Raw genomic sequence first — 144,179 nt, forward strand, 5'->3', positions numbered from 1 at the left:
TTTTACCTGCACTTCTTGTGATCACTCTGAAGCAAGGAAGAAATACTCCTATCTCTACAGTAAGCACTGGGAATACTGTGAGTGCTGCTAAAGTACACATTAATAATGACAAGAGTAATAACTCTATCTGAGCTATTTCCCTTAGTTGCTCTTCAGAATCAGTTCACCCATTGAACATTAGTGCTTTACTAACATCCACCAATAATTTGCCAAAATATTTAACTTTAAAATTGACAAATATGTCTTGGCTGCACACGCTTAAATACTAAAATAAATCTGGAAAACAAGCTGTATGCTGCGTGTGTGCATTTTATATATACACAGACATGAAGCCTCATTATGTGCATTATCATCAGTCTATAAGCATTTCTCACATTCCATAATGTTTTATCCAGGAAAATCAGTATCACATAGAAGTGGACCCCTTTATTCAGTGATGTAGTATTTTAAATAAGAGGCAGCAGCAGAAGAGCCTGAAACTTTCAAAATAACCAATAACAAGAAACAAGAGAGAGAAAAAGTCTCTATGACCCTCCCTCTCATAGCGGGAATACTTACGTGGTTAGATTGGATCCTTTGTCACAGTATGTCTTATTTCATGGTCATGCTATTCAATTATGTAAATAGCAGCTTTCACCAGGGCCTATCTAGAGCTCACAATCCTTAACAAAACAAATCTTTGAGTTAAGACTTGAATGAACTAAGAGCTAACACATGGACAGATGGATGTACAAGGTCTGTCGAGAACCAGCATGGCTTCTGTAAAGAGAAAACCTACCCACAAGCCTGTAGGGAGTCTCAGCAGGTAACAGTAAGTGGGTGTTTAAGGGGATCAAGTGGAGAAAAAATTATACTTTTAAGAACTATTTGACAAATTTCCACATCAGAGATTATCAAAGAATCTGAGTTAACTAATGTCAAATTTTCAATGCCCATGGAGATGAGTAAGAAGAACAGCCCACCATGGATCACTGTTGGAACCAGTCCTATCCAACATCCTTAACAATGATTTACAGGAGGTGGTTCACAGGGTAAGTGCACAGTAGACATGATACTGAACTCTTTGATAGTAAGGAACTCTAAATAGTCCTCACAGAGTGTGGAAAAGGTAGCAAATGCTTAATTACATAAATGTAAAGAAACAACAATCTAAACCATCTACCACAAATCCAGATCTGAGAATGACTACACAGGAAACAGTTATTGAGTCATCATTGATGTTTTTCTGACGCCATCAGCTCAACACACAGCAGGACTCCAAGTGAAACAACAAGGTGTTGGGCAGTCCTCAGAAAAGGTATTAAGAGTAAGGCAAGGAACATGTTTGTAAAGAACCCCTCTAAAAACCTTGGCAAGTCCACATCTTGAGCAGCACATGCAACTCCACATCTCAGGAAGGACATATTTGACTTAGATACCAGAGAAATACAGTGGAAACCATAGAAGAACAGACAAGGGCAACAGAAATAATTAAAGTGTTGCAGCAGCTGTCATATAACAAAAGGTGAAGAAGGCTAGGACTCTCTAATTCAGAGAGAACAATACAAAGGGAATGTGATTAAGCTTTAGCAACTCCTGAAAGCAGTGAATAAGTAAACACATAACTATTACTCACTAAAATACATAATACTAGAACTAAGAGCTACTTGATAAAACTAGCAAAAGAACATAAAAGCAAATAAAAAAAGAGTACCTTACACAGGCAATAGCACTTTCTATTATTTGTTACTACATCTCAAGGTTGTGGAGGCAAATAGTATCTGTAAATTCAGAAGACTACAAAAACTCAGTCAGTAGGTACATAAATGGAAATTAAAAGACATAAGATCTTACCCTCTAACACCCCTAAAACAGTGGTTCTGAGATACTGAAGACTAGACCACACAAAATAGCAAGGCTCAGGTGCACCCTAATTAGCACTTCCCGTTGCCTCCTCTTAGACCTGGAAAATAACAAACTGGGTGGCCCATTGATCTGACTCAACTAATGTTCTTAATCCACTTCACCTTTTACCCTGATAAATTCACTTTTGTTGGAACCATGAAAATGCAGTTACTAATACAAGCAATCACATGCTTACCAGGCAGCATGTTAATTAAAGTAATATACATCACTTCAAAATGAAATGGAAGAGTTTACTTAATACAAGGAACAGAAATAGTGTATTTAAAATAAGTAATCACGTTAACTTTCAATATAAAAGATGTTTGCATTCCTTTAGAAATACACACTTTTTTCACAAAGACATTTATTTTTATCAACTTAGAATTATTATTATGCATTTTAAAATCAATATATTAAATGTGTCTTCATGATTCTGCACTGACTTTGATAAGTGTAAGATTGTTAAATTCTAGCTTGTGTGTCACTTTGTGTCACTTTTTGGGGTTGTTGGTTTTTGTACCTGTGAAAAAAGAAATTTGACAGAAAACGCACCATCTCCCAAACTACTTTTCCCTGAATAAACTGGAAGAAACATAGCAATAAGTGTGACCTGTTTATGAAATGACCATACCTTAAAAAATCATTCATAGTTATTTCTGACCTTTAGAGACATGTTATTAAAGATTATGATGTAACTAAATTGGTGAGGTTTTTCTCTTAAAAGAATCAAGTTAATTCTGTGTACTTTTGATATTGGATGGCAATGTTTTCTTTCTCAGAGAGAGAAGTATTTTCAAAAGGATAACAACTCTGGCTAGTGAAGAGCAAAACACAAAAATTATATTCAGATAAAAACTCTGGTATCTTACCTGGGTTAAAAATCAGAAACAAATGGATTTGGTCCAGATTAACGTTTCCCAGTTTTTCAGGTCATAAATATATCTTCTCTTGTTTTTGGCATTGTGTATTGCAGAAAAGCCTTTATATATTGCTTTATATCTCTACACCACACACAAATGTTGTATGTACTGAACAGAGTTAGCTATAACAAAACAGAAACTCTGCAGTTCTAAACACAGAAAAGTAGACTGTTGCCCAGGATTATGGAAATGCTCCCAACACAGACCTCTTACTAAGCAATATTATTTCTTGTTTCTTCTCTGCTGAAAAAGGCACTACTGAAGAGTTAGATGTTTGATGGTCACATTTTGTCTTTTCTCATATGCGATGCAAATTTCTAAAAATGTATTGCAGCTTATAGACAGTAAATCCAGCACTGATTTATCACTACTGACACTAAAGAGTATAGAACCACTTTTCAAACCTATTTCTCACATTCGTCTGTACCTGAAATTAATAAAAGTGGAAAATATTAAGCTCCTTTTCAGGAACAGAATACTAGCAGTGTGCTCTGCTGTAAACAGACTTCACTTTCATGCTAAAAAACGTAATTAACTATACATAATTAAACTCATTAAACTACGTTTGTTTGTTTGTTTTTGTGCTAAGTACTAGATTTAGAGGAAGTTTCAGGTCCAGATCTCTGGTAGAATTACTCAAGTTCAAGTGCCTCTCCAGAGCTGGTAAAACTATTTAATCCTCTTGCAGTCAGACCGTAGTCAAGTTAGAAGACACTAAATAGGGAGCTTTGAAGTCAGAAAAGCCACCTGATGTTTGGTCTTTCAAGAAAAAAGCCTAGGGAGTCTAATAGGACAAAGCCCAAATCTTGTGGTCTCATTTGAAATTAAAGATAACAAAGATCCATTAAATATGCATAAATTCATAGATGAAGGTGGAACCTTGAATCAACAAATTCTTGTGTTTACACAGTAGGATTAATTTGAACATTCAGATATACTGAGAGCTTCTGTAGATCATGACCTCTAACAGGTAGCAGCAGCAGTATGCCAAAGACAGTAGAACAGATGTTAAGTACTACTTGGTTGGGTCAGAAACTGTCTAGGAAAACAGAATCTGTCACTGATCTGGACACTGAAAATGGCAGTCTTTCACACCAGCATACCACACTAAGGAAAAAGTTCTTCAACTTCTTCATTTTGATTTAAATAAAATCCACATAGCATGAGATGTAAAGAAATGTAGGTATTATACTATTTAATTCTGACACTTCTAAATTTTCAAACCGAAAAAGCTAAAAAAACAGGCCATTTGAGAATACTTGCTTTAATGAACAAAGTGGTTTATTATAGTCCTATGCCACCAGGTTAGCAATTAACAGTTATAAAGCATGAGAAATCATTGACCCAACATATGATTATGATGGAGAGAACACAAATATCTTTAATGACCATAATTAGACCTATGAAAATTGAAATAAGCAAAATCATTAAAGCAGCCAATGTGTGAGTCAGACGACCACTGAAACTACTCACTACTTTGTTTGCACTATGTAACTCAGTTACATAGGCAAATTGCAGTTCATAATATGCTGTACAGGCATTTTGCAGGAAACCATGTTTAATTCGCTCCTATAGTGGCTTAAGGATACCACCTACTGTGTTTCGTGTACTGCAGCAATACACTGCAAAAAGATAGGATAGAACAGCAAACAGGCCAGGAGCCTTTTGAATAAAATACATAGTCCCAATTTACAAAAAATGCAACCAAGTAATGCAAATTGCCTATCATTTACTTATATTTCTTACGTCCTGAGCTGTTTATTGTAATTAATTTTCTTTGTATCTCCTTTGCAATTGCTAGTTTTGTTTCCATGTTACTGTTCTTTTTGTGTGTTTCGCTTCTTCTTTAATAATTTTCAGCAACCAACATAGCTCACCTATGCAACTACTGTTTCAGAATACACATGCAACAATTCTGCCAATGTAATTGGAGAATCTCTTCAAAGAAGATCTGTTTCTTTGTCTGTAGCTTTTCTACATGTAACACATGCGACAAATTCCTTGACAGTATCAATATGTGTCTGAATTATCCAAAAACACTTCCAAATCTCAGCAAAGTTTAAATGAAGTAAAAATGCCTTACAAAAGACTAAGGGGTTTTACATCTATTTGTGTAGAGGGAAATATGACTCTGGCAGAATTTTGTCATTTGAACACAGAAAGATCTGCAGATTTGTCCTATGTACTGAGGTCCCAGGACTCTGAAATCTGACTCCAACTATATACTTAATTATTTTTCCTCAGATAAGCAACATTTCTCTAACCTGAATAAAATAATACAGCATTAAGTATGTCGACTGAGAAACACATATAAAGAAACAAAAAAACAAGCCCCAAACCTCATCCAACTGATAATAAATAAACCTTTTCCTCTGTAACCACGGTCCAACAGTGGAACAGTAGAGAGAGGTTTTGCAAAACCCAACTGGTTTTGCAAAGCAGTTGCAAAACCCTGAACAACCTTTAGAAGAAGCTGGCAGACCTCCCAATGTCCTTTCCAACCCAAGTTAACCTATGATTCTGTGATTCAGTTAAAACAAAAAACAAACAAACAAACAACAAAAAACACTTTTATACCTGTTCTATTTTCACCAACACTTCAACATAAAGTTTGTATACATATTTGTTTGTTTGTTTGTTTTCAGCACACATAAGATTGAATGGAAACACTGCTTAAAGCTCAGCCACAGATATTAGCAGTAGTTCAACATATTGTATGGTTTCTGTATTTTACTGACAAAGTTGGAGCAATTTATTTGGAAGAAATCTGTTTATCTGCTTTATGCCAAAAATTAACAGGCAGACTGTAATACTGAAAGTAAACTAGCAGGAACATATTCTCCTGATAGTGGTAAAACCGGTAAAATGCACAGGAATTATGTTTGTGTCCATCAATCTGGTACCAAATCCTAAATAATCTAAGCTGATCATTCTGTCATAGTTTGTGTAACTCCATTTTTATACCTGCCTAAATAAAAACTTAATCCAGCAGCCACTGGACACAGACAGTACTTCATGAATTTCAATGTGTTTAATGTGTTTTAATTTGTTAGGAACTACTCGTTAGGAACTAGGAAAGAGACATTCAGTAAATGTCATACATATCTTCTTGGCTCATAATGAGCTACACAGTACTGCAGGGAGCATACTGTACAGTTCTTAAATGCTGTTATAAGGTATCACATTATTGCTGAAATCTGCACAAAGCAAGAAAACAAGGAACCTTAATAATTTGAACTTGAAAATTATGCAGTATCTCAGTATCTAAACGTATACTTCAAAAATCCGACACGTCTCCATAGCTAGAACCTACACATAATCACAGCCCAAGTTTAAAATATTACATTAAATATGACAAGATAGTTGATAAATGTGGTGTTACGGTTCAAGGATTTACAGCCAAGATGTGAACATTGTGAACGGTGACAAGTTTCATAATTTATACATCATTTTAGGAATGCTATGAAAAATGTAGAGGCACTTTAAAAATCAGATCATTGATATATGCATCAATGACTAACTGATATTTAGTGTGTTTTCATGTGTTCTCATGTATTATTTTCTGCTGAGGGACAGATTCCATGGTAGTAGCACTCCTTTTTCCCACCACTGAGGTTCATGCTTGTTGTAGTTTTATTGAAGAACTCATAAAAGTTTGGATTCCCTAAAAACTTTTGTGGCACCTGCCACACTGTATACTATGGGTATGCAGTGAGTACCACTGCTACCCAGTAAGTACTGGAGCAATCCACAAAGAGATTGTTCATTGAAATTATGCATTAAGAAGATGACTGCAAAAATAAATGTGGAATAATAATAATAAACTTTAATAACTATTGAAGAAGTAAAGTAATTGTTTCTTTCTACTTTCCTTGCTGTCGAGATTTAGGACTGGACTAGAGGGTGCTGTGTTAGAAGGTCTGCATAGCCAAGGAAATAAATGCAACACATAGGGAAATGGCATACACTATACCACACAGCTATTGTTTGTCACCTAAAGAGTTGTGATACTGGGCACCACAAAAGAGACAGAGCCCCTGTTGACTGTGTGAATTTAAATAATACTGAGTGGACATATATTTCTGGAAAAAAAGGATACACTTTAAATACAGAGTAAACAGAGAAAAGAGTGGACTATTGCTCTGGAAAGCATTGGCTGACAGCAGACAGATTAATGATCATGAACTCAAGTCATCCATGAAACACCATGAGTAATATAATCTTTGCATATGTGTATATATACAAAAATATCTGAGAATATTATTATGTGTAAATGTATATTCTGACAGAGACCCTGCAGTATATCTTGCTCTTCTGCTCATCAGAAAGATCTCTAAATAGTTCTGGAACTTCCTTCTCATAACAGACACTCAAGGATTGTGAACAATATTGAAAGAAAGCCACAAACAAAAAATGAATAGCTAAGGACCTCTTTTACAATTAAAGATTCAAAAAACTCAAGCTGTTTCTTTTAACAACAAGTAAGAGGAATAATTTGATTGCTTTATGGAAGTATCTCTATGGAGAGAGAAGCAAAAATAGGTAAGAAAATGCTCTTTAATCTAGCTGAGAAAATGAAACAAGAAGTAAAGGTTAGAAGGTAAAGTGACACATATTAAAATTCAAAATTAGGCACACGTTTCCACCCCAACCAATTAGCAAGTACATCAGTAAATTCTTTTCCTATTGATGCCTTTTGAAGAGCTCTCTTCTAATTTGAAAAGACACAATTATATATGAATTTCTGATCACTGCTGCTTCCTTATGAATAAAGATATAATAAATGATTTTATAAGATGAATGACTATCCTCTATAGAAGGAACAGGGAAGAGGAATACCATTTTCTTCAGTCCTGTTACAGAACTAGCAAGTTGTTGAAATGTAAACTTAACAGAAGTTTCAGTAGACTTATCATAGTTTAAATGAGTCAAATTATCAAATTATCAGTGGTGTTCCCATGGAAAGAACTTCACTGAGAACAAACAAAAGCCTGAAGTTTTGAGCTGCTTAGGGTTTGGGGCATTGCAGTTATAGAATTCTTGGCTCTACAGAACATGCATAAAGTTTCTAAGTACTTTTGACTTTGGTACTTTCAAAAACAGAAATGCAAATTCTTAACTTATTTTATAAAAAGACTTCTGCCATGTAATGTCAGTCATGTTTCATTCAGAATCTAACAAAATACAGCATAATGAAATGGCTCAACAGTGACTGAACAAACTGGAAAAAAAAAAAAAAAAAACAGTCAAGCTTTCAGTAACATTAGGCAGACAACATTAACAGATTATATTCTACATTGTCAGTTGTAACAAGAATAATAATTGAAGTCAATTGCCAAATCCAAAGTAATGTAATACTTGTAAGTATTCTAGCTAAAAGGTTTCTAGCCATTTTTCAAGTACATTCACAGGCTTAAAATAAGTTGATGATCTAAAAGTAGAATCTTTAAAGAACAGGAGAGTAGAAAAATTTTGATTAACTGATCATTTACTATATGCTAAACATGGAAAGACGGATACTGTGGAACTCAAGCTGTTCTGCAGTTTCCTAGTTTTATTGTATCATTGAGAATCTAAACTAGACCAAGTTGGTTAAATCATTTTATTTACTGCAATATTCATTTTTTCTTTGCTAATTTTTGTGCTAGTGTCTTTGACTAAATTTATCTTCCTGGTTAAGATAATCCTATTCTATCACTGACAGTCGGAAAAACAGCCTTTTTCACCTCTTGCCATGAGATACATATTATATAGATACACCAACCTATCTAGTTGCATCACTTTTCTTCCTTCTTTTTCCTATGAATTATGAATTTCCATTAGGTACATCAACATTTGACTACACAACTACACAAAATCTAAAAAGTTAGCTCTAAATTAGGCAAAAGAAATTTATTCAACTGTAATATGTAAAGCTATCTCTATAAATTACTTTAACTCTGGAATTTACCTTAATTCTACAATTTGCTTTCTTTTCATATTTATTCCCATAAATGTGAATTTTACACTTTCACAAAATTCTGACTCTGTGGTTATTCAGTCACCTATGCCACCGGCTTTTTTGAGTTATGCAGCCACTGAACTGTTTGACATAAAAGTCAAACTGTTCACTGTTGCTCAAGTGTGCCTGCCTTGCAGCTGCCTGGTTGTGAGGAGCTTCTGATGCTCCAGATATCCAGTAATCCAACGGTGGATGTCAATCAAGAGCTGCCTTAGCAAAAAATTGCACATATCCTTAAAGAGAGAAAAAGAGCTGCAAACTGTGGCTTTTCTACTCCTTCTCCCCTGTCATTCTCAATGACCAGCCTAGTGTCTAAAAACCCAGGAACAATGCAAAATAAAAAATAGCACAACCTTTTGTTGAATAATCTTTATCACTGTTATTTGTCTGGTGTTAGCAAATTACATGAAAACATTCAATGAGAAACATAAAAATACTTTGAGAATCTCTTCAAAAACTTTGACATGAAAAATGTGTGTGCTGCATGTGGGGAATTATGCTTGCTTTTAAAGCTCCACAGTTGAAGAACACACTTTAGCACTCTGGAGTTTGCTTTGTCTTCAGTTATTTTGTTCCAGAATCTTGCCAGAAAGAGCAAGATTATCTAATTCTCTGATTTGTATATTGCTTCTTTAAAAGTTATACCAAAATTATATCTTGGAAAATTCAACTGTTTTCTAATCTACAACTAAATTAACTAAATTAATAAGAGTGAACAGAGTGAAAGAAAGGCTCTTGCTCCTACTATCCCTTTAAGTGGAAAGTTCAATTGATTAATACTATGGAACCAGTAACAATACCTCTATTAAACTCAAGAAATACATAGTTTGGGGTCCAGAAATCTGGGTGATGTTTTTGAGTCAGGCAAGCCTGGATATAAAATTATAGACAGCCCAAACCATCTAAGGAGATTCAAAACTGAAGAGCCGTATGCTCTTCTCCAACAGAGGGGGAAAACGTTTCTCATGGGCTACAAATTACTTTTTAAACTTTGACACATGCCATTGAAATCTTGTTTAATATCTTGACTGTGGAAAGTAATACACCAATCTGTTCCCCAAAACAAAAACAAAAACAAACAGAGAAAAAGTATATACATGTATATATGTATATCAGTTTCTAGCAAGTAATCAAATTTTCAGCCTCCTGGCAAGTTATGATTAAGTAGCCAAAGGGGGCAGAGGGCAGATTGCTGGGGATAATGGGCCTTCTGGTCAGTTCCCATTTAAAGAAAGAACATCTTCTTGACGAAATCAAACATGATGCTCTAGCAGAGACTTTCTCCAGTCTCTCACAATTTATTTCTGAAAAGGAAGTCTACTAATTATCATCAGTTAAAACAGTCTCCAAAGTCAAAGAAAGGTAACTGTATGCTGACATCATCTTCTTCTGTGCTAGGGAAGAATATATATGGCAGGAGACTGACCCAATGTGATGCCTGTTACTGAAATTGAATGAATAACCTCATGGAAAGAGTAAGAGATACCAAGTTGCCATAAAGAAACTTGCTCCAGACTCATGACTCATAGTAATGGTACTTACAGCACCAGGTCTTCTGACTTCCTCACTTACAATTATCCATTTTTTCATCCATCTGTGGGGAACAGAGGCCAGGAATGAGAAATTCAGTCTTGTGGAGTGTTTTAATTCACGACTTCCATAAAAGGGGAACTGTGTTATAAAACAGTCCTCTCCCTTTCTTTCCTTGATACCATACTCCCACTACCTCAGGAAGCAAAACATATTTGGCTTTTTGCTAAAGACTTCTATGATACAACACAGAAGTCCTACTCTGCATCAGAAAATTGTGACACTTTTTTTTCCTTACTCTTCACATTATTATATTTTTTAAAGAAATGTACTTCTACAACTCACATTCTATATAGGCTTACTGTCACTGAATATTTTCTCTGCCTAGGCTTTTAGCACAATTGTGTGTAGGAAGTCATTCCTGGGACAAAATATGTGAAGAGACGAGAAGAGAAATCATGGGAGATTCTGACATGCATGGGAGCAAGTAACTTGTGCAGGGTTCTAGGACCTGCCTGAGTACATGGGGACAGAGAGGATTTAGCAAATAGGGAAAATGTGAGGTGGGTGTGTGATGAATTGCAGATAGTATTGAACTGCAGTTCTGGTTTCAGAGCTGTAGGAGTACAGAATAAGGGTAGAAGAGCTATAGTGAACTTGGGAGAACAGACATTTTAGATGTCACTGCTGGTGTCCAAGAGAATGAGAATGGAATTTCCCTTCATTTTTTCATTTCTCTAGAATTTTCACAACCGTAAATTATAAGCAACCTTACCTCTAAGCACCATCTGAGTACACTGCGATAGAGTATATGAAAATGTAATTTCCCAAGGTAATCTTGCCAAGGAAACAGACTTCCTTCTAAAGTGGCCAAATGGAATAATGCTGGAAACGTGTTCAAAGAGGAATAAAACGTTGAAATAATACAGTCCAAAGGAAACTGTAAGATTGGAGAGGTTTTCCTATGTTAAGTGTTTCAGTTTGTACTCCACTTTTTTTGAAGGCCATTTAGCTACATTTTCTGCTTTCAAAACATTTTGACTAGAAACATAAATCAGCTGACAGAAATAAACGCAAGTTAGCTGAGATTTAGATTTTACAGCAATATTGATACAAAGCAGTGGGCATTCCTGGGAACATTAGCATTTGGCCTGGGAGACAGTATTTTGAGAGAGTTCTCAGCTTCTTCATACATCTAAAGACATATTGTGCTGCAAGTAATAAATGAGGAAAGAGGAATGGGGGAAAAAATAAAAGAGGTTCTCTCCACGGAAACCACAAAAATAACAATTTCTCTTACAACATTCCAGGGGTGTCACTTGCTGAATACTGTGTAAACCTCAGAGCCGCAGTAAGTTCTAATGAGAGATGTAGGGGAAGATAAAGTAATGTCTTTATAGGTTCCTCCATCTTGGTACATCCTATCATGCACAAGGGGAGTGTATAGGAAAAACATGTTGACATTTGATATTGTTTTAACTGGTGACACAGATACTGAATTATGTAGCATGAAGGATATCTAAGGAGGGTCACGATTGAAAAAAAAATGCCTAAAGCAAAAGGCACTTAAGTATTAGATGTAGTATCTTTCATTCACTTCTTTTAAATTTATTCTCTTTCTTTTATGTAATTTCATACTGGAATACCTATATACTTACTAGCCATATAAAATAGAACTGGAAGTAACTCAGAATATCTTCATCTGCTTCTTCCTCTTAAATCAGTACCAACTGCACCAAAATCATTCTCACAAGCCCTTGTGTAACCTATTTGTAAAAAAAAAAAAAAAAAAATCCTGTGATTATTATTTCACAACAGCTCTCTCCAATCAATTCCATTTCCTAGCTAGAAAATATTTCCTAACATCTACAAATCCCTTGTTGCAACATTAGCTCATTACTTCTTGTCACTGGTTGAAGGAAACAGATTACTTCCCTCCTCATCAGGTCATACTTCCTAGACATCTGATTGTTCTCCATGCTTTTCCTTACAGTCTTTCCATCTCGTCAGTATTTTTTTTGAAGTGCAATAACCCAAACCATAATAGCAGATGTTTTAACTATTTATTTATTCTCTTTCATTATTTTCCACAACAATATGAATTTGGCGGCTTGTGTTCCCTTCGATAAAACATCCAAATCTTTTTATTTTTCAAGCAACTTTTGCCTAGCTAGCCAGTTTCTATCTTTCATTGCTCAGCTGATTATTCTTACTGAAGTGCAGCAATTTGCATTTGTCCTGCTTGAACTGCATCCTGCTTCTCAGACCAAATCACCAATTAATGAGATTTTTTTTGAGTCAAACCTCTCCTCCAAAGTGCTTGCATATATGCCCCCATCCATTTTCACTTTAAATAAAAGAACATATAATTTTACACAATTCTGAAATTATTTGCCTTGGCTTCCTTTGGTTTAAAGAGTATCATGCAAGAATTTTCACTTTTCCCCATGGAGGTATTAGTTTCCACTATAGTTCTGTAATTCTGGGGGCTTAATGCTGATACAATTGTAATTAACATATTTTGGCTTCTAGTTGAAAGGAATAATATTAAACTTTCAATCAATAACAGCTATTTTATTAGAAAAATCCAAAATAGAAATTCAGATCAGAATGTAATAAACATTTGTTTACAATTTCTATCCATAAGAAAACTTGTTTTCCCTATTATCATCTAGAACGTACATCTAGATTTTAAAACAGTGGAGTTACAGTGTAGAAAGAAAAATATGAAAGACTATATGTTACTGAATAATAAATCAGGTGTATATGGAGAGAGAAAGAGAACAAGAGCATGAAAAACCCTTGTTCTAATTGTCTAATATAAACATTTACATTTTACATAAGGATTAATGGATTAAACTACTTTACTAAGAAAGAAAAATTGTTGTTTGTGACCCAGTGTTAGACAACTCTAAGTGGCTTAATCTGGTTTTCTCTGAAAGCAAAGCTGTATTTAATAACGGATTAGAGATATGTACAGAAGTCTCTATGTAATTTTATTAGCATGCAAACTCTAACAAAAATTTACACATGTATATGTATAATCTTTTATAATTATCATTTGCTCTCCAGTATTGGATGAGATTCCTTTTTTTTTTTTTTTTTTTTTTAGGAAAGGAAAAGTACCCTGTGCCAACTGAAAATATAGTGAGATAATCTTCATAATATTGTGCTTGAATGCACTGACTGGATTCCTAATGACAAACTGATGATATGTGAATACCAATTAATATGTGAATTAGCAAACTCTCATGCTGAGAAAAACCAAAGCACTTATAGGCCATAACCATATCCTGAGCTTCAGGCTATCTTCTCAAGCTATTACTTCTTTGTGAGATAGCACTCAGCAAATAAAAAGGACAATGTAATTTCTGTCTTGTGTTTGATAGAAAATTTATAAATGCTGTGTAATACTCCAGATATATTTTGTGGTGCAAAAGAAAATTATCGAAGTGTAACAGTTCAGAATGTCAAGACAAATAAGCAAGTTTTGTCAGCAGAGTGGAACGCCAAGTTTACCTTTGAGCTTTGTCTACATAATCCTTACGTTTTATGCTGCATTTGCTGAACACAATGTCTTGCCATGAGTCAAACAATTAGTCTGGAAGAATTTGTTTGGAACTTGCACTGGCTTCAGCTAGACATAATCAAAATTAGAATTCAGCTGCATAAACATCATCATAAAATTGGTTATAGTATAAAAATAATGATAACATAGAAGTAGCACACTGTAGAAAATATCACTCATGGCACAACAGCAATAGGAAGAAAAATGAACCAATTAGAAATGTTAGAAAAATACAAATAATGGTATTTTCCAAAAGAAAGAGCTTTGAGAATGTATACACATTATTCAATTTTAATTCTAGTATATCATTAAATACTTCAATATCTGGAGATCTACACAGGAAAGGAGATCACTCAGGTGCCATTGCAGCATTGCTCAACTCTAGGAAAAAGCCCCCAGAATTAAAACAAGCAAATAAACAAAAATAACAACAACAAAAAACAACCTGGACAAAGAACTTTTTTTTTTTTTTTTTTTTTTAATAAACCCTTATCCTCTATAAATTAGTGTTAATGAAAAACAGGTAGTATTTAAATGTTCAGAAGCGTAAAAGTAGTTGTGTTTATAGCAACATATGTTTAAGAATGCCCTATTATCTTTCGTCAGACCACCTAATACAATTGAAAAAGTAGACCATTTTTTGGAAAGCGTATAGTTTATTTTATATACTATATACTCTACATTACATGTGACAATTACATACATGTGTCAATGTATGCTTTTGGGACATCCACGGGGAGATTAATTTGGGACCTGCAGAACACACCTGAGTCAGCTGCTACCGTCTGAGCTTCAGAGTCAGGTCTTGGCAGCTTGAGTCTGTAACAGCTTGACTCCAATCATTACTGACACGGACGAAAAAAAATATAATGCATGTGAAATAAAAGTTTACACTTGTAGGCTTAGTGCAATAGAAAATAAATATAGAGGAACTGTTTCTGATTTGTAAGTTTTATGTGCTCCAATTTCTTTCAGATGACTAAAAATTAGCTTTATTCTCATGGTTAAAAATCATGAGATTTCATTTATTTTGTTTCTCATTCTCCTGTTTATTTACCTTACTTTTATGAAGTATTACCCATTTACCCACACCCCTCCTCCCAAAAAAATCATGAAAGTAATCCTGTACTTTCCTTCGGACATGAAATACAACAAGTATTTAGCTAAAGACTAACAATAATAGTACAGCAAGGCATAGTAATTCCTTTTTTTTTTTTTTTTTAAACAAACAAACAAATATTATTGTCCTTTTTACTGGAAAACAAATGATATGTTTGTAAAAATAGAATGGGAACCTCTTCACTTGTGCCCCTGAGGTTGCTGCTTTTATTCAGATTAGTTCAATGGTCCAAATAAAAAAATGAATAATAAAATCATTGCTGTGCATGATATTTTTAATTGGGGAATATATTACAACTCCTAAATTGTATTTTCAGGCAGAAAATATAGTGCTCTGAATTTCTGCCTGGAATACAATCACCATTTGGAAATACTTTCTATTAGGTTCTATTAGGCCAGGGGGGTGATTTTTTAAATGAAAGATGCTATGTCTGTTTGACAAAGCAATCTCCTAGGAATCTATTTTTGAAATCTTTGTGCAACAAAATTATTTTGAAAAAGTCAGCAAGAAATTGGAATTCATAACGAATGCAATCAAGTTCAAACTGTGGTTGAAATTTGTACTCTACACACACCAGCTAAGGTACGATAGCACATTTATTCATCTGATTTTGGGACACTACACTATGTTCAGAAAGGCAATATATCTTTTCAATAAAACTTTGGCCAAAATAAAAAGTGAGAAAATTAGTTACTCTGCACATAGCTACTCAACTCTCTGCTGCCCATTTGAAAATGTGCTTATGGCACTTGCAAACATTGCTTCATTTTGTCAATGTTTCAGTCAGAGACTTTGAGACCACTCCATTATTCCAGATATTTAATGTCTTAAGGAACAATTGCATTATTCTTGGTGTCATGGGCTTATTTCACTTGTTTTCCTTATTTACTCATATTAAGCTGGTAACATAAATGAGACTAAAGCATAATTCATGATTGCCTTAGGCATGTCTTCTTGCAAGGCATTCAGTCTCAACCTGTAAACATCAAGGGACCAACAATTCATCTATTTCCTGGTTAAGTTTACTCTAGCAGCTAATCATGCTCCCTTTTATAAATTCTTGTGCCTGATAGGGATACATTTAGGTTCATGCCCTGAGCGCATATTACTATGCCCTTCTCCATTACGCTGAAGTCCTTTAATATGCTGAAGTTACTCTGCATTCTATCAAGTCTCTCTCTGTCTTTTCGTTGTTTGTTTGTTAAATTAAACAGGCCAAGCTTATTCAGACTTTCACTGGGGGGTATTTCTCAAGATGCTCCTGTTTCAAGCTACTTGAGGAGTTAGAAGAAATGTTTTCTGTTATTTAAAACCACAAAAACAGCCACAGAAGATCAGACCAATAATGAGTTATCAGAGGAGTGTGCTCAGAGACACCATATACAAGTATTTAGGGGTATTTTCTGCAATTTACATTTCTGGAGAAGTGGCACTAATTACATATATCTTCTCTTTTATTCAGTTACTTTTCTTGAAAATTTTTATGCTGCAATTGTTTTAAGAACATTTGGTGGAGGACCACATCAAAAGGAATTCAAATGGGCACATTTGAGATCACTGAGTTCTACCTCAGGTTGCCTTACCCAGCCCTGCACTTCACCAGACAAAGTGACCTTGAATGGCAAGCTTCCGTGTGTTCTGGCTCTTCTCTGAACCACCTTCTGCTTTCCAAAAGCCTTCTCCAGATGTAGGCCTTGGGATATCAAAGTTCCCTTCTACCCTACACCTAGATGAAATCGTTCAACTCTCTGCTGAGGAAGTGTGGCTTTATGAGTAGAGCTGATTGGGCCTGGGAAGCATTTCAAGTACTGTTAATTTCTCTTGAAATATATGGAAGATGAAAACTTCGTGATACATTAGCACGGAATAAAAGATGAATTTGCACATGGTTAGAAATACTTAGACAACTAATGATATTGCTGTCATCCAACAGTATAGCTATTACAGAGCTGTACAAAAACTTTCATACAATATGCCAGCACAATTATTTGGACAAGGGTGCATTACAATGCATAAATGATCTTTTTACATGTGAATAAAGATTTAGAGCTGTCTAGATTGTTTGGTTACAACGTGGCTAAAATAATTATATCACTTGCAGAAAGTTTCCTATTGTGTTTCCCATAACTATGTGAGACATTTTCAATGCTTCATGTGGCATCTGCATGCAGAGCACTCCTAAACATACCATACTATGTGTGGTATAATTCTCACATGTAGATAGTGTATGTATCACAGGCATGAATGCTTTCACTTGCTGAAACAGAGTGCTTGTTTTTCTTGCTGGAAACTGGGGGGGGGGGGGGGAAACAAAGACATAAAATCTCTGTTCTTTGTATTACAAACTGCAAATTACTCAGTGCAAACAAAGGAATACTATTTTTGATGACATGGCTGCAAAATCTGTAGCATTGCCCCTTATTCTTATGACTAGCCTCCACACGCTTCCATATCCTACAAGTACTGACTAGCTGTAAAATATAAGCCTATGCTTGATTTTCTGCTTTGAAGCTGAGATGAAGCTTGATCTTATGAGTTGAAGACAGTAGCAGAGGAGACTACTTCCTCCATATATACCAATTCCCAATGACCTTGTTAAGAAGATTCAGCCACCTCCAAGCAGAGAGGAAAGATGCTTCAAGGTGAGCTATACAGGTGCCAGAGAGAGGCAACAACAGGGACTGCCTTTCTTTATAGATATAGAGGGAAGACAATACTGCCCAAGACCTCACTGTATTTTCACCAGAGCAGCTTTTATAACATGAAAGGGAAGGGTCTCAGAGTCTGAGCTGGATGAAGAGACAGCGGTTGGGATTGCTGCAGCAGAGCCAGAGCTGCCCTCCAACATCTTCCCTTGAGTGTCGGACAGTCTGTCCCTGGCACTGCTGCTGATCAGGAGATGGGTGGGTGCCATGCCCTCTGCCTCTTCAGGAAAAAGCATTCAGTCAAAAGATCCTCACAGTGATTAGTGGCTACAGCAGTTACATAAACGTGAAGTGTCCTTGCCCGTTATTGTGGAGACTTTCAAATTTTGAAGCCTATTGACTTTGTTGTTACACTTGGCTACAGAATGTCCATCATCCTACACATGCACACAGCTGCAGTAATTACACCCACACACTGCCCTGCTTCTACATGTTGATTGAACTTCTGCTGTGGTTAATGAGGATGTGCAGTAAAGAAAGCAAGTAGACAGCAACAAGGTAAGCAAGCACAAATCTGTTGTCTATCTCACCACCCATGACAGGAGATTTTGTTCCACCTACTGTGTAAATATTTCTTCTATTGTAATCATGTCACAGTGTAGGGCTCATACTTTCAAGTCATGAAAAATAATTTTAATTTAAAAATCTCAGCAAAATTTTCCACATTTTACTGAAATGAATGAAATTACTCTGATGAGTGCTTATAAAATCAAATGCAAACCAACAGACTAACTTTACAATAAAATACTTTTTAAAGTACTGCTGTTAAAAAGAATTTTTAAAACTCTAAAAATAAGAAAAAAAATTATATACATGCCTATAAAATCTGTACACACATATGGCTCCATATGTACATAAATGCACTTTTTAATACATGTACTACTTCAGAAAAGGTTGAGGAACTGCACTGATGAAAAAGCAGGATTCAAAGAGAAAGATGGCTTTGGTTCAGCCAGTATAGTATAGGTTATGAGCAAACTGGCCAGCAAAAATCTTTTTCTTAGAGGGGGTGTTTTTCAGAAAACTAATGAAAGGCTGTCCTGGTTTCAGGTAGGACAGAGTTAATTTTCCTCCTAGTAGCTGGCAGGGTGCTATGTTTTGGATTAGAATGAGAAGAGCGCTGATAACATGCTGATGTTTTAATTGTTGTAGAGCAGTGCTTACACCAAGCCAAGGACTTTTCAGCTTCTCCCTCTGTCCTGCTAGCGAGCAGGCTAGGGATGCAGCAGGAGCTGGGAGGGGACAGACCCAGGACAGCTGACCCAAACTGGCCAAAGGGGTATTCCATACCATCTGACGTCATGCTGAACAATATATAGGGGTGGCTAGCCGGGGTGGAGGGGGGGGCCGGCTGCTCGGGGATAGGCTGGGCATTGGTCAACGGGTGGTGAGCAATTGCATTGTGCATCACTTATTTCATACACATTATTACTATTAATACTATTATTATTATTATTATTATTATTATTATTATTGTTATTCTTTTCCCTGTCTTAATAAACTGTCTTTATCTCAACTCACAGACTTCACTTTCCCGTTTCTCTCCCCCATCCCGGAGAAGGAGGGGGGAGGGTGAGCGAACGGCTGTGTGGTGTTTGGCTGCCAGCCGGGCTAAACCACAACAAAGGCCAAAAAAGCTAACTCAGAAGTAAGGTAAAAAGGTAAAATGGAAAATAAATAGAATCCAAGATCTTATACTGTGCTTACTATTTTCAGTTCTCTTTATCTATATCAGCTGTAAGCTGTTGAGTCATTTTCTGCTTATGTGTTTGTAAAACAGCACATGATCTTCCCTTCTGATTGTGCAGATAAAACAGATGTTTCATGCAGATCTTGCTGTCTATTGAGAGGATAGGAAGCAAAAGTCCTTCCCAGAAGCAAATGTTAAATGTCCTAAAAATGTGTTGCAATGTATTAACTTTTACGTCAATTTATGTGCAAAAAAGTCTCGATGATGCAGGGACCCAGGCAGAAAACAGGCAAGGCTGCTGCTGACTCTAAGTCACAGATGATAAGATGACCTCCAAGGTGCATCTCTTTACCACGGCCTTGTTCACAGTAGAGACGAGACCCATGTGATGGTCACTTCAGATATGTCTGCTTCTTCCATACTGCTTCTTCAGGGAGAGGTATAGATGGCATGTGTACATCCCACACATGGAAGAACTGGAAGAAGCCTTAGAACTGATACATTGTGGAGACAGTATTTTGCCACCAGCTATTTTTCTTCGCTGATATTTTGCTGCAGTATTAATAATCGGACCTTGCTTGTAGTAAGCTTTCAAAATGACTGTTCAGAAAAGTTTTGAGAGCGTGCCCTCAATAAAACTACAACTTGCTTGAATTCATTATGTTCTAAATTGCACCTAAAATCAGATTTGCTGTACTGCTTTCAAGGAGTCTATGGGTAACTATATTATTGTCCATAAATCTTAGTCTTCCACATGACTCAAAAGGTACAGAGCTATTTTCTTCCTGAGGCTGACAGTCAAAGCAGATGACTAGATACTTTTCTTAATTTACCTCTATGACCATGAACAGAAATACCTTTTCTACCAGCCTATGTGGACATTTACTCACATAATAAATCTGATCATAGCACATTCAGACCAAATGTGCAAGCAAAAATGCCAAGTGAAAGCAGGTTCCTACTTACATTTACACTGTTTGGATTCCGAACAAACACACACACACACACACACAAAACATACTTGGGGCTTGTACTGGTTAATTTTTTAGAAAGATGTTAAAAGAATGCCTTCTTTAAAAGAAGTTAAATTCCATAGATTTATTTCTTCCCACAGTCTTGACAAAATTGTTGGCACTTGGTCAGAAATGTCCATTTACTCATGATCCAGTCAGTGTACTATTCCCAAGAGCGTTGAGCTGGTTTTACTGACATTATTGTATTTTCCTTTCTGCTTTGCCCTTAACCACTTTAAATGTTACAGACTATCAATTCTGATAATGCAAAATGTAAAAATGGGAAAATGGGCCCACCTTCTAACCTCTCTGGCCACAGTCAATGTTCATCATCTGAGCTGACATTTACATTTTCATCTCATCAACATACCTCCATCACCAGATATATCCTAGTGAGAGAGATGGGAATAGGAATATTTTGAGTGGAACATTATTCATATGTGCCCTGTCCTTCCCCAAGAAATTCTTTTTCTACCCAGTGACCAGCAACAAGCAGTCTCATACCTATGGAGAAATATTTGTGCAAACATTCTTTGATAAGGGAACAAAAGAATTCAAGATCTCACAGGTTAGAAAGAAAAAGCAAGGCTGTAATGTATGCAAACAGCATCCCTTGATGCATATTTTTAGGTGTATACTGATTGACTTGTCTCAGTGTTTAAAATTAAGTTGCCTTTAGGCAGTCAGGTCTCTTTCAAGAGCTACTGATGATGATATTATTAACCTTTGGTATTGAAATTCTGTTAGTAGTACCTGATTTACTCTGGTAAACAGCATTGCCATCTCTTTCTTAGCCCTGGCCTGTAAAAACGTACAGCTTTATGGTTTCTTTTTTTCTTTCTTTTCTTTTCTTTTTTTTTTTTTTTTTTTTTCCTCAGGAGAAGGTACCAATAAAAGCAAACTACTCATCAGACTGATCCTGATACAGACTGTGCATGAGGGATGCATTACAATTTCACCTCCTTTTAAAAGGTGTATTTTTTAAATGTATATTTTTTTGCTTAGGAAAAAAAAAAAGCTATATTATTTGGTTCTAGACAGAGTAAATTGAGCAGTCAGGTAATTCTCTCTCCACCTGCCTTCCCCGATATGTTCACAGAAGGCATTTTTTTAATTAAAAAAATAAAAATAAAAATACAGGAACTGTGTCTTTCATTAGGTTTAATTATGATACAACTTGTACCAATATAAGATAAGAATTAATTTTAATGAAGTGTAAAAACGATCACAAAGACATCCGTATTCAATCCAATTCAACTTTTGGATACAGGCATCTCTCAGTTCACTGGGAGATGACCTGCCAAATCCCATGTATTCTGGCTGAGGGCCCCAGCTCAGAAAGTCAATAAGCAGGATTTCTTTGCCACATAGGAGTACAGCATTTCCTTCTCTTCATTCAAATCACATTTCTGTAACTACTTCTGAGCAGGTGTTTAGGACACAAACCTTATCAATGCTACAATAGGGAGCTACAATCCCAGATCCAGAAAGATGTGTTCTTGTGTACTTGCAGCTGACAAAGCATCTTACAGGAACACATTTGACTTTTTACAAGTTTCCTACCATAGCAAACTTTATTCCTGCTGACAGCAGAAGTAATTGTTATGTGCAAAATAAAAATTCATCATTTAAAAACTTTAACTCTGTTTTATGGCTTCATTTTTGTGCTATATTACATTTAAATCTGTTCCAGATAAAGTGTTCCTCAAATGACGACTCTTTCTGTGTTACTGGTGTAAAAATATATATGGGTAAACAGGTAAGGGAAACCAGGCTTTTACCTGATGTAGAAATAGACATTTAACTTATTAGTGTAGAATAATATTCTTTTCATTGTGGAAGTTCCAAAAGAAAAAAAAAAAAGGAAAAAAAAAGGACAATTTTAGACCTCTTTATTTAAACCAGACATATAATAATAATAATAATAAATTAAAAAAGAAAAAAGAAAAAGCAAAAAACACCATCTTAACCTTCTACAGCAAGTGGACAATTTGTGTAAATGTACCAACCATTTACCTTTATGCCATGATTCTTGGGCCAAATTATGGAATAATATGGATAGTGACAATTCACAACTTATACACACTCTGAAAAAATATTGTATGCAGAAGAAGCAGTTGACACTGTGACTTCCACTTTGTGAGTGACGATCCAATTTTAGATGCTCCAGCTACTTACCGCCCACTGCCAGCTCTCGAACAGAACTTGCTACTGCTGATTCAGCTGCACTCAAGTTTGGGCCTTGATTTAAAAGTGACCCTAAAATTAAAATTTCTAGCACCTTATCACTGCTAGAAATGTTAAGCTTAATCTGTGTGACTTGCGGTGGATCAGATAAGAGTGAGGGAAAAGCACAGAACTGTATTGCACTGACTTGGGTAAGACATGGAAGGCATCTTCATTTAGCTCATGTTGTTCTCTTGGCTTCTTCTAGTGGACTTGCATTCCTGTCATCCTCTATTCTTCCTTTCCTTTTCATGACACTGACTTTATTTGGGGCAAGTCATGTGAAGATGTAGGAAATGTTTGCATATTAATGTTATAGAATATTTTGGCATTGTGATAAATTATTAAAATATCTGTAGTTTAAAATGTAAATGAGTTCCCATGCATATACACAATCAAAGATATGATGGTGTCATAAAAATTGCAATTAAATTGTGATTTTAAAGAAAAAGCACAGCATCATCATGAGACAAATGTAAGTCTATTTATTTTCTTGTTTTTAAGAGCGGACTTAGACTATCTTCTCCACAGATGGAAACAAGGTTAATACTTGTAATCACTAGTCTCTACTACCACTATAAGCTCTTTATTAAAGAGAGGGGTATCAAACAGGTTATCTGACAATATAAGAAGCAGAACTGTACACCTATACCACAGAAGAGGACAGGTTTTCCCTGAGATAATATCCAGTGAAAGCAAGGTGAAATGGATGCCAACCACAGATTTAGGGGAAATCCGCAGTGCCCAGGAGTGCAAGTTTCAGTCCTATACTTAGATCAGAAAGCAGTAAAGAACATTGCATACTAATTTGGGAGTAATATTCCACTGTGACAGTAAGATAGTATCTTTAACACCACCCAACTCAGACTTGCCAATAGCAACATCAGTTGCTTTCATAGGTTCTCTTATTTTTCTCATTTCATCACCTCCTATGCCAAAGCAAATGTCCACAGACATGTGTTTCCTACAAATTTTCTGAGTAGTCATTTGAGTTTTCTAGTTCTTAGAGAAATAAATTTCATCCAATATTTCCTCATGTGTATTTACGTATTGCACATAGCACACACACTATGTACTGAGTGGTAATATTAACATGAAACACTACGTTTATCCGACTTAAAAAAAATAAAATAAATTACAAAACAGAGCACTAAATCTGTGAATAATTAAGATATCCTAGTGATGCATCAGCATGAATAATAGTGCAGATAGCTGTATAACCATTTTGAATCAGTTTGCCACAAGCTCGGCATATGATCACTATGCTATCCTTTGTTATTGTACCACTCAGACTTCCCTTTCCACCTGAAATCTTTACATTCCACTTGGCTATTTTAAAACTGCGTTGGCAAGCTATGTATGTCTGTTACAAAATAATAGCTTTATAGTCTGATGCAGCAGCCTATGCCCAAAACTGAAATGAATTTTACTCAATATAATCTATAATTCTTGACATATCAGGTGCTAGGCTTCAGTACAGTGCTCTTCAGCACTCCCTCTTTGCTCCGTTCACTATGCTTCAGTTTGCTGCCTACTAGATACATTCATTCATTAATCAAGGCTTAGAAAATTCCAAGTTCAATAGGACAGACAGCACTTTGGCAAAGGGTGCCTTCTGCTTTATGACTGTCAGCAGTATGATGGAGATTTTAACATGGGTAACAGAGACACTACTCACATACCCATAATTTTATTAAGCAATAGTGCAAGTGGTCTCAGTAGACTGAATAGATCACATATTTACATGAACAGTGAATATTATCTACCTCATCTAAATTAATGCTGAACGAAATGGGGAGCTTAACTAGGTAGAGGTCTGCTCTGGGCAAATAGATCATTTTCCAATCACATAGTCACTTGCACCTCATAATGAGTTGGGGGAGGCGTATGAAGAAAGGTATGAGATCAATTCTAAAGATAGTATCTAGCTCTCCTGAAAGCCAGATATACTTAAAAAAAAAAAAAAAAAAAAAAGGAGAGAGAGACTGTCAGTGTTAGTACTGGGGAAACAGTACATGCTAACTAACTTGTTGTTAGCCTCTGAAGAATGATATTCTTTTGCCAAATTTTTCAGGAAAATCTAATAAAATATTGATGAAATGGGTAATAATTTTCCCTGAATGAAGATTAAGTGGAAACATGAGTCTACATGATAGAGAGCTTCTGCATTCATCTCATGTCTGCCTAACTGCAGAAGTCATTGGGAAAAGGCATGTAGCATATATTTCTAAACTGGAGTCTATCTGAAATAGTAATGTCAACTTGTGAGCCCTACAGGAAGTGACAGTCAGAACCAGCTTGTTGCTGCATATTTTTGCAACCACCTATGAAGTCTGACACAGCTAGGAAGTCTTGTGGTAGGACCGAAACCTATAGTTTCAGAAGAAGTAAAACAGAAGATAATTAATACAAATATTTACATAACAGGTACTGTATCTGAAGGCATAACAATGCACCAGCCTGCGTGCTGGTAGCTGTCCAAAACTCCAATGAAAACTGAGTTTTTGACATAGAGTATAATGTTAGTACTAAGGGTGGTGCCGTAGGTACTCTACAAACTGGAGTAATTCAGTTGAATGATTTCTACAGAGTACTTGCCATCTGTTGGTGATGACTCAAGCAAAACAAAGCACAGATGGATCTTAGTCCTATTTTTTTTTTTTTTTTGCTTGAACTCTTCTAAACTTCAGTGGTGATCAGGATGTTTTTCATCTTGGAGGAGTGTATTTTTATAGTGAGTGGCTCCTAGTTTGCAATTATTCACAGCTAATTTTCAAACTACTGAAAGCAATAAATAATGCCATGAGTTTCAGCTTGAGGACAAGTAGTCTTCTTGGAAAAACTTCCAGTCTCTGTAATACATTCTGAAATGCACTCTGCTGTTTATTGGGGCATAGATCATTCAACTTCTTTCCTCACACATATATTACCCAGTGAATAGAATTTACAACAGCCAGCCTGCTCAGCAGGGAGACTCCTGAATTAGCCAAGACAAATTACCACTAACAAAAAAAAGATGCGCACAGAAATTTTACATATTTCCTGAAACCGTACAGCCTTGACAGGAGTCTCTCTATTAGACTGTGATTCACATTCTTAAATGCTCTACTGATGCCCAAGCAATCACTTTGAGTACAGAAAATTGGCTTTTCTTCAAAATTGAAACAAACCTCTAAGTTGTGGTACAATCATCTTTTATTGTTAAAAATATAAGTAGCTTAAGCTAATAGTAAAAACTCTTTCCCTTTAAATGGAAGATGTGGGCAGTTTACCTTGCCTGGCTATTTATCAAGTGAATGCCAAGGTCTGCTATTGTGTGCTGAACTCATCCTGTAATGAATCCATAATTTGAACACTGGATCACAGTCCTCTGGAGAAATCAACATATCTGAAAGATGAATCTCAATGCCCCTAAGCAGGACAGGTCATAAGACGCTCCTCTTCTCTCAGTCCATCTGGGACAAATAAATGTTAGTCCTTAGAGATGTGGTTGATGTGCCTAAGAAGCATTACTATAAAAGACTGAGGAACCTGCAGAGTGTCATTGCCTGGTGGATGAAGTGGTTTTTTTTGAGGACTGTTCTCCAGAATGGTGCCTCTGTTGTAGTGTGGGTACCTTTCTTGTAGCACCTCCTAAATGAAACGATGACCTTTCCTGGACTTCAGACTCTAATAATGAGGCTGTTGATGGCTTGACTTCTTCCTAAGCTACTTACAGCCAAACGGCATTTATGTCAGATCCACAAGAAGTGCAAACAAGAAAGACGGAGTGGAGATGGGGTACCCAGCCAGGACCCCCGCCCAGGATACAGTATGCAAACTGGATGTGTGATGGTTAGGTACCATTCTGAGTTCAAATTTAATACCCTTTTCAACATAGGGCTTTGAATTGAATGCGACTTTAAGCTCAGATTCTGAGGCTCAGTTCAGCTGGCTCTCTTCTTCCTTTAACTCCTGAAATTTTAAATTACCTTTCAACTTCTGTCATCTCTGTTGATCTATGTGCAGAAACATATCAGGTTATAAAGTTGCAAAGGCCTTACTGATACTTTTTACTTTAACTTTTGACTGTTTTATGTATGTTGGTGATCTGTTAAATTAAATTCTAAGTTGAGCAAACACAAAACACTCCTCTAAGACAGTTAATTTACTTGTCTTCAACTATTTAATGTGCAGTGCTGTTCATTGAGTGCTTTGTGCACATGGAGTAACTTTAACTAGAGAGAATATAATTTAGTATTACTGAATAATCTCAGATGGACAAAATGCTACCTGTAATTTCAGTGGTTTATGGATTTTTTTTTCCTCAGCTACAAGTCCTGGCACACCAAAACGTATTTTTGTAGTAATTAGTCAGATAATTTTGCTACTTTGAGTTAAATTGATTTTCCATAAAGGTTTTCCTGAATTAAAACCTATAATGATTTTAAAAAGCTGTTGTCCTATGTACCTACTGAACTGGGGTAATCGCATCGCTTGTGTTAAATAAAAAGGGTGGGGCTTTTTCCCCTTTCTTGAATACAACTCAAAATTTCCTATGAAAAATTTTGAGTAGGAAAAGACCTACATAAATGAGAAGCAGAAGGATTATGAACACTGATATTACAGAGAGAAAATAACAAAAATACTTAAGTAGATCTGGTTCAACAACCTACACTTTCTACCCTGATACAGATGATAAAGCCTAAAAAGCCATATGCAGAATCCATGATGCTGTAAATATACATTTTTCTACTCAGGATTGTGACATAAGAAGCAATGCATTTAGAATGCACACATTCAAAATCATTTGTGTATGTTTATTAAACGTATACAATTACCTTCTCACAAGCTGAAAAGGAGGCAATTTTTCACTTTACCTCTGTTCACTAATGTTCTAATTTGTCTTTTTAAGAGTTGTAGGAACAGGAAGGTAGAACCTACAAATTCTGGACCATGCTGCCCAGATGAACTGAAGAGAGATGATAAAACAGAGAAATATGGCTAAAGGTCAGGTTTTCATGCCTGAGGCATTTTACTGCTTGTGGCACTGATTTTGAGATGTATCACTGCTGTGCTGCTGCTGATGTAACTACACTGATTTCACAAAGCACTGCTAATTTAAAATTGAAGAAAGATACTCCATCCTTATATAGCGCTTTTCAAGCAGAGCAAATATACAGAAGTTAAATCACACAACCCTCCTCAATGTATTATCTAGAGGTGTAAAAGGGAGATATGGTCATAACAGTATTTTTTATTAAAGGTGTTGAGCACCACAAGCTTTCTATGACTTTCTCAGTACGCCTGTAAATCTGGCCTTGTGTGATGTAGTAATACTGCTAATCTGGCCTTGTGTGGCTGCAGTAACACTGCTAACTGAGAATAAAGCCTCACATTTTAAACCTCTCACTGTTGTGGCTTAGCCAACAGGCACTGAAGAAACAAAACCCAGTGCTCGCAAACAGCAAGCTCATGACATCCTTTTTCACAAAGAAGGGTTTTGTTGTGGAATGAGTTAAAATGCTATGTCTTAGAATTATCAAAGGATCTGATGGCTTAGTAGATAGATGTTCATCTTCATTTTTGAACTGCTAAGTAATTCTCACTTTTCAGTGACATTTTATACTGCTTCAGCCTAATGTACAGCAGAACATTTGTCTTCCGTAAGCTCTTGAAATGCAGAGTGTTTCAAAATAAAGACAGTGGTGTAACTTGTAAGCCACATTCTATGTTTTTTTTTGTTTGGTTGGTTGGGTTTTTAAACAAAAACAGATGAAAATGACACTGATTTCTCTATGGAGAGGCCCCTGCAACTTCCATGTCAAAGCGAGGAAAGAGTCATGTTTGTTTGTTTGTTAATCGAATCCTTATTTTTGTCCTTTGTAATGATGGATCTTTAGAGGAAGTAGAAACTACTATGTTGGACATGGATTTACAAAGTTTACATAAAGTAATGCAAGGTGAAATGATTTCACAGGAAAAGTCACCTGTGATGTTTTTGCCATAAAATTTAAAATATAATCTTGCTCATGACCTATTCAGGAAATTGGGAAGGCAATATCCAAAAGATTAAAAGACATACCAAGAAAGCATGACTGGGACTCCCAAATACATTTTTACATTAGTGAATTAGATTATCTTTGAAAGGCTCTAGTGTAAGGCATACGTTCTTCTCAAAGTCTTAAATTCAGATCTATAGAATCAACCCACTTTGCAGCAGTATCACACACTAACCTCTTCCATTTCAGGAAGAAAAATAGTGTTGCTAAGGTTTATGTAAATCTCTCACACTATTCTTTAAAGTACAGAATACAGTGACAGAGAAAAACACAATATTTATCCCAAAAGCCATGGAGAACAGGAAGATAGAGTGCTTTTTTCCTTTTAACCAAGCCTTCAGATTTTGATGTATTTTCCGTTTAAAGAGTTTTGAGCATAGCACAGCTGTAATGTACAATGTCAAAAAGCTCAGCCACATGTTAGTACAGTTTCCTAGTAGTGATAGCTTGGGAATGATTTCTAAAAGTGTATACTGAGAACACTGCTGTTGTCTTGACCTTTTTTCTATGTCTGCTGAACAACTATATCTTATGCATAGAATATGCTTATGCTCCAGCCTCCTGGACTTCACATCTAGTTTTCATACATATTGGGAGACTGAGAGGAAATCCTGCAATAGGAACACAGAGAAAAAGAATTTGCAAGTATATTGTTTTAAAACCATTTCAGCTTGACCTTTCATGAAGAATGGTTTAAAGACTGAATTTTCTGATTGTGAATGCAAAGGTTAATTGTCTTTACTGAGTATTGTTGATAGGCCCCTAGTAAAAGATGATGATTTCTTGGAGGGACATAGGTAGAGAAAGGTGGGATAGAGTAGGTTTTGCATTAATAAGACAAATGCCTTAGTATTCACAGAGATGTCGGTGTCCCAAGCAGAGACATGAATAAATGAAGTAGACTATGCTAAGAATATAATGATTGTTATAGAGTACTATACTTTTCATTATGGAATGACTAACTTAAAACAGAAATATAACCACCTACCCAGGCTTATCAAAAGTCCTCCCACACCACACCAAGCACATGAGTTTCTCTGTCTCCCTCTTTAAAACAGATAAAATAAAAAAATTACAGAATTCTTCCAATTACTAATCTCGTTTGATTTAAACAGTGAAGCAATTTACAACCCTGTTATGTTTAAGACCACAAAACTATTGAATAATCTCTTGTTTAAATTCTCATGGTTTTCTTGTTTGAATTTCTTTATGAAATATTTCATAAATTACACAAACTATCTATCATTGCAAAACCTCATCTGTGGCCAGTTTCATGTAGAACTTAAGTAAGCAGTTTCATTTCACCAGGAAAAATAAAATCATAAACAGGCTATGAACGTTCTCTCAAAATGAATAAAGAAATTCAGCTAATTTGTTACACAATGATTCAGAAATTACGTACAGTATTTAATGTTATTTGCATATTGAAAGTGATAATTTTCAGACACTTAAACATACTATTAAAAATAACATCTTGGGAGTGTAAAGATGGTTTTCTCTATATGATAGTTTTCATTCCATCCTAAGAATCCCACTGTTATCATACATTCAACTACAAATGAACTTTCCTCCAAAAAAGTATCAGAGTGCTTTATAGATTACAGGAAATACTGTCTCCTACTAAGGCAGACTGTCTCCTACTATCTAATACCACACTGAAATTGTGGTTGCAAAACAAACATAAGATAAATAGTCAAGAAATATGCTAAAGGAGTTCTAAATTGAACAATGACTGGACAAACTCAAAGGACAAAATCTCTAATGACTTATTCAGCATCAAAGAAAATCACACATCAACAGTTGACCAGCAAACACAAAGGCCTCTCCACTTTCCTTGGCAAAACAAACTCAAAAAAATTTCAAGAAATTAAATACAAATGCATTAAGAAAAAAAATGAATACATTAAATGCAAGTTTGTAAGTTAATTTGTAAAAATTATACACATCTACAAACTACAAAGCTCTATAAAACACATAATATGCAGCCATACAGTTTCATGTATGTTCAAAATGTAGGCATAGGCAATCACATATACTTTAAGTGAGAGAAAGTACTTGACAACACTAGACCTAAGACAGTCCAGCTATGCAATAATTATTTAGTCTCTTTTCAATCCTCCTCCTTTAGAACAAAAGCCCTACAGGCTTGTGAATTAAAAAGTCAGAGGAAAGTTCATGTATGCATCTGAGAGAGCTGAGTCAGATCAAAAGAAAAGCAGAACAGTCCAAAAATCTCTATTACAGAAGTCTCTCTTTTCAGCACTGATCTGTTTCGTCAGGAATTTGTGCATGGACTAGTAAGGGGAAGCACACCTACCCTCATTAACAGGTGTTGCGCATGTGATACTTGTTCAGTTTTTCACAAAATGACCTTTCAAAATGGTCAGTCACTATACAGTATTATATATAAATTCAGAATTCATTACAATCAATGCAATAAATAACACACACATTTCAAATTGAAATTTAATACCTGATCCGAGACTTACAGAATCTTTATATATCAGATAATATATATTTCCAGTATCGATATGATATACTATCATTAGAGCCAGCACATTTGACTTGTAGTAGAAGTATCAGGGAAGTTATCATTATCCTTTTTGATGCTTATTTGCATACATGGAGGAAACCCAGTGTCACCAAAGACACTGTCCAGCCTGTTTCCAAGATTCTGGGTAAGTTTTGCTGTGTCTCCCTGTAACCGTAGTTGACACTGATCATACTGATCCTCTGCACAACATAATGTGGCAGAGACTGCGCTGGACACCTCAGGGACCCCAGGTACCCTCTAGCTGCATGCCACAAGTCCCTCTGGCCTGGCAAATGGACTGTGTTGGCCTAAGGGGTAAGGAGCGGAGCTGTGAAATGACTGAAGTCATTTCAGTCCTGAGCCTAGACAGAAATTGATGAAAGCTTTTCATAACTTAGAGCGGTGCTGGCACTGCTTTTTATTGTGCCCAAGTGCCGCAGGGTCACCTGATGGGAACCGCTGTAGCTCCCAGGAGCTTTGCCCCCCTCATTTTCCTGCGGGTGGGGAAGAGGCCGGCCGGTTCGCACTGCGGGAAAACCCAAAACCTCTAGCGTGAGATGCACAGGAGCTGTGCACCACTGCTCGGCACGGAGAGCCCCGTTCGGGTGGGCAATTTCTCCTGGGCGCGCTTGGTGGCGGGCAGGGAGGCGCTGGGGTGCTGGCCGGCCCTGTGCCACCCCCTGCTGGCCGCACGCCCCCCGGCAGCTCCGGTGCCACCGTGCGGCACCCTGCTCGTGGCGGACATCGCTCGCCAGCAGCCACGTCGCGATGCAAACGCTTGGGAGAGGCAGGAAAAGCCTTGTGCCACAGTGGCTCGCCCAAGAAAGTTGCCCAGATTCCAACAGCAGCTACAGCAATGCCTCCCTTTGGAGCTCTCCTCAAAAATGAAAAATAAAACTAAGAAGAAAAAGAAGTGCTGATGCTTAGGAGTAGTACCACTTCCCAGCTATGCTGCTTCTTCGCTCAAGGTCGCATAGGCTGTACTCATTAGTCTTAATTGCAGCGCAGATGACTGCAAGATTAATGGAAGCCCCTTCCCCTGCAGCAGCCCCGCTCCCAGTGGGATGTGCCTCTGGGTCCTTAAGGACAATTCCTACAACACGTCGTGTTCCCATGGCCATATTTTCTTTGACAAGCCTTTAAAAATAACCGGCTAAAACAAAACTTTCCCCCTTAATTGGAGGACCGGGGTCCCGCCGCTCCCCCCACCAGCCGCCCCCCATGAATCCTGGCCCGGCTGAGCAGGGAGAGAGTACGGCACTACTCAAAGCGCTCCTTTCCCTCATTTTAGCCTTCTCTGTCCTGCGCTTGGCACATCTAATGCCAACAGCTGTCCTCCTGGTGGGCATTTTCTTAGGAGATTTACAGCAAGACTTTGGGGATCGAGGGGCTCGGTCTGTTTGTTCATTTCTGTCCTACAGGCAGGTGGTACTCGGAGATGTGCCTCGCAGAAGAAGGACAGGAGCCCGTGGCAGCCCCTCGGTGCTTCCCGGAGTTTCCCTCCCCGGGCGGAGAGCCCTGCTCGGAGCCGCGGGGATGCCCGAGGGTGTCCCGAGGAGGGTCCCCGCGAGCGCTGCTCTCCTCCCTGCCCTCTTAACCCCTGTCCGGACGGACAGAGGATTTGTCCTTACTATCATGACTGTCCTCTGAGCCCCAGCTCGGGGCTGGGGGGCTGAGAGCAGGTGTGGGCAGGATCTCCATCACCGCAAAGGAGCATGCTCAGCGCTCTCAGGCATGCTCTTTCCGCGGGGAGGGAGACAGAGCTGGGCCGGGCCGGGGGTATCCTCGCTCTGGCACCGTCCTAACGCAAAGTTTTATTGCTCCGGCGGCCCCGGAGCCGGGGGTCGACCCGGCGTCCCCTGCCCCGCACCCCGCAGCCCCTTCCTGGGCACGGGGAGGCGACCGGGGCGCTGTGCTGGGGGCGGGCGGAGCTGGGGGGTTCTCCTCGCTCCCGGCGGAGGAGGAGGAGGAAGAGGAGATGCCCAGGCGAGGAAGGCTTCAGGGGCAACTTCTGCGGGGAAATCCGCAGGTCCTCCACCGCCTCCACCCAGGGCGAGCTTTCTGCTTCGCCCGGCGCTGATGCAACGCCGAGAGCACCCGGGAAGCACCACCACCACCATCACGACCATCAGCAGCATTAACACTATCACGACAATGCAAACAGCCGCGGAAAGGGGGGCGCCGTGCCGGGCTCCGGCAGCTGCCCTCCGGCTCTTCTCCCCCACTCTTCCCCGGCTCCGCGCCCCCCGCCCGGGACTGCGGGAGCTCCGCGCACCGGCAGCAGAAGCGCAGGGCGGGATCCAACCCAAATCCTCCCGGCCGCTCGCCTACCTTGAGCTCCTCCGCGTCCAGGTTTGCGGATCTGTCCATAGAGCGCAACTGAGCGGAGCGGTGCGGGAATCGGGGAAGTTGTGCCAAAAATAATAATGATTTTTTTTTTAAAAATAAATAAATACAAAATAAAGGGGGGGCAGAAAGGAGGGAGGGGGGGAGGGAATCTAGTCTCTCAGTTTCCAGCCTAAACTCAGCCTTGTCCTCCAAACCCCGGCAGCTCCCTTCAGTCTCATTCTCCGCGATCACGCCTCCACCGGTTAAAATAAATAAATAAATAAATAAATAAGTAAAACAATTCACTTAAAAAAAAAAACTCCCTTAAGGATTAAAGCGACAGGTGATCCTTCCCTGGTGAAAGAGCTTCGCGTCCTCTGGCAATGAAAGGAGGAGACAGCCAAAAAAAAAAAAAAATCCACTCAGTTTAAGATTATTTTTTTTCTCCTGCAATAAGCTCAGAAGCCAGCGAATCGCTGCATCCCGAGAAAAAATCCGGCTTCCCTGGACAGCATCATGCAGCAAATTTCAAGCAAATGTGTTCAAACTGAAGAGAAGAGTCTCTGATAAAAGCCGTTCTCTGTCATGCCTACTCGGGTAGCTAATTTAGCACCCTGCGAGTGCAAGACAGCGATGAACAATTTCGCTGGCGAGATAATAAAACCCCCCAAGTCCTGCATAGACTCCCAAATTGTTCTGCAGCTGAAGGTATTCTCTCAGTAATACTAACTAAAAATAATAATAATAATAAAGTCTGTAGGGGACGGTCTTCTCTGAAGGTTACGCTAAAAGAGTTGGGAGGAAAACAGGAGGTGGGTCTCTTGCAGAAGAGAAGGGAGAGAGACAGAGCTTTCCCCCTTCTTTCCTGTTTTACTGTCCTTCGCCGCCAGGTGACTGCCTTCCCTCCTCCCTCTCCCTCTCCCTCTCCCTCTCCCTCTCCCTCTCCCTCTCCCTCTCCCTCTCCCGTCTCTCTCCCCGCGGCCCGCACGGTGGTGATTTCTCCGGCTCCCCCAAAGCAGCGCCTCCTCCCCCGGCCCCGGTTCTTAACGCCGGCGGCCGCCAGCGCCGCCCCGCCACGGCCCCGGGGCGGGGGGCCACGGCTCCTGCCCGCATCCCCCGGCCCCGGGGTGCTCGAGCTGTCCCTGCAGCTCTCACCGCTGTAAGGAGCCTCCTGTCGAGCTCCCTGTGCATGTACACCTCTCCCCATATTACACATAGATCTCATTATTTATGGTATATATATGTTACGTATTCGGGGTCTCCACGCGTGTCTGACTTAACGAAGTGATGTGAAACTCCCTAGGCTGAGGTTTGGAGGTGTGTGGGTTTTGTTCAGCTGTTGGGTATCAGTAAAGCACTGCGCTTTTGGTGGAGCAGCATTTCTGATGGCACGCAGGTTAAGTCCACATCTCCCTTAGAGCATCACTTTGCTAATGTCCTTTTCCAAAGGATTCGCTGGCTTGCAGCTCTCATGGGATACCAAAAAAGGGACAAAATGAGATTTAAAAATTCAAATTGCTCCCCACAAAGATCTTGATTTTACCAAGCTTCTTTGTCATAAATCTGACTGTCACTTGCTGTTTTGGAGAACAAGGCTATGATTTTTTTTGTCTCCAGCTTTCGGTCTTTTGGGGGCTTTATTTGTTAACTCCATGAATGGAAAATTCAACACTAACACTTTCTAGTACTATCACCTCCTCCTCTTAGGCATTTTTCATGCTTCTTCAGATAGAGTTAGTATTCATGATAATTTAACATAAATAGACCTCATAGCTCAAGTTGCATACTGTGCTTCCAGTTTGATACAGATTTGTTTTCAGCTTCCAACACTGCAAGGTTAACAGAAGCTTAAGCCCTGGGTGATGGCCAGTGATAGCCATTTCTAAAGACTGAATATAGCCTTTGTCTTCTAGAAAACTCTACAGATGCAAGGCAGACACAGTCAAATGACATTTCTCCTCTTAGCACAAATTGTGCATGACTTACAGGTTCGTTGTGAATGCACTGTAAATATCATTATTATCATTAATCTGGAACAGCAATATGTAAAGATTAAAGGCTTGGCCTGGTGTTCCCATTTGAGCCAACAGACTCATGTCCAAATGAAAGACTGCCAAACTGGAGGCTAAATCAATGTACCATGGGACCTACAGGAAAAAATAAAAAAAAGTATTTTTCCCTGACAAACACCCCCACCAAAATTGGAGGGACTTCTGTAAGAGACCCTGCTGAAGGAAAACTTCTCTCAGAAGGCACTTTTAAGCCTCCCCAGCTCTGTCAATATGCAATCCTGTCGACAAGAGAGGAATGCCTCAGTGTGGGACACAAACCAGGTGACATAATATGAGAGCACCTTTGTGCCCTGGCCAATGCTGTAAGGCAAACCCTGAGCCTCTCCATAATCCACACCTGGTCGCATGCAAATCAAGGAGTAGCTTCACAAAATGCAGCTTTATAAAAACAAGCAGTCTGCAGAGCTGTTACCTTGCTGCTGTTGCCCCATCACAGAGTTCCTTGGATTGGGCACTCCATAGTTTGTATTCATACGGGCACAATATACATGGGGATGTGATACATTGACAATCCTCTGCTGAGGTCAGTTGAAATTGGTCAAGAGTTTAGGGAAGAGACAAGGAAAATTGTCAGGGCAATCATATAAGCCTCATTGCCTTTGAAAACAAGGCAAAAATCGATTTTGACAGTCTCTTGAGTAATGCGTTAGAACGTGTTTAACTCTTCATAGGTGATATGCCACATCAAGTGACTTTAAAAGTGGTTTTTTTGATGCCAAGTCAGGTGCTCCTAAGATAATTCTTACCAAACTTCTGGTTGCTTTCAATACCTATGGTTTTTTAACCTTGTGTGTAGTCAGTAAGACATTTATTTTCTCATTGCAGGACTCTCATTCAGAAGACAGGGATGACACATATTTATAATTATCATCCTCATTATTCATGTATGGCCCTGTGTCTTAGTGATTGCATGCAATGTGGAATTATTTTTCTTAGAGAGGGCCTTCTGTTTCATTCAGCACTGTTAACAATTGTATTCTGCATAAGTGTCAACACAAAATTTTACTGTAAGGGTAAATATTATCATTAGCATTAATACAAGGGAGAATTGAAACAAAGCCAAGAGGCTAGATCCAAAGAGAAACCAGAAAATCTTTAAGCAAATCAGAGTCTGAACTCTGAAAATGTGCCCTGAGCCTGGCGCTTGCAAATGAATGTCTGGGAATGAAGAACACGAAGCAAGCAGCAATCTGCAAAGTCACCAAGCAGTAGTTTTGACTTTAGGCCCCATGTCCAGCAGGTCACTATGTGCTGGACCAGTGAAAGAATTCTGTTCTTATGTACAAGTCAGCTTTATTCATGTATTCATTGTCTTCATTCATCTACAACTTCCAGCTTTTGTTTTCTAGCCAATAAACCACTACGCAAAAATCTTTTATTGCCAAGTCCTATGTCTTTCATGTGCCCTAGTCTTCCTATGTCAGGCATTCCCGGTAAGTATAATGTGTGAGGATATAATTAAGGATTGTATAAGATAAGAATCCTGGAAGAATAAACATCATAAAAACTGTGTATTCAACCCTGCGGTACTTGTGTTAGATTAATGTAAAGTTTGGTTATTTTTTGGTATTTAGTCTTCTGGTTTTCCTTTCCCTTTTATTACAGTTATAAATACTTGCTTTCTGCAGATTCTTGTTGTACATTTTTGTCATGCAGAGGACTTGGAAGTACAAGAGCATGACAGAAAACATAGGCAGGACTTTGCGATGGTAGCCCAGGCCAGAGCACAATTTTACCAAATCGGGAAAAGTTGCCTCCTGGGCTTCCGAAAATTAAATTCTGCAGTCATTCAAGACTGCATGCAAACAGCAGGGGAGCATATTTTCCTAAATAAAGTCTGCAAAAATGTTTTTATAATCACAAGGTATTAGCAAGCTAATGTAGGGATTGTGGCCAACTCCCCCTGTGATCCACAGAAACAGCAGGGAAGAGCATTTCAAATCTGTGCTGTGAGAAGGTACAGCTTTTCAGCAACAAATTGCACTTCTTAAACAGGCACACTACTTCCAGTACTAGATCACTATAATGATTTCTTTATCTTTCCAGAGTTGTAGAGACAGGTGTATGTCCCAAAAAACGGGCACAGAGAACTTTGTCCTCTCATCAACACGTCTCTCATCTTTGGAAGAAACTTTTTCTTGGATTGAGGAGATTCCAAGACAAGGTTGCCCAGAGAGCTTCTTGGGTGGGTTTGTCTTCTCTAGTCATAAATACTTTATTGGGTTGCTTTAGACTCTTGGTATAGTCCATGCAGGAAGATAAAAATTTCCAAAGGGTGACTTATTTCTTATAGGTGTGAATCATCTCTGGAAGTCTCTGGAAGTGACTGTACAGGGAGTACCTGAAGTTAGATGGTTGAATCTAGGATGACATGCTCAGTAACTTAATACAAATGTTACCTGAACTCAAGCCAGAGTTGCACATATGCATCTGAAAAAAGATGTCAATCATAATGAAATAATTGAAAACGATGGAATCTTTCATAATGAAACCACAGGTGTTACATTTGATACATTTTATAAGTATTTTCCATTCCTAAGCAAAAAAAAGCACCACAGATCCAATATTTAGAGATAGGGATACAGGCTTCAGCATCAAAGATGAGCATAATTGAGTACTAACGTAGTTAAACAGAATGACTACATTTTTCCCAAGGGAAACCCATATTCTTGAAAATATTTTTATACTGCTCCACAAGGTGCATTAAAAAAAATAATAGTGGATGTCAGGCTAACATAGGTAGATGTAAGTTATATTATAATTTTCTCTTACTAAGAATATTCTGAGAAACATAAAATTGGACATTTGGGCTGAAATCAATAAAATGCCAGTCCATCTTCCATGCTCCAGAACCCATTACAGGCCAGACAGAATAATTTTCATTGGCCTAGCAAAGGCTTCTAAGTTGCAAAGGGGCCCACAAACCTGTGTTTTGCCCCAGGGCTTATGAGAGCTGTAAGTAAGGAAGAGCCAAAAATTATAATAAGAAAAACAGAGCAGAGAGAAAATAAATGCAATATTTCCCATGAGCTGTTATGTTTAACTTTACCACAAGCAAATAAATGTATCGGCAAAGGAAATGGCTAAGACTTATCCCAATCATTTTTCTACTGACTTCATAAGTACTTTTATATTGAACAAAAACATGGCATATTTAAATATATGTTGTGATTGATGCTCTCAGTTTGCATTTACTTGGAATTATTATGATCATGAATAGAAATTAATGTAGTTGCAGCACTATATTCTCTGGCGGTCTGTTAACTTGTGGTCACTTTTTTTTTTTCTAGGCTACCCTTCCATGTTATCCTAGAAAACTTTGAAGTGAAATCTGAAGGCAAATAGAAAAGCTGAAGAAATAAGAACAATATTTATACTAATATATTAATAATAAAAGCTTAAGAGATGAAGCAGTTCTTGGAAAGCTCATGTGCTGACTTCCCAAAGCTTTTGGGCTTGCCTTTCTCATCAGTCCATTCACCTAGAATAACTCTTTCTCTTCTCTGTCTCTGCTCTTTCTTTCTCATTTTCCAAAGTTTCCATCACTAACTACTTGGCAAATGGTTGCATGTGAAGATGCCAGTATAAGGCCTATTTGAAAGCTAATAGAGGGGAAGTACTTTCTAATACAACAATTTTAAATTGTGTTCACTCTTAGGATTTGAGATTCAAATACAGCCCGTCAATCTTATAGTTCCCTGATGTGTTGGAAATAGTATAATAGCAGTACATTGTTGGGAAAATTCATGATAATGCCTGGTTTGCCAATTAAAGTAACACACAGTAAGCAATTTGTTATTCAAGCTGATGACAATAAGGGTGTTTTTTATTTTTTTATCTTATTTTTTTTTAATAAGAGCAAAAATAAAGCAGTATTTTTCATTAACATATACATTTTCTACCAAATTGCTCCAAGAGATCAAATTTATGTATAGAATAGTCTGCCTAAGAGAGGACATAGTTTGGAATACTGCTTTTGCTCTGCCAATGACCCGCTCTGTGACATTCTACAATTCAGTAACGCACTTCCCTTACTACTGCACAGCTCTAAAGTGGAGGAAATTATACTTAACTGTCTGAGTAAATTTATGAATAAAAGAGTCTGAGTTGCAAAGTATTGTTATATAGTAATCCCATTTACAGCCTACCAGCTTGGGTACTCAAAAAGAAACACTGTTCACAATTTCATCTCAACATACAGTAATTCTATAACTCAAAGAATTGAGGGTATTTTAATAAATATCTTTCCCCTCTTCAATGCATATGGGCTCCTGAACAACTACGCTTCCCGGCAATACTATTTACTGATCTCTAGCAAGTAAAGTGCATTTTAATGAGTAAATATGCAAATAGATAATTAGGTTGAAAAATCTTTAAACCCTTAGCTATAATTAAAATAAATGTTATGATTCAGGAACAAAATTCCCACTTCATGTAGGAAAGAACACTCATTTTCTAGTGCAATGCTTAGAGAAGTTGGTGATTTCCAAAGGAAAGAAATAGTTTCATAGTAAGTTCGATTTTATCAGGAGATAAATGCTTTTTGCAGCAATGGTATTTAGACTGTAAGCTCTTGAGGACAGAGACCTTTTCTTTTTAATATCTAGAAAGTGCCATGCAAAGATACATGTATATATTAATATTTAATACACAAATATTAATAATACCTCTGAGCAAGGAGCATGCTTGCTCACAAAATCAGGCTAGATTACAGCTCTGAATGTAAATATAACAGTCTTACAATTGTAACTAGAGCTATTCCAAAGTAATACCAAGAAATATCCGAGTGCTGTGAATGTGCAATCTGTACATATTTGTAAATCAGATTTCTGCAGGTATGGCATTTGGGTGGTTTTGGACTTGTGCGATTAACTGCGTGTTTTCATGGACATCTGTCAGAGCCCTATTAATAACCTTTGAACCTAATTACCAACTTCAACGCACATTAACAGACGCCTTAAATAGGTCTTCCCACCCATTTGTGAAGGTAAACAACTTTAAACATGAGAGAACAAAGATTGTGCTAATACCTTCATGAAGGGGGTGGCTGCAAGGTAAAGTCAATGAAACTTTACCAAAAATCAAAAAATCTAAAGGAGAGAAGTTTTAAAAGCTTTAATCATAAATACGTATTTATCAGACATCAGAGCAGTCCCTGCTCAGTCAAGCTTAGTGCTCCTTGCTGATCTTCAGCAAGGTCCAACAATGAATGGTCTTTGATAAAAACCTTTTTTTTTTTTGCACTTAGACTTATCTCCCAGGTGGATTCTCTGCTGTCTAATCAGGGGTGAGCTCGTGCTACAGTCTTAGTATAATTCAGTTAAAATGTCAGTCAACCATAAGACAAATCTAAGGGAAACCAGGCTTTGTTAGATGCAGTGCTCATACAAATTCTTGCTACACTTTTTATTTGATCTTGCTATATTTTTATATGATATTGCTGTATTTATTACATATATATATATATAATTACCATTATATGGCCTTTATATACACGTACATGGTATTATATTCATTTTAGTACTTTCAATAAGTCTGCTTTTATCAATACAAATTGGAAAAAGTAGCATCTCTATTACTGGATTAAATGCAGCAGGAAACATCGTGTAGTCCAGGCAAATGGTGTACTGAGCCTGGGGTTCCCATACCTGCCTTTCTGGGCAATACAGAAAGCACATAGCTCATTTATATCAGCTTTATATATATATTTTATATATTAGGTTATGGATCTAAGTCACTGCTGGATATGTATTCCAGCGTCCTGCTGGAACTTAATATTTGAACTTTGGGTTTGCTGAAATGGTGTAATCACAGAACCTCATTCAGAAGCCTTGCGTATTTTCTATTCCTTTACGTACAGAAACATGTACAGAATAAAAATTGTCCCATACCTTTCAGACAGCATTTTAAAATGCTTAAATACAGGGACATAATATTGCTTCTGGTCAAACTTACCCTACATTTGGGGAAATATTTAAGAGCAGAAATACTGTGAGTATCTGGCACAATGCACCACTTTTTGGAAGATGGTGTCCCTAAGGAACAACAGTTCATCATGGAGGCTGCTGCTAGCCCTTCCAATGCATAAATTATTCCTCTTTTCAGTGCTGTGCATATCTGAGGGTATAATCAAGTCTTAGTGCTGGAGGGAGATACTTTTTGTTCTAAGAAATGAAGTCTGGAAGGAACCCATTTTGCTTAATCTCAGTGAAGCATTACTGTTAAGTTTCATAAAGAAATGTTCTGCAGTTTCACCATTCCTCTCAGGTTCACACACACACTGAGAATTTCTTGAATATCTTGAGACAGATGACAGTTCCCATAGTCATCTCAGTTTTTGACTTGTGCTCAGTAAACCAGCAACAAATGAAGGCACTGTTCTGAGGGTTTTAGTTCACTACAGGCTCTGTTTTCTCAGGCCAAATACAGTTCAAATACCACCTAGTCCTAATAAATGACTGCTGATGACTATTTAGAGAGGTATGTCACATGTACTAATAAGCACATAATGGCTAAGAAAGCTTGAACGTTGCCATCTATTACTACCAGATATATATAACTGCACAGAAGAGGATGTTCTCCTAGAGAATAGACTTATGCAGGCTAGGACCAAGTGGTTCATACTGTGGTTTCATAGTTTCTCCCTTTTGTTCTCCTATGATATAAAGCCTCAGTGACCAAAGAAAAACAAAAATCATATGTCAGATCTGTCCTAAAGATAAACTGAAGGCAAATAAGAAATCCAGGACAGTTCAGGAGCAATTAATATGTAACAATTGTAATAACAGTCTGAAATTTGTTCACAGTGTGTATCAGTTTTAGAGGGCCAGGGTTTCAATGTGTGGAACTAAGAGGCAGAAATAAAAGAATTTTAGGTGGCAGAAAGAGTGAAACTGTAATGTCTCTATGTTAAGAACTTTCTCTAGGGTTGTTAAGTCAGCACTTTCCACAAAGGCAAAAAGGCCTATTTTTTTACGCTATTTTTAATACTCATTGTGTTCCCATCCAGTGAAGGGAAAAACAGATAATCAATACTAGTAATTATAAACATAGGAGTTTTATGACTTAAGATGAAATGTGATGAGTTAATCTTTTCAAGAAGGTTATATTTAAATAAATTATTAACATCTGTTCTTTTATATGCTTTTTATGAACCATTCATTCAGCTCCTAATATATAGGGTGTGTGCATAGGGTTACCTCTGACAACAAAGGCTGATAGTAGTATTCACTTATTTTTTTAAAGAAAACTGTTCAAACTTGATAGTTAAATCTAGGAATGATGGAATATTAACTGTGCTTAATATTAACTCTCTACTGCTGCTAGTATTTTTCCATAATCCTAGCCTACATTTTCTTATTTCTTTTCCAAGGGATTAATTCTAATTCTTTGCGTGAGGAATGTTGGCAAGGGCTAGGATTTGCAAGAAACAAAATTGTGAGACATTTCCAAAGAAAGGCTTTGTTCTAGGGGACAAAACTTCAAATAACAAACAAACAAACAAAAAATGAGCCTTTTGCAATGCAAGATGTGTACTTGTCTAAACGATGTATCCATACAACCTGTTTACAGATTTTTTAAAATCCTTCTTGGCACACTTTTTTGCTACTCCTTATTTGTCATATTTAAATTCTATGCTCTAAAAAGCCAGGAATGTATTTTTCCATTTTATAGAAGAGTTAAATAGTAGTAATAGTTAAATAGTAGTAATACATTAGTGCTCTGAAATATTCTCTGATTATATGCAAGTTTATACACTGAAATATGTTACAAGCAAATGTGAAATGATCCTTGTTGATATTTATGCAACAAAAATACATAGCAGTTTTGGGAGTTTCTCCATCTATAACACTGAAGGTGCTCACTGGAACCCATTTAAATATTTTTGACAATGCCAGTGGTTCCAGCTGCTTTACTATGAAACACTGGCCTTCCCAGTGTCTATAAGAGCTGCATCTAGCCTGTCTTTTATCTACATCCCACGTGGCAGCCAGCACCACAAAAAGGGCCTAACATTTATTTATTTATTTATTTATTTTCCTGGTAAAACGTACAGTTCAGTAAGTCCAATCTGTGATAAATGTTAATCAGTTGAAGATATGTTTTTTCTCTTTTTTCTTTTTTTTTTTTTGTTTAATTACAGATAGAGCAAAAAAAGTATAAGGAACTTATTTTTATCTGTAGTATGCATATGTCTTCTGGAGCAATACCTATGAACATGAGGTCTCAAATACAGTGACAACTCCTAGGCACAGATTGATGATGACAATTTGATCCCTCAATTTAAATTGGTGAGGAATCAGTAAAGCACAGAGATGTCCACTGTTAACCAGAATGAATAATATTCTGTTAACTTTTCCAGTTTATGAAACAAAACCAGAAACGATCGCTGTCTGTTGATTGGCACTGAGACCATGAAGAGATCTTTATGCACAAATGGCACTTGTGATTTTTTTATGTCCACGTTCTACTGACCCTTAACTGTAAAACAAATGGCTAAAAATATTAAGATTCTGATTACTATGCAAATTCATTTTTAATCTTTGCAAAAGATACTATCTCTGTCAAAATACTGAAATTTTAATTAGGTGAGATGTAAGTGAAATCTGAGAAAATTCCTTTTTGGGATGTCTTTTTCCATTTCAAGGGGGAAATCAAAAGAAAATAAAGTTATTTTGTGTCATTACTATATTTCAATATTTGAGGAAATACTTATCTAAAAATTGTCAGATATAAGATGAGAATAAAAACACTCCTCTCAGAAAAAACACAAGAACATTTTATTTATGTTCTGTTACACTTCATTCCTCTTCCCAGATTTCAATATTTTTGTAAATGTATCTCTATGTTAGATGACTGAGCTATTAAGTTACTCATAACAATTCACAGTGAGTCAGCATATGTGATTTCCAACCTGTTCTATATTTCATAATTTGAAATCTAGATATAAGCTTGCAGAGGACAAAAGGAAAAAGAACAGGAGTTTGAACTGTAGAGTTCTTTTCTGGGATTTTAAATTAATTTAGCTGTTTTCATCATGGATAGGTAAGTTAATTCCTCTTGAATGGGGACACATGGGTAGTGCCATGAAGGTGTAGGTAGTGTAGGCAGCACATGCCACCAGAACCTTCTTTACACTGCTGCTACTCCACCTTTCAGCTATTTCTAGCTATTCTCACATCAGAAACCTGGCAGCAGACATTTAGGATACAAGTCCAGCTTTAAAATAAAATGGAAGAAAAAGAAATGCTTGGACCAGCATCTTGTTTTATTTTTGCTAAAAGTGGGAATATTTCCAATTTTCAGGGTCCTTTCACAAGACGAAGGAAAGAATGCAGCGTAGTGGTGCCAAATTACAAAGAACTGGCTGTACAGACAATCCCATCCTTCACTCTCTGCAGCTGAGAGGTTGTGCCATCTGCCCTTTCAGCCTACTGAGTGCTGCATTGCCTGTGAGGATGTGAATTCAAAGTCCTCTTTTGTCAGGGCAGATGCATACCAGCACTATAGGGGCAAATGTGCTAACCTCTGATATTTGTGGCATTCTAGGGTCACAACCTGCCCATCTCTTATGAAGCTTTTTTTTTTTTTTTTTTCCCTAATGTTACACTGGAAAAAAGAAATGTAAAAAAAAAAAAACACCACCACCAACAAAAAAACCACCTTTCTGCTGGATCACTGAAGGATTACGTGACTAGGAGGGTTGTTAGGCCTAATGTCCACCACCTAGGACCATGGATACCTTTCTTTATAGAAAATTTTAGCATTTTTATATGAAACAGGTAAAGAGAACTGTGCCTTGAATAGGATTGATGAAAAGGCACCAATACATTTATGGGAGTGTGCAGGGCATTGCCAGCATATAATGACTCTTTAAAACAGTTTAGAAAGCTTTGCACCTACTCCTCTCCAGCAAACTTGTTTCGTTTTGACTGGAGTAACAATGACTAAAAGCCTGCCAATGGAACAAGATGAATGCATTAAGAAAATACAGACAAAATATTTTCAAGATCTCTGCTTTAGTGTATGTTGAATATTAAAGAAGTTTCCAAAGGAACTCTCTCAAAAGAGGGAGAACAAATGGACATCTTTAAAATAACTACAAAATTGAATGATTGTCACAGGAATATATTAAGCTCTTGTTGAAGTAAATTGTGAAATTGTGTTTGCTGATGTCCAAGATGCTAACTGATTAAATTGCTGCCACTGGATGCCTTCTACTCTTCAGGAGACCCTTGCAAGAAGGGATGGTCAAAGAGGCTGCCCCTAGCTCCAGCTGGTGGTGGTGGTGGGCAGGTGAGGCCCCACTCCAGCTTCTCAGTAGCCTGGGAAATGTAGTATGGCTGCGAAGAGGCCATTTTGCATTTGGTCTGCTTGTTTGTAAGTTACTGAAGTAGGGGGTGTTCAGTGTAAGGGCGATGCCTGCATTGCACGTTAAATCCAAGAGATGTGTTTTCATTAACGAACAAAGAGCTTTTTAGATGAGGTGCCCTAAGAAAGCTCCTGTTATAAAATAGAGGGTGCTAGAAAGCATGCGTGGCTGCCACTGTCACCTAATAGAGGTTACGCACTGGTAGAGGCAACAATGGAGCTGGCAGAAGCCTGTCTCTAGCTGTCAGTTCCAGGCTGCAGGCTTTTATGTTCATTTGTAATGCAATCAATAAGGAATAGCTGAAATTGGGCTCTGGAAGCTTGATTTTATAGTTTGCTAAATTTCTCTTTTAAATCTGTTTAAAATAAAAGAGAAGTTTCTATGGAAACCTTCTCTTTTATTCAAGGAGAGATCTCCAAGTCTCCCAGGCGCTGTCTCTGCCTCACACAACTGGCGCTGCCTGGATCTGCTCCACATGCACCGCGCTGGACAGCGTGGCAGGCAGCCTGCTGGGATTAATTTAGCTTCGTCCGTCACCTCTGATGGACCCGACAACACATGCCCCCCTCTATCCATACTCTTCCAGCTCCTAAGACTGTTGGCAGTGACAAAAATGTCCTGCAGCCTGGGAAGCCCCGGCGCTGGCAGGCGCTGGATGGGCCTGTGCTACCCCACATTCAGATGTCAATGAATAAATGACTGGATCACTTTGTTTTTAAGATGCTCTTACCCATTATTACCACTAGCATTGGCTGACAGACATGATTTCTTTGTTTCCGTAAATGCAAAAAGCTTAGGTCAGCTTGCCTGCTTTTAGCTCCAGAGCCTCCTTCCCAAAGAATTCTCTTTCCCTAAACCACCCACCTAGTTTGGGATATTCTGAGATATTTTGGGCCTGTTGATGCAACTGTATGCACTGTTGCCACATCCAAAACCTTCCCCGAGGCTTCCCTTCCCGTTGCTCTACCTCTGACCAGCCTTACACAGTATTATCCAACCTAGGACTCAGGTCATGACTTGTGTTTCTTGCACAAGAGAAATTAGTTTCACAGAATCACAGAATAGGCTTTAACAGTTTGCTAAATCAGTTTTGAACTCACAGTGACTACTGCCCTCACCAGATTCACCCAGATCATTGTCTGAGCTGTAAAAACTACATATGAAGAAACAACAAAAAAAAAGAAATGCTACAAAATCTGTTCAGTGAGAATATTTGCTATCATAAAGCTACAGTGGATTTTTTGTAGAAAGACAATATAATAACCAGATGTAAACCGCAGCTTCTTATAACTCCGATAAAAATTCTGTCAAAGATAACAATCTGTATAAAGACACAAAATATTTTGCATATGTTGTTTTCAGTTCCATGTAATTTATTTTCAGCACAATAATTCATTATATGATCTATTGAATAAAGAAAATATAAAGAAAATAATTCAGTTTTGGACTCCTTTACTTTCAAAGGGAGCAATAAGATATGCAAATTTAGAGGCATGTATACAATTATGAAACTTTAAAAGTAAAAATAGAAACAATTTTTAAAAAGCAATGCAGAAGAGATCCTGATGATGAAACGATATGCATTAATATTTGAGTGTTTTTCTGAACTTCATTCCTCTAGGAAAAACAGGAATGGTGGTTCAGTATAACATACCTTTTACCTATCTTGGCTGGTCATTCCTCACCTCTGAGCTGAACATCTCCTGTTCATGTTCCTTACCTGTTCCTGTGCAAGTCAGACGCCCTAAATTAACAAAAAGGAGGTATATGTTTACATGCAGAAATTAAATATTTTTGTTTTCAATTTTAAAGATTTAGCTTTTTCTGTAATAATGCTTGAGTAAAAATCTCAGAAAAATCTTTTGATTACATTGGGTGAATAGGTGTGCTTTGCATTCATTCCAAAACCTACCTTAATCAGTATAAGGGTATTATAAAAAAAAAATCTGTTCAACTTTTTGACAACTATGGTCAGATTTTGCTTAAGTACAAACAAACTTTCTAATATGATGAGTCATTTGGGGATAGGTTCAACCCACATCAGGAACTGCACAGCAGCACCGTAGTATATTAAGTGCTCCATTCCATTGTAGAGATATCATGTGAATAAGACCTGAAAGTTTATGTATTTATTTATGAGTTAGCAAAAGATGCAGTTGTTCCTTCTCCGTAAACAGAAATAAAATTAAGCAAACAAGTGGCAAACATTAAATTATTATTAGTAATATATAGTCTGTTATTTTGACTGTATTATTTGTGAGTTGGTCCCATGACTTTGTGATAAAGCTGCCAGAAAAATAGTTGTTTAACCTCACTGTCATCAAGTGTCTTTTAAATTGTGGCATATTTAATGACATATATATTTTTTTTCCTAGTAAGAATTAAAAATCCCATTAGATAATGGTACAAAGAAAAAAGAAAGAAAGAAAATGTTATGCTTGTCAATCCCACATCACAGGTTTGTTTAATTAGTTCTTGTCCTTTGGAGTCCCCTGATGAAAGATCAAAGTAATCAATTTCACAGTTCAAAGCCAAGATACAGCACTGGGGCTTGCCAGGGTAAGTAAACTGCTCAAGAATACATGCATGCTGACACAGAGAGCTGGTTATCACCTGAACACAGGAAGTTTCAGAATCCCCTTTATCTCATCCAAATGCCCTCATGGCTTTATATTCGCTCCAAACAATGGAAACGCCTGAAGACGACTCTGTGGAGTCACAAGGCTGTGTATCACAGGGCTGGCAATAAGTCTTGCATCACACATGTATAATTAGCCTGAACAGCAGTTCTGCATTAGCTCCCCGTGCCACTGGGAGAGGAAAGATGGTGATGAGGGCAGACTTTCCAGACTTCTTTTGCTTCTGGACCATGTCAAACTCATATGGAAATGCCACTGCATCTTTATATATGAAAGCATACATGAGACTTGGATTGTGCTTCCATGGCCTTTACCTTTGCTTTCCTGCATGGGCTATTCTGACTGCTCATTCCTCTGTTGTTGTAGAAATGAAGGGAGAGTTCAACCTCTGCACGCAAAAAATGAATAAATTTTTACTGTAGGGCTTTCAGATATTGTAAAGACAGTGTTTGATGGACTTGGACTTGAAGAATGTCAACCACATAAAAAGAAAATGGATTTCCTTCATATCCAGTGAAAAAGGCTTTCATTTACTCTCGAGTCATCCTTTTCTTCTGCAGGAAAATTATGAGAACAACACAGGGGAATGAAAATATGCAGTTCTTGTTGAAGGCAAGGGCTGAAGCTGGACACTCCCCTACATTACAGCTACTCTTTTCTCAGATTCCTCTTTAGACTTTTGATTGTATTTCCTAATAAGGCTTTCATTCACCTTGGCCACCTCCTGCAGGTTTCCCTGCCCGGAGAGGGCCGCTCAGACCTTCCTACCATATGTTACAGGTGTCTCCCCAGCATCTTCTTTGCCTTTTACCTCTTCAAAATCCTTTCTGTGTTGCCGTCCTGGCCCTTGCAAATTGCTGCTTCTGTTTGACTAGACAACAATTCTTATAAGAAATATCACCTCTCAGCTGCAGACCCATTGCAAGGGCATTTTACAAAAGAGATGTCTTTTTATGTGCATACAGTTAATGGATAATGGGCCATTATCAAGAAGCTGTGACTTTGTTCATAGGTTTTCTTCCGGCAGTAAAAGTTTTTATTGTTGTTAGCACACGCATTTCTAGAGCATTTACATAGGGCAATTAAGGCCATATTCAGATTGGCTATTATTGTACCTAATGGGGACATAATAGGTATGTAATGGATGTTTAGGCACCTATTAAGCTTGCCGGTTCAAAAGAGCGAAATTATGGGGCTCTTTACCTAGGCCAAACAGAGGAATTGTCAAAATGACTGGGACTAATAGACATCCCAATGTCCTACATTATGGGCTCAAATTCATTGTCCTGGTCAAAGACACGCAGGATTTCTCCTGTGCATCATCTGAAGTGCTCCTTGGTTCTTCTCAGAGCAGAGCTCTAGGAACTTGTGTGGCCTCCTGGACTTGCTCCTTGTACATAGACCTGATGCAAGGATCAAGCGACTTTATCGCAAAACATCTCAAGCTTCTTTGAGTGGACTGAAAAGGTAAAGTTCTTGCCCCTTACATCGCAGCAGCCATTTACCTTATTTGTTTTAAAATAGCCTAAATTAGAAGACTTTCCTCCAGCGGCATCACCCTGGAGGAAAAGTTCTTTAAAGAAACAAAACCAGACAAAAATATACCCACCATTCGGATCTTAACCCAAAGCAATGGAAAGACCTAGCTTCTCTGAGTACAAAAGAACCCATGCTCTTATCACTGCTGCCATTTGTCTTCTCCCAATGGTGACATAGGGAGCCCTTTCCATGGTGTAGAACATCAAGCTTTCCTGAGAGAGGTTCAGTTTGCACAGGGCAATTTTGAACAAACTCTGTTTTAAAAAATACAACTATACATACAGTTAAAAATTGAATGGCTGTGCTACCTCTTGCACCTGTGGCATTTAGACTGACAGTTAAAAAGGAATGTCTTTCTTTTTCACTTTCTTAAGTGTTATAATAACACACTAAGTTTCTAATGTTCTCCGATATTGATATCTAAACACAAAGTACAAGCTCTGTAGTTCAAAGCAAATATGGTCTTTCCTTTAAAATCTGAAATGCAGTATGAGAACTATATGAAAAGTATTTAAGCTTTTTTTATTAGTAGTAGTATTATTTAAATTATGAAAAGGAAAAAACATAAGTGCTATTAAGACCAGAGTTGTTGTAAAAACTCTTAGTGTAACCTTTTTTCTTTAATATGCAAGCTAGACCACATGTAGCAACTGTTTTTGTAGCTTGCTGAAATTAAGCACTTCTTGTTTTGTTGCAAAAATATACTACAAAATTAATTAGCCATATTTTCAATGAATTCATTCTTAAAACATTTTACAACTTAATAGATTTTACGTCTGTAACAGCACATGCTGCTCTTCACTCCATCTCATCCTCCCAGCCTTCTCAGACATCCGGATTTAAAGTAGCTGCCAGGAAACAGGCTGCAATCCAGAGAGGTAAACAGAAGCCACTATGCTGGAGAGCAAATAAACCACAGGCCCTTGGCAACGGTCAAATAGCTTAAAGGCAGCATTTTCACTGGGGAAAAAAAAATAATAATAAAAAGGGCAACAAAAAACAAAACACAAAAAACACAAAAGCCTCTCCCCTCTCCCCCACCCCAAAGTGCATAAGTGTCTTTTAAAGCTGCAAAGTCGGAACAAAAGAAAATAAACCCAGAAGCTTTGTAAAAAATAATAATTCTCCCCCTCTTCCTCCTCCCCCTCCACCCCTTTCCACCTCCACCCCTCCCACAGATCCCAAGATTAATTATAATCAAGCCCAGGCAAGGAGGTGGCCATGGGAGCAGCAGTGCCTGGGTTCTCATGCTGCCTTGCTGGAATTAGGAAACAGCTACGCTGGTTTTCTTGGAAAAAGTGCTGAATTAATCATGGCTGTAGAATCAAGCTCATTATGGACAGAACAGAGGTAACCTTTTGCTTAAGCTATGGTTCAAACAACCTCAGTGTGGTTTTCAAGCACATCATCCTTACAGAAACCGTATTTCTGGTGATAAAATATTTAAACCCAGCTCTCAGAGGGCCTCTAATTCTGCCTGTGGATCCCCACAAAAGCTTTTCAGACATTTCAGATATTCTGTTAAACCTCCACAAGACTGGTTTTTACTGTCTTTTGGTGGTGAAACTCTACACCATCCTTTTACAATACAAGCTGAATCCTGGCAGCAGAATACATGATTTTAAACTTAAAGGTGAAGAAGAAAGTCTGAGTTTGAATGCCCTGCTAACAACTCTTCCTTAGCAGCTTGCAAAACAAAGATTGGAAGCCTAGAGACAAACCAGATCAAAACAGCCCAGTGAACCAAACAGGCAGTACCAATAACATGCATTTGCAGAATTATTTGTTTTTCCTTTCTGGCCCCTTTCCATGCACAAAAATCTCACAGGACAGAAGAGTCCAGCACCTCAGTGAAGACCTGATAGAGCCAGGTGCTGTGATGTCCAGCTGCTTATGGTGACTATGGCCATCCTTTGTCTGTTTCCTGAGCTGCAAGGTGCAGATTCAGTAGGAAAGATCGATCATTTTCAAAGACGAAGACTTTGGGGTTCTTAACCCCTCCATTATTGCATTAAGAAAAGCAAAGCTCATGAAATTCTGGATTTGAAGTGCCCTCACACCATATTAAGGTATTTAGAGAGTAACCCTTCTGTCTTCCTCAATTACAGTTGCAAGACCGAATTAAACCAGTTCCTCCTTCAAGAATCCTTAACTTGATTTATTTTTTTTTTTGCTTCTGGTCATACCAGAATTGTTTCAAAAGTCAAAGGTATTGCAGAGAAATTAAAGGGCAGGATTCAGATTTTGTGGTTGGTAGACTTTGTATTGCTCACCTAGTATGTCCCAGAAGTACTGTGGCATGGCTTCATGCTACATAAGACAAAAAACCATAACCATGGAGAAAGATGCAAAGCACTCTCTCAAACTAATCCTTTAATATTTTTTCACCTACTTCATGCATTTATTTATAAGCATCTTGTGAACATTTAATGACAACTGTTTAACCATATTGCATACGTTTTGTTTTTGTGAAAATAGAGCAAACATGTTGCCTTATTACTGTAGTTAAATTTTTACTACATAAAAATTTGAAATTCTAGCAAGTGTCTCAGCCTAATTTATAAGAATATTTTGTATTTTATTTTATATCTGTGAAATAAAGTCACTTATCTCTATTTTATAGGGATTCTTATATATATTAACTTGCCTTTGAGGTACTCCCTTATATCAGTCAGAATTCATGGGCCTACATTTTTCCTTCTTCAGTTCCTAAAAATAAAATAGATAGTATAACCAAAAGATTGAATGTCTGTAGCCTCAAAGTCTGATGAGCTGACTTAGGCAGAAATGAAGAACATAAAAAGCAGTCCTCATTAGTGTAACCTTTCTATCACATTCCTAATGGCTCCATAATTGTAATAGACAAAATAATCACATATTGTGATGTTAATAAAAGGTGTGTTAATATATCTTAGTGGCAATCTGATTTAACTATTCTCATTTCTTATGGTCATTCACTTTCTGTTCATCATACTGAGTAAATTACAGTCTCGACTGAATGTGCTAAAATCCCTAGATCAAACATCTTTCATTTAATACTGATAATTTATCTAGGATTATGCAAACAAACACATACATAGAAATGAAATCCTACCAAATCATCCAGCTTTATTTCCTTAATAGAAACATCAGAAGGTTCCTCTTGCTGATATTTTGCAAAAATTGATATTCATAAAAAACAGAACTACAGCTAGCCTGCCTAGTATCTAAATCTGCAGTATTTGTTAATGAAAGGGGTTGGGAATAGAAGCTGCTATCTGTGGGACTGAAGCATAGACAAGGAAGCAGTACATGGGTTCAAAATCTGCTTGACATATACGTGGAAGGGCTGTGAAATACAGTATCTTTTGCTCAAGAAATAAAATATCCACAAATTGCTGGAGTCTGAGGAAGTATGCAACAATCTGGGAACTAAAGGCGTGAGAAGGAACTAGTAAAAGGGTAAAATGCTAATGGACAGAATAAAGACTGCTTACAACTATATGTTATCCTGCACAATGGTTATCAAAATTCTTCTTTAAAATTGAAGAAAGCAATCAAGAAAGGAACCTACTGTTTTAATACAGTAAAGTAAAAAAAAAATCTCTTAGAAATTAAAAGAATTTCAACAAAAATTAAAGCCATGTGCTAAAAGAAGAAAAATATGAAAAAAAATCTTTAATCCATTAATTCATATTTATTTTGCTAAATATAAATCCCTAATAATAAACGATAAAAGAGGTTTTAAGAAAAAAGGTTATTAAATGCATAAAAATTACTGAGGGAAAAAAAAATCAAATGCATCAGAAGAAGGAATCCAACAAGAAATAAAGTGTAATAGACAACTGAAATAAACCACCTGATCTTGAGAAAGACAAGGCCATAGTATAGAAGTTAAATTAATTCTATTCAGTGATACACACAAAGAATAAGGAGGAGGAGGGAGAAACTGTCTCATATTGAAGTGTCAGATGTCAGAATAATTCAATAGAGGATGTTGTAGCAAAACATCAATACAAGACATTTGTTAACTAGGATAGCTAAGGAAATTTAAATATTAAACTGCTGAAATACTGACTCTGGTAAGCAGTCTACCACTCAAATCAGCCTCACCAAAGGGCAGCGAGAGATATCCAGACATTTCTAGACAAAATAGGTGCATGACTTCGAAACTGAGACTATAAATATACGTGATGAGAAAATTAGACTTATTAGATAGCAAAGTTATTATACTACATTGGGAAATGTCAATGTGCTTTATGCAAAGGGAATGTGATTTCCAGCATAGCTTTTGCTTCACAGATCTGCTGGAGTTCTTTGATGGAGTCAGTGGTGTGGGTAAAAGATATGTTTAGAATAGTATGCTAAAAGCTACAGCTAGCTGTGAAGGCCTGCAGAAATATCTTGTGATATTAACACCGTAAATGAGAATGAAATGTCAGATTAAATTCAATGTCAATGAATGCGAAAAAATGTTTAGTGGGAAAGAAAACAAAAAAACGCACAACAACAACAACAAAACAAAACAAAATAACTTTGCTCTGAAAGACCTTGTAGTCATTATGAGTACCTCTCTGAAAGCATCAGCTCTAGGTTCAGAGGCAGTTGAAATGATAAATAGAGCTTAGAAAATACTAAGAAAGTAATAAAGAACAGAAATTGATGTAATGACACTATATAATGTCTGGTGAGTCTGGACTTCATCACAGTTAAAAAGATGCAACAGAACTAGAGCAGTTTCAGAGGCAGAAAATAAACCTAATCAGAAGCATGGAGATTAAAGATAACAATTGCCACAGAATGACATAACTCAAAAAAAAAAAAAAAAAAAAAGGAAATAAGAAATTAATGTACAAGTATATCAAGAAATAATAAAAGCAAAGGTCCAGGAACAATCCCTAGATCAAAAAATAGTCCTTAAACTGCTGGTTATCAACAACCGAGTAACTCTACCAGGAAAGGTGCAACTTTTTAATACTTACCTTGTTTTTCTCATTTCCCTTGAATCATCCACTATTGTCACTTGGTGGCCTGATTAGAAGTTTGCCGGGTTTGATAGAAAATAGAGGTTCTTAAAAACGTTCATATTCTTTTTTTTTTTTTTTCTGACCTGTATCCAAAAATCATACTTTAACTGTGAGTCTCCTCCTGCAAATAAATTTTATGCTTCGTATAAAAGATGTGTTGATAGATGGGAATTTTCAAATGAGTTGTAGTAATTAAAATTGTTCCTGCCTTAAAGTTTAAGAATTTTATTCTTTTCTATAACCGGTTCTATAAGGACTTCATTCTTTTCTATACCAGTCACAAGTTCTATTCCTGTATGAAGCATCCAGCTTGGACAGTAATTTAAAAAAAAAAAAAAAAAGTAGATATTTAAGATAGAAAGCTTTGTAATTAATTTTTAAAGGGCTTTTGTGGAGCATCTGAAAGAGAATCTATTTTGACAGCTAATTTACTAATCACATTATCTAAAGCCTATCCTATTCCTCACTGAGCTTTGTTTCAGAAATGGTGGGAACTGAGCCACTGAAAAAGCGCACTCTTCGTTTTTCCCATTGAACATATTGAATAAATAAGAATTTTCTGAAATAATAAATTTAACTAACCTAGAAAGATTCCATCCATTAACAACAACAATGAAAAAATATCAGTGGTTATGAAGCAACATTATATTATTATATATGAAGAAGAATATTTTTTTTTTGTACATGATTTGTTTTATCCAGGCCTTTTGTATTGCATTAGAATGAGTTACTAAACGGCTGTCACTCTCTGCCTTAGAGATAGCTACATTCAAGTGATGAGAAGGGAATTTTTAAGTTGTATCACTCCTTCCAAAGCACAGATGTGCGGCTGCATGTTGGAAGAATGGGAGGTTCTTATCAAGTCTGTTCTTGCATCTTCATGTTTAGTTTATCAGTAACTTTGAAAAAATATAAAAAATGGCTATTGCAGCTTAAAAGTCTCCCATGAAAACTGGGTAACAATATATATTATTTATCATTGCTGATGACAAAAAAAGTGCTAAAAGCTACTTGATCATTTGTTAATCTGTGTACAAGCAAGCAAAACATATTTAAATCCCACCAAGTACGTGGTTGCATATCAAGGACAGAAGAAAAAATAAGTCAATAACAGAACGGTTACTGCATCCCAATACGCAGACATAGAAAAGATTTGGGGACATAAGAAAGAAGGGGGAATCAGGTTACTTACAGAGGAACTAACTACTCATGTTCCCTGAAAGGATCAGTATTATACTTGAAAGTAGAATTAGGAAGGTTTAAAACCTAGAGAAAAATTTTGATATTTTGGTATACTCTAGAAACATCTTTAATGAGAAAAAAAAAAAAAGTCCTTATTTTTAATCTTTATGGTGAGAATGACTGAGACTGGCAGAATCACACTATTACATGTTGCAGAATTGTGCCGTCTCAGCCAGAAATAAATTTTGGGTAGGAATAATTTTATAACACCCATCTCTTCTGTTAAATTCATATTTACATATATATAAATTGTCCTTTAATAGAGATCATATGCATAGAAACTGTTTAAACACATTCTGATGACATGGATATTTATACACAATTAAAAAATTCATCATCACCTCCTATTTATGTAATAGGTATTTCTTGTATAGATTATTTCTTTCATGTTATGAAATGGTAAAATATTACCGAAATAAAAATAGATACTCATGGGAATGTGAATATCTAAAAGTAAATTTGTGCTATTAAGAGGAATTCTTTATGGACTGAAATAACATATGAAAACTATTTTCCCTAATTTTCATTGTTCTGCTATCACACTGCCTCACATTTCTACACATTTTGTCCTCTCAGAGACAGTAATTACTAAAACTAAGTGGTATTGGTGAAGTGACTACACTGCTACAAACTTCCCTCTGGTGGAGTCCCGTCAATGACAGCTATTGATTCACAAGTGCATGCTGTGAGTAGCACAGCAGTATCAGATAGATAGTGTTTTTTGTTTGTTTGTTTGTTTGTTTGTTTGTTTTTAAATTTTGCTTGGGTTCAACTGCTCTTCAAACCAGCTTTCTTACCATAACTGGAAGTATTTCAGTTTTATCTGGAAGAAAACTAGCAACTCAACCAATTGGAATTCAGTCTTCTCACGATCTCCTCATTGCCTTCTGATGATGAAAGTTTCCAGATATGAAATCTCAATTTGCTGTGAGGGAAAACAAAACAAAACAAAAAACACATCTTTAAGTTATTGGTATTGCTGTAGATTCTCAAGTTTATGAAATGACAATATAATATACAGTACCTGAATTTAACAACTGAACATCATAAATCATAGCTACTTAAAGCATATGATACATAGATACTTAACATCAGTATGTTTGAGATTTTATTTGCTCATGCTCTGAAGAGAGCTAATTCTGCATGGCTACGTATTATACACAATAGAGGGATTCATAAGATAATTGTAGTGCAGGAAAATATCTGTTCATTACAATGTATATGTTCACAGTCACAAGCTCAGATGCTATTATATGAAACATATTTTTGATTTGATTAAAATGAAAAGCAAAAAAAAAAAAAGTAAAAGCTGTTCAGCCCCATTTTTTACTCTCATATGTTATTTGCCAAAATAAAATCATGTTCATTTTTGCCTGCTGCTTCACACTACAGCAGCATCAGTAGTATCTTGCTTGTTTTTACCAGACCTTTTGTGTGTAGCCAAATAGGATACTGAGCCTTACTTGTGTTATTGTTATTTAGGTCTTTGTAAAAGGTGATCCACCAGCAGCTGAGCTCTATATGCTGACCTACATCTACTCAATAACTATTCCATTCTCATTTGTTCTTCTATGTTCATTTTATGGCTGAAATTTCTGAATAAATAACATGTCAGTAGACCAGTAGACTATGGGAATTTCTATGGTTACAAATACATTCAATCCCATGAGTAAAATGTGATGTATTTCCTTAAACTGTTCCTATGTTCTAAGAAAAAAACACTAAGATCTCATTCTGAGAAATTAAATATTAAAAAAAAAAAAGTATTTGCAATTTGAAGCTACAAGCATAAGAAAATAATTAAAAAGATACACTTTGTGTCATGAAGAGTTTCCTGGGCTGTTTTTGAGACTTTCTCTAAGAGAGAAAGTGAAGGCTTCTCTTCTGAAAGTGAAGAACTTTGAAGTTCTTTGTGAAGATCTTCACAACAGCGGCTTAAATTCAGCCAATATCAGAATAAATAAAGGCAGTAGGTTGTCTGAAGCTATAGTGGCTCAATACAGATATATTTAGAAAATATTTGCATTGTGTATGTTGATACCACATTGTATATTTCTCCAGTGCTAAGTATGAAAGATTAGATTTCTGGGTTGCCTGGATACACTACGATTTTGCTTTTAGTGGTGATGCAACTACTTCTGGATTAGTATGAAAAAAAAAATCAGTATATTTTCCCTTTTTGAAATATTGGTCACAGAAGCACACCCCTACTTGCCTTCATTAGTTCCAGGCTTAAAGCCAACACAAGATTTACTTCCCTTCCAGTGTTATTTTTATTTTTTTTTCCAGCTTGTCTCTTTTATTTATAGGTGATAAAGTTTAGCCTCAAATGCTCTAAAAGTTCCCTTTACACACCTACCTATCTATATGGAGGTTTTGATGAAGCTACACAACAGATTCAATGCACTTTTCTGATGCAGTTTAAGGAACCTAATTCCAACTTACATTACAACAGTTCAGGAAAATGATACTTTCAAGAAAAAAATGAACAAAAAAAATAAATTCACTTTCCTGTTCATTTTTGGGGGGTGTGGGAGCAATATATAGATGGCTGTGCATCTATAAATTAAGAGATGATGCAGTACATGCTGTCTGCCCTGCTTGGTAATTTGTTAAAGGCCACTGGAAGAGCCTGCCCACCAAGTGGAAAATTTACAAAGCCTATTTCAAGGGAAATTTGCAGGGCCTGATTCTCAGGATATGATTACAAAACATATGCCTAAATCCTTTGAAAAGCCAGATTTGACAGGTAGTCTCAAGCACAAGCATAACAGGCAACACGTAGCCCACAAAGTGGTTGTACAGTAGACTTCATTTTGGTACACAGTAGTTTAGCTTTCAGAAAATGACAACCAGACAGAGCACTGCTGTTACTACCAATGTTTTATCTAATTATATCACTCCCCCAAGCTGTGAAGGCCACAATTCATTCTCTTCACCTGTCAGGAGGGATTAAAATTCACACCAAATGCCTCCTCTGCAGGTGTTTCTTCATTAATGTTTTGTTTCAGATTGGTGGTGTGCTTTTGAAGAGACCTTCATCATTACATCTGTTTAGTGCACTTTGGTTAGCATTGTATTTCTGGTTGTCTCTACTGAAAGTTCTCAAGCGGGCTTGCTTGTGTCCTTTCCGGTGGTAATGGTTAGTGTACTTAAAACAAAGGTGTGGTCTGGGTACTCATTCCTTTCTTTGAGTTGTCTCTATTTTAATGTCAATTTAGTTGTAAAGCATACTGGGTTAGCTTCTGGGTAATTTCTGTTCCACTAGAAACTACCACGCTTATGGATTTTTATGTAGACTATTGTTTTGCATTGCTTGGACTCCCTTGATATCAGACAAACATTACCAACAGAATTAGTGTCTTCAACCATACCTCTTTAAGTCAGATGTAATTATTACATGAGATAAAAGTACAAACCAATAATAAGGCTATTATGGTGGTCTGAGAGATGATCATAAATATTCACAGAGTATTTCCAGGAATGTGGAGACCTAGTGCTCACTTCCGATGAAGCAGGGTAGTCTTGGTTTCCTTTTATTTGAAATCCAGATACTTCCCTTTCTAAATGTAAGAAGTAATTAAGAGAGCCAAAATAAAAAACATGAGTAAGACCATTCCTTATGTTGGTCTTTTAAGGAGGTAATAATTTCTCAGACCACTATCTACATCAAGAGACTTATCTGCCCTGACCTATTTCCATGAATGATACTCAAATAAAATACATGTAAAAAGTAATTTAATAAAGGTTGTAGATAATCATAAAGAGCAAAATTGAAAGAAAAAAAGTGTGCCAGATAAGAAGGACAGACATGCACATCGTCAACCTGCTAAACTTATTTGCTGTTGTGTAAGGTATCAGAACCCCCAAAATATGCTGATTCACTGCTGGAAAAAGTAAAACCATGAATTTTACCATCTTTCTGCATGAGGAAAATACTACTACTCAATATAGCTTTTTGATTTAACTACTGTCAGATGAGAGAAAAACAGACTGAAAAAAATCACAGACATAGGTATGAAAGTTCTTTGGCTATGTTTATTCTCTGCAGTACAGAGAGTTATTGCTTAGGATTAACTGATGATTAATTGATGAATCAATATTTCATCCAGACTGTCCTTGCATCTTTACAGCCATAGTAATAATGAAGTTTTGATACAGTAATAGGAACATCTAATCACTATGCATTTCATACAATCGGGTCAAATATTACCTATGCGGTCATATAAATACAGTAAGTAGGAGAGATTAATGAGTATTAATAACTAAAACATCATGTTTACCCATTCTACTGGTATTCCTGTGACAGGAAGAGGATCAGCTCAAAGCTTTACTTGAAAAAAGTAAAGCAGCTGAAATAGGAATAGTGGGAACTCTGGAAACACTGTTCCTGTAGCTACTTTGTATTTGATGCCTTGCTTTCTGGAAGTAAATCAAAATCAGCTGATGTGATCTAAATCCAGCTTGTAGGTAGTCTTCATGGCTGACCAATTCAGCATACTGTAAACTTCCTTGCTACAGTCTACTTGACAGAATAAAAGTCACTTCTGGGACTGCAGTATTGAGAATGATTCTGCACGCCAGGCTGCAGTCCCTAAGGAAAAAGCCTTTATCCTGTCAGAGACTTCAGTCCCAGTCTTAAAAATCTGTACTTATGTATCTACATCTGCTTATCAGTAAAGTAAGACCTCTTATCTCCAGAATGTGCAAATATTTAGACTAAATGCATAATTAAAACAAAGTATTAAATTAACTGAGTTTAATTTAGTGGTTGTTTATATTAAATTATTAAACATTTAATCTTATTCATAAGAGTCAGTGAGAGACACTGTCACTTTCTCTACTGAAGTAAACCATTGAAAATTTAAGACTTCTGACTGAATTTAGGATTTTTGAATAAAAGCCAGCTTTTAAATCATGGAAAAAAAGCAGAGATTAATCAAACTATTCCACACGAAATTGTGCATTTAAATGAAGATGCAGATATACTGTAGATTACAAGCACTAATATTAGTGTTTGTAGTGATTGAAGCTGAGCCCCCCATCCCACCCACCCCCAACACTCTCTAAGTTAAATGCCAGTTTCATAAATGGTACAAAAAAGCAGTTACATTTTCATTGATGATTCTATTATGTTATTTGGAGTGTGTAAAGGAGAAAAGTCAGAAGACACGATCATTTTATCTGTGTAATACCAGGGAGCTCCAAGCGATGGAGACTTTCAAGATCAAGTTAATTATTACATAATATCTTACATTCACAATAATCCTCCATTAACAGAGCGCTAATGGAGTCAAATGCAATATCCAATAATTGGAAAACAGAAGAAATAAGGTTGACTTGGAAATCTCAGTCATACTACTTTTCTCCATGTACACTATAGACATAGTTTGATAATTACTCCATACACTTAGCGGGAGGGAGGATTTGAAATACTCCAAATGCTTTTTAAAAATGTAAATTCTTTCTCCTTAATAAGCTGCAGTGCTGGTTCTCAGTCTGCAGAGCTATGGGTAGACCAAATAGAATGTAAGAGATGGTGGGCTACACATAACTGATGAAATCCTGACTCCCACTTTTGTCTCCCAGAAGGGATCCAAATTCAGACCTCATAATAAAATAAAAGTTGTTCTTGATTACCAACAATGGTCCAGTCCACAAATACTCAGAATCATACTCGATTGTACATACTTAGTTGCAGTATTGGATGCATTCCCTGTGGTCTTCTTAAAAGTCACACTGCTAATCACACCAAAACAACGGACCTGATGAAGGAACTGTCAGGTGATACAGGTGCGTTGTAGACTGAAGATAAACTAAACGGTTAGAATGGTCACCTCTTGTCTTGAAATCCATGATCATGTTGGACCTAAAAAGAAACATGCAGGAATTCGTTTAGATTTCCTAGTTTGCCTTAAATTATGTCCTATGAACACTTCCTAATATTCTAAAATATGCTTCAAACAGATCTGACAATGATTTCTGTTTAATGTTTCATGCTCTTTACCTCTCAGTGTGGATTGTCCTAAGGGTATTCTCTACCATCTTCCCATCTCTTCCCTCTGTTTGCATTCTTCTCTCAGTCTTCCATTCTCCTGTCTTTTTTTTTTTTTTTTTCCCTCCCTCTCTCTCTCTCTCTCTCTTCCTTTTTCTCACCTTCACTTGGAGACTTGAAAAGGGAGAGCTAAGCCAAGGAAATGAGTTTTTCACTTTGCTCCAAAGCCAAGGAGATTTGTGGTCATCCTAATCTCTACCAGTAATGAGTTCCCAAACACAGGCGCTGCTGCTGAGCAAGCCATCTTCTGCTCTTATGGGCTTTACTCTCATGATTGACAGCTTCATTGCTCCTAAGGAATGCAGCTGTAAGGGCACAGCACCATTGCAAAAAATACCAACAACCCCAATGCCAACTAGACAAATAAAAATATATTCTCCAGCATGTCTGGAGGTAATACCTTGGATAGCTCTCAGTTAACATGTATTCTTTTTTTTTTTTTTTTTTTTTTTTAATCAATGAAATACACAGTTGTGAGCTGGAAGAGTTACATACATACACTTGTACGGCCAAATCCTTGACTAAGAAGGTGCTATTTTTACATCCTCATTTCCTGACTGCAGCTGCACCTCCAAGCCAAAAGCAGGAAGCCTGGGAAAAAAAAAAAAAAGAAAAAAAAGAAAAAAAATTGTCTAGAATTCAATTCTTAAATTCATGTTTAAGAGCCTAATAAAGAGCTACTTGGGGATTTTTATTGTATTTATTTATGTATTTGTTTTAGTTGGTGGAGACATTATTTTACTTTTCTGACTCAGAAAATGACTTTGGGTACCAAAATTTGGCCCTAAAAACAAAGACTCAGTATACTTCTTCAAAATTTTTGCTTAACTGTGAATGTTTTAGATGTCTTTTGAGGGCTTAAAATTGCATTATAGAACTAGCTTCAATTTATCATTGAAAGAATAGGTAAGACCAAGTATTTTTAAGATGTCGCTTGTTCATCGACACATTAATAGCAAACAAATTTGTGATTCAACTGAGCAAACCCTCACCCCAACTTTTCCTGCTGTGTACAGCTAAAGAAAATACTTGATATGCTTCATTTTTCCTAACTCTTATTATTTCAAACAAATCACCACTTAGTGTTTTCAAGGCCATTTGTTTTTGATTAAACATTTCTGTTGTGTTTCAGAACAGAAATTTTTAATGTCTAATTCCCAGTGCCCTGTCCCTCACTATTTCAAACTATTATTTCCAGCCTTTGCATGGCAGTCACAGGCCCCAGCTGCTCAGCTGTGGAAAACATTTTCTCCAGCAGCAGCAGCAGCTGCTGGCCACTTGGCAGGCTCCGCAGCCAGCTGCGGGACACAGGCTGCCAGCACTACTGGGGCTGTGATGCGGCTGCAATGCCGATGCAGGTGCCTCGCTGCTGATGACTTGATACCCCTCTCGCTCTTCAGCTCAATACTTTGAGCGCTTGTCTCCATTTCAGTTCAAGCCATCAATGTCAAAAAGCCATTATGATTTTTAATTGGTCATTGACAGGTCATCATGATTTCCTTACAGAATCTGAGTCTGACTCCCAACTTTCTTTGCTTGGTGGGCAGGCAAGTAAGCTCTCTGCCAAGCCAAAAAAAAATGTTTTTGTGCACTCTCACACATGACCCATATATTTGTGACTGGATTTTCAATGATGCCCCGAGGAGCTGTGATTCCTGCGATTCACTGCCACCTGGAGGAGCCTAAGTTAAGCTGGAAGACCATCAGTACCTCCAAATATGGTTTAACTGCTCAGAATGGCTTTCAGGTTTCATTTGGCACCATGGCAGAGAAATTAGGCTGGGAGCTAGGTTTAAATATAAATAAAGGTCTCTGTGAGTGTGTATGTGTTTAAATCATGCTTTATTAAAGAAAAAGAAAATTGATATAAATAAAATATGACTCCTTTTCTCAGTGAATCGTGTCCACATTGCTATATTACCTTTAATCATGCAGAGCAAACACAGCTGGATTCTTTTTTTTTTAGTAATTTCACCCTTTCCTCATTTTCAAATGGACCTATTTATTTTATTATAAATAATATTCATGAGATACATAAAAGCTTTAACATTTTATAAACTATACTGTATTACTGTTTACTTAGTCATTTGCAAATTCAAATGATTTTAGCAAGTGTTAAAGCTCTGTCGTGTCTTTAGTTTCCTGACTATTCAGATTCTAGTATCAAACCTCTCGTTACCGAATAATTGTGATATAGTCCGTAGTGTTTTCTAGAATGATAATAAACATTGCAATAAAAATATTTCCTCAGCATTCTGGAGGTATTGAAATTAACAGGACAGATCTAATAAAAAAATTCTCCTCCTATTTTGTCTGATATTTTGCCAATTAAATGTAATTTCAGTTCTGATGCTATAGGGCTGTGTATGCACTCCCAAAGTGCTCTTTAAAGTATATATTTACCTAGTAAATATTACTAAGTTTTGAGAGCAGTTTATAATTCACATCATGGACTGGATACACATTGATTCTTAGCAAAGGTTTTCAAGTAAGATTTTAAGCATATATTGTTAATGATTTTGCTCTCTACCCAACAATTGCAGTACAAGTGAAAGTGCAAATCCCTCCAGCCAAGCATCCAAGGAGACATCTCTGATGGGCTGTGCAAATATTTGGCAAAAATCCATCTGAGGCCTCTTTAAATTAACCTTTTACATGGCACAGCATAAAAAGCCTCTTTGGACTCCCTTTGGATTCATAAGATGCTGATAGGAAGAGAGAAGGAAATTCTTCTCGCTGCACACTGATAGCCTATGATTTTGCCATAATGGCCACTATCCAGCAAGTTTGGTCTGTGTTTTCTTCCTAGGCCATACATCCACACATTAAGCATGGTTCCAAAGGTGCTAGCACAAGTTTGCTCACCTCATCAGTCCTTACACCCTTGCCACCATCATGCAGCCCAAAGTAGATAAGAGTTTTTGTGAAGGAAAGTATGGTGGATCTGCCCTACTTGCAAGATTAAATCATACCAGTCCCTAAGTTTGCAAAATTGATCTTTGATTCATACACGATGAAGTAGTCCCACCTACTAGACTTTTTTCCTCTGGGCTGCATTAGATAAATCTATTACAAGAACTAACTGTTCAATCTGGATGTTGCTTTTAGATATTTTGTCCATAAACACTCAGAAACTGTAGCACTGAAAAAAAGATCTTTCAAGGCTAAACAGAAGTTATTTGATCTTAGACAGTAATTTAAAACAATGTTGATTTTTGTCATTGGAGAAAAACATAAAATCCCTCCCTTGAAAACCGAAGTTTACATGAAAGTAAGATAAATAACTTTTGCTCTTACATATTTGTATAGAACAAATCGATATCTTCAAACCAAACATTAATATTTTATTTTAAATCCCTCAGGTCTAATCTCAATGAAATTCTTTATTATTTAGTTTTAGAGCTATACTATCTGACAAGTTTTCCTTTTGCCTATGAAGAATAGAATTCCCTAAGCATTACTATTTTTATTATGCTCTTCGTCATGTCAACCAACTTCAGACTTGACTGGAAAGTTGGCAGACTCATCTGAAAAAAAAAAATAAAGATCCAGTTAATTACAGTGTTTTAAGAGAGTTCTAGAAATTGGCTAATGAAAATTTAGCTTCAAAATTCTCCATTAAATATATATATATATATTATGTTATTATTATTTTATATTATTACTAAATTTTCAATTTGAATCCAAAAATTGCTGAGCACCCTGTCAGCTCAGAAGAACACTAATTTAAAAATATAGCCTGGCAAATTAAAGTAGCCCTCTGTCTGTATAGGACTTCATTTCCTGTTATATTTTCCATTAAAATGTTAACAGACATTATTGAAATCTTTATGACCAACAAGACATTTATAATCTCTCCCCCATAGAAATAGGCCCTTTTTCTTTTTTTTTTTCTTTTTTTTTTTTTCTTCCCTGCCAGATTTCTCTCAAGATCTTTCTTTCTTTATGGATCAAGCATTATTCTGTATATTTTTGTCATATTTTGTCAATATTTTTCTTTTAATTTCGCATATCATAGCCTTTCTCTTCCTCCTTTCTTGAAAGGTTCCTGGTCTTTCTGTCCTCTCCTCTAGGCTTTTTGTTTGTTTCATACATTTTTAATTTCTCATTGGATTTACTACCACTCCCCTTTTCCTTTCCAACATTTTTTTCCCTATGCTGTTTTCTCATATATGTCTTCCCCCACATTTCCTGAAGCTCTCCTTCCTTATTACCATGTAGCTTTATCTTGGAGAATTACCTACACTTGCAATTAGCCATTAACTGGTGTGAGTATGTTAGGAGAAGAGAGGTTACTATATTGAGTTTAGCTGTATGTAAGGCTAGTTGAATCACCTCCATACCTAATGATGGTGAATAAACTGTGGAAAGATGGTTTGTCCCCAGTGACCTAGAACTGGGTACTGACCTGGCCCCCTTGCTGTTCCCTGGGAACAGAGAGTTATTGTATGCTTTCAGTAGACCTCCTCCTCTTGAGTCATCCCTGAAGAAAGCCTTAACACAGAGTAGCTTCCCCCCAAATTTAATACATTGTGCTGGTTGGTTTCCTGGTGGGCAAGATTAGAGACTGGATTATCTGTGGCTAGAATAATTTTCTAGACAAGCTTGGCTTTGAGAGTAGAGGAACTCTGTCCATGAGAACTGAGGAACCACCACTCCCCAGTCATCCCAGACTGGTTGCAAGGGAGTCTCCAGTCACTTCCCTTTACTCATTTGCTAATAGAGAGATTGAACATCAGGCAGCTTAAAATACAAAGGGGATAGGTAATTTCTTGAAGTCTAGCAGTAAGTACGATAATGGCAGGAGCTGAGGGAAGAAGAGGTGTGGTGTTTTTTATTATTATTATTGTGTGTTGTGTTTTTTTTTCTTATTTTGAGGGAAAAGAAAGCATGTGTAAAATGCTATTACTGAAGTGGAAAGTTGTTGCCTAAAGCTAAATTTAACAGAATACTAGACTTAATTGCTCTTTGAAAAATTTCTAAGGGACCTAAGATAACCATAGGCAGTTCTTTGGCTTACTAATTTTTCATCTTCATGGGAGGACGCAACTAAAGCATGCAGGCAGGGGACACTGGCCTGAGGTTTACTGAACAGAAAATGAGAAACTATTGAGCAGAAATTGCTGGATGTAACAAAGAATAAAGTGAGTAGCTGACAAAAGTTACAGACACCATGAGAAATGTTACAGTACTGAGAGAAATGACCAACTTTCGCACACATAGATATCTTCATAGATAATTATAGGGGAGTACTGAGGGTCTTTTAGGGAGTATGGCCTCGCGTTGCCAGCAGTACCCAGGTAAGTGTATCAGCAATACCAATCAGCATAATCAAGATAACCATACAAGTACTACTGGTAATTAGTACAACGCAAGACTAATGTTACCTTGAGAAGATGACCAGAGATACCAAATTTTGATACAAATGTAGCAAACCTACCGGGGAAAAACAGTAATTACACTTTTTTTTTTTTTTTTTTTTTTTTTAATTGGGCCTTCCTGAAAGTATCTTGGGGAAAAAGAAGAATTGGAAAATGGAGAGAAGGAAGGACAAAAGCGTCTGGTCTAGTGTGTTCCTTCATAGGTATGCCTTTGTAATTAAGTGCATAATGCACTCTACAATTGTGCATGTACTTACACTATGTAAACATAAAGTTAACCTACCCCTTTACCTTGAAGACATGCAAGTTAGTATGGCAACAGAGGAAGATGATTTAAAGTCTCATGGAGGAAGCATGTTCTACGAAGTCTTGAGAAGGCAAAACTGGTTTGTATTTTATAGGTTTGATAGAATGTCACCTCATAACAAGGCCTGTGGGACAGACAGTGATTTATAAACAGGATAATTAGAAATGCAGGTTTACTGACATCTATGTGTTTAGCCTGCATAGGTAGCTGATATTAGTCACCATGTCCTTGAGATAAGTTTCATATCCTTTCAAGTTTTACTAATGTAATTTACATATTGTATAAAATATGTATGTCCTACTAGATAGACATGTGTATCCTACTAGATAGAAGATAGATTTAAGATAAGTAGATATAAGATAAGTACAGCCTACTGATGGAAGAAGTGTTGGTTTTGCATCCTTATGTTGAGATTTTTTTTTCCTCTCAAACACGAGTACCTTATAGGAAGTTTTAATTTCTATTTCTATGATACTAATTTCCTGATAGTCTTAAAACTATTGTCATGGGAAGTTGTAAATAGTTTCAAAGGGACTGGAAAATATCAAGGAGAGACGGCAAATTTATATATATATATATATATGTATATATTTTTTACTCTATGGCAATATTATTTAACTTACATAAGTTGATTCCTGTCATCTTTAAAACCTTAATGTTTGGAAGCAAGACTGTTCACTAAAATATCAGGAAATTTGAATCAGGTCTCAATATAGGTTAATCAAAATTCTCATTGTATATAATGAATCCATCAATTTTGTTTGTATTTAAGATTCTTGAATAATGAAATTACAGTTCCAGATTCTAATTCATTCCATCTGGAATACAGTGAAAAGGCTGAAGGATTGGTTACTATCTGATAATTGGGGAATCCCTGTCAGCTGCATTCACAGATTAAGCTTGATACAAAACAGATAGGCTTCTCTTTTATAATTTATTCAGTGTTGTAAATCAACTACTCTTTACTCACAAAGTTTGTTGCTGCTCTCTCAAACTGTGGTTAATTTGTTTGTTTTTTTGAATGATAATCATGTTTATTTTGAAGAAACTATTAAAAAGTCAACTGCATAGATTCCTGTAGTTCCCATGTACTGAAGTTTTCTTAAACTAGATTTTGTAATATCAAAGGAGATTCTCCGCTTATGTTCAAAGTAATGTTAGTAAAAAGGCAAGATTTCCCAGGAAGATAAGTCTACCTGAAGATTGAACCATGTATCAATTAACAGTTGATAAGCTTCAAGGCTTTTATATATATCATGAATCCAGTCAGTTATAGAATTATTACTGTCTTTTTATAATGAATTAGATATTGTCAAAGCTGCTGACTAACAGCAGCTGTCTCCTGAGCAGAGCTCAGCTCCATTCACAGGGCTGTTTCAAAGCCAATATATCACCCAGACTTCACATAAGGCCTACTTGGGATCACAATGAAATTAGCTGTAATGAAAGTTTCTCTAGGGCAAGTGTATGTTAATTCTGACCTCAATTCTCCATAAAACAGAATTATCCATTTTTCTAACTGTTTCACGTATTCAGTTGTTTGTACAAACCACTGAACTTCAATGAAGACCTCTGCACCACTCAGAGGACAAGGAATCATTGGTCCATTTAACATAAGATCACTTAGTTTACCATAAATTCTTTCCTGTTCATGACCATAGAAAAAGTGAAGCTTTTCTTTTTTTTTTTTTTTTTTTCAGTATGAATACAAAAGTCAGAATGTTATCTAAAGAGTGCTTACATTTCCAAAGCCATTAACTAGCCTGATGTTAAAGCAGTCTTTTTCCAGAAGAGCCCTTATCAAATAAAACAAATTTGCCAATGTCTTGATTATATCATGTAAGTATTTTAAATGTTTGCTATGTCTTCAATAAAATAAAACATACAGTTATTACATTCATTGAAATTATCTGTGTATATCTAAATCTGAATCAGAAGGAGATAGTGGGAAATATTTATAAACTAATTTGCTGAACATCTCTGTGTCCTTATTAAATCACTATTTCACCTTTATAAAATGTGTATACATACATGAACATGCACACATTCTTACACATGCTTGTAAATATGTCTGTAAGAATAAACATATTATTGTTTAGCACTAGTTATTACATCAATGTTAAATGATTCATGGGATGACCCATAATTAAAGCTTTTGAAACTTTTGATTGAATATAAGGAAAATCATAAACTTACAAAAACGGTCTTATGTTGTCATGGGAAACACAGAATATGATTCCAGTTTGTTAAGAATATGACATAAAGATAACACAAAGGGTTTCTTTGAAAGTTACAACTCTAGAGAAGAAGCTTCATATATAGGGCTTACCTAGATACTGCCTTTTGACCTTTTATCTGTGAAATGTACTAACAAAGGCTGTATTATTTAACTTTCCCATTATTCATCTTCTTAGAATGAGTTTAAAAGAAATAACATTATATATATTTGAAGAATCTGTATTTGTAATAGCTGTGTTAGTGCTTGAGAGCTATGTTTCTGTAAACCCTAAGTAGAAATACAGCTGATTCCATTTCCCTGTGATATTCTTTTCACAGTGAAGAACCATTGCAAAATGTAGCATGTTATTTACAACTGGCAGTCTCTGGTTAGAAAAGTCTCAGGGATCAGAACAAGTGACGAAGGTCAGGACCGAAATACATTCATTCTTAAGGATGCAATAGAAAGCTTGATCTTCATTTGCTAAGAGCATAGGTCACTGACTTTATCTGCTCTGGACACAGATATCTGGTATATGGCAATGAGATTGCCTTAAAAGGAATGCAAGTAGAATCTGCTTTTTACCCAAAATAGTGCTCTTTCTTTTTCAAGAATGTTGAATTAATTCAAACATTAAGAACAGCTAGAATAAACAACCACGCCATTTATTTATTATTTTTTTAAAATCTATTTCATTTTCTGTCAGAGCTATTCATATCAGCATCACCTAGGATACCCTGCAAAGATGCATCTGCTCATAGTTCTAGCTCAGAACAGGTGGGAATTGTTGCAGAAGTTTGGAGGATAGGATTATCTTCACTACCCCACTAACAACAGCTGTTCTCTCTCGTTTTCCCTCTTTCTTTCATTCTCTCTCTCTCTCTTTTTTTTTCTTTTTCTTCTTTAATGGTCATTTGCTTTTTTTCACTGATTATCTGACCAGAGCTTCAGATTTAATATGGGTGACCGCATGCACTAAACTAGTGCTCTATCAGTACAGTCACAAGCGACTCCTCCATAAGGCAAGCACTGCATTTCATGGGCTTTAACATTAACATATGCTCACAATTCACTGTCATTCAAACAATTTTTTTTTTCATGAAAGGAACCATTACAAGGGTAAGCGCTCGGGGAGGCCTCTGAAGCTTTTCATTTAGCATGGGAATAGCGTATACTACTTTAAGACCTTCTTCTTGTCGCTTGCTTCAATTACATGAATTTCTGAAGGCAAATGATTGTAAACAGCAAAATATTTCTTTTTGTCTTTACTTTCTCTAATTAGAATGAGAGGCAATGCAGTTTCACGGATATGAGTTTGGGCTGGAATTCCAGGTGTTGAAGCCTCTATTTGTTGCCATTGGAAGGTTCAAAGTTGTGGATTGCTACATAAATAATCAATATTTCTAAGAAATTACTACTTCCCTCATTTTATGTATGTAGAACAGGAAATATACCAATATTTTTCAGAATAAGAACTGAAATACTCTTTTTTTTTTTTTTTTCTTTTTATGAGCCACCTAGAGTCCATTAAGTTTAAAACTGGTTTGCTCCTAAGCTCTTGTTTTTTTAAATAACTTAAACAAAATGACCTGGTAATATGAAGGCTGTTCGAAAAACAGAAATCATAAAAGAAATATGACAAAAACATGGCTTTAAACAGTATTAAAATTTGCCAAATTAATAAATTAGTCCTGCAGTAGTTCATACAAACCTGTGCAGCCATCACAAAAAAAAAAATCTAAATACATGGCAAAAATATTTTTGTTGCAATTCTTTTCCAAATACCCTCCTTTATTTTAATAGTATCCTCTGTGCTAATAGTATGCTAATAAGTGCTATTAATAAGAATCTTTTATTTCTTATAACCCTTCTGTTGATATCAGAAATCTATTTGGTGCTTATTACTGAATCAGCCAAAGACTAACCTGTGATTTAAAATAATTTTCATATAATATAAACTTACATTTTTCAACTTGTTTTGATTTTATTAAAAGGTTGTGTTTACATACCAATTTAAAAATAGTATATCCTAGTGCTCATTGAGACCAGACAGTTCTTTAAATAAAATCTTCCTTTTATTCCAAATAAACTAAAACCTTGTTAAAGGCAAGCTTGCAGCCTAAGCACTCACCATTTCTAGGATAGAAATATATTATATACTATATTAACTCAAATGACAACTTCACTTCTTCTGAAGTGACTAAATAGAGATTAAGTGATGAAGATTTCTTAGAATCCTGTGCAAATAAATTTTGAGAGGACAGATTTTTTCTCTCTTGATAGTGAGATTTTTGGTGGAGGGGATGTTGTTTTTATTTTCTCTGTTTCTTCATTAGGTATTTTGTCAGTACACTCCTACACAAATGCAATTACTATATATATATATGCATATACAGAGAACACAGTGGGAAAATATATAAATTAAGACAATGCAATAAAAACAAACAATGATAAATTACAAGCTTCAAAACCACAATCAAAACATCCCCTATTCTTCTCATTTCTCAGTTACAAACGGACTTTTTATTTACATAACAACTAGAGTCCTGCAAATACACATACGTGCAACTTAACTGAGATAAGCAAACCAATCTACTATGATGGAGCTTACTAAAAGTACAAAATTATTTGTATATGTAAAATGGCACATTTGGGGATGTTCCATGTTCTAACCCTCGTGAGAGACTGATTTTTCAAATCAGATGTTAGAGGTCTTATGATCAACATGTAAAACAAGAGAGTTCTGGCCATAAGCATAACAAACTGCTAATCAATGAAGAGCCACAGAGATAGGGAAGAACAAGATGGAAAACTTTCACAAGGCATTACTTGTCACAAAGGTCTCTAAAAAGAAAAAGTAGAGCTGTGTGAAAAATAGGTCTCACGCTCCATAAAGAGTTTTTAGTCTTTGGAAGTACTTTCTTTATCCTGAAATATGGCAGTGCTGACATGCCAAAAAAATTATGTTAGCAGGTTTTTAATAAAAATAGCAAAATATTTTGTTTAATAAATTCATTCCAATGAAACATTTTCAAAATGTCATTTTATATTTCGTAGTATTTTGCTTTGAATTTTCACATAAAATATCCAAACATTTAGATGAAAAGTACATTCTTAACATTAAAAAACAATTTATGGATAGCAACATATTTTTGTCAGAAAAATGATGAGGTTAAAAAATTTTGAATAGCTATAGAGAAGTATCTGTACCCTGGAAAACTCCAAGAGCATTACTGTATTCAGCGGAAGATGTAATTTCTCTAAATGCTTTACTCTCATCTCTAAGAGCCAAGTAAATGATATGTTGTGTTGACACAGGCTGTGACAATCAAATTGTGTGAACAGCATGTGCTGGAGGTTTATGCATATTAATAACCATGGTCTACATGTGCTGCTATTCTACAATGCATAATAACACCAAGTTTTTTGAAAAAAGGACTTTTCACAAAGATGTATTTTGCATGCCAATACAGGTAGCCAGAACCCAGATGCTCTCTTGAGTGAATCTTTATTAATAGTGTGGTCAGTGGATGGCACCCAGTCTGAGTCTCCAACAGTTTTTATTACACTTAGGGTAAATATGTGAGCACCATTCACATGAAAGACAAAGAAAACTCATTTCTCAAAAACTGACACCTATGATTAGGCACAAAGAAATTACCATGATCGCTAGCACTATCTGACACATAGGAAGCATTTAACCTTGTCTACCTGTAATAACCTTGTCATATGAGAAGATCCTGATACATTCATTCAGAAATAGGCACACATCAGTCTGTGACCCTAAGAGGAAATGAAAGCAGGCTTCATGGGAGAAAATGATTATTTACAGTTTTTACTCTATTATCCTTTTTCTTCCTGTTAAAGTTGTTGGATTATTACTGGTGTGAAAGTATTCTTGGATAAAGTAATCAATCAGTTATTTAGCGTGTTATTTAATTAAAGTCATATTTGGCCTTTAGGTGGCTGCTGGTATGTTGGAATCCAGGTATGGATTTTATGCTGTTATTTATTTACATACAAAATAATCGGGTATTTTACTAAATGTACATGAAGCTCAGTATCTTACCTACTTAATTGCCATTCTAAGAAAAGAAGGCTAAAGAATAATAATAAGAAAAAAATATATACACTGCTGCTTACTAGGTGGAAAATGGAGATCACATTATTGTTCTCTCATTAATCTGTTTGGTGGTATTGTTGGTTGCTACTAAACATGTATATGATCTATCAACAATCACACTTCCCTGAAGATGATAGCATGCTAGATTGACCCTTATTCAGATTAAATGAAGGAATAATTAAATGTCTTCTTATTTGGAGATAGCTGAAATATCAGAAGTACAGAAGTTACTAATAGAAGCACTGGTCTTCATAAAAGTGCTGGAACAAGAACTCTGGTATAGTAAAGCTTTTTCTGGAACAGATAATAAATGCTATGGCAAAGGAATTGTTGAGCTGTATGGCAAGTCTCAAGGGTAAAAGACTGAAAAGCTAGAAACAGTGAATTTAACAAAAGGAGGAAACGATGAGGATTTATTTATTTATTTATTTATTTATTTATTTATTTATTTATTGTAGGTGCCTAGCTAGGAAGTCAGCATGGACTTCTAAAGAATGAAAACTATATTTTGTTGTTTATTCCGTCTTTTTCCAGGGTAATAGGAAATATTTTGTTTAAAAAAATGCAGTCACCCTATATTTTCCTGACTATACAAATAGCTTTATCCTCTGTTCTGAAACAGATCCTAAGAATTAGCTACAGGCAGCTATTTTACACTTGTCACGGAAAAGTATTCTTTTACCTTATACTGTATACCATACCATGTCAGATAGGTCACAGATGATTATCTCGTAGTTTCCAAGCAGTAATCTTAAGTGACTCTGGAAGAAGGACTGTTATTTCAAATAAACCTCACTTTTGGAGGTGCCAGTATCCACTATTTTATATACACTCTAAATTTCCACTCCTAGATGGGTTTCAGTGTCAGAAAGGTCATCACTTGTGACCAGTAAGCCATCAAAGATAGAAAACCTGAGACATATTTTATAATAGGAATGATGGGGATATTGATGGGATCCCTACAACTCTATTTCTTGGCCTTCAGTGGAACCTGAAAAAGTTCTTATCCATGGAAAATCCCTCAAGCAATGACATTGCCTCTTCCTTGTCGTTGTCAATATGGGAATAGAGAGCATTAGTAAGGCACTACCTCTGAGATACATTGTACACACAGTAGCTCAGTTTGTGTGGCAAGACTATTAGTACATTAAGGCTAAGAAAGAAAATTGGGAGTGTCATGGCATGATGTATATAGATCAATTACATCTGGCTATATTCATGTATCGTTGCTACATTACAGTCAGTGATCCCTGCAAAGTTGATTTCCCTCTGACATGATCTATAGATGGATAAAATAAGCACATCAGACTAAAACAAACAAACAAAAAACAACAAACCCCTGTAATCACAGAATCACAGAATGGTTGAGGTTGGAAGGCACCTCCAGAGAACATCTAGTCCAACCCCCCTGCTCAAGCAGGGTCACCTAGAGCACGTTACACAGGATCGCATCCAGGAGGGTTTTGAATACCTCCGAAGAAGGAGACTACACAAACTCTCTGTGCAGCCTGTTTTAGTGCTCTGTTACCCGAACCTTAAAGAAGTTCTTCCTCATATGGCAATGACACCTCCTGTGGTTCAATTTATACCCTTGTAGCTCAATTACCCCTTGTCCTATCACTGGCCACTGATAGAGAAGAGTTTGGCCCCATCCTCTTTACGTTGTCCTCTCAGGTATTTGTAGAGGTTGATAAGATCCCCTAAGGTTGATAAGATCCCCTGTAAGTATGAAGAAATTCCAAAGAAGTATGCTGTCATGGATATGCATGCTTCATGGCCATATATTTTCCCGTTAGCATGATTAGGTCTCTAATGTAACAAATATAAATATTTAAGGACCAATGACCAGCAGAAAGCACATGCTTATGCAAAACTGTCACAAACTATTTGTTCATAATGTTCATTTATGACAGATTCTTAGTATAGAACTGAATTTTCTGGTGTTATAAATTAAATACTGGTTCAGGAACCCCCCCATAGTACCTCCAGCTGGAGATGTTTGGCCCCATTGCCACATGCCTTCCTGAATGAACAGGAATGCACATCCTGTCTAGTAACCTTGGAGTGCAGATTTCATTTCCATCGCAGGAAATCAAGCTACTCATTATACCAACACAGACAATTCATACCTGCTATCCCAGTAAGGGGGAGAAAGTCTCTTCCTGTCCTCAGTGTCTTCTTCAACCATGGAATTACCATTATCATTTTCAACCAATTGGCCTTGTCAAGTCCTGCCTTTCTGCCTTGCCATTTTCCTTTTCTGCTTTTCTGTCTCTGACAGACCTTTTGCTTACTCTCAAAGAGAATGTGAAGAAAATAATATAAATTTTATTTTTTTTAAAATGTTCAGATTTTTCAAGCTTTTGTGGGATGGAAGAAACACTTTCTGCAGTGTGCCTACCTACTCTTCAGTTCAAGATTGGTTAAATGAACAAACACTAAGTATAAGTGTTTATGGAACTGAACTCAAGTATAATATATCAGGTGACTAATCACATGAAAAACAAACAAACAAACAAACAAACATAAAGAACTTTCACATAAATGTTGTTTGTGCTGACCCTCAGTTTAAAGGGGGATAACACACAGAAGTCCAGGTGACACTCCAAAATTAACTTTAGACTGATGCAATTCTTGTTTCAGGTAAGTGAATTGCATAGTTTTGTATTTTACATTTGAAGAAAGAACTGAGCCAAGCTATAGCTAAAAGCTTGTAGCAAGATGTCTTGAAAAAAGACAGGAATCTCTGAAAGTGATCCATAGGCTTATAACGTTTCTAAGGTTCAATGTGTTCTCTGAATGTGTTCTCACAAAGACCACAGAGTAGGACCAGACTGCTAAGACCAATTTCATGATCAACTATGTTTTTAGTATTTACTTTAATGTCAGTTTAGATTTCTGTAGCAAAGAAGGCAGTGTTTTCATGACGCATCATCTGATACAGACTATTTATTCTAGGAAGCTTTGTTTTCCTTTATCAGTGTGTAAATTAGATTATTTTTAAATCAATAAGATGGGTACAAGCTAGATTGTAATACCTTTACTGCATTTCTGAATATACATTTTCAGTATTTTCATTACAAAAATCTATATGATTCATAAGAACCCTTTTTCTCTTCATGAAGTGAAAGTATAATCCTACAGGTCCTTGTTCATGTCAGTTCTGAGTAATCACAATTAAATAATGCAGCACTATTCCCATGAGTAAAGCTTTGCCTGGTTGTCATAACATTGAATCAATAATTATAAAAACATATTGGATGGTGTTTTTTTGTTTGTTTGTTTTGTTTGTTGTTTTTTTTTTTTTTTTTCCTTAATTTGATTTTACAGTCTACTTTGCTTAGAAATATCTTCCATCAATACATTTTGTAATTGATTTTGAACACATAGCTATATATGTAAATTTAAATACCTCTTGCAGCCACCTTCTGGCGAGTTGCAGTATCTCAGCCATTAGAAATAAATTGTAAGGAATATAAATTATACTTTAGAAAAGCATTGAGAGGTAAAATGCAGAGGAGAACAGAATAACATTCTGCCTCAAAAATTTGCCTAAACTTTTGGACTTATTTTTTCCTATTGAAGTAAATCTTATTGTACCTGTTAATAATGTTTAAGTAAATTGCTGAAATATTAGAAACAGGCATTTTTAATTTATTCTATTTACATATGCATTAAAAATTTTAAAAATTATGACATTTCCTACTAAGCATTACTAGGCTGCCTATTTACTGATATAATTCATGGAATAAATTAGAAATTCTTTTTTGTTTGTGGAGCCAAAGCAAATCAATTTTAATTTTCTATCAGAGATATTTTAAAATTCCACATGTAAAAATTTAAATACAAAACTCTTAAGATGGGTTTTATCAGTTTATGTAAAGGGAGCCATAGAAGATTCAGTGACCCAGAAGCCCCTCCTTGTCCTGTGCATCTGGATAAAAGTTCCAGTCAGAGTATAAAACTTGTGTTTCCATAAACTTAAAATCTTGCCATTTGATGAAGTAAGCACTCTTCATAGTGCTTATTAGTATTTTTCTCAACTTTTCAATATGTAAATAGTTGACTCCACCTGCTAAACTTTCTGTGGAATCAAGCACACAATAAGATCCTAGCCAAGCAATATGCCCTAAAGTGCATGGTTTCATTTTTTGAGAAGTATTATTGACATCAGTAAATGATTTAAATATATAAAATTACTCTCAAGCTCAAGTACCTGTAGAAACTGTGATTCAGAGAAAGCAGCATAGTTTTAAGAACATTTCTGCACTGTCCCTACAATTAAATTCTGTACATAATTTATGGTGTACTAGTGTAGCCCATCTAGTCTAGTTTATTGGTTTTGATTTTTTTAACATATATATGGTTTAAATATATAACATATCATAGGATCATAGGATAACTCAGGTAGTAAGGGCCTTGTGAAGGTCTCTAGTCCACCACTCTTCTACAAACGAGGCCAGCTGTGAGACCAGATCTGGCTGTTCAAGACTTTACCCTGTCAGTTCCTGAAAACCTCCAAGAAAGTGGCTGTTCAACCTCTCTGGTTGACCTGCTGGACTTTCCTCATAGGGAAAAAGTTCCTCTTTACATCTAGTCTGAACTTTTCATTTCAGTGTGTATTTGTTGTCTCTTACCCATGCACCACCATGGAAAGCCTTGCTCCATCTTCTCAATGCTTTCTCTGGAGGGCCTGGCAGGCTACTTTTAAGTAGCCCCCTAAGCAAAAGCTTCTCAAGGTTGAACAAGTCTTACTCCCACAGCCACTGCACACAGGGTGAATGATCCAGCTCCCAAACAGCTCAGGGGCCCTCCACTGGACTCACTCCCTTTCACATACAATCTTTTTGCACTGGGTGAAACCCAAAACTGGACTCAGTATGTGATCTAATGAGTGATACATAGAGGGGGATAAGCCCTTCTCTCAACTGACTGGCTGTGTCCCTACTAATGCATCCCAGAAAGCTGGTGACCCACTCTGCTGCCTTGGGACTGCTGACTATGCTCAGCTCGCTGCTCACCAGCATCTCCATGGCCTCTTCCACAGAGCTGCTTCAGCCTGGTACTCCCCAGCTCATCATTGTGGGAGGTTGTTTCTTTCCAGGTGCAGGACTTTAGTTTTTTCCTGGTTTAATTTTATATGAGTCCTTTCAGCCCATTCCTCTAGCCTGTCTGGGTGCTCAGTTGACAGTCCTGAACATGAGCATGTCAACTGATCCCCTCTGTGTCAGATCATATGCGTATCTTGTGTGTGCACATATTTGTGTGTAGGTGCATGTATATATTAATTTTTCCACTAAACTATCAAGCATAGTAACCTGAACACAGTTTAAAGAAAAAAAAATAATTGTGCATGTTAGTTATAGAATTCTAATTGCACTTGCATCATGTGTTCATCACCTTATACTCTTTCTGATCTTGTCATAAAGACTAGTTTGACTTTGACTCCAATCAGATTTATTTAGCCTCTGTGTTTTGTGCTTTAATAATAACTAAAGTACATTTCTGAAACTATTTGAATACCATGTATACTTTTTTTTTCTGTTGTTTTCTTTTGTTTTGTTTTGTTTTCTGGTCTGATTAAGATGTGCTTAAGCACCTTTTGGAGTGTAAGGGGTGCTAAATTAAATAGAACTTCAAGTAAATAAGAATCATGCTTTTGAAGTTCACTTGAAACTTCACCTTGTTAATAGTCTTCTCTAAATGTTTTATTTTTTCTTCCACATCCCGTATGAAAAATGGTGTTATTGTCAGAGTTGGAATGATAATTATCTTATCATTAAACAGTGAAAAACAGTGACAATTTTAAAGCTGTGAAACCACAAGGCATAGATGACTAGGAGGGCATTTATCTGCAGGAGTTTTGTTGTTGTTGTTGTTATTGTTGTTGTTTTTTACCCCAGAATTCATATACCCTTCTAATTTTAACCTGTGAACATTCATTACAGCTCAGACTACCAGTGTCCCACTAGGAGAAACTTTCTCAATACATACCTAACTTGAATTTTTATGGAGAATCTTGAAACATGTACTGCCTTGTAGAAGGTAATCTACAGCTGTGCAGTGAAAGAAGTAATGATTTAAAACTGCTGCCAGCAGAGCTGAGCTTCCCATGTTAGCTTACAAACATATCCTGATTTACAGAAATACGTGCTAACAATCTGTCCTCAAATGTTTTAGAAAATTCAAGAGCCTCAGTAAGTTTATTATATAAAGGGGTCTAGAGATATTGTCTAAGCTTACCCATGTAAATTGATACAATTACACTTACCTTTTTTTTTTTTTTGGTCTTCTCTAAGTATATTTTTCATATTTGATGAAATTCTGAAGTCTCCTTGTCCTCTGCTATCTGCTGGAATTTTAAAGTTAGAATTTTATCTAGTTGTTGCAAAGTTGTCTAAATGCTTTTTATCATCAGCAGATGACTTGTATTTTCAGTGATTCTACACTAAATTTTATTCCACCAAGGAAATGCTTGCTTTTTCTTGCTATCCTTGAACAACCCTGAGTAGAAGATAAAATGATATATTTATCTTCCTTATTCTCTTTCCTCTCAGCTAAACCATAACATTTCAGTTCATGTCTTTTACATTGCAGTTTTTGACTTTGTACAACCCAGAGGAAAAGAAAGAGTAGGAAGTGGACAGGGACTTTTCTGAGTTTGCACATTGGGTTGGTACAATGAAAACATACCAGATGAGCTCTTTCAGTTAAGAAGAAAGAAATGTGTTGTTAAAGAACACTAGGTAGGACAAACAAATGAGCAAAACAACATGTAGAGATGTGACAGCTAATAGGGATGGGTCTGTGAACTTATACCACAAGGTTACATTTCTGCTTCACTAGCTGTTGAGTAAAGAGATGTTCCACCAGTTGCAGAGATCAGAGGTCATTTGATGTCAGGATCCTGAGTAATTTGAAAATGAGTGTGATGAAGTCATTTATTTCAAGCTCTGAAGAGTATGGGTGACATACAACACGTTATGATCATGGTATGGAGGCTAGCAAAACAGTTTTTAATAGGGTATAAAAGACTGTATATGTGTGTGTGTGCCTTTGTGTGTAGTCTGTAGTACAGAGACATTTCATGTTCTGGTGGAAGCTTATATTTAACACAAAGAACAATGAGTTACACAGATTTTATGGAAAAAGCCAGATGAGTGAAGAATCTAACATGCACTTCCTCTTTAAAGAAGATTGAAAAAAATCTAAATGCTGTGCATATGTTTTGTTTGTTTGTTTCTTGGTATTAATTTATTATTGAGAAAAAGATTACATGGTATTTTATCTTTTAGGAATTTAAGATATATAGGCATCATCATTTCAAAAGTGGGAAAGCAAAAATTCCAGAAAACAACCAATTCTGGCTTGTATTTCAGTAAAGAGTTAAATGTTGCTGAAGAAGAAAGAGCTATAAAATTGCAGTTGGTATTTTTTTGCTCTCTCCATACTGCATTTAAAATGTACATCCAGCTGCTTCATTTTTTACCACTTTCGCACATCTCTGTACTTACATTCTGAGTTCATTATTTAACATAATTTTGTTCTTTTAATAAGTTTTCTTCATTTTTCCATGTTCTTTCTAGATTTTTCCACTTTTTTTTTCTTTTTTTTTTCTTTTCTTTTTTTTTTTAATATCAAGCTGCAGTTTCTGGAAGACGATTTGTTTTAGCACTTTCCAAGTCCTTCACTTTGTGTTTTAGTTCTTTCACAATGACTTCATTCTTTGTGCCTAATCAGTCTATCAGGCCATCATATGTATTTTTAGACAACTGGTATCTAGGCACCTTATTACTATTAAAGATATTAAAGAGTGCTCTAAAATAATACTGCAAAAAGAAATATTCATCAGGAGGAGTCATGCTGCAAAGATACAAGTAGTTCTGACAAAGGTGACTAAGGGCTGGTCATTCCAGCTCTCATACTCTGGAAACCTGCAGGACAAACAGCCTCACGATTAAATGAAGCAGGAAAAATGAGATTTAATTCTGCATTTTATATGATGGAACTTCTGTAAGAATAGTGGTAACAGGCATTCTACATCTGGGTTCACACAGAGGTAATAATAACTTGAGCAGATATTGGGGGGTATATGAAGAATCTTATCATTCTACAGAATAGCATTATGAAATTGGTCAATGAGGATGGGACATAATCACATTTTCTAACCTGTGCCATGTGCAGTCTAGGTGAAATCTTTTGCCCCATTCTGCTCTCATGAGAGTTCTTTCTCACCGTAACACCCACCCCAGGACTAAGAAAGCCAAGTACAGCTAGAAATTACACGCCATGCATACACATTACTGTGGTAGCTCCAGAAGGGTAAAATATGTTATTGAAACACTTGGAAAAACTCTCAGTCCAATAGGATTATTATCACTAGCTTTTCCATTTAAAGTGGTAAAAAAGTGGCGTTTATGATTTATCGTCAAAGAAACTGCCTGCCTCATATAAAATTAATCCTGATCCTTCTTTTCCTTTCCAGGACTCCAGTTGCAAAACTTCCTGATAATCTTTCTGACTTAGCAGACCTTGGGAAGGATGGGATTTCTTTCATTTTTGCAACTTTTAAGTACTTCATAAGAATAGTACTACCCATCCTCCGGCTGCTTTAGTCTATTAGATGAACTAAGAGCTCTCAGAAGCTACTGTAGTAGTGCTAGAGCGATTTCTTTTCAAACCCTGAGGCAACTGCTGCTTCTCATCTCCATTTTTCCATCTTGCAAAAGAGATGAGATAGAAAAAGGCATCATGGGTTTCAGGTGATAAGAGTAAGTAATTGTTACCTGATAAAATAACACTCACAGCCTGCCAGTGCTGGTTAGAGGCCAAGAAAGAGATAATCTAACAGCTCTTTTTGGCTGGGAATGCCCTCCTGCTACTTCCTATACACTTTTTCATCAGAGACGCATCCAAAGAGTTGCCATTCGAGTGTAAAATCAGACCCACAAAACCTCAGTCACAGCGTGAACATAAGTTCAGGAGGCCCTGAAGTACTTCAGAATACCATAGATTCATCCAGTGAAAAATCAATAGAAAGATAATATCTGACAGGAATAGATTCCCAACACCACATGAAATTATATTTTGACCACAGACACATAAAAAATAATAAATTGATTCAAATAATTTAAAGAAAATGTCACTGCCAGTTCCTTCAAGGTTTTAGAACTCTCTGAGATCTCACTACCATGTACCTTATTATATTTTCAGATTGAAACAGTGAAAAAAAGCGTTTTCCTTCTTTTTTTTTTCCTGATCTTATTTGATTTTCCAGCTTTGAATGTAGTTGTTATTGAACTGAACAAGCTGAAAACTGAATGAAAGAATACATTCTTCCCAAACTTGCAGAAGGATAACATTTTTCAAAAGACGGATTACTACTTCGATAACATAATTCCATAACATATCTTCTTCTACTTCATTGTTATTAGCATTTAGAAAAAATATTTACTTTTTCATTGAAATGAAATTTAAATTAATGCAAATTCATACTATTTAGAATTTTACCTGCCTCTCCTTTTTATTTTAATATCTATTGATATTTACCTGCTTATATATTCATTAAAACTTCTGGTTCCTATTGTTTTAACTGTTTATTTTATTCATTTTATTTATTTTATTTTATTTTTTATATTGTGTTGTAGTACTGTACTTTGTTTGGTATTTTGGTTTCTATTTTGTTAGGGGTTTGTACTTCCATATCCCTGTTTCCCAATCTGTTGCAACCCAGACCACTGCTAGAGCTAACCTCGACACTTATAAACTAAATTAGCCCTTTTAAACACAACAGGGCCACAGACCATTATCAGATGTAAGTGGCCTCAAATGTCTGAATTAATGGTATACTGAATTTTTCCCTGTCCTTTCACAGGCCACGCATGGTGCCCATGTGTCCCAAAGGGAGACTCGTTGTACTTTGACTATGGGGTGGGTATTTGCAATTCAGAGTGCCTGACATGAATGTGAACTCTGTGTAGCAGTACCACAGAGTGATGTTTGCCCACCATGGAGCATTTTCTGGGGTGTAGTCTGGGGCTATATGGGAGACTTGAGGCTGGAAAGTCTGCTGGGGTAGTACTGAAGATTCTGTAGTCTAAAAAGAAATAAGCCTGGAGTCGTTTTGCCCATAATTTCTCTTAAAAGTTGTTGTTTTGGAGCCAGGAAGTATGGTAACAACTAAACAGAGTGAATAGCTAGTGGCCCATACCTTGGCCTTGCTTTATTTCTTGTTATGAATGCAGCTACCTTGAAACAAGGGCATGCTCTGAAGTAACGCTCTTTAATAACAGTGTGATGTGTAATCATAACTGGAAAGGCTGTCAATGATTTCCTTATTTCTGGCCTCCTAACATGGGTAAGTTTGCATAGGCAGACCAATGTGCTCCTAGTACTGCTTGAGCCTACAACCTTGGACCAGCTGATGCTGCATCTCTGTGGTGGTGCTCAGTGTCCACCCTTTGAATTCTTATGTCTTGGACATACATCTGCCTCATTCTGTGGATGGAATATTTCCTTTCTTCCTGTTTTGGGTAGATACTTTTTAGATTTGGAATAGGCTATGCACCAATGTAAGAAGTATTATTTCTCATCATGTCCTGCATAGTGCCTGTAATAATATTTCAAAAGATTTGTACACTTGAGATTTGACTTGCTGGGAGTCAGCTTCAAGTGCTCAAAGTGCGTGCTAAGATCATACAATTATCTCCTTGATCAGATTTTGGATTTGGCCATTCCATGCCTTGTCAAATGTCTCATAGAAATTCTGATTTACTAGTGCTTGTTCTCTAGAGTTCGTTTAATTAACCTTGTCGCCCACTGTGATTTCACAGTCCAAAACAATCTGCATTATTGTTTGTCCTGGTTTCAGGTAGGAGAGAGTTAATTTTCCTCCTAGTAGCTGGCAGGGTGCTATGTTTGGGATTAGAATGAGAAGAGCGCTGATAACATGCTGATGTTTTAATTGTTGTAGAGCAGTGCTTACACCAAGCCAAGGACTTTTCAGCTTCTCGCTCTGTCCTGCTAGCGAGCAGGCTAGGGATGCAGCAGGAGCTGGGAGGGGACAGACCCAGGACAGCTGACCCAAACTGGCCAAAGGGGTATTCCATACCATCTGACGTCATGCTGAACAATATATAGGGGTGGCTAGCCGGGGTGGGGGGGGGGGGGGCGGCTGCTCGGGGATAGGCTGGGCATCGGTCAACGGGTGGTGAGCAATTGCATTGTGCATCACTTATTTCATACACATTATTACTATTAATACCATTATTATTATTATTATTGTTGTTGTTATTCTTTTCCCTGTCTTAATAAACTGTCTTTATCTCAACTCACAGACTTCACTTTCCCGTTTCTCTCCCCCATCCCGGAGAGGGAGGGGGGAGGGTGAGCGAACGGCTGTGTGGTGTTTGGCTGCCAGCCGGGCTAAACCACAACAGTCCATTTGGCGCCCAACGTGGGGCTCAAAGGGTTGAGATATCGACAGATTTGACCAGAGTGTGTTAAACTAAAATTGGTATAAGTATTCGACCTGCTTAATAGTTGCTAGTCACAATGTTGATTGCCTTAATCTCAAGTCTGCTGTACCTGTTTCCCAAATTGAGTTTTATAGCAAGTTACTTTCTGTATGTGCTCCCTGTCGTGCTGTTTATCCTTTCTGGGCCCTGGTTTAAGATTGTTATGGTACTGTGCGGTGTAATGATGGCTTATGAAATGATGAGATATCTGGTCATGACTCTAACCTGGTATTTGTACTCAGCAGTGTCGTCGACTCTATACTTCGGAAACCATATCTCAGAAACTATTAGCAATTACACCTATTGCCTTTTTTCATCAGGGAGTCAATCTGTGGAGGGGACAGGGGAAGATATTTTTTCCTACCTGTTCACTCTCCCTTCCTCCTTCACCACCCTCTTATCCCCCGAGATAGTTACGGTAGCTCTCCAAGATGTTGAATATCCTTGGGATACTCAGACCAGCATGTTCTTGTTGTTACGTCTCCTGAATGCGCTTCAGGTTTTGTTTAAGGTTAAACAACTACTTAGGAACCTCATCCGGAGATCTGTCTTGAGGCGGGATATTTGCAAGTGGCAGGGAGTGTGGGAGGATATGGGCAGGTTTCTAGGGCAGTGGGCACCTCCAGTGTTTTGGATATTCACCCCTGAACAACTGCAAAGTCCTAAAAAACTGGTAGAATGCTTGAAAAAAAGGTGTCATGACTCTGGCAGTTCCAAAGTGACACAAATCACTGTGGTGTGCTGGGGTCTGGCTTGTGCCTATCGAGCTGCAATTGATGCTACTATCAACCTAGTGACAGACCCTGCGGCCGTTCCAGTCCCGGCTCCTGCAGCCGTTCCAGCTCCAGCTCCCGCAGCCGTTCCAGTTCCAGCTCCCGCAGCTGTTCCAGTCCCGGCTCCTGCAGCCGTTCCAGCTCCAGCTCCCGCAGCCGTTCCAGTTCCAGCTCCCGCAGCCGTTCCAGTCCCGGCTCCCGCAGCCGTTCCAGCTCCAGCTCCCGCAGCCGTCCCGGTTCCAGCTCCCGCAGCCGTTCCAGCTCCCACAGCCGTTCCAGCTCCCGCAGCCATCCCGGCTCCAGCTCCCGCAGCTGTTCCAGCTCCAGCTCCCGCAGCCGTTCCAGCTCCCGCAGCCGTTCCCACTCCTGTGGCTGGGTCAGAGAAACGAACTGTAGCAGTGCAAGTTACCCCTGCAGAGGGTACTCCAACCCCTGTGGCAGACCCTGTGGCTGGGTCAGAGAAACGAACTGTAGCAGTGCAAGTTGCCCCTGTAGAAAAGGTGAAAAAATGGTATAGAGACTCAGGTCGTTTAGAACGCAGAAAGTCTTCTGCTAAGTCTGGGTGTGGAGAAGACGAGGCTGGGCCATCAAGTGTGCAGGAGGATGAAGATGAGGATGAGGATGTCAGAAAATCAACAGTAACTACCCGAACCCTATACCAGCATGAGCTACGAGATGTGCGAAAAGATTTTGGTCGCTGTATAGGTGAGCAGCTTGTCACCTGGCTGCTCCGGTGCTGGGACACTGGAGCCAATGGTGTGGAATTAGAGGGCAGGGAAGCCAGGCAGCTGGGATCTCTTGCTAGAGATGCAAGCATTGACAAAGCAATTGGAAATGGAGCACGATCTCACAGCCTCTGGAGGCGTCTCCTGTTAGCTGTGAAGGGAAAGTATCCCTACAAGGAAGAACTTGTATGTCTACCAGTCAAGTGGACCACCATGGAGAAGGGAATTCAGTACCTGAGGGAATTAGCCATACGGGAAGTAATTTATAAGGACCTAGACGACGCACAAACATCCACAGATCCAGATGAAGTCCAGTGTACTCGACCCATATGGCGGAAGTTTGTACGGAATGCACCATCAACATGGGCCAGCACATTGTCAATAATAACCTGGAAAAGCGGTGAAGATCCCACAGTGGGTGACATGGCTAAACAACTCTGGGAGTATGAAGGAAATCTCTCCTCTTCCCTACAGGCCTGCGTCTCGGCTGTGGAGAAACTCTCTGAAGAGTTCCACCAACTTAAAGAGAATTTATCTTCCCCCCCACCTGAATGAACCAGTGGCCACCAACTAAAAGAGAATACTTTGGAGAAACTTTTGAAGAGGTCCACCAACTTAAAGAGAGTGTATTTTCTTCCCCACCTGTACAAACCAGCGTCTCGGCTATTAGGGGTAAACGTGCATCCATGCAAAGAAGACAATATGGTGGGTACACACCCCGCGCCACCCTGTGGTTTTACCTACGTGACCATGGAGAGGACATGAGAAAATGGGATGGAAAATCTACTGAGACCCTAGAGGCACGGGTACGTGAGTTGCAAAAGAAAACAATCGGGAGAAAGGGGTTCTCTGAAAAGTTTGCTGCTCCAACTTCTAGCAGGCAGTCTTTTAAACACAGAAACGAAAATTCTGACCAGGACTAGAGGGGCCCTGCCTCCAGCCAGGGGGAGGAAAGGGACAACCGAGTTTATTGGACTGTGTGGATTCGATGGCCTGGCACGTCTGACGCACAGAAGTATAAGGCTCTAGTAGACACCGGTGCACAATGTACTCTAATGCCATCAAGCTGTAAAGGGCCAGAGCCCATCTGTATTTATGGCGTGACAGGGGGATCCCAGCAGTTAACTGTATTGGAAGCTGAAGTGAGTCTAACCGGAAATGAGTGGCAAAAGCACCGTATTGTGACTGGCCCGGATGCTCCGTGCATCCTTGGCATAGACTATCTTAGAAGAGGATATTTCAAGGACCCAAAAGGGTTCCGCTGGGCTTTTGGCATAGCTGCCTTAGAGACAGAGGACATTAAACAGTTGTCTACCTTGCCCGGTCTCTCAGAGGACCCTTCTGTTGTGGGGCTGCTGAGGGTTGAAGAACAGCAAGTGCCAATCGCTACCACAACTGTGCACCGGCGACAATATCGCACCGACCGAGACTCCCTGATTCCCATCCACGAGCTAATTCGTCAACTGGAGAGCCAAGGAGTGATCAGCAAGACCCATTCACCTTTTAATAGTCCCATATGGCCAGTGCAAAAGTCTAATGGTGAGTGGAGACTAACAGTGGACTATCGTGGTCTGAACGAAGTCACGCCACCACTGAGTGCTGCAGTGCCGGACATGCTAGAACTCCAGTACGAACTGGAATCAAAGGCAGCCAAGTGGTATGCCACAATTGATATTGCTAATGCATTTTTCTCCATCCCTCTAGCAGCAGAGTGCAGGCCACAGTTTGCTTTCACTTGGAGGGGAGTCCAATATACTTGGAATCGGCTGCCCCAGGGGTGGAAACATAGCCCTACCATTTGCCATGGACTGATCCAGTCTGCGCTGGAGCAGGGGGAGGCTCCTGAACACCTGCAGTACATCGATGACATCATCGTGTGGGGTGACACTGCAGAGGAAGTTTTCGAGAAAGGGAAGAAAATAGTCCAATAGTCCGGCTGCTCGGGGATAGGCTGGGCATCGGTCAACGGGTGGTGAGCAATTGCATTGTGCATCACTTATTTCATGCACATTATTATTATTAATACTATTATTATTATTATTGTTATTGTTATTCTTTTCCCTGTCTTAATAAACTGTCTTTATCTCAACTCACAGACTTCACTTTCCCGTTTCTCTCCCCCATCCCGGAGAGGGAGGGGGGAGGGTGAGCGAACGGCTGTGTGGTGTTTGGCTGCCAGCAGGGCTAAACCACAACATTGTTGCTGTGGGTTTTAAGCTGATACAGAAATCAGTCTATCACCTAGCAATTCTGTACTTGCCTAAAGATACAGGCAAATGTGGCAAATAATCCATATACACACTTGTTTTGTAGATGAGGTTACACTAAACATGCCTAAGACGTGCCTAAACTGTGAACTATACAGGTCATTCTCATCCAAGAACAGTTAAATAAGCTATCCTTTTCTGCTTATATCATGACCTGCTGCCTGGAGAAAGAAAGAGAAAAGAAAGAGAAAAGAGAAAAGAGAAAAGAGAAAAGAAAAAAGAAAAAAGAAAAAAGAAAAAAAAAAGAAAAAAGAAAAAAAAAGAAAAAGAAAAAAGAAAAAAGAAAAGGAAAAAGCACTGCGGTTTGTGATTTATTTATTTTTTTTTCCATTTTGCATTGAATTATATAGAATTTGGGGGTTTCAATCTAAAAATGTTTCCATCCAAAATGATTTATCAACTGTTTGTTCTGCTCTCATTGAAGGGTTAGCAATGAACTACATTCATTTAACTTAGATTTTTCGAACAGGTAGATCAGCCAGTGTACAGGAAGATATAAAATACAGATATAAAGATATAAAGCACAAATGATATAAAGATATAAAGATATAAATAATCAAGTAAATTTATGAAGATATAAAACAAATGTTGATGACAAGGGTTAATCTCTCTCTCTCTCTCTCTCTTTTTTTTTTTTTTTTTTTTTTGGTGTAGAAGGGAGAAAATTTCAGTCTGCATAAAATCCCAGAAAGCTATCAACTAATGAATGGTTATAAAACCCAATATACTTCTTTAGGAAAGGGATAAATGCAATTTTATAATATTGGGAAACCTTGATATATCAGGAGGAAAAGCATTCATTTTTCCTTGCCTGGTAGTAATAGCCTCTATAAAATGTGTACAAGCCCTTTTAGTAACTGGCAATGAAAAAGAAGAGGAGAGGAAGAGGTATCTGTTAGTGACAACCAGGAAAGGCCTCTGACATGCTAGAAATGCAGATGTATTATTTAGGAATCTCTATTAGATATAAACCACATGATTCATAACACTGCTGTGAAGGACTGTAGTTGCAATAAAACAAATTATTTTACTCATCCACTGGGAAAGTCTGATCAGTGTATATTAGTTTCCCTTTGTGCTGTTTCGGTTCCATTTCATTTCCTTTTTTCTTGGCAAACTATACTTTCAAATTAGTTCTATATTAACATTCTCTTCATCTAAATGGTAGCAATTAAATATATTTTAATACTATGTTTTAATTCCCCCCTTTAAGCTTTTGTTTTCTACATTTTATTTGACTAGTGACTACTTTTCTCAATTATATCCTTATTAATATCTCCACATTTACCCCCAGCAGCAATTAAGAATGTTTGGACGGAAGCTACATGAAGCTGTCAGTGGGCATGACTGAAACACCGAGGAATGATATGCAGAATGAGGAAGGTTGGTGGAAGTAGGAAGGAGAAAAATCAGGGAAGGTCCTGAAGGCTTAATCTTAAGTCCATAGGGTGTATTTTGGGGTACAGGAATGAAAAATAAACGTTAATAAGAGATCTTTATAATATTTCAAATGGTTCTCCAGGTGGTTCAAGAGGTGGGTATCTTGTGCAGCCTTATAAAAAGATGTTTGTTCTGGATATCTTACATTAAGACATAATACATAAGTATTAAGGCAGAGATAACGTGTATGGGCTGTGTAAAACTGGGACAGTTTTGCTCATTGTAAAGGAAATGAAGGACTGTCAGAAAAAGTGAGCTGCCTGTTTGAACAACGTGATTTCCAGTTGAGCTTCCGAGACTGAAGGTTTTTATAAAGATAGCAAATGACTGCAGATTTAAAATTAATCTTAATGTTTAGAACCTTTCATGGTATGTGCTAGGTGTTTGGTCAGTAAGTTCTTTGTATCATTTTACTCTTTCATGCATAGACATAGTAGAAATTGCAGTTTCTTATTTTGAATTTTCATTTTCATCCATTTGCATGACTCTGGTATGACACTGGAATGTTTCCATCCTTGTAATATTAAAAGATGGATATTTAAGCAAAGTAAATATTGCCATACATTGTAATTATTTTGTCATGGTTACGTGTTTTTGCTTAGTCTTTTAAGAAACATACTCATACCTTTGCATCTTTGTTCATGTAGTTCCACCATTGCCATTTGCTTATTCCTAACTTCTGTTAGAAGCTGGTAATCCCACAAGGAGTGAATCTGGATATGTACACCCATGCTTGATTGCATCCACATACATAGTCTCTTGATTAAATTCTCTACCCACTAATGTCACGGGAACTTGAACATCAGAACCTGATGTGCTGGGTTGTTAAATAATGATAATGTGTATTCAGATTCACTACTACAAAATAATTCATAAAGTTGAGTCAATAGTTAATGTTTTAAGATTAGTTTAAAACAGATTAAAATATAAGTCCACATAAAATATAAGTGCACAATTTTTCAAGACAATAGTTACATATATATCATTAATGTCTCTAAACATATGCTTCTTTTCAAGAGTCCTATGAACTTTCAGAAAGTTTTAGAAAATGTATATAGAGCAACTTCAAAAAAAGCTCTAAATACCAAATTAATTGCTGTCAGTTGTCTCTGTCCAAGTCCTGTCCGGTCTGAGAAGATATGTATTTTAAGGTTTTGCTGGTCTTGTCTGCCCTGGTATAAACCATGATTGCTGATTTTAATGTTAATCTTTAATAAAAGTAGCAGTTAAATAATTAACAGAAACAACAGCCAACAGCAATACTGTAAAATGGAGAAAGAAAAAAAAAAAAAAAGAAGAGAGAGCCCCTATGACTGAGCATTCTTATGGATTAAATATAGAAGAGAGCAGGTAATTAGAAAATAATTAGTTTTAGATTCTTTCTTTATTATTCATAATTCCAAAACTATTTTCCTGGCTGTATCAGTCCCCTCTAAGACAATGTTCTGGAATAGTTTCTAAAGTATTATCTTCTTAGATGCATGCCCCACCCTAGTTTTGATAATTTGGAAGAAAAACTGAAAACAGACAGAGCCATACATGAATACTTCATACCAACCGCCTCACCATTTCAATGCAGTCAGTATGCTTCAATATGTTGCTGTGTGCATTATCATCTGTCCCAGCGAAATTTCTATGTGAATCTAATGTGAATAGATAGTGGATTTCAATTTTTATCTTACAATAGGTTCTAGTTACCCTCTCTGAGACCAGAGTGCTATACATTCCTCTAATTAAATGAAAAATAGTTTCCACTCTTGGAAGGTTACGATCTGAATAAAATATACAGACAAATAGTGGAAGAAGGGAAGAATTTTTAACCACTTATTAAAGATGAGAAGAATTTTTAACCACTTATTAAAGATGAGAAGCTGAGGTATAGACTGAGGAGATGCATGAATAGTATTTTCTGGGGGAAGACTGAAGGGTAAAAATAAACACATTTGCAATGGCCAGGAAGAAAACCAACCAACCAACCAACCAAACAAACAAAAATTCTTTTTGGTCAAAAAAATAAAAATTAAAAAAGGGTATTTCATTCAATATAGGAAAAAAAAAAAAACTCTTTTCAAGAAAACCATGTCAAGAAATCATGAAATGTACAGGATGTCACTCCTTTTCCAAGGAAGAACCCTTCTATTCTTCATCTTAATAGTTATAGAGCTCTTCTTAGATGAACTTTCTATTAGCTTTATCTTACCAGGCAAGTTCCCAATCATAGTACTCTTGCATATGTCGAGAGAGAATGAAATGAAATAATTCTCTTTTTTTTTTTTTTCCTGTTGATTTCAGTTCCAGCATTGAAGCTAAGGATAGAACTCTGTTATTTCTATTCATGATCAATTTTCAATATGTAAGTATTCCATGTAAGATGGACTGACTTTGGTGGAAGTAGATGAAAGACATCTACTTGAAGATTATACATAGTACCCTACAGATTAGAAAGATATGTCCAAAGTCTTCAAGCATGAGGAAGGAATTGACAGATGTTCCAATGATATTATATGAGGTTTCATTTCTAACGGTCTTAGGTAATTAGACTTTACTTTCATTTACTTTCATCATAAAGGTTTCAAATTTGCTAGAATAAGCCATTTTGAGGTTTCTGAGAATTTTCAACCATTCAACCTCTTCTAAGTGGCAACTTTTTGTTAAAAACATTCAATTTTATTTTATTTTTTTTTTGTGAAAAATAATGTGATTTGCTCAAATTCACATATGAGTTTTCTGATAGGAACTTTGTGTTTATGTCTCCTAGTCTATATCGCCTGTCCATTGATTATTGAATTCAAGGTGCAGAAAATGTGGCATATATATATATATTTTAAATGCAGCAATTTCATTAATCTTCTGTTAATTCAGATTCCTAAAAAAAAGTTGACTATCATTTTCATTTTCATTATCTGTTTTCTGTTGCATTTGGATCTTTAATGGTATATCAAAGAGTCATGTTTGACTCCAGAGCCAGAATGCAGGATGACTAAGAAAAGAATAAGAATCTTTTTAAACTTCAAAGTCATAAATGGCATGAAATTTTGTTTCCAAGGAAACCGCAGATTTTACTTTGGTAGAGGCTACACCACACAGAAGATGTAAAATCCATCCTGTAAATTGTCTCTACAGATCATACACAAGATTCTGCAATTTAGTAGTCTTCTCTTTCCTGCCGTGGAACAAAAGTGAAGCTAATTTCTTTCTTTCCATATATATGAACCAACAAAGACAACAGTTTTCTAGTGTCAACATGTGAGAAAATCAGAATTCAAGTAATATTGCTATCTATGAAAGACAAAACGAAACACTGAAGCTATTACAGAAATCATAGTGAAGCCCATTCTACTCTATTGAAATGAAAATCTAGAACATTGTCATCCTTTTGAATGGAGTCACATTTTTGGCTTTATTCATTTTTTACATGCTTAAGAAGAGCCACCACCAGTAAGAACATGTCACTCTACTGAAGTATACTGTTATATTTAATCATATCAGCTGAATAGTTGACACCTACAGTACAGTGTCTCCAATATTAATCAAAATAATTATTTTATAACTTTATAACATACCACTAAATTCCACTAACCCATATGCCTAAATGTAAAGAACTAAAATTTGTATACTTCCTGCCACTTTTCTTACCAAAAAGAAACTCTCAGTAATAGATCTGATAACTATTTTCTTTTTTTTTTTTTTGGTACAAGAACTCTCACTATTACTTCTGTAAATTGCTATGAACTTCTATTTGTTTCTTCCTCAACTGATTCCCAAAACTGATTCGATTAACATGAGATTACAACAGTAATTAACAAAATGGTGAGTCAATGCTTTTATTTTTAGTACAGCATGGTGAGAGTATACAGTATACTTATCTCTTATTGCTATTTTTTTCTTAAACGCTATCATGTCCTCCAGATAACAAATTTCTTAGAGCTGGTAAACCACACTGTCAGATACTGGAAATACTCCATATCTTAAATGAGTGGTGCAGATTTAAACAATTTCTGGAATCGGCTATAGAATCCCAATCAGACAGGCCTTCGTATAATAAGAATTCTGCTCACTGCTTGCTCTACTGCCTGTTACACTTGCATGTAAGCTTAATTTAAAATACATATTGGTGTAAACTGTTACTTTGATTAAATCAGAACAGAGAAGAGCTGTGCATGACAAGGTTTGACCTTGCACAAAAGCGGGAACTAATGAGGGAAGGTCTTCAGAAACTCCTGTCCTTACTGCTAAAAGTTTGCCCTCAAAGCTTCTGACGTTTTAGTGATAGATAGACCAAGCCCACTTATCATTCCAGCCAAGATTCTTCATCATTAGTAGCACTGGGAATAAACATTCATCATGTGGGCTTTATAGTCTTCAAGGGCTGCTTTAATGTGCTTAGGTTTAGAGCTCTCTTTTAAACATTTTGGCTTGCATTGCAAAGGGAGAAAAAGCATTACCTTCCTTATTAGATGGCAAGAGCTATATTTTGAAATCTGGCATCTAGACTGTACTTCTCATTGGCTTCACTGATAAAGATATAAATATTCTACTGAAAGTGGTGGGTGCCTGAGACAGACAGACTATAAGTCACCGCATAGCAAAGAACAATTACAGTGAAGTTCTTGATGTTGGGTTGGTTATGTCTGGAATACATGTAGTTCCTTGAATACCTTAAGGAAAGATATTAGTCCTCAAACTATGAGTTAAGTTATTCTTTCTCATTGGAATATGAATATTCCTTCTCATTGGAATACAGTCATACAATAAAGAATATTTCTTATAAAGTGTTAACATTTTATGTTTATCTTTGGTTTTATTTTTTAAATGACTCTTCATGATAAGGATGAAACTGAACTTTTACACATAAGTAAAGATGATTTGGATCTGTCTGATAGGGGATCCAAATGACCTAGATTTAAATCACTATTCTAAAAATTGTTGAATGGGAGTGAGAACACCAGTCTCCTATTAGCTTGTGATTGTCTATTCTAGGATGTCATACCATTTCATGAAATTCCTGAGAAAAACATCTGATATCAAATACCATTTTCAGAAGATGAAACAACATTTGGTATGTCTATAACTACCCCAAGCCACTGCTGCCTTCTATGTTCTAGTTGGCGCTGTTGATAGGTTCCATCATATTGGCTGATTATTGGAACTTCTCCTTTTTTTACAGGAAGTTTCTAGCCCAGACAGTTACATAGCAATATAAAGACAGAAAGAAAACATAGCCTCAAGGCCCTAAATATTTAAGTCTATTTTAAGAAGAAGAACAGCTTTAACCTGATGTTCCATTAAAGTCCTTATGGAACAGCACACAGATAACTGGGATACACTACATAACCTAAAAAAAAAAAAAAATTAAAAAAAAAATCATTCTGTGACAGAAATTATTAATTTCAAAAGAGTCATTTATTTGCTCGTCTCCTTTCTCCGTTAGCTCAGAGCACCTCTTGAGCTTGGCATCAAAGAACAAAGATAGTTTTTTTTAAAGTTTGTGCAAGGGCCTGGATGACTTGTCTGAACCAGCAGCCAAGGTGGGACCTAATCTCAGGCAATATAGTGTCCTTGTATAACACAGAAGCTACAACATAACTTTATGTGAATAAAAATTCCAGTGAGGCACTCCTGTGAGCACTGTTCTTTGCTACAATTTTAAATGTTTTAAAAAAATGATCTGCCATTCATATTAATTTTATTGACATTTGCTGTAGCTATAAATGAAACAGTTAAAGAGCTGGAGGCGTTCTTCTGAAATTACTGTCAGCTGTGAAGAATGTGAAACGCTTGTGAAAGTGTTCCCTTTAGTGATTTCAAGACTTGCTTCTGAGAGAATGAAGTGTATCTTGTCCTGTAAAAAAATGGGAAATAATATCTGTGTAAAATGCTTTAAGAGGAGATATGTATCATGATGGGTAGAATATGTTTCAATAATTTCTTAATCATGTGGAATAAAATCTGCAAAAGCAAATGAGAGGAGCAAATAGATATTTATATCTATCTATGTTGCAGATACACAAGCCAGATCTTTATCTAAGTGAAATGTCCATCTTATTGCAGCAAAAAGGAAGGTGGATTCATTTACAGTATGACTATCCCACTGCTTGCTAAGGATAGTTTCAGTCATAAAAAGAGCTTCAACAGCTCAGACTTACTCTGTTTCATTCTCAACTGCAGATACCTCACTTTAGTTTTTCTCAGAGCAGTCATAGGTGTGCCGCTGTGTGAGGTGGGTGCCTCACATGCATGGTAGCCTAATGAAGTCTACTCCCTAGCTAGGGAAACAGTGCATGATGTACCTTGCTTGTCCTGTCCTCTATTCACAGAATCACAGGGGTGGAAGGGACCTCAAGAGATCATCGGGTCCAAACCCTCTGCCAAAGCAGGTTCCCTAGAGCAGGTTGCACAGGTAGAGCAGGTTGCATGGGTAGTTCATATATCCTCTACAAAGTGTTTGCATTTGACTGTGGAGGGCAACTTTGAATTACAAAAATTTTAAGAAGTGATTTTTTGGGGAGCCAGGTAGGTCATAGGCCAGTAGGAAAGAAGTTGTGGCATTGTATGCACAGCAGTGTTTACAGCTCATAAATTGCAATTATGATTAAAAAGGAACTCCCTAATCACACATCTAAGATACACTAATAATGTAGGTGAAAGATGCCAAAATTTAAGTGGTTTCTAATGTGTTGTTTTTTATATATTAATAATACAGGACAGTAGGCATTTCTATACAGGCCTTTTCAAAATCTTCAGCTGTGCTATAAGAGTTATCCCTTTTAACTTCTCCTTACCAAAGAAAACTTTCTTAGAAAAGGAGTCCCTAGGGCTTTATGGGAAACTTTCTACCTTTCATTTAAAAGTCAGAAACCAAATGCTGCAATGTTTGTAAGCAAAGGGAAAGAAGTATGTGCTGATCTTATCCCTCCAAATTTCTGCCCTAATGCTGCAGCAGATTCAGCGAATAAAGCACATAAAGTATGCCTAGAAGTAGTCCTTAAAAAAAAAAAAAAAAAGGAAAAGGAAAAAGAGGAAAGAGTTGAAGCTTGCTCACTGGATACTTCAGCATTTAACATTTCACCTGTACGGTTATATAATTATCAAACTGGCATTGTGTCCTCACAGAACAGGTTTTCAAAAGATCCTGAGCAGAAAAATAACTAGCAGAATTATATGTATATATGTAGAAAATATTATTATTATTATATCATCATCATATTATTATTATCTTTATTATCATTATTATTTTTATATTACTTATATGTCACATATATCAGACTTTTTACTATTATTATGGTGAACATTGGCAAAATGCTAAGTATAGAAATATTTTGGCTGGTTGTTTCTTGTTATGTAGGGAGAATTTGCTCTAACTTTGTTTTTTTGAATTTGCATCAGCATTCTATCATTTAAAACAGAAAGCTATGTGAACACAATAAATGTATAACTTTTTTCATAAAACATAAAATCATGTTTTTTGTGGAGGTAAGTGGAGGGCATTTTTTTGTTTGATGGTATATATACACATACAAAGAGAATGAAAAGCAAACTAAAAGCTTACTTATGCTTGTATGCTGCCTTTATTTAACAGAGGAATGGAAAGGATACAAATTATACCTACCTATCTTTTCTCTGCAATAAATGTAATGAACATAAAAATACATCTTTATCATAGAAGAGACAGAGTTGGTGAAAAATATGGAAAAGAGAAGTTATGAATGTTTGTTACAAAGCCACTTCAAATTAACTCTCATTTGAAAAAGATGAATTATGTGTATGCTTTCAAATGAAGGATTTTTTTTAATTTCCACCCCCCCCCCCCCCCCCGATCTTTAAATGTCTTTTAACAAGAACTGTTCACTCAATTATTCTCTAGTATCTATAGATTTAGGACCAGAGACCAAATGAAAAGACGCCTTCTTTAAATGGATGCTAATAGAGAAAATATATTTTTTTTTTAAATGAAAATAAATATATGTATGCATGGATTACAGCACATGGAGTAGGAAGATTGGAAGATAGCAAACTACAGAGAAAGAGGAAATTAACTCCCAGAGGTTCCAGCAGTTCTGACCCTGCCCTCACTAAAAACCTGATTATGACAAAATTAATCAAATAGATAAACAAAATGTCTACACCTTTTATAAGTTGAAAGACTTGCATGGCATCCAAATTTCTCATAATGTTAACAACAAGGATGCAAAGAGTTTTTGCTACAGTAATGCTAAAAAGATAATACAGGAGAAAATTTAATCATTTCAGAAACCCATATGGATGTATCTGTCCTTCAGATATAAGACTTCATACATACACATGAAATTATAGTTGAATCAACAAAAGTGGACTGTATTGGGCATGTGTGGTCCTGTATCTGAAGTAATATAACCTCATTCTTGATTATCCATCAACCTTTAATTGCTATTTATCTCCACAAATGCAATTTGATATTCTAATGTAGAAACATAAGTAGGATATTAAATCTCTGTAGCTCTGGTGCTGTATCTGACTAGATTTAATACATCTTTCCTGCCCCATTATCTTTCAAATGTGGTATGCTCCAGAGTGTCATATTCTTTGACATAGACTCAGAAACCCGCATTTACAGTACCGAAGATCCATATCCTTTACTTTTTTGTATATGCATTTTTTTGATAGTTCTTTACACAGAATCTCTGATTTTCATTGCTGGTGCTGAGTTTATCTTCCAGTGCCTGTGCACTGAAAAATTAAATGTCATCCAGTTTAGCTTATTACGTCATCTTGTAATATTGTGGTTTCATTACACTGTGATTTCATGCAGCATCAGCTTTCCTGTAGGATATTATCCCTATTGTACAGTTTGTTTCGCAGTTGTTAGTATTTTTTTTTCCTGCTTACTATGCTTACTATGTTATTATTAATTTGATTAATGAATGAGATGAGGACATTTTGGGTCAAGCCCTGGGGTATTTCTGAGTGTTCAGTGTGAAACAGAAATGTGATCTGTGATTGTTAATCCTATCCCTTCCCCTCTGTGTAGCCTCTCCCTTTTGTGTCCGAGCAATCTTCTTGTGACAGATATGAAGAGCTTTCAGAGTTGTAACCGTTTGTATGCCCTTATGTTATTACACTGACTATGGATATTATACTGAATTATACATCAGACTCTAATTTAAACTTAGCCCACTGATATTTTTCCCTCTTATAAATATTTGGTCTGTACCTGGATGAGCTGTTGAAGCTAAAATTGTTACTGTTCTCAGCTAGCATTAGTATTTGCTTCCACATAAATATCATGTTCTCTGTTGAAGTTTCTCTTTGACACTACTTTTTTTTTTTGATTTTTTCACATTTAATAAAATATTTTGAATTTCCTTTCCTTTCCTTTCCTTTCCTTTCCTTTCCTTTCCTTTCCTTTCCTTTCCTTTCCTTTCCTTTCCTTTCCTTTCCTTTCCTTTCCTTTCCTTTCCTTTCCTTTCCTTTCCTTTCCTTTCCTTTCCTTTCCTTTCCTTTCCTTTCCTTTCCTTTCTTCCCTGCATGTTCACCTACTTTACCTCTTTTCCCACACTTTCAAAACACCACTTCTTTTTCTATTTCCTTTCAGACATCCAAACTGGCTGTTGACTGGTTAGGCGTAATGTTGCTTTTGTGGTAGACCAAAGCTTACTTAAAACTACACATGTAATTTTTGTTTGTATTTAAATATAAACAGAACTTGAGGACAGCTTCATGTGCTCTAGAAACACTTACTACTCTCAGTAAATGAATCTCACCAGTAATTCTTGGTCATCAGAGAATTTATTTCAAATATTATCCTGGTTGAAGTAATCTTATACATACCACAGATGCAGCTGTACAATTTTTCACATTATCATTAAACTCAGGTGTTCTGACATCTTCTATTTAGTTACAAAAATGCATGTCACATGCTCTTCTATCTTTCATGCTGTCAATAATTTTTATCCCTTCAGCTGGCACATTATACTAAATGTCTTTACTTTTTTTCTCCAATAACATTAGGCTGGTAATAAAATCCATCTTTTTATACTTGCATTTCATGAGTCATTCTATATGAAAAAGGAGTAATCTTGACTTCCTGAGACGTGCACCAATGGTTCATTCCTAACAGGCAAGTTCTAGCAGACTTGGGTTACTTCTGCATTTTTAAAGGTAATTTTACTTGGTTACTGTAATGATTTAGGCACCGTGTTTGTTAATTCATCTTCTGATTAAAATCTCTTTTTTCATTACAAGAAAAAAATCATGCATTAATATTTCCTTTCCTCCTGCTTTTTATTTTCCATTTGAACTAAAATTATTAAGAATTTCTGTCAAAAAATAACAGTAGGTCAATGACTTAAATGCTAAGCTAGATGGTAACTCCATCTAATAGTGCTGGGAGAAATCCAGCTGGGAAAATCACCTTAGAAAAGAAATTTCCTAGTAAATGCCTGTTGTTTCCTGCAGCAGACTTGTTAATGAACTACAGAACAGCTGGGACACAAAGTAAAAGGTGTACCACGGAATTTTCTATTTTTGGCTACTTAGGTGTAAAGAACATCTACTTAAATCAAATGTGGTAAATTTTCCCCTTCTGAAAACATGTTTCTCAAAAGAATCTTGCAAATGAAAAAGACTTGATTGTGTTTGTGTTTTCTTGTTTTAATTTTTAAGCAAATCCAATAGATTAAGTAGGCACAGAATCCTCAGTGTTTTGTTTGTAGACACAAGTTTATACCAGAGGTGAGAGCTTTTGGTAAGAAGTAGAATGCACTGGGACTGGACTGTTATGGGATTTCTGGCTGCAATTCTTCAAAAGCATTGTGCTGAGAAAAAGATCTCCATACTCCTGTCTGACCTGAGCTTTGCCTCACCCTGATAAGAGTTTGAAAATGAACAGCCAACAACTGAGCCCTCCACTGGGTCTCCCGACTCTTATTTAATGCAATGAAAAGTTTAATCCAAGGCAAATCAGAAAACTTAATCCCCTCTTCAGCATTTTTACCACAATATTTGTCATGGAATGTGCTATTGCCTTATTTCTTAACTTTGTATTAATAAATATGAAATTTGGTTTGTATTTTCATTACAAGAACATAAATAATGAATAATCATAACAGATTAGGTCTAGAAGGCATAAATTACCATTTTTTAGGCTATACATAAATTTTTTTTGTTAATATTTCTTGTTTAAAAATAATTAATTTTAAATAATTAAATGCATTGCTTTCATTTACTTGGTTTTGATACTTATACCATATGCTTACTTTATTACACAAAGAATTTCTAGATGTTGATTGTTTTAATGTCATTAGAGTAGTTGTTTGGAGATCACTCTTGATATGAAGCATAATGTTATTAAAATTTATTAAGAATTAAATTCTAATAATCACGAAAAGAAAAAAAAAACATACCCTCTTTAACAAGTCTGTTTACGGGCAAAAAATTGCATGCTTGTCCTGAGCACGAGCAGCAACCAGGAAACTATCTTTTGATATAAAATAAATTAACTTGCATGTTTGTTTGTTGTTTTTTGTTTGTTTGTTTTGTTTTGTTTGTTTTTAAATGGAGTGTGGAGGCGCTGCAGAGTGCAGATTACTCAGTTAAAAATAATCAGTGTTAATAAATTTACAGAGGAACTTTAGAGATATAAAGAAAGTAAAATGATTATCTGATGAAAATGATTGAATGCTAATTATATAGAAAATATTACATGGCCAGTCTTTCAGAAGAGAAGATTCAGTGGCTAGAGACTCAACTAGAGATATCTGTAATTTTCAGACATGTTGAAAAAGTGGGAAAGGAAGTGATGCACTTCAGATTCTACAATGCAAGATCTGTAGGCATCTATTGAACACAGACAAAGCAGTGTATTTTGAGATACTTTGTTAATAACTGATAATCTAAAGAGAATACAGAGGGGAAAAAAATGCAGGAGTAAATATTTTGGTGTAGCACAGATGAGAAGGAACCTTTGTTTTATGAACATTTGCGTATGCCTAGTGACTGCAGATGTTCAGAAAGTGACAACTTAGGTGTTATTCAGTCACATTTTTCCAAGCCCTGACAAAGATGATTGGAGAGTGACAAGCCCAAGGACTAGTATTGTGAGGAATATATAACTACTGGGACTATTGATAGAACAAAGGAACCTTTTTTGGTGGGTTGATTCTACCTGACGAATATTTAGGATTGAAGCTGTCATGAAAGAACACCTTTTATTAAAGAATAAAGAGAGTGGGATGAGATAAATTAATGATTTCCACTTAGGGCTGTAATGATCAAGATAAGGGAAATAAGGAAAATGAGGATACACTGAGGAAATCAGGAATGAAAATGGAAATATTGTTCAAGACCTGTTATAGTAATGTGGATACCAAAGACCTGATGAAAGCACCTTTCTGAAAGGCCTTATTGCAAGACCTTATTGCAGGTAAGATATGAATAAAATAGGAATTTTAGGTATATGTGTATAAAAGTAAAATTGGTGGTGTTCTGTTGGATCATAGTGATCTAAAAGAAGGCAATGTGGACAGTTTAAGACATTTTTTTGGTTCAAAGTCACTTTGGAAATCAATAATGAAAGGTTCTATGATGATACATAGAAGTAAAAACAAAATACAAAGAAAAATAAATAAAAAATAAATAAGTTTATCAAGACAGCTCATATTAGAAATAGTAATCTCCGGCCTTGTGAGAACAATTCATTTTTCAAGACAATAAGAGTCTTTTTTTTCTCTCTAGTATCCACTTAGCAAAGGTTTTGACACGGTACCACATAGAAGACTACTAATCGAAATGGGAAAAACAGGATTAATGCAGTAAGTGTAGGGAAGAAAATAAAGTGTGTAAAGGGGAGACAATGGACTGTATTAAAAAGATTGGATTACAAAGGTCTACCTCTCACTGAGGATCTTGGCACAGATAGAAGAAAAATCTGTTATTTACATGAAGCCACATGTCCATTGTGTAGTACAATTCCAAGACATTGGACAGAACATAATAGATGATCCTGAGATTTGGCAAAATATGAAACAGACAATTTTTAAAAAAAAAATTAAAAATTTAAGAACAGATCTGAATTTGTTCCATAATCTTCAGTTCATCAGTTGAAGACTTCATAGTGTATTATTCATTTCAGTGAATATGTGTGTTTGTACAGATGTGTACACGTACTCAAACATACATGTGAACTATGTTATGTGGCTATGAAGGGCCTGAAAAGCATTAAAAACTGTAGTAGATGTGCAGCTGATAATGCATTAATGAGCAGGATATCAGTGGTTCATTGAAGGACTAATGAGGATCTATGCAAGACAGATGTAATATCATGCAGGGAAGATGTACAGTCCAGGAAATGGCCAAATACAACAGGCATTTAAGATTTAAACATTTGGCATCTGACCTTGAAAACATGCTTAATGTTTGGCAAATCTAAATACCTATTAAAATGCATGCTAGATGTATGACAGAAGATAGTATCAAATAGGAAAACATATGGATATAAAGGGTAGTCATTACTTTCAATCCCTGGTTGCCAGCTGCTAAAACCTCCTGTGTGCTGTTTAATCACTGCTACACAATGTTATGCTTGTTATTTGCCAGACTGTGGGATAAAGGACACTGAATGACAGCTTTGGTATTTGACCAAGCTCTGTGGCTGGACAAGATAAATGAGTGTCGTCTCTGAACTGATGTTAGAAACAGCTTTTGAGCAGTCAATTGTGGTCGCTGAAGAAGGATCTTTGCAGTGCCAGCAATGGCCAGTGAGCCAAAACGGCCAGCAGCCAGTGGAAGAGTGATCCTGAAAGAAGCTACCAGCAAAAAGAAATATTTTTACCAGTGATAGGGAAGTATTTACGTCATCATTTAATAACATGTCATCTAATATTCTCTACAGAGTTCCAAGACATTCATGTGAAAGGGAATTTCAGCTGATTTCGGTACAGAGGTGGGGTAATAAGACAATCAGAGAACTGGCAGTCTAGAATGTGAGAGTAAACAGAGAGGCTGGCTTATTTAATCTGGCAATATAAAAGCTTGAAGGTGAAGATTGAATGTCCCAAGGACAGCACACCAGATGTGGAGAAGACTCTTTAAAGTTTAAAGGAGGAAATTTAAACCAAGAAAAAGTTGGTGTAAATGTTGCAAAAAATAACTTTGGTTGGAAATTAGGAAACAAAATTCCTACTTTCCATGCAGTGACTTTCCAAAACAGGTTTAGGTAAGAGTGAAGTGGAGACAAGATACTTAACAAGCTTTGAGGCAGACTTTAATAAACACGAGAGTAAGATTATATGTTATGGTGATAGCAAGTTAATGCAGAAAGTTCCTTTTACTTTTCTGTTGTGTTTCTGTGCTACAACCTTTTTATATCCTTTTTCTTATAACCTTATTCTTTACAAGTAAAAAAATAAATTAATTCATACCGTGCCCCAAATATGCATTTGTTTAATTTTGTCTTTACTTCTTTGATATATCTGCTGTCTCTTTCTGTCTGGCTCAAATCAAGATACATCAAGCTACATGGAAAACCTGGAGCTACTAATATGCTGTTCTGTACTCTACCGTAAGACTGATCTGAGCATAACAGAAAGCTTGAGTACTGGTGCAAATTTTATTTTGAGGATATTGTGTAACAGAAACTCAGAGGCTATATGCAAAACTGTTATGATTTCTGTGATATTACTGGATAAGTTTTCCTGTGTGTATTTATTGCAATCATTCACTGGATGTGGAGAAGACTAATGCACATTTATTTCATATCTATGTAAAAAGTTCCATACCCTATTGCTTACCTACTTGAAATGCCTAGTGAGAACACATGATGGTATTAAGATTAACAACCTCCTGATTAATACTAGAGAGCACATTTGCAGTCAAATGGTCCATATCAATGAGGCATGTGGAGAACATTTTGTACATGAGTTCAGCAGTTCATGGAGTGGTGCCATCACTGACATAAAACCATGTAATTCAACTCATGAGCTTTGTTGCAGTGTTTCAAAAAGCTTAATCTTATATATATACATATAAATATATATTTCTCATGTCTTAAAATAGATACTTGCAATATGGTTTAGAATTTGTACACTGGCAGACAACTTTGACCACCTTGCGAAACAGAGTGCAGTACAATGCGATTTCCATTCCATGACTGCAGGCGGAGAACTGCAGAAAAATGTCAGTGGACATTTTGCCCATTACTCAGATGCAGACACAGATGTAGAAATGAACAACTGCTGGGTTACTTTGGAAAATGAAAATCACCATTAACAGAGTGTGGTACAGTGACGGTTTTGCCATTTCTGACTATCTTTAGAGATTAGTATTTCTTACTGTCTTTAAGCACAATTTGCATAATAGGTGGCTTGGGACAGCAACATAATTGACTTTTTCATAAACAAAGGTTCTATTCATTTTTTTGAAATATGCACTATTTCTTTTTTTCTTATAAGCATGACAATTTCTTGTTTTAGAAGCAATTAGTGATTGCTTTTTCATTATTAATTGGATAATCAGTTTAGCTTTAACCTTACATTACTCTCTGGGAACACAAAGGAAAAATGTTTTTGAGTTAGGAAAGTACACAGTTTTGTAATATTTCATAGAAGATTGTGACAGATTTTAGGGTAACATTTATTTAACAAGAAGAAATAACTTTGAGAGTAAACAGTGCAGATGCTGTGCAATCTGTTCTTGCTGCGTTCATGATCTCAGTTGCTACAACTGGTTCTTTCTGTATGTGTGTGAGGAACAGAGTTGTTATGGGGCTGGTTAATAAAACAGAATGTCCGCATATACATAAATGAGTAGGCAATAGATCAAAGTACAAATAGATAGCACTGAAGAATATACTTCATTGTCACTGATGTTTACCAAATATGCCGCTTCCATGCCGGCACTATGCATGCAGATTTTCTCAAGGATCTCTCTCTAAAATCCCTACTAAAATCCCCCCACTCTCAGGAATTTATTTGTGTGTACTGAAGATATAGAACCCAGACCCTGATGTGGCTCAGATGTGTTATCCTAACTATGGCTGCAGAGAAAAAGCCATGAGAGAGTCTGCAGAGAGAGAAAAAGGTAAAAGTTACATAAGTAGGACTGCTGAGACAGGATCATTAACAAATAGGTTGAGTTGTCAGTGCTGTTAGCTAATGGGAGAGAACAGTCTAGCAACATCCAGGATCAGTCCCAGGTAGCTGCAAAGGCCAGCCCTTCTCCCCTCCCAACTTTTCAACACCTGTTTGGTCATATTCTGTGATGTAGAATCTTGGCACTGTATTCTGGAACTGTGTGTGACAATGCTTGGCCTAACAGCTCCTTAAATCTACTTTATACCTTAATGTTGTGTGTATTTGCAGACTCTCTTTGTACATGGCTAAAGATAACCCAGACAAGGAGCCCCAAAAGAGGGTCTGTAACGCCAGGAGGAATCCCTTGTGCTGCATCATGGAGGTTGTACAGCAACACCTGGTGAGGTTCATCTCCTTAGAGCATGTGGCTTTCTATTTGTCAGGTAGGATCTTATTCAAGGATAGACCTTTTCTCAGTGTGCCTTACTAGATTCAAAGGGCAATGAGTACTTCTACATTCATCATCACCCAGCTGGTATAACTCTGTAGCTTTACTGTTAACCACCTGCACAGATAAGAAATTTTCTTCATAAGTTTAGCTATAAGAGCACTGCAAAACTTAAATTGCAAATGTCTGGAATAATGGCTTTCCAGCACTGAACACATAGAACTATTTCTCATCTAGAACTAGAGGAAAGCTATAGAAGTGTGATTTCAGTTAGCACATTGACAAAAAATGCTAGGACTCCCTAGAGAAGCTTTAAACAAGCAAAAGGACAGATGTATACGCAGTTTTCCAAGCAACAACAGTTGAGCATTGGTTTTATTGCTGAAAGATAAAGAAATGGGGGGAGGTAAATAAATGACTGTAGCAGGATATACTGGTAACTGAGTGACTGAATGTTGACATGTTTATTGGAATTATTATAGAATGTTTATTACCCGCAAACTGCTGTAGCATGCTATAAAGCAGTACAGACATATAACATAGTTTAATGTATAATGCACAGCTGTGAATTGATGTTGACCTTAACCTTGGCATTTGGCTTTAGCATTTCATTTAATTCCCTTGTTTCATTAATGATGAAGTTTTTTCCCTTTGTAATTATCATTGATAATTTATTGATATTTTTTTTTGACACTGAGTGGAGCTGGAGGCTTTAATTTTGCCTATTTGATTCATGTAATTATAAGATATATGTATATATATGCCTCATTAACATAACAGATGATCTACTTTTTAGTTGCATTTGAAAATGTCAATTTCCAATTCAATCTTAAGTTCCTTCTAGTATAATGGTTTCTCTTTATGAACAGATATAATTAATCTAAAGTGTCATAGTAAGTAATAACCTCTTCCACTGGTGTCTTCTCTTTGGTTGCATGATATATTCTCTGCTGCCTTGTTTACCTATGCAATATAGCACCTCTTCTTAAAAATAAAATAAAATAAAATGAAATGAAATGAAATAAAATAAAATAAAAAATAAAATGAAATAAATAAAATAAAATAAAATAAAATAAAATAAAATAAAAAGAAGAAGAAGAAGAAAAATATGTATCAGTAAATGCTGTTAGATAATTTCAATGGTTATTTTTGGGAAAGGACACTTGTCTATTCTTTCTCATGCATCCAAAGACAAAAATATCCTATTCAAAAATCGTAATAACAGATAAATCTACATTAGTCCAATGAAGAATTGGAAAGTGTAGAGAGCATGGTTGAAAGTATCATCATTAAATCAAAATAATTTTTGGCTTCAAAATAAAGTATCTCCCTTGATTTTCAATACTCAGTAAGAAAGAGAAATCTGTTGTGTGGTTGAAAAGGTGTTTGTATGTTCCTTAACTTTCTTAGAGACCAAATAAAAAGAGTATTGGAGCTCTCTTCCTGCAGAGCATTGGTGTTAATGAATGTGTGGGTCAATGATGAATAAATAGAAATTTTGTGATAGAACTTGGTACTTAGAAACAAAACATTTGTCCATATGATGTGACTCAGACAAAGTGATGGCATGATGTAAAATACTTGTGATTATAGCTTCTTACTACAGATACTACTAAAAAAAATCTGGATTATGGTATACAACTAGGTTAATGATTAGGAGTTGGCCGTAGCACAATTTTTTGTGTCCTGCTTGAGACGCCATGTTTCATCTGTAGTCACACGACATACCAAAATCCAGAAGGAAGAAAGGAGAGTTGTTCCCAGGCAGTGATTTGTCGTTGTTGGGAAAAAGCACATGGAAACTGTTGACAGAGAGTTACTTTTCATACCACCTCCCCTTTCCCTTTTGAGAGCCCTGAAGAGGGTTTTAGTGTTTTGATGAGGACTTTCCTATAGAGTAGCCCTCTCAAGATTAAGAGCTGATCTGTGCTTGTCTGGGAGGAGCTGCTGTTTTCTGTTCCCCATAGTAAGGAACAAATTTAATCCATTCAGTGAGTCTGAATACTGGTGCAGCACAAGAAATCCATGCTCTTTTTCTCTTACAGGCAAGAATACAGTTTGGTTCCTTAATATGGTTGTCCTCAAGGACCAGATCGTCATAGTTTGGGGATCACAAGTCAAATGTTTTTATTCATATTTTATTGTCCTGTGGAATAGTTACTAGCAAAATCATCTCTCTTTCTCTCTCACTCTCACCTGTCATTTTTTTGCTGAGTTAAAGATTTTTCTTTAAAATTATACATGTAAGAAAATGCACATAAATATAAAAATACATTAGTGATTTCTGTATTCTTTTGAATATGTTATTGTTTTAAAAGTATTTGCCCTTATTCATGAGGCCTCTGCAAACACTTGTCCCTAATTCTTCTATTTTTCTTTTCTTCCTTTTCCTATTGGTATCATTTTTAGGTCAGAATCTTCTGACTCATGGTTTTGGCCCAAATATAATTTAAGGACTGTGGGTGTCTGATCTTTTAGTGTGTGCTTTCACAATGAAATGAAATTCTTATTTATACTTGGAAAGCTAGTTGTGCATTTGGCTTTTTAAAACAGAATTTGAACAATGTCTTTTCTCTGTTGTTTTTACTTGCTTGGAATGCAAAACTTCCTGAGACTCCGTGAATGACACTTTATAAATCAAAATAACTATTACTGCTGTTTTCACAATAGCAAAAACAGTTGTTAGTGACAACTAAGTTGGAGCCTTACAGCTCCCTGTCTGCTATTATAATATTCCAAAATTCTCCTTTTGGGCTCAAATATCTTATACTTGTGTTAAGCCAGAAAATTTTGGTTGATTTATTGACTAAAGTTGGGTTAACTTTTTTTTCTTTTGTTAGCAAAAACTGTTTTAAATTACAGAATCTGTAAACACACAAAACAGCATCTATTTACAAAATAGGATGTACTTTGAAAAACTGTTTGTGTTTTTTTTTTTTGTTGTTGTTAGAACACAGATAACTTGAAGAAGTTGAAATATGAAGGTCGGATGTTTATCTGCTCTAAATATTGTAGTTTCATTCATTTAAATGAAGCTTTGCCTGTTCATAAATAATAGTTCTTACACATCTTTCTCCTGTATATTTTGTCTCATAGAGAAATTATCATTCCTAATGGACTGATCCTAAGTGGTGAGTGGGAGTCAGTGTGTATATGACTATGACTGCTATAAGTCACTTGTAAACTTAAGTCATAGACAGTATTAAACTTTTGAAAAGTTTGATAAAATTCTAATTGCAATTCATATATTACAGATATTTTTAAATGGTATTTTGCTATCTTTTCATTAATACTTAGCATTAGACAGCAAGAAATTCAAAGGTTTCATACACTATAAAATTCTGTACGAAACTATTTCATGTATTAATACATAACCTTTAAGTTCATGGATTACTTTTTAATGAAGTAGCATTGTTTGTCAAGGCTGAGATTATCTGTGAGACTGTGCTAACTTTATGAATCTTTAATGACTGTGTTCTAACTGTATATTGCTTTTAGTCTACAGTAATTAAAAGGAGTTTGTGAAAACCTTGATTAGAAATTTGAAAGACAGTTTAAGTAGCTGACACAAGTCAGTGTTAGGTGACCTATTTCATACAACTTAAGAATGGCTTAAGAACATTTTGGAGATAAATTGGTTAAATGCATACATTCAGCATAGGAGCCTTGGTGTAACAGAGAAAATATTTTCCTTCTTGAAAAAAAAAATAAAAATAGTTCAGCTGACCTAAAATTACTCAATAGTTTCTTCTGAGAGAAAATGGGAAATAGTAGATTAATAAAACTTGAAAGAAAGTGATACAGATTCTGTTTCCTTCTCTTTCCACCTAGTGTTTAGGGCATTCATCTCATTTGATCAAGACAGAAAATCAATTTTATCCCTTGCTTGAAAGTTTTTAATCCCATATTGTAACAAGAAATCCTTTCCAAGATACTGTAATGCATTTTGAGTTGGGTTCCACTTAGTATCTCCTGTTGACTGTGACCCTGCAAGTATTGAATAAGCATCAAGAAGACTGGCTCTAGAACACGATGGCTTTAAGGGTGTTTCAGTTGTTCACCCAGGTTTGAAAAACTTTGTATTCTGTGCCTAGTGGAAAAGCATTAACTGTAGATACAGAGGGAATGTTGTCTTTTGAATATCTTCTAGCATTGTGATTTGATCTGAGACATGAAAACCTTATTCAGAACAAGAATTTGATTTAACTATGCCCCATATCTAAAGTATTGCACTGTTGTATTTCTCAACCATTGAATATGTAAGTAGAAAATCATTACCAGGTGAAATTGAAATCCCAGAGTATTTTACTATTATGTAGTTAGTACAATCTGGAGGTAGATGAAAAGTAGTTCAAAATAGAAACAAAATTATTGTTTCATATCATGAAAATGTTTCATCCCATCCATGGTGATTATTATCTTTTGTGCCTAATTTCTGAATTTGTATATATACAAAAAACCTGGTTTTGTATGTGTGCAAAATATATGTGCATATATACTTATAAGCTCTTTTTTTTTTTTTCCCCTCTCTTCTACAACAATTGTTTTTCCTGTTTGCTGTGTTTTGCTGTGCCAGATTTCTTTAAGAAAGGAATCATCATCATAGAAACCCAAGATGGAACGTTGTCCAGTCTAACCTTTCTTGGGAAAGGGAGCCTGACATCCTGTCCAGACACGTCCTGGAAACCTCCAGTGATGGGGACTCCACCAAGTCCTGGGGGAGGTTGTTCCAATATTTGTTCTTATTATCAAGAATTTCTTTCTTATATCAGGGTGAAACCTTTCCAAGTGCAACTCCTACCCGTTGCCCCTTGTCCTTTCCCTGTGGCTCCTCGTGAAGAAAGAGCCTCTGTCTTCTTTGTAGAGCTCCTTTAAGTAATGGAAAACTGTCAAGGTAACCCCTGAGCCTTTCCTTCTCCAGGGTGAAAAGACCTAATTCCTTCAGTCTGATCAGACCTAAAGCACAGGAAAACCTGGGAAAGCAATAATAAAAGTAAAGGATGACAGAAAGGAAACTCTAGGACTTGGTGGGGAGAAAAAGTGATGTTCCAGGAAGACAAAAATAGTCTGTGGAGCCAGATGTGGACCGTGTGGCCCTGTCACTTGAAGTTACTGAAAGGCTACCAGGATGAGGGAAGACCTGGAAGAAGCGACTGACCTTCAGGCAGCTGGTTTGTGATACCTTGTATTCTGTCTGACTTAACTTCTCACAAGTTTTCTTGTTTTAAAAGACATTTTAGAAGATTAAAAAAAAAAAAAATCTATTTCAGCTGTTGCTCAAGCAAAACCAAGATTTTGATCTTAAAAAGTCATTGTATCTTTCTGGCAGTAGCAGAATATCTGAGGAGATCCAGCCAGAGCAGGGGCCAGATATTGTGTCATCAAAAGGACAAAACAAGAAAGTATATGCTGTATCACAATGTTATTAGTCTAAAGGCTAACTTAGAGGATACACAGGGAGCCAGGCACAATCCAAAGCCCCTTACTTTTTCTAAAGAGGAAGATGCTGGTAGGCTGAAAGGTCATGAGAAGAGTAAAGTCTATGAGCACTTTGGGATGGATCTGCCAGAGTGGGAGCTAGCCAGGCTGATAGCAGCATAAAAAAGATTGAAATACTACAGATGTGTCAACAAACAGCCCTCTTTATTCTAAATGTTTCATACTTTTGAAGAATGAACAGAGTGTGCTGTATTTAGAAAAAGCTCTATTAGTTGCTTGGATCAACTTTTTCCACAGGCTCCCAGAAGGAAGCCCTTGAAAGGAAACTTTAAACATATTGGTACTCAACAGTAACTCAGGTCTTGGTCTAAGTCATATTACTGATGCTGAAAGTTAAAGGTCATGCACCTGAGTGGGTGCACTCGGTGAGACTCTGCAAAGGAGGGGTCCTGAAGGGTTTGTTTTAGCCTGGTAACCATGACAATAGCTTTTTCAAATACTTTTTTTCTAATGAAGGGTCCAAAATGTCACATCTGTTTGGTATTTTTTTCAGTGTATGCTGTAGATATCAGTAATATTTTCATTTCAGAAAAGGAGAAACTGAAAATGAGTCTGGTCCTGATTAGAAAGCTAGTCATTAGGGCTGCTTGTACATTGGAAAGGTGGCATGGGACAAAGGGGAGAGAAAGACAGGGCTGTGTAGTAAGAGAGAGGAGAGGCATAGCGCAACTCCTCACCTAGACAAAAATCACAAAAGACAGATCCCAAGTAGTCATGCCAAACATAAATGGAGCTCATGGACCTACAAAAATGTATAAACTTAGGGGAGGGAGGGCCTTGAATTATTACTTTAAATAGTAATCAGCAGTGTGTTCAGAACCTGTGAGAAAAAGCAGTCACCAAGGATTTGTTAGCATCTGTCAAAGACAGCGTCTGAAGGGTTTTAATTACAAAACAGAAAGCTTGATCTTCTTGAGGGATAATGGGAGAGAGTAGATGCAAGCTGCACATGAAAATAAATCTGAAAAGTCAACAGTGAACCTAGGAGTAGTTGCAACCTTCTCCCTGACCTCAGAAGGAAAGACCAAAGAGAGGTCAAGGATCTCCCCAAACCCTTCAGGTTGTGCTGAGACCAAACATCTTGAGGACCACTGAGAGCGTCTGACAGCATTTCAGTGCCTGTCACACATCCTCCATGAGATGCTGTCTCAGCCATTTTGAGGCTTGTACCCTGCAGCAGGGCAGGATGAACAACAAGCCATTGAGGGGAAATGCAGTCATGCAGTGCCACAGTGTGTAATGGAAAGCCTTCTCCAGCCTTGTGTCAAAGGAGGCATCCTCAGAATAACATCTATGTATCACAAGGGGAAACAGCCACCTGTTTAAACAGCTGAAAAACAAAACAAAACAAGACCAAACAACAATGAACCAAGCAAACAACAACGACAAAAAACTTATAACAACCTTTTCCACACCTATCTGCAAATATCATGGTGTATCAACCATCTGTAGCTGTGTTAAGCAAATTCTCTGACTGTGTTCATACATAAATATATATTTATATAAACAGCATATAATTCAGAAGGTTTACCTTCCTTTAAAACATTGTCGGATATAGAAAGGAATACTTATAATAACATAATTACATTTTATATATTTGTATTCAACTAAAGATACTAAGATTTTTGGTGGATGAAAAAACGCACAATAAAAAGAAAACCTCACTACTAATGGTACAATGGAGTGGATGATGGGTACTAAAGTGGGGTCTTGATGGGGCTGCAGTCAGTAGAAAATGAGCAACATTTCCACAATGTTTAAGTGAGGAGCGGATGTTGTTCGACTCACTTGGTATAGTTTTCTCTGTCTGAACAGATGCTGTCGTCGTTTGGCAAAGTATCATTTCATAAGGTCAATTCTAAAACATTAGGGTTATTGCTCTTGATTTATATTCTTATTGTTTTCTGCATAAATAAAACTATGGCCTCTTCCATCCAATCAATGTGCCTCCAGCTTAATTAATTTTGAAAATAGAAGAGGGTGCAGAGGAGAGCTGATATTAATGAGCTGTACTAACAGCATTACAGACTGACTGAAACTAGTTATTAAAAATGAGAGCAGGGATTGTTACATGCTTTGGAACAATTGCAATAAGTAAATCCAATAAATCCAGACTAAACTCAGAATTTTATGATCTGTGCCTACCTGCATATAGCTGCTGTATCTCAGGAAAAATTCTGATCGTAACCTGGGTTATGTGATTTGGTTCCATGACTTAAAAAAATCATAAAACTAAAACTCCTGTCTATGAATGACTTCCCAATTTTGGAAGATAATATTATTAATTGCTAGGTGAGGCCTTGCAGTTAAATTTTTGCACTTTGATGGATCTGCTTTTCTGAAAAAAGAAAAAGAATGGGAAGAAAAAGAAAAAAGAAAAAGAAAAAAAAAGAAAAAGAAAAAGAAACAAAAAGAGAAAAAGAAAAAGAGAAAAAGAAAAAGAAAAAGAAAAAAAAAAGAAAAAGAAAAAGAAAAAGAAAAAGAAAAAGAAAAAGAAAAAGAAAAAGAAAAAGAAAAAGAAAAGAAAAAGAAAAGAAAAAGAAAAAGAAAAAGAGAAAAAGAAAGAAAAAGAAAAAGAGAAAAAGAAAGAAAAAGAAAAAGAGAAAAAGAAAAAGAAAAAGAAAGAAAAAGAAAAAGAGAAAAAGAAAAAGAAAGAAAAAGAAAGAAAAAGAAAAAGAGAAAAAGAAAAAGAAAGAAAAAGAAAGAAAAAGAAAAAGAGAAAGAAAAAGAAAAAGAAAAAGAAAAAGAAAAAGAAAAAGAAAAAGAAAAAGAAAAAGAAAAAGAAAAAGAAAAAGAAAAAGAAAAAGAAAAAGAAAAAGAAAAAGAAAAGAAAAAGAAAAGAAAAAGAAAAAGAGAAAAAGAAAGAAAAAGAAAGAAAAAGAAAAAGAGAAAAAGAAAAATAGAAAAAGAAAAAGAAAAAGAAAGAAAAAGAAAAAGAGAAAAAGAAAAAAAAAGAAAAAGAAAGAAAAAGAAAAAGAGAAAAAGAAAAAGAAAAAGAAAGAAAAAGAAAAAGAGAAAAAGAAAAAGAAAGAAAAAGAAAGAAAAAGAAAAAGAGAAAAAGAAAAAGAAAAAGAAAAAGAAAAAGAAAAAGAAAAAGAAAAAGAAAAAGAAAAAGAAAAAGAAAAAGAAAAAGAAAAAGAAAAAGAAAAGAAAAAGAAAAAGAAAGAAAAAGAAAGAAAAAGAAAAAGAAAGAAAAAGAAAAAGAAAAAGAGAAAAAGAAAAAGAAAAAGAGAAAAAGAAAAAGAAAAAGAAAAAGAGAAAAAGAAAAAGAAAAAGAAAGAAAAAGAAAAAGAAAAAGAAAAAAAGAGAAAAAGAAAAAGAAAAAGAGAAAAAGAAAAAGAAAAAGAGAAAAAGAAAAAGAGAAAAAGAAAAAGAAAAAGAAAAAGAAAAAAAGAAAAAGAAAAAAGAAAAAAAAGAAAAAAAGAAAAAAAGAAAAAGAAAAAGAAAAAGAAAAAGAAAAAGAAAAAGAAACAAAAAGAAAAAAAGAAAAAGAGAAAGAAAAAGAAAAAGAAAAAGAAAAAGAAAAAGAAAAGAAAAAAAAAAGAAAAAGAAACAAAAAGAAAAAAGCAAAAGAGAAAAAGAAAAAGAAAAAGAAAAAGAAAAAGAAAAAGAAAAAGAAAAAGAAAAAGAAAAAGAAAAAGAAAAAGAAAAAGAAAAAGAAAAAAAGGGAAAGGGAAAGGGGACAGGAAAGGGGACGGGAAAGGGGACGGGAAAGGGAAAGGGGACGGGAAAGGGAAAGGGAAAGGGAAAGGGAAAGGGATAGGGAAAGGGAAAGCGAAAGGGAAAGGGGACGGAAAAAGGGAAAGGGAAAGGGGACGGGAAAGGGGACAGGAAAGGGAAAGGGAAAGGGAAAGGAGACAAAGGGAAAGGGAAAGGAGATAAAGGGAAAGGGAAGGGGAAAGGGAAAGGGAAAGGGAAGGGGAAAGGGAAAGGGAAAGGGAAAGGGAAAGGGAAAGGGAAAGGGAAAGGGAAAGGGAAAGGGAAAGGGAAAGGGAAAGGGAAAGGGAAAGGGAAAGGGAAAGGGAAAGGGAAAGGGAAAGGGGAAGGGAAAGGGGACGGGAAGGGGAAGGGAAAGGGAAAGGGGACGGGAAGGGAAAGGGAAAGGGAAAGGGAAAGGGAAAGGGAAAGGGAAAGGGAAAGGGAAAGGGAAAGGGAACCACAGCATCTCAATTCACCTTGAGGAGAAGATACCCTGACAGCACCAAAATAAGGAAACTGGGGAATCTACTACTGCTACTACACATCTAAACAGGTGTCCAAATATATTGTGGTCATGTATTTATTTTGATTGTAGTGTTTAACATCTGTTTTGAGCTGCTGCTGTTCTACATTAATTTATTGCTTGCATTTCCATGTACACTGGAGAGAAACTGTACATCTTGTTGGGAAGGGTGAGGGTTAGTATGAGACAAAAGTGTGCTTATCATGACACAGAGGATGAAGGCATCAGTTAACATCTTCAGTTAACAGTGTGAAAATAAATTTACACATAGATTTTAAAGCCTTGAAGTAGGGTATAAAGGGAATTTAAGCAGTTGAAACTCAGCATCAGAAAGCTCATATGTGAAGTGCTTATCCACAGAGAGAAAAGGTAATATATTTATGCCATAACAAATATGAGATAATAAAAATAAGTGATCAACATGTAGTTTTCTGTCTGCAAAAAGAACTAGGTAAATACAGATTTGCACAGAAAAGCCAAAGAAAATCTGTACTGACTCAGGCATAATATATGCAAAAGAGAAGAGCAACTTTATTTAGCAAATGAAATTACTCCCACAACAACCAAAATTCCATATGTGCAGTGGTCAAAATAAAGTTTGATGCCAGCAGTTATTCATTGTGTTATGTAAGACATTCAGATATTTCCTCTTCTAAGCAGATATTCAGATTCAGATATTTCCTATTCTCATACTCATTTGATGGCTGATGGCTTTGCCATCAAAAAAAAAAAAAAAAAGGAAATTAATTACATGTTACATGATCCATTGCCACACTAGGAATCCTCACCATGACCTTTCTCTCTTGGTCTTGGTCATTTGGTCAATAGCTACCAATAGCTCTAGTAGCAGTTAATCTCCTATCAGTACTGAACAAGTTGCTTTGCCCTGGGCCTGAAAGAGGAGAAAAAAAATTGTTATTGTTTTTTACTTGTACAATATACCTCTTATGTCTACTCTGACATCCAGGGCTAAAAATTATCATATAGCTACAATTTTACCTTCTGTAGATTAGAATGGTATTCTGGTATTAGAAAGATACCATTGCAGAGATGTATTTTCTAAATCTTAGCAGATGGGAAACTCTCAGCTTTCTAAAAACTCTCAGCTTTCTAAGTGCTAAATTAAGCTTGCAGACCACTATGAGGGAAGGTTTTGTAGATACTATATTTTTGCTTTACTTAATTTTGTGTATGATGTGACATATGATCCATGGACTAATGCAATCAGATCAATTAAAACAGGTGGTATCACAGTGGAAAATAAAAAATATTGTTAATATAAAAAAGTATTTTAGAACTCAGCTCACTGGCACTGCTGAAATGGAAATCTCTAGTAAAATAGAAAGAGTAAACAGTCAAAAATATACAGGAAATAATGTTTATACATATTACTTAATCATTTCTATAATAACATTAACACTAAGATCTTAAAATGGAGGTTGCTGCACCAAACTGTGTTTTCCAGAAGAACTTGAAGCCAATAGCGACAGTCTAAGATTTATGTTCAAACAATGTAAATCCACATACTATTTGGTTCACTTTACTGTAGCTCCAATTTCTGTGTATAAATGAATGCAGTGTATTCTGGAAAAAATAATAATAATAAAAAAAAATCAAATAAACATTATATAATCTCCTGCAACATAAGGAATCAATATGACCTTTATTTTACAGTCCCAGCCATCTAGCTTGATGATCTTTGGAATTCTAGTGTTTGGCAGAGATGATGATACAGTCTTGATGGTGAAGTTGTAAATATCTGTGTGTAAGAAAGAATGTGTCCACATCAATGTTGCTATATACAATATTGTGCACATTTATTCATAGTATCACCTGCAGCTAGCATTTTATATTTTAAATTCCTTTTGGTTTCAAACACCCCTAGTACTTACAACAGGTTCTGAAGTTAAACTCTATTGAAATTTAGTCTGTCATTAAATGACCAACTTCTGTATTTTCTAATACAATTTTGTGTGACAGAACCTGTAGAAAGTTTATATGAGTGTTTTGTATGGTGACTGTAAAATTGATATATCATTCACAGCACCAGCAATGCAATCTCCTTTGAATGTGGAATAAGAATGTTTCTGTCAAAATAGGTATTTTTTTTTCTGTACCTCAAGACATATTTTTGCCAAGGCTTACAAAAATTGAAAAGATAGGTATGTTGTCTGACTTCATTTTAAAGGTCATAAAATATATTTATCACCCTTAACATCTTTTATGTCTCTGTAATTAAATTATATTGTTCATGTCTTTTTCAGGCACTCCTTGGATGAAATGCAAGGAGATATAATGAATACTGTTTATAAGAGCGGAATTACAAGATTATTGGAATGGATATTGTTTGAACTCTACAGCTTGAAGGCTAGTAAATAAAATTTTCCATCAACAATATTTATAATTATTACAGCTTTGTTACTTTTTAGTGAACTGCTGAAATACATCTTATTTTTGACTCAGCATTTTTGTCAAATATATTGACTTCAGTAAGTCATAAATCCTCAACTGAACACACTGAGCACAGCTGATAGATGCAGTTGTCAAAATCTGTTACGGCCCTGTCACCCTCTTCTGTGGGCAGCCCAGGGACAGAAACTTTTTACAAAGGGCATGTGTTCCTCCAGAGACTGGGTGGCCAGTTCTAGTTCCAGTCCCTTCCTCTACCTCTCTACCAAGTCACAGGAAGAGAGAAACAGTAAATATTCTGTTGCAGTTGTGATCAAAGATCCTTCAAGATGGTTTATGTTAGTGGGAAAGTTCTAGAATATCATATAGAAAAATATTCCTAGCTCCCCATACCAACTGACTTGATCAATTGATCAAGTTCTCATCAAGAAATATTAACAAAATCCTCCCACTTTCCGCATAATGGTTCCCCTTGCAACATGAACAAAGAAAAAGAATATGCTACATCTGAAGTATAAGTTAGTCAGTAATTTTCCATGCAACTATGAATATGACTTCTCCAGATTAAATATACTACATTTCTGTTTTTTACAAACAGTATTTTTTTTTCAAAAAGACAATGCACTTGTCCATCACTACTCACTGTTGATAAACACATTGAATTTTATTTCAAATTCCATTAGTTTAAATATCTTTAACTTATTATCATGTTTATCAGTTCTATCAGAATTTTAAGGTGGACTTTTATTTTTGCCCTTTCACATTCAGCATGGAGTGCACTAAATTCTGGCGTTTCCTTCCAACTGACTATAAGTGATTCATTTACCTTTAGCCATCAGAATTTCTCTGTCCTTCCTAACAGCATAGACTTTATCAAAAGCTGAGATAAAATATTTATTTAGCTTTTGAGCAAAAATCAGTTTGCCTTTAAACTTTAACCTTTCTAACTTCATAGTGAACACATTTCTTCTTTTCCTATTCTCTTTTTGTTTAAAAAGTTGATTTATTTTTTCATTTTTATTATAGTGTTGTTATTATTACACAGTTCCTTCTTAAGCTCTGAATTTGCTTCTTTGACAATCCACCTTTTTGACTTTGGAGCTTTTCTGCTATTCCTAGTGCACTTTTCAATAAACTAGGCCTGGAGGCTTTTTTTATATCTATATTTTTCTCCTTTAGTTGAAACATAGTTTGCAGAAAATCTCTGAGCCTTTAAAGCTTTCATGCTGAGGTCTCTAAACTCTCCAGCCTAGATAAAGTCATCCTAAATTCCTTTAATTTCTCTATTTTTCCCCATTTGAAGCCAATATTATTTGCCAACAAATCATATTTTTATTATTAATTTTATTTTTATTTGATAAGGATAAAATCTGAAGTTCATAACTCAATGAAGAATTTCAGCAGGAACCATATCTGAGAACACTGGAAGACTGATTGGTTTCCAGTGTCTATTTGAACAACAAATGTGCAACAGTGAGAAATGTCCTGGTAGTATATATTTCTCTGAAAACAAAATATTGAAAGAATATCTGAAACAGAAAGCAGACCTTTCTTAGGAGGCAAAATTTGTGGAGAGAAAAAAAGTAAAAAGAACCTAAGAATATTCTTTTAACCTAATAACATTAATGTTAAAATGAATAGATCATTTTGAAGATAACCATGAAAATTTGTGGTTTTTTTTTTTGAAAAAGGAACACTGAACCCTTGATTGAAGTTCCTGTTAAATGTACATTCCTCCTGAAAAGAATATTGATTCTGTTTCCTGATAGAAAATACATGTTAGAACTAGAAAAAAAATATGACCAGTTTGCTGTCAAAAGTTGTAGTTTTGCCAAGATCAAAATGTTTCCGTGGAATTATTCCAATTTCTGACCAACTCTATTATATATACTCACCTGGGGAGCTGAAGAGTCTGGTCTTTCCACATACTAAGAAGCATTGGTCTCCAAAGATTTTAATTGGAGTGGAATATCTTGCAGGGTTTGATCCCAAAGAGAACATATATCTCTCAACAGTATCTACAGAATGAAATTTTAGTTCTGACTAAGTCTCTGAAAATTGACTTGAGATTGACTTGAAGAGGCTTGACTTGAAGAAGCTCTGTCAAGGTATGAATAGAAGCTGATAATGAATGAATACAAGCTAGATACTGTCTTATGAATCTGTGATCCAGCAGAATTCCACAGAAGAATAGTGAGTCCTGCACTATCACATTTATGGCTAGGGGGGTCAATATCCCTTTGTCTGATAACTAGTAAGGTATTTAAGTACACAATTTTTTACCAGTCAAGACAGAATAATGAATATCTGAATATCAAGCAAGATATGAAATAGAACTAAAAATATAAGGAAACTTTCCTTAAAAGCTATTCAAGAAAAAAAGACTACCCTGGAAGACAGATGAAAATTGCATACGGAATATTTGCTGCTAAGAAACATTTGTCACATTTTTTTGTTTTCATTATATAAAATAAAATGTTCAATCCAGTTATAAGCATTTGAAAAATGTGATAAAATGAAAACTATACTTTAAAAGGGAAAAGAACAAAAATCGGCAGTAGTGAGGACATGGTGTGTTCTCTGAAAATATTTCAATGTAGTTCTTTAATTCATCTGATACTTTAAAGGCATTCAATAAATTGAGCAAGTAGCTGTTTTCTGGAACAGTGAATAATCATGATATTGTCTCTAGCATTGCATGGCACATGGTGGGTTTTAAAATGGCCTCTGTAAAAGAAGGATTTGGATCATTACACTGTGATTTAGTGGGATCTCATAGCATTCATGTTCAGTAACTCACTTGTGGTATCCCACCTAAACGTTTCAGAATTGTGGCATTGTGTCAGTTTTGCTGCAAGTGCAATATGGGATTAATCTATAACAGTTCTGATATAAAAATCTGATTTAGTGTGGTGTGGCTGAATGTTTTGAACAATTTATAGTTTGTGATAAAGTCCTCTAAGTATAGGAAGATATTTCTGGCAGTTGCATTGCATACCTCTTGTTGAATGGGTGAACAGACTAGTTCTCCTGACTCTCCTCCTCACACTACACACCCAGATCATAATTGTGCTGAGTAGGCACATTGCATGCACAAAGACACCTCAATTAATTCCACAGCTTTGTAGTTCAGAACAAGATAAACATTGCTATATCTCTACCACATTGTCATCACTAGATGTACTTGCCAAAATTTACTGAGGGAAACATTGTCTCCTGAAGTCTTCTGTCCTACAAAAAGTCCTATTTCATCAATAGGAAGGATCAGGTTCAGAAATGATAAATTTTCAAATTACTTACATTTGTTGCAACTTACAGAAGTTGTTTTAAACTGTATTAAATTTATTTAAATTGTATTAAATGAAGGAAAATAATTTGAGCAGTGAAATTCTTCCATTTCATTTTTTCCAACTCCCACCAAATCTATTTTTTTATATAGTAAAATGGATTATCATTATTGCCATGCAGTGCATGACAACTGAAAAAAACGAGCAGACTATAGTGCTTAACAATGTGTAGTGAAGGCTATTTCAGTTTATTTTAGACTGCCTTTTATGGCAGCATACTCTGGCAGAGCATATTGATTAAACAACTGATAATGCCACATTGTAAAACACTGAGATTCTTCGTACTTCATAAGGAATTAGCACTAAAATCTCAATTGGACTTCTCTGATCTGAATATAGTCTTACTGAAAAAACTTCAGAGTCCCATTATTACCCATTCTCTGAGATAAATATGCAGTATTCTGCACCTAACTTTCCAGACAGACAAAAAGAAGAAAGTGAGGTCTAGCCAAATGTTTCTAACTTTCTGGTAATAATGATTTTTTCTTATTTTTTTAATGTTGATATCACGTATGAATTCACTATATTGAAAGAATGCTTTTATGTTGCTTTAATTCATTACCCTGTGCCAATCTTAGCACAAGAATGTTATTCACTCCTTTCTTTGATAATTAGTATTGATTGCATGTTAGTCCGTGAGCAAGTAAAATGGCTTTTCTTCCACGACAGTAGAAAATCTACTTAGAAATTTAATAGATATTACTTCTCACCTCTTTTAGCTTGCTTAACAGTGTACCTTCTCTTTCTCAAAGGCAGTTCATATTGTAGTTAGAACATGATGCGTAGAGGAGGTAACTAGTTTTATTGTTGGATTATCCACAATTTCATTTGCCTGCTAATTCTTCCACCTGAATCTTTGCAAGCTGCGTTCCATGGAAGAATACACAACATGAGAAAATAAAAAGAAAGTGAATAAAAAAAAAAAAAAGTTGTTCTGATCAAAGTAGTGGAAAAGAAGATTTCTGACTTGTATTGGCCTTAACCTCTGACTCCTAACATTTCATCTGGGGTCTGTCATGACATTGCTGGAAAATCTGTGAGTCATCATAGGGAATAGTGATCTGAATAAACTAAACTGATAGATCAGACTATTTTACATTACAGAAAAAAAAAAAGATAAAATAGAAAAATAAGTAAGAAATTTAGAAATTTTACGTATCAAAATTTTGAAGTAAGGCATAAAGTGATTAGTATTTGAACAAATGCTTTATCATTTTGAAAGTTTTGTTTTTTAATCAGAAAATCATCTAGAATCATATTGAAAATCATATAGAAATCATATTTTAGAAACCAAGGCATTTATCTAATGGGTTAATAGTATGATCTTATCAGTTTGACAAAGATCAAAAGACATATTTGAAAACATTAAAGTCCTACATTGATGCTTTTTTTGCTGAATATATATTTAAAACAATGCCCTAGATGGGTGTGTCACTTTATTTAAATGTCAGAGAATGGTAATCACCTACTGTGGAGAGCCAACATTGTCCCTCAGAAAAAAACTCCATTAAAATATTTAAGTAGACAACAGATATCCAATGAAAATGAACTTTAATTAAAAGAAAACACATTCATAATTGTGTTTACCACCACTGGCTATTTCCTTACAAGAACACCAACATTTTACAAATGGAAAGATGTATTTTATATTAACATATATACTGAGGAAATCTAGTGGCAATGCTGCAGATTTGGCATGACATTTACATCCCTAACATTGAAGCACTGGCTATTATGTATGAACACTGTTAAGATATTCTTTTGCCTTTGACAGCATGCTTGTTTATGCCTTTCCCAGATATATAGATCAGCCAAGGGATTGAACTAAAGTCTACATTAGCATCTAGCTAGGCCAAAAACTATCCTGAGAAAATGTAGAACAGATGAGACAAAGGTAGATGAAAAATGATACAGTAGCATATATACAGATACATCTTTTTTTTTTTTTTTTTTTCCCTGGATGGGTAGCACTGATAAATAGGCAGTGGAACACCTGGCTGGCCACCATTCCCTGGGGCACTCTGCACATAGCTGACCTAATTGCAGGTGCTGGGATTGCTGTTAGACTCAGCAATTGCTAGCAGTTTCCAGAGAGTAGTATCTAAGGAATTTTGTCAATTCCAAATTGCGATAGAGTCAATTCAAACATTGTCATCAGCAGAAATTATTTATGTTCCCTTTACTGGCCTTACATGAATGCTCTGCCAGCAAATTGACTAATCTGCCAACAGAAATGCTCACATGTGGGAGGAAAGAAAGAGTAGGAGCTGCCTGTCAGCTCATGTCGTGTGAGAGCAAAAAGCCTGCAAGGCTATAGTCACAGAGAAGACAGGTGGCCTTCCAGACATTTCTATCTTGGTCATGGTCCTCCAAAGCACATTAAAAATACTGAACTAAAAGTCTCTTGTGAGGAGTGCTATGCATTTCTGAAAATCAGTTCCACAGTAAATGCAAGAAATCAATGTATTTTCTTCAGAAATGTGATTTTCTAAATTCACCCATAGATTTTATAAGCTAGAGGGGTTCATTAAGAACATTCATTCTCTGCTCTGGGTTAGCGAAATCAACAGAATTTTATAGAGTCGTTTGTTATCTCAAAAACATCACCCAGAAGAGCTAACACACAATGCAGAAAAATATCAAATTGTCTTGTCTTAAATACTCCATGGAGTTAAGAATATACATCCTCTTTAGAGAAAATATTTCAGATTAATTATTCTTACTCTTTTGTGTCTTATTTCTAATCTTGATTTCTATAGCATCAGCTTGATTCTTGCTATATCTACCAGTAATGGAGCAAAAAAACAGATCAGGAACAGATATTCTGACCAAATATCCCTCTGCCTTGGAAAGGATAAATTCAAAATTTTAACTTAGAGAAAAAAAAAACAAACCTCTATTAAATAGATTTAGGATTAACAAATAACTCTGAAGTGCAAATTCTATGCAGTGTGTGGAAAAAAAAAATAATAAAAAAATGCCTAAACCCATATGTAAAAATAAGAGAAAAATAAGAGAAGTAATGCATGGAGATTCAGATGCAGAATATTCCTACAAGAATCCCAGGACTCAGAAGAGAATTTTTTGCATTAAATTGATACCAAACATTCCTTCTGATTACAGTTAATCCTAAATAATGTAAGCACATGATGGTGTGCACTCATAGACACATTTTGCTGCTAGACAATTGAAGGCAATAGCGAGACTGCAATGTAATGAATAGTGTTTTGCTAACAGGATGGTGAATCTATCTATTAGAGAGCTGACAGTATCCTAAGGAAAGAAGGTTTGAGAGGCTACTATTGGGACATCAGAGATTAATTGTTTTTCCCCTACTTATTTTAGGATTTCACCTTTTCTTGTTGCTGTTTCTGTAGCTGCTCCTCTTGTGACTCACATATTTGTGTTCAGAATCCAGATACAGAGAAGTGTATTGGGGTTCCTCTATGTATTGATGTGGTTGCATGTACTTTCATTTGTTCTGGAAGCTGTGAGACTGAAATGGAGACTTTTCATTTTAAGACACCAGGTTGTCTAGGGAAAATATTTAAAAATATGAAAATATTTTTATTTTATTTTATTTTAATTTAATTTATTTTAATTTTTATTTTAATATTGAAAAATGAAAAGTGGTGAAATTTGAATTCCTAAAAGCCAGGCTGTGAAGTGGAGCCATTTCTGTGTAGAAGTGTTGAAGTATTTATGTTGGGGCTTATGAGTCCAAATTCATCCAGTGTGAGAGGAAATCCTTAGCTCTCTGAAGTAAATAGTTTGAAGATAGATACCAGTAGGACTAGAAATTTTAAAGTAAATTTTAAAAAGCTTTTAGGTGCCTGTAAGCTGCTGAGAGAACTGAGACAAAGAAATCCTGATGGAACACCCATACTGCAGAGAAAAAACACACATTTTATCCTTCATTATTTGAATTCAAATTGGTAAAGCCAGTCTCAAGATGAATGTTTGTAGTGGTAAAAGAGTGTGGGAGCTTCAAGTGCTTGAGTTTAGTACAATAGAGGAGTAAAGAAACATAGCAATACAAAAATTAGTCATCTGACAGCAGTATTTTTATCCCACTATCAGGCTATTCAGGCACTCTTCTGAGAAGAATAAGTTTATCCTGAGAAATAGAAGATAAAGCTATGAATCAGCTGGTAATTTTTTTAGCCAATGAAAATATTGACTGAGCCATCACTCTTAGATATTTTACTCCAAATATACTTGCATTCCAAATCAACTGTTATTAAGTAAAGAGCTTATTGAACTCATAGCTAAACAAACAAATCTGCTCAGCATACATATCTTCAGAATTTATAGACTTGCAGTAGGATGAGTGAAATACCACTATTTGTTTCAGTATCATTTTTTTTTGCCATAGAGAAAGTTATTTTTTAATTCATAGCTATCCATTTTCTTTAGTCTCAAATATAATATTTTTCTATCAGTTGTACGAGCTTATACAAAGTTGTTCACAGCATTTTACTAAGTAAAACTCAGAATATCGATGCCTGTAACAAACAATACCAATTCTTTATTAAAAGATAAAAGACCATTACAATGGAAATAACTTTTGTTGTCCAAATTAGTGTGCTATATCTACCATGATTTAGTTGTTGTTTTTGTTTGTTTTTTACCTTTTCAATACCAGTGTGATGCTATGGAAGTGAGTACTGAATTCCAGCACTGCCTCACTGATATGCTGAATGGAAAAAATTAGTGCTAGTCTTCCCTTCACAAATTGTAAATCTACTACCACATGTGGTATTTGGAAAGTTGGTTGTTGGCTCTAGTGCCTTATCATAAAACAGTTTTTAATTCAGTATACTGACACTTTAATTTGTTCTTTACTGCTCAGAATTAAGAAAGGGGCATCATTCCAAGCTATTTCTCCAATACCATTTGGAAGCAACATGTCTTTTGACCTCTGAATTAAACTGCAAAACTCTCCCCATACACAGCATTTTGCAGTGCTGAGTTACTCCTGACATTAAATCTCCAGCTGGTTTAGTCTGCCACTGAGAAAATGCAGCTACTTGTTCAGCAAAAAGGAGATTACCATGAAATAAATTCCGTTTTCTGTTGTTGTTTTTTTGTTTTGTTTTATTTTGTTTTTCAAGGAAATTAAAGGTTTATGGAACACCTTGATTCAATATAGAGCTGCATTGCTATTCTAGAATCTGCTAACCAGCTCAGCACAAAGCATTTTCGTTCATTTTTATATATATACATAACAAGGAATATCAAGGTCAACATTTCTTTCAGGAATGAAATGATGTGAAATTGCTCAGTTTATTTACTTCTCAAAGATGTGTTGAACATAAGCTATTATGCCTACTGTATGTGCAACCGTTAAACATCTGACCAAAGACCTTTCAAAACACCTTCATTTCTATTATCTCGGTCCTATGAAAAGACCTTTGTAATCAAGAATTAGCACTTAAGTAGAAGATCACTATAAGATGCTCCCTGGAATTTGGGCTTAACACAAATATGTACTTTTTAACAAAAACAAGATTAAGATAATGTGCTCAAGGACATATAGATCATGACAAAAAGTATTTCACAGTCATGATGGAATGAAAATAATTCATGGAAAAGAAGCAAGAGTGGGAAAAAATGGTCAGGGAAAAAAAAAAAGGCATCTCATAGGCACCCTCCAACTCTAAAGGAGGTAATTTATCCTTATAGAAAAATCCTATGAAATCTTAACAGTAATGTCACAACAATGGCTTGGTCTTGGTCATGCTAGAGTCAATACCAAAGATGCAGATATTTTTCAATGAGTTAGGAATAAATTCATATGTCTATAGTTATTTCTCTGAGTAACTTCTAGATAGAGTAATAACAGTGAATTCAGTGTTTTCTTTCTAGAATTTTAAAACAGATCTGGAGTTTGGTCTATCATTGTATCTCTTTTGTATCTCCAGTCCATTCACTCCATTCTCTGCCTTATCATCATTCAGGAACTAAATGATGTCAGATTGCTTGGAGCTCATTTAACCGCTCAAGGCCATGTAAAACAATCAATCATACCTACTTTGATGTCTAAACATCGATTCCATAACAAAAGGGATGATAGGGAACACCATATGCCCCACAGTTTATGCATGTAAATGAAGAAAAAAGGTATTTGGTAGGTCACATTTATACGTGAAGCTGTAATCACATAAATGAGTTCCTGCAGAGGAGACGAGGTGGATTTCCAGTGCAGTGCCTGTTTTGTTGTCACCACACATATGCTTGTTGATAATCTGCATCAAATAGGACTGCTTTCAGTGAAAGCAGAGAATTGTAATGGAGGTGGTGAGACTGATTTTAAAAAGTGCCTCCCTCCATCCTATTTTCTAGTCTGCTGTGTACAAACTCTTTTGTTTGTATCCTCCAACTCAGTGCAATTTATGTATGGTCCCAGGAGATTGCCCATCACAGACCCATATGTGTATTTGGGTTGCCCATTTAGTTTTGAGCTATTCTAAAAAAAATAAAAAAATAAAAATAAAAAATCCATGCATTTATGCATGTGAAAACAGCAATAGTCACTGTTAATGAAACTGCACATAAAGAAAGAAAGGGACTTTTTAACTACAGTGTAGAGCTGAGTCAAACATGAACAAATTTACTATGTTCAAAAATTTGATGAAGACTCAACATCTATTGCAAAAGCCTGGCAGAGGTACGTGTAAGAATCTAGGTGATCTCAGAGACACTAGAATGTAACCTTATTTTGGGCTTGTGAAAGTGATGATAGCTATCGTTGATTCTGCACTAATGCAATTACAAAACTGTTGTTTTGTTTAAAAAATGAATACATTGTTTTTCCATGTTAGCGGGGACTCAGGCATCTAAACTACATCTGGTCCTGAGCTGGTAAAGTCTACCTACTGCTGTGCTGTGTCATATAGATTTATTGGCTGTGATTTGCATTGGATCAGGTATAACCTCACTCTTCTCTATTTCCTGGGGCAGATTTATGGATTAGGAAGGCTTCAGGATGCACTAGGCAGTTTAAAATTCTTGTGTTAATTCTCAGCATAGGCCTTGCCTTTAAAGGCAATAGATCTGGATCCACCTTTATTTTCCTCTACCTTTTCTGACACGACTGATGTATAGAATTAATATATACATCTAGGAACATATCTGCAGCCACAGGATGTTTAAGGTGTTTCTTTTTACTTGACTGAAGCACACAGTTATTTCAAAAGCTTCATGTTATGAGTGCTCATGGATGCAGTCATAGGGTGGTGTGTACATGGACTTCTGGCTCAGGACTGCATTATAGAATGATTAAGGACCACAAGGGAGGAGGAAAGGTTGCATTTGTTCTTCCTTGTATAATCTGTAAAACAGGATGTTCTATACAGCTTCTGTCAATGAATAGTGTACATTCAAGAGAAAAAAAGTCTAAATCATATATGTGGTCCCAATTAATATCAGAATCTTGTAAGTTGAGAAAAAAAAAAAAGTGTTAATTATATACGTGGTCCAAAATAATGTCACAGTGTGACATTGGGTCAATGTCTCTGTGTTGGGGTCTTATCTCTAGGTATGACACATTCAGTCTGGGATTCCTCTCATGTATAAACTGCAAATATTTTAATGGGTAAACATCAGTCACTCTAAAGAGCAGACTTCAAGCAGGTGGTATTTAAGATCTTAATTGTCCTCTGAGTATATAGACAGTTATTTTCTATCACCACCTAAATGTTCTTTCATGAAAAAGAGAGAAATAAGATCAAGGGATGCATATGAACACCTTTAACTCTGAGGCTCTGATCAAAATCTTTACATAAAAAATGAAATATTGCAAAAGATGCATGTTGTCTCATCAATTGCACTCATTCAAGCTACTTATGACCATGCCTTACAGAATGCATTGTTCTATAACAAATCTTCTAAGGTAAAAATCTATCTATAACTTGTCAGTATTCAGATAAAGCCAACAGAGATATTGTCTCCTTCTTACTGGTAAGAAGATGCACTTCACAAAAGCCCTTTCTTCATTAGACTGTGATGGGTTGACTCTGGCCAGTGGATAAACACCACAGACCTCCTTGCTCACCCTCCTCATCCTCCCACCCTACTCCTCTTCCCCAGGACAGTGACAGCAAGAAAACTCATGGGTTGAGATAAAGACAGTTTAATAAGTGAATGAAAGAGTAAGGGAAAACAGAAAAAAGACAACACCAAAACAATGATGCAAAGGTAATCACTCACTATCACTACCTGCCTACAAGCAGACCAATACCCATCAGTCTCTGGGGAATGGTTACCTCCCTCAAACAAACAAACAAAAACATTTCCCAGTTTTTATTGTTGAGCATAGAATTATATACTCCTTTGGTCAGTCTGGGTCAACTGTCCCTGATAGCTTCTTGCCCAGTCCCCAGCCTACTCAAGGGAAACAGAGAAAGCCTTGAGACTGTGCAAGCACACCTCAGCAATAGTGCAAACATTGTTGTGTAATCAACACTGTTTTAGTCACAAATCTAAAACATAGCATCATACCAGCTGCTACAAGGCAAATTAACTCCTTCCCAGACAGAACCAGTAGGCAGTCTTACTCTTTCCCTTTCAAAATTAGTCCTTGTATTTAATTTCAGCATATCCATTTTGTCATTTAGTCAAGTTAACAAGGAAATATGAGCATCCTAACAGGTTCCAGGGCCATTGTCACCTTCCGTAGGAGTTCCATTTATATCTAGACAAGAGAGTGGTATAGAGCACTGCATCAGGATGTGCATCTCTTGATTAAGATAGAACATTTTATCCTTCAGTCTTGGAAATGAATCATAGAATGAAATGCTGCTGGAGCTTATTATAAATTAAATGGACATTGCTAAAACTAGCATGCCTCATAGAGTGTAGAAAAGACAGTTGGCTTCTGGAATGTGGGAAGCCAAAAGAAACAGCAAATATCACTTGGTAAGTCAAGTTTAGTTACATATTGGCCATCACCCAAGCCCGGTAGCATTTCATTAATCTGAGGCATTGGATGTACTTCTGAAGCAGATATTACATTTAGCTTCCAGAGATCAATACAAAAATCAGATATGCTGGTAAGGTTCCGGAACTAATGTAATTAGGCTGTAGCATTCTGTGTGTAATGCTGTAATGACTAACTGTAGCATGTTCCATAATTTGCCTATTACTATATCCCATAACTATTTAAGATCTGAGTCATTTGTAAAACTCTTCCAGGTTCAGGAGTTTCTGCTACAGAAGTAATCACATCCAAAAGCTTTTAATTAGCTATCTACCTTCTCCTTGCTGCCCAAGAGCTGAGTATTCCCAAATGGTATTTCTGGTCCTTTCATCAGACTTCTGAGATTCCAGCTGCTTCTGAAACAAGCTGCTTGCCATGTGTCTTCAATGTCTCCCACTGTTTCAGAAGAGTAACATGATAAATCTGAGCCCTTTACCTTTTTCTCACTAGAAAATTTATTTGCTAATTCTCCCTACATGCCCATAATTTCAAAAGCCTTTGGACCAGTAATTAATTTTCTCCAAGAAAAAGCATCTGATTACTCATTTCTGTATCAATAACAGATAATAATAATTGCTCTGAGTACTGCTGCTGTCTGTAGATTTGTTTCCAGTGAAAGGATTGAAAATGTTTTGATTTTTTTTTTCTGTCATAGTGCATGCAATACAACATTCTGATTTGCAGTGCCTTATTTCCCCTAGGATTCCTGAAGGTGGGTCAGTAGTCCCTGCAGGTTGCTTTCTAGACAGTAACAAAAAGGATGAAAAACTCTACAAAATCTTCAAAATTTTGAAGATCTTATTGATTCTGGGGTTCAACAACCATAAATTTTTGAAATGTTTCATTTAGTGTACATTTGCACCATGCAGACATAGTGTCATAGGTGAAAAAAATAGCTTAAACTGTGAACACTAATTGGGTGTATACAGAGGGTGAATAACCAGACCTGGAACACAAACACATAGATGCTACAGGAATCTGGTGTTAGGGCAGCATGGTAGAAGTTAGAAGGGTGTGAGAACAGCTATTGCAGTGGTGTTCCAAGTACTTGTGACAGCAGTTACCCCATGGCTGGAACTCAGCTAATGTAGTACACACATCCTCAGGGCTGTCTGGTCACACCCAGGGACTGTACCATTTCAGTCCAGGTCACCACTGAAGGACTGGTAGTCATTCTGGTAGGCTCCAGATGAGCATAACCAAGAGTCCAAACCTTTCTACTAAATCCATTTAGAGATGTAGGTTCTGGGAATAGGATGCATCAGAATCAGCTTTTGTAAATCTAAGCCTGTGTCCCAGCCTGTAGGCATCTGATTTTCTGGGAGTATATGGTCTGTTTCTTGTCTGATGAAACACCACAATAGTTACCTCTATAATCTTAGCAGGCAACGTATCAGAAAACAGATTATTGCACACTCGAATTAAAGTACTCTTTTTCTATAGCTGAAATATCTTTGTGGAGGGAAGAGGGGAAACATGTTTAGCTATAAATACATAATCATTCATGCTTTGAATTCCATGTGTATCCATGGGGACAAGCTTTAAATAGCAAAATGCTAGCTTACTTGCTATGTATTACATACTATAATACACTCCACAACTGTTGTATGGTTGCTGTCAGCAGCTAATGTATAAAGCTGGACATTGTAGTAGTTCATGGAATTTGGACACTGAATAGTCTGACTTGCCATCAATTTAATTGGTAAAACACTTGCGTAACAATTACATCTTCTCCCAAGACTTTGAGAGTTTTCAGATTTCCACTTGGTTGCTTCAATGGAAAAAATAAACAGTTATTACTCTCTACACCTGATAACACTAAAGAGACAAAACAGCCACAGGGCTGAGATAAATAGGTGGATAATGTGCTAGGGATGGTTTTCCAACTCATACATTTTCAATAGAAGTGTTAAGTAAATTCTATTAATAGTGTCAAATTCTGCCTTCAATTACAGCTGTGAAACGTAATGGAGAGAAAAGTTTGTACAAAGAGAGATTCTAGCCTTGTAGACCCTTTTTTTGCCAGTAAATATATGACAGACTGAAAGAATATATCATGTCCGAGATCTCAGGCAGAGCACTGAAGAGCTGCAGATGGGAGAATTTTCATTCTTTTACCTAGAACCTGAAAAAATATGATATAGAGTCACTGATCATAAAAAGTCATATCATGCAGCTGTTGCAATGACAGAAGACAAGACTGTTCTCCAACTCAGGAAATAAAAATAGCTCTATTGTCTCACTGTCATTGTATTCAAGCTCAAGTTAAATTATATAACTTCAGGAAAAATAGTTATGCTATATATGCATCATGAACCCAGTTCACATCTCAAAATTTGCATTTGCTGAACTACTAGATCATCACTTCAGGATTGGCTTTTTTTTTTTTTTTTTTTTTATGAGAGAGGAATTAAGCTTGCTTCTTCTAAGAAATGATGGCAAATGGCAGCCTGAATGTATTTTGTAGCCCCACTGAAGTACATCTGAAGAGTCCATTTCAGAAACACACAGTGCAAAGAAGAAAAAATCACTGCGCTGCCATCAAATAAGAAACTATACTGTAAATCTAAGATAGAATTTTCATAATCAAGGTGAGATTTCTTGAAGATGTTGGAAAACTGGAAAAGAAGGGATACTTATCTGCTAGATCAGGCATTTTTTCCTAACGTAAAAATGGCTTCCACAGAATAGGGCTTATTTATTTATTTATTTATTTCCTATATAATATTGCTGGAATATTTCACTTCAGTTACCTAGACAAAATATTTGTGAAGACATTAACATTTTTGTATCAAAATCCCATGGCAGTACTGCAGGAAAGTTTTGAAGTAGTTGTATTTTTTCTAGAGCCCTGCAATATAGATTCCAATGATTTTATAATACTTTTAGCATGCACTTAAAAGAAAAAAAAACACATTCTATCAACTCTTATTGACAGTTGTAAAGAACTCATTGCAAAAACCCTTGTAAAACTAAACCCCCAGTGTATAAAATGCAATTAAAAAGGATTTCCATGTGTTATTATTTTCAGAAGAATATGTTTTTTGAAGTTGTAAGTTTGGGAGCACTCATTAAACAGAATTCCTCTACTTCCTAGAAATCAGTTTTATTTTATAGAAACATTTGCACTTATTGATACAAATGCCATGAAAAAAACAGCCAATTACAGGCAATAATAGAATCAAAGAAGTAAGACTTGTGGAACACACACACACAAAATCTAACATTGGAAATTGAAAGCTGAACTGTAAGCACTAAGACGCTACACAAGAGCAACTCAGGAAGGAAAAATATTCAAGTAGTGAGCATTTGCAAATGAATAATCCAATAGAGTTACTCACATTCACCACAACGAGGCAAAGTGCACAGAGAGGAGTGTGTTCATGTCGTACCCCTCCGTAAGAAGCCTTCCGCCAGGGCTCTGAGTGCACCAACAAACACTACCACCTGGGGACCTCCCCAGGGGACTGAGGTACCTGTATTCAAGGTCATTTCTGTTATGGCACAACCCTACAAGCCTGGACCTGGTACCTGTGGCAGCAGCTAATTGTGCATAATTACAGTTGGAGCCTCCAGCTATGCAACCTCTTCTCAGTGGCTTGGTAGGTATGTTTAAGCTCCTGCTCTAACCTTCGTTCCTCACTTACTACCTTGTAGGCATGCCTGTGCCTAGCCTTTTACCCTGCTAATCCTCATTTTACCTCACCTCCGCTTGCACTTTTGACTTCCTGGGTTGACCTCAGACCTGTTCTGTTGCTACAGGATTTCACAGTAGGCACTGAGCTGTGGTCGACCCAATTTTGCTGTGGCGCTTTGCTCTTCTTACTGTGCTTTGTTTTTCTTAAGCATTTTAGGACTTCACTCCTTGTTAGTCTACCTGGCTATCATCCTCAGCTTTTGTCTTATATTTCCTTGAGGAGCAACCCAGCTTTGGCTGCTGCCTACCATCTTCCTGATATGTAAGTGCTGTAGATGTATGCAAACAACAGAGTCTTTATAGAGCCTGCTGAATCAGTAGGGAGCCAAATGAGTTGCAAAATGACTAGGGAAGTGCTTAAATTTTAGTTCTATAGAACAACTTAATGTGGAGGTAGAAGCTTTTTTACATTGTCAAGCTGTTAACTAACATAAATGTCAGCAAGTGAAATCTTTATATATAAAGATAATGCTTCAAGAAAAGTGATAAACACTAGCACCTAAGAAATAGAATTCTGGTTACCTCTTTGTTCTGTTCAATTAATTATACCAAACAATGGCAAGGCAAAATAATAACCTAACTTTAATTAGTAAAAGGAGATACCATAAAAATCCATTCACAATAATTTTTATAGGAATAAATGTGGATCTACAAAACTACATATGTCTATAAGAGGCTATGTGTAGACAACAAATAAGGGATTTACCTGTTAGCTTTCATCATCATTACGTACTTAAATGTTTAAGGATACTTCAGAAAATGCCTTTTGTGACCTTAATATCTGAATAGAAACAATTTTGTCTATAAAACCTATAAAAACTGATGTCAGCACTACCATGTATGTCCCAAAGGAGACAGACTTTCTGTTACTAAAAGAAGATTCTGAATGCCTGATATAGTTATTTTCTTTTGTAGACTTCTTCCTGCAATGCCTAGAAATACTTTGAGCATTGCAGGGAAACAGTGTGGTCAACAATTGATAGGCTTTTAATTGTTATATTTGACCCATGTGGCTTATGATAATGACTGCAGCAATATTTTCTTGGTAAAGTTTATAAGCTATTTGTTTTCCTGTTATGCTGGTGGAGACTTTGTTTAGCTACCTATCAATTTAAATGTTTCTATTCCTGTAAGTCCTCTTATTCTAAGTGAAAAGATGCTCAGATCTGGAAAACACCAGCGTCAGTTAGAGCTGTCCTTAAACAGTAAATTTATTGAAGTCTAAATAAGATCATATAAGCAACTGCTTATACTACCAGTAAGCTGGCATGAAAATCAAAGGGAAGTAAAAATCTGAGCAAGCTGTGTATAGTCTCTCCAAATATTCTTGTGTTATACTTTGGGTGAATTTTGCTTCTGGTTAAGAAACTGTAGGGATCAGTCATCATTAAAACTGTAGAAAGCAAGCTGAGCAAGTCGTTGCAGTATTAGCCCAGAGCCACCCAGCTGAAACCACAGCTACTGTGGCTGCTGACATTTCTTTTCATTCATATGTGCCTCCGTTGCTTTTCAGTAGGCCACCCACTGTTTGCTTCCATAGTGTTGTATATGCATATTGGAGATTATGCACTATCATGCTCTATTTCTCTAATTTTTCCTTTAAATAAAAAAGCTCTAAGGCCTTCTAGATGTGTGGCTTTTGATCATTATAAAGCATGGATTACTGGTGCCTAGAAACTCATCTCTTCTCTGCTAGGTGTTTCTGTTTGTTAACACACATTGGCTAAGATGAAAAATGCCCCACCCGTTGATTTTATTAAGAAGTACTGGTAAACACTGTTTGCTTATCAGAAAGATTCAGATCATCAGAATATTAGAAATGCATTGAAACTAAAAACTATCTAGTAGGTCAGACAAAATTATTTAAAAAAATAGGTTTTCTATCTACAAGCTATTAGCCTGGAGTGAGAAAAGAAAATGAGCTTCAGTGCATCAGCTTGAAAAAATGTTCAAGTTTTCATTAAACGAGCAGTTACCGTGACTGGTATTATACTTTTACTACTAATTAACCTTTATAAAAAAGGATAACTGCAGTTATGTCACAAGGGTTAACTGAAAAAATGAATGCAGGCAGAAAGAATGAATATATTCATCTGCTTGACTTACAAAATTCTATCACAGCATTTCTGTCTTTCTGACAAGGGAATGTGTTAGTGTGAACAATGAAGTGCCCCCTCATCTGTCTTTGCACCTAGGAAGGAGTATTCTGGATTTTCATTTATTGGTTCTCTCACAGTTCCATTCAAATGTGTATATGGGACGTGCACTTATGAATATCTCACAGAAGCCTGCATACTTCAGTGCACAGAATCCTCACTTCCCTTAGGCTGAGGGAAGGCTCAGCTGCAAAAAATCACTTTTGGTCCAGCGGACTAGGATGTGGAGTGTAAAAGCTGAGAACAATTATTTTTCTCCCTTTAGTGTCCTCAGACTGACTAGTCTAGAAGAAACTCAAGATATTACAATTAGAATGGCATATTAAACATTCTGAACTGGGTTTGAGCATGCACGAGCCCAAGACTGTTTTTGCACATCCTACATATGCTTTCTATCTCACTTTAGGAGAAGAATCCCCATCTCTGGAAATATTCTTCTTACAGAAAAAAGAAGACATTTCTGGTACCTCCATCAGAAAGGGTGGGTATGACCAGCCCTGGGCTCTGGGGTGGAGAATAGAAGGACTAGAGTTTTATCATCTATCAAACCTTCCTAAAGATTTGGGGTTTTGTTTGTTTGTTTGTTTTGTCTTTATACAGTTATCTTCCAAGGAGATGGCTTCTTAAAGAATGACTCTAGTTAGGTAAAATTAGGAAAGCATAGGAATGTATATATCCTAGCAGGTCTGGCTAACTGTAGTGCATGACACCAGACCTTTGCAGGAGATGTCATGCCAGTCACCTCAAAACTTCCTGGGAAGTTACCTGGCTGCTGATGGACTGAATGATCTAATGAAGGATTGGAAATGTTAAGCCTGAAATGAAAACTGGGTATGAGCCTGATCTGGCCCTGCAGGATATATAGGGATTATATAAAAATCAGACAGAACTAGGCTAAGCTCTTGCTTTCTGGGAGAAAATAGTGCCCTTAGTACCTGTTGCCTGCTTGGTACTCTGACTTCCCTGTCTTCTGACTAGGAAATCTCTTTCACTTGTAGAGTAGGGACCAAAGTCCTGCATATTTCTCTCTTCTGAACATGGTTTCAGCCTGGGTTCTGTTTTGGTTCTGTTTTGCACAGCAGTAATCAAAGAAGGCAAGAAGCCTGCACAGGAAGTATAGTATGTCTATTAAGGAGCCAAAATAGGTACACTGAAATAAGATCATTTTGTGTGATAGACAAGGAAGATGAGGTGTCCGTGTTAGGCTAATAATGGTGGAGTATACATTTGTAAAGGCAAACTAAAATTTGCTCCTGCAAAGATGCTGTGGTTATAAGCTAACATCCCTCTTGACACTCAGCTTGATTGACAAACTTGTGCACACCAACCTTCAGAAGCAGTTGTTGTGTAGCCATTGAGATTTTCTGTGCCTCCATTATCTTCTAACTTTTACATTATATACAAGAAAACAAAGATGCTGTCTATTCTTTTTGTCTCTGCTCAGGAAATGAATCAGTAATTGATTTTTCTAAATATATACACACACACACACACACACACACATATTTCAGTGAAGTTAGTTCTAGTTTTACAGTTGGAGGGTCTGGCATCATCTTCTCACCAACAGAACGGGTGGATGGTTCTCACAGCAGCTGTGCACATTTCTTCATGTCATTCACTGTATGTGCAGCACTTGCATATGAAAGTATCAATATATGTATATAGCCCTCAGAGCCATGCATCCCCCCCTCAAGAATTTACTATGATGGTTGTCCCCCAAAAAAGCAGTGTGTTTCATGATAAAGTAATCTTAAAATAGAGTACTTCAGAAAATTAACAGCCAAAGGAATTTTCTTTGTACGAGATTGCTTTAAAGACAATTCCAGAGGTGGTTATTATTATTACTATTATTATTATTATTATTATTGGTTGAAATGTTTATGGAAGTCACTTCTTTTCTTTAACTCTACAATATTTAGTATGAAAAACTCTATCTAGTACATTGTCCCTTGAATTTGCAGATGTGGGAGGAAAAAATACTAAAATACTAATCACTAACAATATAATATGTAACCTAGTTATGTTCTAAGATCAACACTGAACCATACTACACAACAAGAACATCAGATTGGAAACTCTAGAAGATGAGGGGGAGGGAAAAAAAAAAAAAAGCTCTGGCTAGTGTTGTAAAAGCCTTTTTGTTATTGCCTTATACACACAGATTACACTAATCCTTAACATCAATTTAAAAAAGCATCCTTCCAGGCCTATATCCAAATTCTGCAGAAGTCAACCCATAAAGCAGCTCTAACTCTTTTGTAGATTTTTCTCAAGATTAAGACATGATTAGGATATAAAGAGTAACAGAATATTGAAAACATTCTGAAATTGTGTAGATTAGAGGTCTTTTTTTTTCCCAGTCTGTTCGACCCATTCTATATAGTTCAAACAGCATACAGCAAGAGATAAATTCATTATTGAGTTCCGTGGGATGCTTCATAAAACTTTTAGGATGAGTTTTCTGTTATTCTAGCAAATTCCCTCCTACTACTATCAAAGTGAATAAGATTTGACAGGTGGATCTAGTAATAGCTACTTTTCTTTCTTTTATTTTTAAGAACTACTGAATATTTATCTATGCTTTGAATTCTAATTACCTAATTAATAGGATAACTAACCACCTAAAATTACTTAGAAAACAGAATTAAATATTTCTGTGCTTTAAGAGGAATATATTAACTAATTTGCCAAAAGTTCAAGCTTACAAATGACTATTCTGTCATGCCAATACACATCTCTTAACAGCCCTGGAACTTTGTAGTTTCTATAGAACTTTCTCCTTTTCCTCCATTTACTGAGATTTTCTCATCTCTCAAACAGGTTTGTTTATTTTTTTGTTATCATATTATACGTTGGTGGTGTAAGAACTTGACCCAGTGTTCTTTTGTTGATTTTGAATTTGAATTTCCTTCACAGACAGAAAGACTTGCTCTTGGGCCAACTCATGGCTGAAAATACTAGCCACTCCTTAAGAAAAGGCACAAGTGAAAGAAAGTTAAGGGTGGTGTTTTTTTTTTGTTGTTGTTTTGTTTGGTTTGTTTTTTTTTTATGAACTGAGGCTATGAAAGGAAAATAATAATCTTGTAACGCCAGGGTTATGAAGGAAAATCTTTAGGACTGGAGGGGAGATGGACAGATAAAATAAAGAAACAGAAGAGTTTAGGTTTGGGAGATGTTATAGTATTGGAGATTTTGGAAATCTAAAAATAAACAAGAGTTTTGGGATATTCCCAAATACTTCAAGAGCAAAATGAGTGAGTAGAGCCCAAGAACAGATGAGGGAATGATGAATGAAGACTAGAGGCTTTCAGAAAATTCTGAGATGAAAGACTTGTTTATAACAAGCTCTGTGAGCTTGCCGTCCTTCTGGACTTTAAAGTGGGCTTAAAGAACTGCTGAGATACAACTCTGTCTAAACGTACTGCAAACGGATGAGTGACAGATACAAAGGGAAACCTGAAACGTAGGCACAGTGCTACCATGGGTTTGAAGAATCCTGCTACTTGGTGCTACTATAAAGAAATGACTCCTTGACCTGACGTGATCCACAATGATATGCTTGTTACAATGAAGTATAGATACTAATATGTACAAATGATAGTTTTGTCTCTTGACTCTGAAAAGATCAAAGATTATTTTCATGTCAGTATATTTTAGAGAAATGTTTGAGGAAGCATAGCTTTCAAAAAAGAAAACTTGAAACCAAATACCTGTTATTAAGTCTTTGTTTATTGGGTCCCTTTTCTTTGATTATTCTGGAATATTGGAATGAAGGTAAATCTAAAATTATTTTTTATGGATTTTTACACTAATACCCATGTTTTTCAGCATAGGATTTTGGCAAAATTTGACTGAACATAGAGCGCTAAGATGGTCCTGTACATTTTGCAGGAATTTCCAATAGTTTTAAGAGTCTAGTAAACAACATTTATCCAACTGGGATATGATGTGAGGGCAAGAAGAGCAAAAAAGGTGTAAAGCACTGCAATGTATTCTTATCCAGTTGTCCCTCTTATGCAGCATAAAGTTGTTCAATTTGCTTGGAATAAGGTGTGGATCAAGAGATACCTGTCTTAATACACATCTATTTGCTTGTGTTAGTTTTATACATCACACTTGTCCAACCTCTAATTTTTTTTCCTAATAATCTTTATCTCATGAATCAAATTAAAATATAAAACATAAGGTTTAAACTATTTTTCACACTGATTCTAAGGTTTGGGCAACTTTCTCATTGCAGCAAGAGGTAAATAGGAGAGGAAAATTAGATGCTGCAGAAGTTTGAAGTGAGTTGCTGGGTACTGAAGAATAGTAGGCATTTTTTTTCTACAAATATGGATGCTAAATTGTTTTTCTGATTCCAGAGAAAATTCTCACATTCTGAGACAGGCTTTATGGAATTCTAACAGTTAACAGACTTTTAAAAAATTTTTATTTGATGTTTCTTCTATAACTTACCCTGACAGACTGGATGAACTTTAGATGACTAATTTCTTAGTTTTGGAGAGTACAAGGAGAATTGTTATATTTTTGTTAGCAGAGACAGATCTGAATTACTTTTGGTATTTGCAAATACACTGGTATTTGCATTTGCATTAAATTTCTGTCTCTAAATCCAGAGTCAATGAACTTCAAACAAATGCGAGACTTTGGTTTCAATTAAATAACTTACTACAATTTTTTTGTACAGATATTTATGACCTTTAGTACTCATCAGCTACAATTAAATGATATCAAGTGTTCATAATGGAGACTGTAAGAGAACTTGTGTATGGGTCCACAGAACAGGTATTTCAGTGAGGTATAAAATTTACTTTTAACAGCCCTAGTGGCAATACTCAGTCCACAGTAGTGCTTAAAATAATGTAATGAAGAGAAGTATTTTTATTTCTAAAAGGTTAAAAGAGAAGTGACCTGCTGAACAGCTATACCCAAAATATTGTTTGAACATCCAAGTTACCACGAGGTATTCTGAAATTTTCATATTTGATCTCCATAGTGTCCTGCTAGTCTCTAACTCAGGGTGATGACGTAGATATGCTGGACAGACATAATAGAAAACTGCAGGCATAAATATCTTTTGCAACATGAATGCAAATCCCACAAAGGTGAATATCTAGACAGAGGATAGGATGTGGATCCACATCCAAAATTCTGTTCTCCCTAGAAACAGTTACCTTTGGATTTAAAAAAGATGTTTTTGTTTAAGAGCACATGCCTTGGACGGGAAATCTGTACTATTTCTCTTCCCAAATACAAGGAGGGAAAATAAAAATATATTACTTGTGCTAGCTATTGTGCTATCTAAGAACTGGGTGAGAGCCAGTAGTGTTTAGACAGTGAAAAGAAGTTGCAATTTTGAGAGGGCTTTTTGTAATGTAAATCAGTAGAAAAGGGAGAAAATTTGTTTTACAATTCTCTTCTTCAAAGACTTCCATCTCTTTATAGGAAGAACCACATAGGAAATTATTGTGCTGTAAAATCCACGAACAGCAATCTTCTTCCCAAAAACCATTTCGCTAAGTGGAAACAATGATCACACCTTATTCCAGTGCCAAGCACCAATTCCCTCACCGAAATTCTTTATAGAGGCTCAGTTCCTTGTTGTTTCTGGAGTCTGTCTTCTTTTTCCCTCTTCCTCCTCTCAGCTTTGTCACTCAGCAGACTGAAGGAGCTATTGTTGCTGTCTGCTTTGGGAAATGGCAGACAATGGATGGAATTAGAGCCCACCACCATTCTGAAGGACTCCTATACCACATTCGATACTTAAATTGAGCTAAAGTGGGATTTCCCAGCCTTGGCTTTCTGCCCTTTTATTTTCAGCCTAGCATTTCTCTTTGTTGCTGAAAGAACTGTGGAATGATACTGCTTATTCCCAGCACTCCAAGTGGACCCATATGGCTAGAACATTCTCCAGGTGAGTAGGAAGAGACCATTGTCACTGTGTGTGATGAACTAATGGTCACCTCCTCTGCTGAAGTTGGGATGTCTGTATGATTTTGTTACTAAACGTGGAGCTGCAGAACTCTTCTACCAGAGTCAAACTGACTTGGACTACTTAAAGAACTTGGCCGATCTGTAACCTCCTGGTGATTGTATCTTCCACCTTTCCCCACCCCTAGTACCAAATGAAACCTGGAG

The sequence above is a fragment of the Cygnus atratus genome, chromosome 4, assembly GCF_013377495.2.
Source record: "Cygnus atratus isolate AKBS03 ecotype Queensland, Australia chromosome 4, CAtr_DNAZoo_HiC_assembly, whole genome shotgun sequence".
Classification (NCBI taxonomy): Eukaryota; Metazoa; Chordata; class Aves; order Anseriformes; family Anatidae; genus Cygnus; species Cygnus atratus.